The sequence below is a fragment of the Wyeomyia smithii genome, chromosome 3 (genome assembly GCF_029784165.1).
Source record: "Wyeomyia smithii strain HCP4-BCI-WySm-NY-G18 chromosome 3, ASM2978416v1, whole genome shotgun sequence".
Lineage (NCBI taxonomy): Eukaryota > Metazoa > Arthropoda > Insecta > Diptera > Culicidae > Wyeomyia > Wyeomyia smithii.
The window spans coordinates 255,294,736-255,427,450 of NC_073696.1; the positions used below are offsets into that span (position 1 = coordinate 255,294,736).

The 132,715-nt window shown below is 39.2% G+C and overlaps 3 protein-coding genes across 4 annotated transcripts; 2 read left to right on the forward strand and 1 right to left on the reverse strand.

The window, feature by feature from the left end:
* The first annotated feature begins 6,222 nt into the window (after window positions 1-6,222).
* On the forward strand, window positions 6,223-117,732 carry LOC129729814 (mucin-5AC). Of its 2 annotated transcripts, none has more exons than XM_055688645.1 (9): window positions 6,223-7,357; window positions 84,672-85,709; window positions 101,975-103,874; window positions 104,178-104,512; window positions 104,579-104,675; window positions 104,741-104,947; window positions 105,018-105,481; window positions 105,546-105,729; window positions 115,405-117,732. In XM_055688645.1, exons 2-9 carry the CDS (start codon window positions 84,991-84,993, stop codon window positions 115,453-115,455), a joined length of 3,957 nt encoding a protein of 1,318 aa, XP_055544620.1. In that variant the 5' UTR covers window positions 6,223-7,357; window positions 84,672-84,990; the 3' UTR covers window positions 115,456-117,732. The 2 variants fall into 2 exon arrangements, with proteins under 2 accessions (XP_055544620.1, XP_055544621.1); XM_055688646.1 differs by having other exon boundaries at window positions 104,199-104,512.
* On the reverse strand, window positions 9,419-10,516 carry LOC129729815 (serine protease 28-like). The gene is made up of 2 exons (XM_055688648.1): window positions 9,814-10,516; window positions 9,419-9,763 (listed from the first exon to the last, which is right to left on the reverse strand). Exons 1-2 carry the CDS (start codon window positions 10,484-10,486, stop codon window positions 9,534-9,536), a joined length of 903 nt encoding a protein of 300 aa, XP_055544623.1. The 5' UTR covers window positions 10,487-10,516; the 3' UTR covers window positions 9,419-9,533.
* Window positions 117,733-125,073: 7,341 nt separating the features above from the next.
* On the forward strand, window positions 125,074-126,848 carry LOC129729204 (uncharacterized). The gene is made up of 4 exons (XM_055687694.1): window positions 125,074-125,185; window positions 125,261-125,715; window positions 125,783-126,499; window positions 126,549-126,848. Exons 1-4 carry the CDS (start codon window positions 125,074-125,076, stop codon window positions 126,846-126,848), a joined length of 1,584 nt encoding a protein of 527 aa, XP_055543669.1.
* The last annotated feature ends 5,867 nt before the right edge of the window (window positions 126,849-132,715 follow it).

Consider the following 132,715-nt stretch of genomic DNA (forward strand, 5'->3'; position numbering starts at 1 on the left):
AAGCTAACCTGACGAGGCACTGATCATCATTAAATTTACTCGCCAATGCAAAATTATTGTCGCTCAGAAACGTTCTTACCTCCGATCTCAATTCAAACAAGCTAGACAACGTCTTTCTACGAGACAACCAGCGTACTTCGGTATTGAGCAGTAACGTAGAATGCTGACTTCCCATCTTTTCACACAACGCTTGGAAATATCTTGAGTTTTTAGGTCGAGCCTTGATGAAATTGATTATGCCACTTACACTTTCCTTCAAGACTTCTTTCAACGATGTTGACAGTTTATTAATAGCGAGTGTATGACGATGAAAAATACAGTGACTGCCATCACATTTTTTGCCTTTTTCTAAATTCTTGCCACGACTCCAGAAAAAAAAATTCCAACCAAAGCTTTCACACCGTCCGTACATACATCAACACAATTTTCTAATGGAATATTGTAGAAATAGCCAGTGGTTTGTGAAGGAACAAATCTTCTTGGAAACTTTCGGAAGATTGATAGCTTACATTTGTATTACAATGATTTCATGTACCATGGAACGGGGTGAAATTGATCAATTTTTATAACAATTTCCAATTAACTAGCTTCATGTGCATTTTTCCCGAAATAGTATAATTTTAAAACAAGTATTGGTATGTGCTCCAGTAAACCCTTATGGCTATTGGTGAAATTTCTGTCGTCTTCTTCATGAAATAAATTCGATAATTCTATAAGGTATATGAGGTAAATTGGGGTGAAATTGATCACCATTGAAATCTATACATTCTTTTGGCAATGTGCTTTTTTTCGATATGCTAAAGATAAATGATGATTTCTGTGCTGAAAAATATCATTTATAGCTAGTTTGGAAACGGAAATAACGATATATCAGGTTAAAATTTATTTATTTTGGTTCACGAGCTGCTTGTTGCTAAATTTGCTCTTATTTGATTGTCGTTAGACCGAAATCAATTCGGTTTGTTGCAAAAGCTCAAAAACTAGCTTTGAAATCATAATATTTGTGGTTTCCTGCGAATTCATCAGTATTTCTTTAATGGTATGGAATGATCATTGTTGAAAATTACATTTTTTGAGATTTTATCAAACTTTACTCACTTCTCCAAATTTAACGTAATTAACCCTCAACTAAGATTACTTTAAGTAAAATCAATACTTTTTTTTTGTTATTTGGAAACTTGTTTGATCAAATTTGATTGAGTTTTGACTGAGTTAGAAGAATCTTTCGAAAATATGAAAAATTGCAGCGGGCATGCAAGGGTTAACTTTTACAGGTAAGTGAATCATGCAAAAGTTGCGTTTAAGGACACGTTACATTGCCTGGTGTTGTAAGAGCAATATCATTCGATTAGTATTTTTTTATCACGAATGTTCAGGTGATCAATTTCACCCCACTGATCAATTTCACCCCATTCCACGGTACTTCTAGTGTTTGTACTCTTAAATTCCGAGCATTTTCAAAAAACAAGTTCCGTCCCGGGTCTTTACGGGTTAAGACTTATGTTTTTCTGTTCTGTATCATATTTCCAGTTCGCTTATTTTTCGCTTTCTCTACTGCACATACTGTCTGCTTAATGAATTTATGTGTTAACGGGCAAAAGCCGTTGTTAAAAATAGAAATTTAGTTCGAAAAAATTAGCTCCTGCGGAACCTCTTCCGTTGTTATGTCGCACTTGCAAGCACGACTCAGACTGACTGGTCTCGACCGCACAGGTCTATAAGAGTTATCAGCATCAGCTGACTCTTCTGTGTGTGATGAGACATTCCTTTCAGTCTATAAATAACAGTCTATAAATTGTGATACGATATAGATTGTGGAACAGTACCACCGTTCCCCTTAGTTTAATTGGTCAAAACACCATGCCGGAGACAGGGAGATTGCGGGTTCAAGTCCCGTCGGGATGCGGTATATATTTCCAAATCTGTATCATATTTCCAGTCCGCTTATTTTTCGCTCTCCCTACTGCATATACTGCCTGCTTAATGAACTTTTGTGTTAACAGGTAAAAGCCGTTGTTAAAAATAGAAATTTAGTTCGAAAAATGTTTTTCTTATAAGTTTTAAAATAATGTTTTCAATTTCAACCTTTTTACGAATAACTGCAATTATTTATTTGCACAATATGGGTATTCTTTGAATTGGAATGCTGCCTGACTCCCTGAATTGGGGTTGGTACTTTCCTGAATTGGGATGGAACTAGGGTTTGCAATATTTCCGAGAATAGATTTCCCGGGAAACGGGAATGAAAAATCTCATTTCCCGGGAATTCCCGGGAACCGGGAAAGGAAAAAATCCTCAGCGAAAATGAAATTTCAAATAAAGTTTATTAATAAAAAGTTTCAAACTATCGTTTACAATTTATTTATCAATTGAAGAACAAAATTTATTCAAGTTCACTCCAGAAATTCATGAACAATCGTCTATCAATCGCCTCAGATCCGCTGACAATTTTTCATTAGGCCCAAATAATGTAGTTTCCTTCTGTAAAACTTTGCTTAAGATCGCTGAATCACCGCTGGTGTCTGATTTCTAAAATACTTCTAAATCACCGATTCCGGCTCTTGCTACATTTCATTAGAAACTGAAGAGGCCAATACTTTTAGTTTGTTGAAGATAAATCTGATTGTTTGGCAGCGCGGCCACGACCCAAGTCAGTGTAAACTGACTGAGTTTTATTAATTTATTTATTTCTGGTCGCATTGATTTACGGGTTTCATTTTTTTTTATCAATTTACAGGTTTCAAATTTTTTGTCAATAAACAAAGAAAAAATCAAGCAACTATCCGCTTAGTAGCGAACTCACTGAATTTACACAAGTTTACTGAATAAGACAGCATATATTTTTGACAAATAAATTAAGCAAATAATTTGATATTACACGGCAAGCAAATATTGATTTGCTTCGTATAATGCTGCTCTACACTTCTACGACGTAAGTTTCGTGTTTTGATACGATAACTAGTTTGATTGCAATATTGTATGGAAAATTTTCCGAGGAGCTCGGGAATCCCGGGATCCCGGGAATCAATATTCCTATTCCCGGGATCCGGGAATCCCGGGAAAAAGCAATTCCCGGGAAATCGTTCCCGGGATTGAAAACCCTAGATGGAACCGACTCTAGACGTCATTTTGAATTACATTATGGTAACATCCGGTAGTAGAGTTGTAAGCGTGAAAAGGATGGGTAAAAACATTTATACACAATCACGGATAAATGATAAGCATGCCACTTACTCTCAATAGCGGTATTGCTAGTCTGAAAAGTGCAGCATACAGCAGGTACAATAGATCAACGATTGTGGTCGCAGGTCCAAGATGGCGGATGTTGGTTCTGGAAAAGAGGATAAAATGGCCCAATATCGATATTTCAGCCCGAAAAATCACATACATTGCCTACTTTACATTAAAAGAAAACTTTGAGGTGTTTTGAATTTGAATGAAGAAAATGCGAATTATTTAGTTCCCTACGTCTTATGTTAACCCTTTTTTGCTCACGAGATTTTTCATGATTTAAAAATACTTAAGGGATAATATCTACCAAATGTTAGAAAAAAAAGCCTTTTTTCATGAATTTTTTTACAGGACATTTGAGATGTAAGGTATATAAATAATATATCATTGGATTGAGCAACTCTTGCAGAAAAAAAAATATTGCTATTATTGTTTATTATAAACTTTGCTATTTTTGTTACAAAATGGCGGCTGTGCAGCGATTGCCGTGAACCGCTTTTTTTTTTAAGTTGTTCCGCGGCGAGCAGTAGAAGTCGTGCCCAACTCCACCTATAACCAAAATAATTTTTTTTTTCATTATCTACATTAGTGTCGCAAGTGAAGTACACATGGCTATATTTTTAGAATTTTTCTTCGCAAAATGGCAACGGTTTGAAAAAAGGTAAGTTTCGACAAAATAAAATCGACTTTGATTGTTTATAACTTAAGTTGCTGTTAATCAATCGCTAAAATCATGTGTACTTCACTAGATAATCTAATGAAGAAACTACAGTTAAAATTTCAAGTCAATCGGATGTAAACTTTTCCAGTTCTACTGCTCGCCGATTTCGAAAACATGGTTTCGAAAAAAACGCTTTTAAAGTTTCAAAATGCTATAAATCCTAGAAAATCGCAATAATAAAGCCCCTAATATTTTTTTCACCTTCAGTCAGCTATTCCTGCGCCGTAAAGTTGGCCTTCCTGGGTTTTATTTTCCTCTTCTTCCTTTTTGTCATCTGATGTATGGCTGCGCCTACGCTCTTTCGTGGTATCAGACATGCGATGCTCAGCGACTTTGACACAGTTGGCGTCCGATTCCACGCAATTCCAAACTTTTCACTCATATTTAGGTACTTTTGAATATAACTCACAGTTATAAAGTATAGAAAAACTCAAACAACGAATGTACACAACGAGAACGGCTGATCGACTAAACAAAGGGAAATTGTGAGTAAACACGTTCTGTAGAGATGCTATAACGGTCGAAACTTGATGCAGAGACCTCATCACTTCAAATTTGAAACACGATAAGGATCATAGGTAACTTTTGCTGTTTACAAAGCCCCGAAATAAAAAGAAAAACGAGCATCGCCAAATTAAACGAAAAATGTGATTTTGGAGTAAAAAAGTTGTTCGGCAAAACTTGATTTAAACGAACTTTGAGTTTAGATTTGCACTTGGGCGATGTAGATTTTGATTCTTGGATAGTTTTAGCATGATTTAGGCCAATAAAAAATAAGGCGGAAAAATTTTTTTTTGGTAAATATTACCCATTAACGAGTTAACTCAGGCAAATTACTTTATAGACTGAAATAAAAATTACTGTAAAATATTGTAGAGTAGCGCAAGACTAGTTGATCATTTTTGGTAAAAATGTTCAGTAACTTTTTGTAGGTAATAACGGTGCTCCCACAGACCGTTATTATAAAAAAAATGCACCAAAGAATCTGAGTACACCATTCGATTCATTATGACGTCCAGAATATCCATCTGGTCAAAATTTCAAAATCATCTTACGGTACATTTTTGAGTAGTGCCTTTTTGAAGGTCGTAAAGTACAAAAAAGTGATATAAAAAGACGAAATACTTGTTGTAAAGCTCGTTTTCAACCACCATTTTATGGAATAACTTTCAAAATAGTTTCTACACATTTCAAGTATTATATTTCAAGACATTAGCTTTAAATTTTTTGGAAATTCCACAGTGCACAGTGGTCTAAATTCGAAAAATCGTGATCGCTTTAGATTTGACTGTGGAAAATTGAATTTAGTTTATTCATTGTCTGGTAGCGTAAGGCAAGTCTTACATGTTAAGATTTTACAAATGGCTTTCTGTTATTACGTTTACATTAACTGAGATAGTTTGCCACTAAAAAAGGGTATTTATGTATCTTTTTGTTGAAATTAGAATTTTTCCAAAAGAACTCGTTGTTTGGTTATGTTTGAACAATTGAAGATTTTTTCGAATAGAACTTCTTTCAAAAATACGAAATACAAAGTATCTGCGGAGTCACTTTAATCAGATTTTAAATTTAGGCTGCATAAAACCAGTAAGTCGTCCAGTTCTAAGGCTTTATAGTGTTTCTGATATCAAGGACGAATTGTATAACATTTATTCTCATGTATCCGCACAACACGCACTAAGAGAAGTTTGTTTTTAAGAACCTTTTTTTATTTAGTTATTGGGTATCTTTCTTGCCGATTTAAAACACTATCATAATAATAATAAAAATAACAATCTTTTACTTGATGGAATAATATTTAATAGCAGTAATGAAATGTAAAAGTCAGCAAAATAAAGACCAGAATGACGGCTGTTTTTAAAAGTTCTGGTAAAGTTGTTTAAGTTCAAAACGTATTTTATCAATACAACATAATGAACAGCATTTTCATTCCCTCATGAAAAAAAGTTTACTAATAAAACAGTAACATCTTATGCATAACTTGGGCATCCCCCGCGAAATGAATATTCTCGCTCGCGAAACGACATCCTTCTCCAGAGAGTACTTTCAGAAATACTCTTTCTACTCTCCGTGATCCACCGCGAGATGTTGTACGGTTGTACCATCTCTCTTTTGGATCATTGCAATTTCAACCTAATCAACGCATGAATAGCACGAGAGAGAGAATAAGTGACCAGCTCAGTTCGGCTTCAACCGCGGGCTACGGACAGAGCGTACGTACGTTCATTCAGTATCTCCTTCCATCCATCACGGTGGAGCGCTCTAAACGCTTCGAAAATCCCGCAACGGCAAACCCGTGTCTACTGTCATCACGAGCGGTCGTGCATTTGTTCGCGCTGTCTGTCCCTGGCTCTGCCGCGAGGGCTCGAGAGTGTTGTGTTTCGCGAAGTTCCGTTGCCCTGGCGACTCCGTGTGTCAGCAGGAAAAAATTGATTGAGAAAAAAAACACTAAAAACTCAGGTGTATCTGTGCCGCTGACTAAAGAAACCAACACACAGTCGTCTGTAAAGTGTTGTCTTCATCAACAAACGCAGCAGCAGCAACAGCAGAGGTGGATTAGAGTTGTATGCGTCCCGCTTAGCCCACATACCAGACTCGATCAGCGAGGAATAACAAACAGATAGTGCAGGTATCTCGAGCTGGTTACCTGTGTGCATAGTTTTGTGCTAGCAAAATCGAACGTGTGTGATGTTGGGTACGGACCGAGAGGTTTGCGAGTAGTTTCCTTTCTTGAGGCAGACGTTGTGCAATTAACGAAACTTACGAAAAGTGGTATTTTAGATCTGAATCAACGTTGATCTCTTCCAGCGGATAGTAAGATAGCCATAAAAATTGGTTCTCTGCTCACTCTGATGGTTATTAATTTTCCTCAAGTAGTGTTCGTGACAGAAAAATCGATCCATAATTTGTATATCCGGACTTAGTAGGCTGATGAATGGTTAGTCGACGAGAAAATTTGATGACCTATTATTACAAATGACTACTAAAACTTACTAACTGGAAACAAAAAGATCACGAGTTAAAAGTGTATGTTAAAAGTGCTATTGCATAAACGTCACTAATGTCTAGTGTGTTGAAATATAAAGATTTGTAGGATTGTCCATTCCAGAGGTGCTCATATCATTCGGTTCGGTGTTACTGTGACCAAAAGTCAAGTCAGTCAGTGTTGATATAAGGAGGAATTCCGCAGCTCCAGCAGGAAGATTGACAGAAGCAGAGCCCAAAAGTGAAGGTATTTGCAATCACATACAGTTGAATGTGTTAATAAGGTGACCACGCTCGAAGAGTTGCTTGTTGTTGTGGTGCACATATTTTGAAGTGGTCTATTTTGGCAGCAGACTTTGCGGTGTTTTGTGGTGAACTTTACTGCTTCGCAGGTCGGCCGTCACAAGCAGCTTATTTCAGGTGAGTACGCGGAAGTTTGTTTATTTGACCTTCACGTTTCTATGGCTAGAACTGGTGTGGCGCCCGGCTTGTTCTGCAAATGAGTTAACGAACTTCTGTCGCTTTTTCAATGATGGTCTGTGGTATGATTGAATGTCTCGGCAAGAGAAAATGTGGCCTTTACCGATCGAGTCTTTTTATGATAATATACTAAAGAGAGGTAGTAGTCAAAACCTTCATTTAAATCAATTTTTTCACCACATCTCGCCGAAAATTGGTTAGCTGAGTAATTTTCATCGGCCATGAGTAACCAATTTAAGGGTGAGGAAATTCACCCAGAGACGGCTGTAATTAATTCAAGCCTAGCAGAAGCTAAGGTCAGTCATCCTTGAGGTTTAATTACCCTTTATTTTAATTTTTTCCAATCTTATAGCATTGCCAAAGCTATGTAAACTTGCATAAGTTGAAGCGGTTTGGGAAAGGTAGAGTGCTTGCGATTCTTGGGCTTTGAACTCGAAAACTCGAAGGCTGCCGGTCGAACTCCGGTTGTGGAGGCTGAAAAAAAAGCTGAGTGCTTAGCCAAAACTATACCTCAGCGGTGCAATTAAACAGATAGATATAAACCTAAGAAGGTATTTATGAGTGCTTGTTGGTTATCTTGGAATGTACTAGCGGTATTCCGTTTAGTCTACTTAAAAGTGAAAGCTGGAAATACTTAGTCAAAATGTATTTGAAAAAAAAAAACATCGCGAGTTCAAATTATCAAAATAAAAACCTTTCCCTTGTTGATTGTATCGTTCGTACTTGTTTGTGACGTTCCGAGTATCCGTTCAATTTCGGCTTTAGTCAATGTGTGAAGTTGAATTCAAGCGATGCATTCACTGGGCTGAGAGAAACGTTGAAGATGTTGTTCAAGATTTCGAGATTAGGATGAATTCAGTGCGACGGGGCTTGCTAGGGGGCTCTTCTAATTCTCACGAACTCTCAAGACGCCATTGCATACTTCAATGAGTCTCCAAGAGGACATCCTTCTATTACATGGAGGCTGAATCGAACTAGTTGCTAGCAAATTATATTCTAATCAAACTAAATATCTCACAAGGCTTACATTTGGGACCGCTTTTCATTGTTCTATTCAGGATCAACATTTTATTGTTAAACATATTTATCACTGGACTCTGTTATGTTGGTAAAAGTCTGTCAAAAATGTGAACAAATTCTTGTTATTCTTGTAATTTCTTGTATTGTTATTTTAGAAAGTAGTTGGAATAAGTTATCAATAAACCTTTTCTTAAGTTTGAAACTTAATAAAAGGTATGCATAACCTAAATACGCACTTCCGGAACGGATCAGTGTAATCTAGATTAGAAAAAATAAAGTATGAAATAGGTTCAAAGATAACCCGACCAGTCTTCAACGTAATTATCGAAGAATGCAAGGAAAACAATCTCCAGATACTAAAGACCTACGAACAAGCAGCAAGTGACCGGCAACCAGTATCTCCAACGCTCATTAGATACCGGTAATAGTCTGAAACTGCATAGGTTACGGACACTGACCTGACCGATCGTCGTTTTTGCCCACCTGAACAATGCCGGCTTCCAAGAAACCAGGAAGTGCGCGCATATTTGCCATTTCATTTGCTCCTCATCCGTTCCACCATCTCATTCTTTTCTGCCCTTAAGCAGAGTAAGAAACATTACCCCGACCTGCCTCGGCCCAGAACACACACACCAACTTTCCCCTCATCGGTCTTCCTATCTCTTTGTGCTCAGGTTGACTCATTCATCAATTTCCCATAGCGTCAGAGTAGTAAAACGATACACTCTTCGAGTGTGTGTACGAAGAAGGTTTCTGGTTACGCCGTCATCAACCTGACATGACTCAAGTCAACTGAACACCCCGTCGTAGTGGAGTTGATCAAATTGATCGCCTGGTTGAATGAAGCGTGAAATAGCGATACGATTTGCATTTCCGTCCGTCCAAAGCGCGTCTTCAGACACCCCGGAGACGCTGGCGTGACGCGTTAATTTCCGTGAGTGACTGTCAGTTTGGCCCCCCAAAGTAGACAAAAAGGCGAAGTGAGAATTTCCTATTTGTTTTTATTTACTGATGTGTACAATTTAGTTTGGCTATTGTTTATTTTTTTCGTCGGCTGAATGCCGGTAAATCACTGAGTCGGAAAGGCGAATAAACTTCATTCGGTGGAAGTCTCGACGCTGTCGTCAGTTTCGGCGTGGAATTCACTGAAGATCCATTCGTGCACCGTGGGCAGATTAACGTTCAGGAAGGACTCGTAATCACCCGGTTGACAGAGAGTCCCTGGAACGGATGACTGCACCTTCGTTGAGATACCTAGAAGGGTCCATCCTTCCGGTCTGGGCATATAAAGTGGTGTTCCCCGAGCTGACTGGTGATAGTTGATACCTAGCAAACAAAAGTTAGTCATAATTTCTATCGTTCCAAAACTGTCCTACCTCTCGTTTTCAATTTAATATGATTATCTGCAATTGCCTTCGCTTTCACTGCCATCGTTGAGCCATGACAAATAACATCCTGTTCCAGCTCGAGTTTGACAATTTCGAATCCCCCCAATTTGTGCCGGTGGCTTTGCTGCAGTAAATAAGTCGGCTTTCCGTACAATGTGTCCCATGGCTCAGGCTCAGCACTCAAGCAAATCGGCACTCCCTCCCAATCGTCTTCAACCTTCAACAGAACCAGCGCCAAATCGAGTTCATCGTTAAATGTCACGTTCTCCACCTGAAACAGCTTGGATCCTTCCGTGCGCTGCTGCAGCGCCACCAGTCCGACATGGCCGACCATTCCTGTCAGCCGTAGCAGCACTCCATTGGCGTCCCTCAGGCAGCTTGCCGCCGTAAGCACCCACCCGTCCGGATCAAGCAACGCTCCCTCGCAGACTCTGTCCGGAGGGTTGAGCTTTGAGCCGCGCCACCAGTAGATTCCCACCTGCCAGGGCCACTCTCCTGGCTCGATTTGCTCACCGGGCACCACCGATTGGTTGGTCGATTGTCGAATTCCACAAGCGCACTGCCCCCCGCTCGCCAGGGCCGTCACTACCACGTCCAGTCCTATCGCTAGCAGCAGCCACGTGGCGACTGCGAGCAACCGAGACGGATCTATTTTCGCCATGTTGGCTATCACAACTAACTATTGCGCAGCTGATTCTGCTAGCTTTTATAGCGCGTAATCTTAGCTCGTCTAAATCGCTAAGAATGTCACCCATCGCTGCCGTCGCGCGGATAATGATCATCCGCGGGACAATTTGTTCCAATTGACGGCGCAACTAGTCGTGCAGTAACTTGTGCGAATCACGAAACCGTCTGCCAAAGGCGACTCTCGATGTCGTCGTTACTACAATTGAACGAATGAATGAAGACGAGCGAGTGCTTAGCTGTCGCTAAAAATATCATATCAATTGAGGGCGTTTCGGGCAGATTTTGCAACGATTCCCACAAGTGGGTATTTCCGGTACGCAGCGTTTCCTGGGTATATATCAACTTACGACGACGGAGTGGGTGTTGGCTTTCGCAGCGCAGGAGCAGATTTGCCATCCCATGTGGGCATTCAAATTACCGACGCAAACTTAATGGGCGATGAGGTTTTTTTTTGCTCTGTGCCAATCAATTCGCCAACTGATGCTGGCGTCTCGAGTGGAAGGCAAATCTGCGCATACTCCATCGCGATGGCGATCTACTGACAACTGGGTGACTTCAACGTAGAATGATTGCGATAGAACAAAAGACGACGAAAGACGGCGGCAATCTAATTAAGTTATATACATCTATTGCGCTAACGTTGAAGATATCCGTTAAAGTAACAATTTATCCGTTAAAGTAACAGTTTAAATACTACAAGGTGTACAGCCCTAGGGATTGTATGAAATGGTGACGTAGGACAAATATAAATATTGATTTTAACTCTCGTTTAACATATTTCACTACGCCTGTTTTACAGCGTGTATCTCACACAGGTATAAGGGCTCCACTTGCTGTCGTGTTAAGAAAAAGAATGAAGTTGAATTTTCTACACGCAGTCTTTTGTATCGAGTTGAGCGTAGATTTTTGCATTGAAGGCGTGGCCACGCAGTTTCGAAAAAGAGAAACGAAACTAAACACCTTCGATGCTACTGAGTGATTTTCATAAGAATGTTTGTGCTTTCCCGATGAGAAAATTTCTCTGGTTCTTAGATTAACTAATTTGCGTTATTGATATTGGACCGATAACGGTGTTCGATTGGGCACAAACAAACAATTGAACCGGAAAATCACTCAATTTAAACACATCTTCTTTCTTGAATAAAACAAAAAATACAGGATTTTTCGGGTCATTTTATTCTGAAATATAGATAATAAGTGTTTTCTTTCCAGTTTCAATTCAAGTTGGGATTAATTTTCGTAGGATACGCGAGTTCTCTAACTTTTCTCTTAACACAACTCATAAGCTTTTGCACAGTGTGTTCTCCGACCATTTTTACCACTTTAAGCCAATCTTTTTTAAATTTTTCAACCTTGTCCGCTGGTTTGACATATTTCCTCAGCTTTGCCTTGGTCAAAGCCCAAAAAGATTCAATAGGGCGAATTTCAGGGCAGTTTGGAGGATTCATCTCCTTTGGGACACATGTGACATCATTCGTTTTATACCACGCTAGTGCATCCTTAGAGTAATGGCAGGAAGCACGATCGGGCCAAAAGATTGGAGGATTGTTATGCTGCTTAACCATGGGTAACAAACTTTCCTGCAAACACTATTTCACGTAAATTTTACCATTCATTGTGTCATTCGTAATGAATGGACGAGATATTTTCCCACATTCACAAATGGCCTGCCAAACCATTACCTTCTTGCCGAATTTTTCGGTGTAAATGGCTTTCACTGGTCCAGGGACATCCTTTTCCTTCGGTGATGTATAAAATTGCGGTCCTGGCAGAGTCTTATAGTCCAGTTTTATGTAGGTTTCGTCATCCATGATAACAAACCCCATTTTTTGGTCAGAAGTTTGTCATAAAGCTTCCGAGCTCTCGGTTTCACAGATTCGGCTTGTTTTGGATTTCGTGTTGGCTGCTCCTGCTTCCGACGGGTCTGCAGACCCATTCTTCCCTTGGCACGCATAACGTTACTCACCGAGGTTCCAAGCTTTCTCGCCATATTTCGTACTGATACTGAAGGATGCCGCTTGTAGTATTCCTTAACCTTTTTGTCCATTGTGGGATCAACAGCCCCAGGTTTTCTACCACGACTTGGGGCATCAGTAAATGTGCACTCTTCACAATACTTCCGCTATGCGGTTTGAAGTGCTCCGACACTTATACCTTCTTCTCTGGCTAATTTTCTTATAGAAAGACCACTCACGGTGCCCCATTTGTGCACAATTCGCTTTCTTTGCTCGGGAGAAAGGCCACGCATTTTCAAAATTTCGCACTAAATGTTAATAAAAATGACAGCATCTGTTTCTTTTGGATGTAAACAACAGGACGCAGCCAACGTTTGGTTGAATACTGCACGTTATATGAAATGACGGTTGATCGTAAGTGTATTTATAATTATCGGAACGGTCTATAGCAGTGGAAATTCTTGAAATGGCGGTTATATCTTGCTGCGATATACTGTTCATAGGCAACACTACCGTTTATCATTGATGCTCTGGTCGTTATTGTAAAAATGATTATTGAGAAATACATGAATACATGAAAATTTCACACTAGTAGTAGTTGCGAAAATTCTCATAACTCTTATTCAAAAGCATTTCTAGTTCTGAAAAGTACCAATTCCATAATCTTAAGCTAGAAATGCGTGCTACAGAACGCTGATGGTCGCACCACCGGTAGCATTGAATATTTTGCTTGACTTGAATTGCTCCGGTAGCTAAGTCAAAAATCCTGCAGCATACGATTGTGCCTGTTGCTGCCGTATGCAAAATAAAGGTAAGGTGTTCCGCAGAGCCTGGAAGTTGACTCGTATGCAGCTCTCGTTTCCTAATGTCGCGTACCTCTAACAGCTATATTCCACTCGCTTTTGTGTGACAAACTAGAATTAAGCTGAATTTTCTACACGCAGTCTTTTGTATCGAGTTGAGCGTAGATTTTTGCATTGATGGCGTGGCCACGCAGTCTCGAGAAAGAGAAACGAAACAAAGCACTGTTGAGTCAGAATATGTAAGCAGTGGAATTTATTCCGTCCATGTTATTGTTATCCGTGCTCGGGAAGCAAGGCAATAGCGAGAAAAATGTATGGGAAAGCTTGAACTTGGAACTTTTCATCTTTTTCACTGTTAAGCAGTAAAGCAACAATGTAAACATTATATCGAACAATTGTCACAAATTTTATCCATCCACCGACATGTAAATGACTAAGATGCATTAAGTCGTTCGCTTGCTATTATCGTTTGAAATCTGACACAACATTTGCCAGCTTCATTTTCAATCTTACAAAATGTAATTTAGTATAGAAAACAAAGAGGTAGTCCTACGTCAAAAATCATGAAAAAATGTAACGTCATTTGGGTATGTGCCCTTAGAGGGTTGCGATCTTCAGCAAATCAGCGTTGAAAAATTTCCATCTTCCGCGAAGAGGGCCCCTAGTTAGTATACAGTTTTGTATGGAATCCAACTTCTACGTGGCAATAGAACTTATCCCATCAATTCGACCACTTAGAGAGCTGCGATTTTCAGGAAAGTTGTTGAAAACGTCAGAGGCTTTTAGTTGACCAATAGCTTCGTCCAATTTGGCACTGCTGTGCATGATGATCTCCCAGATGGTCTCGAGGTACGATGCTGGCCTAACAAGCCAGTCTTCGTATGTTCGAGTCTCGGCTCGGAAGAGACTTAGTGTCAGTAGGATCGTAGCGCTAGTCCCGCAATTGTCCTGTACACTTAACAGTCGGCTGCGAAGTCTGTGTTAATGTAATAAAACAGAAGGTCAAGTTCCGAATCGGAATGTAGCACCAAGGCTTTGCTTTGCTTTGTGCATGATGATTTCAGTATTCTCTACGTACCTAATTTCATGAACTCAACCGCTTAGAACAGTGGTTCCCAACCTTTTTGGCTCCGCGGCCCCTTTTGCTAAACACAAAGAGCTCCACGGCCCCCTTTGGGAAGCACAGAGAGCTTCGCGGCCTTCAAAAAAAAAATTCAGATACAAGTTTTGCAATACGAGGCTGCGTTTTCGGTCTCATATTGTCCCGCAAACCTTTTGTTTCATTTCTTGGACCTAATACGCAGAAGAATTGAAAATTCGCTTTCACAGAGGTATCTACAATGAAATTCTAATTAGGTACCTGTTGAATTCACCAAGAGTTTCGCGGCCCCCTTGGATAACCCTCGCGGACCCCTTGCCGGCCGCGGAGTCCCGGTTGGGAACCATTGGCTTAGAAGTTGCGGCCTTCAGTAGAGTTGTTCAGAAGATCACAGGCTTTTGATTTTAGGACAGTTTGGTTGGAAATAGGAACACTACGTTGTGCTAGTACGAGTTTTTCTCGCGTATTCAGTATGGTTCTCAGACACGAATCCGCAATCTCCGATGTCTCCGGTATAGCGTTTTGGCCAATTAAAAAAATGGGAGATGTAGTTTCCCATAAGACCAATATCGATCATCCTTCACTATTGCTCTGTGCTTCATCCCGCCTGGACGAGGATTTTTTTCTAAGTCTAAATCACATCCTCAGCCCGTGTTTATATTCGCATCCTTGAAAAAATCACATAGGGGAACTGCTCCATTATTCATCTCATTAAGCCGATAATCACGAAGAATGCACGGATAAAACACCAAAGTTTCACGAAATCATTGAACAAATAAACTAAATATGCTTACGTGCTCTTTTGGAATCGTTTAGCATTGTAAATACAGTAAAATAAGCTAGATTTATCCTGAATTTTGTAAAACAAACCATTTTTCACAACGCTTCCATATCCATCTCAAAACTGGAATCACTGCTCAATTATTCATCTCAAGACGCCCCCATATTCATCACACTGTTAATTATGAATGAATTACATTATCATGAATGAACGTAGCCGCAGCCCGTCGTAGTAGGTTACCTAGATATCCGCTGTAGTTGTTTACTTGCAAAATTGGTAACCTAGGTAACCACTACAGTGCTGTAGATTCATGTCAATTATGTCGGAATAATTCAACATTTTCAGTATGATTTTGTCGTATTAGCAGAAACTGATTTGGAAACTTTTGATTTTCTTCAAATCAGTGAAAACAGATGAAAATACATACAGTTGAAATTAAGGAATTGTAGAAATTCATCTCATATATTTCTGCTAATTCAAGCTTGTTCGAGGAAATTTGAGGTTAACATTTCAAAGATTAAAGTATTCTTAGTGTAGTGAGTGATTTTGTTTGGTGATTAAAATAAAAAAATGTCCACTAGTGATGAAAAAAACTTGGGTTGGCTGCTGAACGAGTCCCGTTGTAGTAGTATATGCGCGGATTTTGTTTTCTGAGGTAGGTGATTGAATTAAATGAGTTTCCGAGTGCAGATGTCTGACTATATTATTAAATTTAGTGCTTTTAAGTGAGTTTTTGAGGATTATACTTTATGAGGAATCTGAAGTGAACTAAGAAGAATCCATTCCATGGATTAGCAGATGGGTTTAAGAAGAAAATGTGCGTTTTTTCCTGTTTTCAATTGTGTTTTCATGTTTTTTGAGATGAATATATGGGCTGAGATGAATAATGGAGCAGTCCCCCTACATTGCCTACTTTATAACATTTGCTTTTTTCTCGAAAAAAAAACTAGTCCGACGTAGGTTTAGAATTAACTACGTCATACCTCGATATAAGCAACTTTATTTTTATTTTCGTTACGTTATATCGAGTTACGTTATATGGAAGCAAAATTTTTTTTTTTAAATTTATGCAAGAATGTTAATAGTTACTCAAAGATGCGTGAAAACCTATTTTCCATAACCTATCAGTATTTTTAAACTTTTCTTATGCCCATTTAGAAATATTTTCAGAAGCAAAAAAAAATTTTTTTCAATTGATACAAGATGTTACTCAAAGATGCGTGAAAACCTATTTCCCATCACCTATCAGTAGTTTTAAATCTATCTTATGCCCATTTAGAGAAAATTTCAACAAGCAAAAAAAATATTTTTTTTAATTTATGCAAGACTGTGCATTGTTACTGAAGGATGCGTGGAAACCTATTTCCCATCACCTATTAGTATTTTTAAACCTTCCTTATGCCCATTTAAGACAATTTTCGCATTGGTTTAATTGGTTTCGAAACTGACTACAAACATTTTTTGAAGCAATGTATGGCCCAAAAACAGTTGCTGTATCATTTATTTTCGATTTCAATACATTTTGAAAAGTTACGTTGTATCGAGTTACGTTATATCGGGGTTGCCTTATATCGGGGTAAGACTGTATTGTGAAGCCCATGTGCATACAACAAGATCAACGAGTTCACTTTTCATCAACGTTTGCAGTGTGACTATATTATCCCGGTATTTTTACACATGAATGATGAAAAAATATTTGCCAGTTTACAGCTACATTTACTGAAAACTGCATTTTTTTTTATAATCTGATTATTAAGATATTAAGATTATTTTTCTGCGTCACTTTTTTGATCTCGGAAAAAAGCAAAACCTACCATTTCTGAAACAGATTGATGTAGACCCAGAAAATCTAGGAAATAAGGTGAGGTAGAGCAGCGAAATTTCATTTTGGTAATTCAACCGGCACTTCAAACGAACGTTTGGAGAAAACACTATAAATCTGCGTGAAAACCGCGAAAACTCTCAAACCTGCGTAAAAACACGTAAAAAGGGGTGGATTGAAACAATATATCCTGATATATTCTGTGTGGAAATTTATGACAATAAATAAGATTGCATTAATTTTTATTCTGGGACGTTCATTCGTTCTTTTTTGCCTTTCTCCTAGCAAGGTGTAGCAATCACTGGAAAAACCAAAGGTATAAAAGTGCTCCAAAGGGTCGAATCTCGTATATCAATCGACTTAGTTTGACGAGCTGAGCATTTTCTGTATGTGTGTGTGTATGTAACGCTCTCCCAATCTCACTCGATTTTCTCAGAGATGGCTGGACCGATCTTCATGAAATTAATTGCAAATGAGAGGTCTAGTTGCCCCGTAAGACCCTATTGAATTAATTTGCAATCGGATTTTTAGTTTAGAGGTTATGTTTAAAAATGTGAAAATCACGAAACATCATTATCTACGAAACTACTCGAACGATTTTAACAAAATTGGTTTTAAATAAACGAGCTACTTAAAAACCCTTAACTTTTGAGTTTCATGAAGATTGAACGTGTGGTTCAGAAGTTATTGAAAGAAACGTGTTCTGGAGAGTGTTTAATCTCACTCATGTTTCTCAGAGATGGCTAAACCGATTTCCTCAAAATCAGTGTCATTTGGAAGGTATAATTACCCCATAAGACCCTATTGATTTTTTTTTGCAATCGGACTGCCTGTTATGTTTAAAAATGTGAAATCCAGCTTTGAAAAGAAACATATTCCGAAGACTACTTAAACTCACTCACTTTTCTCAGAGATGGCTGAACCGATTTCCACGAAATTAGTGTCAAATGAAAGGTCTAGCTGCCTCATAACACCCTATTGAATTTCAATGTAATCGAACTGTAACTTCGTCTGTAATGTACCGAATTGTGAAAATCACAAAACTTCATTATCTCAGAAAGTACACAACCGATTTGATCAATAGAATCATCAGATGAACGGGCTAGTTAAGGGTTAACTGATGAATTATTATTAAACACGTGGTTTCAAAGTTTGGCTGCCCTATACGTTCCAATTTCATTTGATTATAATCGAACTAAGCAACTAAGCGTTATGTATTAAATTGTTAATAAAACAACGAAAATCTATTATCTCGAAGATTACACGACTTATTTGAACATAACTAGTGTCATACGAACGAGTTATCTCTCAAACTTACAAATAACAAACTTCATAACAATTTGATATATGGTTCAAAAGTTATGGAAAGAAAAGAAATTCGAAGGCTATTTAAAACTATACCTGCTTTGATTAATATATGTGGCCTCAATATAATTTAAATGGGTATCGTACCATTTGAATGTTACCGGTATCGCTCGTGATTGAATTGTTCGAAATTAAGAGTCATTTCTTTTATTTCGCTATTTCTTGAGCATTTACATTACGTAAAATTTCATATTTTATACTTAAATTACAACATCATTATTTTAGAACCCAAAAAGTGAATACACATTTATTGGATTGAAGCGTTCATGTAAATCTATTTTTACAAATAATAAGTTTGAATGAGAAAGGCTGGGTCCGACCGCTAGGTGGATTAATTTAGGTTTTTCTTTGATGAATTAGTAGTGCAGCTTTACTGTTTTGGCTGAATCAAGTACGAAAAACACTCAATAATTAGCTAGAAATGCCGTGAATAGTACCTAGTAATGCAGACATATTTTAACACAGTCAGTTCGAAGTAAAATAATTCCCCAGCACTACAAGTACTGTTTCTCACAAAGAACTGAATGTGAGAAAATAACTTGGTATCAACGAAAACTCAAAAAATATTCTCCAAGTTCTTGCTCCGTAACTGACATTCTTTTGTTTCTTTTACCCGGTCCAATGTCGAGCACTAGTGAAACATATAAAAATGTTCAGAAATTACTTGGATGGTCAACAAGAAATGTCCTAATATGAGTGAGAATATTGTCTTGTAATTTCGTGCTAAATTTAAAAATTTATTCAATTTTAATATTTCAATAATTTTAAAACTTTTTTAGAACTACCTTAATCACCTTAAGTACATATTAGCATATGTTTGAAATTGGCCATATTATTCTATACATCCTACTATTTAAGAATAGTTTAACATGGTCCAATCATGACATTTCGCCATCAATGAACTCAGAATACGAACATGAATCATGCAGACATGAGCACTTCTATACCGTAAAAAAATTATGCCCTACACAACATGCTACTCCCACGAAGAACTTGCCAAGTCAAAACTTGATTCGTTTTTTTTCTGTAGCCGTTAGTTCAATTGCTTTCAATCGTTTCTCACCATCTTGGCGGGGTGCTCGAGGGCACCCAAATGTCTGACCGCACCTTCTTCTAACTGTATACTTTTTATCTCCTACCTATTCATTGTCAGCCATAGCGACACGGGGTCATATGTTCGACTAGATCAGCGGTTCTCAACCTTTTTTTGTTCGCGTACCCCTTGACGATATTTATCAAAGCGATTGTACCCCCTGGCTTGGAATGTTCTCGCAGAATGGGAGAGTGTAGTGGTAGATCATGTTGTGGTAGTCTTGTTCAGGTTATGAATTGAGCTATAATTCGTTTCATTGTTACAGTCATGTTTTAGGAGCAAGATTGAACAACAAATCAAGTATTATAAAGAAAAATTGCTTTGTCCGCCATTACTGATTTTTCTTTCGCGTACCCCCTAATGGCTTTCGAGTACCCCCGGGGGTACGCGTACCCCAGGTTGAGAACCGCTGGACTAGATGCACAGCAGTCAGCAATACACAAAGGCACGTTAAGTGCTAGTGAACCTAGGCTGCGATGAGTTTGTCTTCCTTCTCTTTGAATCGTTAGAACTAATATTGGCCATAAGGAGCCAGTTTCGAATAAAGAAACAAAAGCTCTTTTAACGAGTGATATTACTGCTACAGCTATCAAATTATTCGCAACCTGACTGTGTAACCCCCCCATTTGGGGTAGTCTACCGAATCGATGAAACAATAAACGCATGATTCAAGGGTGACGTGTTTACACATCGGGAACGATCGGCTAGCGTTGAAGGTGAATTTCCGTGAATGGTTCGCATGAGTCAATCATTGTTTGTCTTAATTTGTCATAAAATCATATATAAAAAGTGATTGTTGTGGGAGAATAAGATAACAATGGAACAAACAGTGTTCTTTATTGTTTAAGATTTGCAAGTTTGTTGTTCTGCTAGTGGCAATTAAATAGCGTTAATGGCATTTCCGGAGCAATGCGCCATTAGCAATGTCAACAAATCACAGTAAAAATTTGTACTTGCAATGACAGAAAACTATAACAAGGTTAGCATCGGTTAATGTAGAGAAAATATTTTGAACCGAAAATCTCCGAGACATCGCCCTCCATCGGGGTCACGGTGGCACCGGCCCGTTATTTGGAGACCTGGGTGGAGACGTCTCTCTGTGCGTCTGTGATAAGCACAAACCGGAGTGCGGAACCAGGTCGACTGGGAAATTAGAGAAAGAAAATCATGGAATTATTAATTAAATATGCTCAACTTCAGTACGTCCGTCATTAATAATTTAAATCTATTTGGAAATAGTTAAAACTAACCCGTTTATAAAAATCTGTTCCAAGTTTTTTTTTTTATAAATATCTTCCAAATTAGCAAAATTGCAGAGGTGACTTGCTTTCAGCTGAGTTGTAATATTAAACTGATGTAACAATGGCATCAGTTTGATATTACAACTCAGCTGAAAGCAAGTCACTGGCCAGTGAAAATTGAGAAAAATCTTGAGCTTAATTGTTATTTTCTGATCTTTTTGCGGTGATTCATATTTATTACATGACACCGTATCGATGTTTAGTGCAAAAGAAAAGATTATCTAGTTGGCAAAATAATTATAATTATAAAATTGTTCAAAACCGTACTTCTACTTGGCGACCATTTCTTTGTCCAGTGGATTCAAGGCCATCAGCACGTTTGACCTGCCGCGACCCGATTTGCAACGCTTACGTGCGAGATTAATCCTTCTGACAATGACGATCGTAATCACTTTGCGTCCCAGTACGTGCGCCACAGCCAGCAGCTTTCCGCCAGCCAACACCACTGGTGAATTAACAATGTTTTTCGTGTCAGTCCGGCGGCGGTTGCGATTTCTTTGACGGCCACCCACGCACCGGTTCCCAGACCCAGACACAGTTCACACGGTGGGTTAGGCAATTAGCGGCCCAATCGCGCAGCTGTTGAGTTGAGAAAATAGACAGAAGAGTGTTTTGCCGTTCTGTTTTGATTCGACGGCTGGACATTATCGCGTTATAGTTGATAACGGGTTTCAAGAGGGATGAGCGCAGGTAATTTATTCACGCCATGATCGGATTATGGGGATTATGTGATGGGGGCGAAACGGAACGAAAAAATATCAGCTAGACAGTTTCATGCTCTTGAACTAGTTTCTCAACGAAGCATTGTCAATGTCATTATTGTCTTTTTGTATTCGAAAATTTATCTAATCTGAGAGCCTAATGTCTACGGTACTACGCGCTTATCTTCGAAAAAAAAGAACACCGAAACCGTAACCGGTTGGCATTGATTACGTTCTCCGTAACCTCGACTTCTGTTACAGAGCATGAAGCAAACATCAGCGACAGTGGAAATGGAAAGTACCTCCATCGTATAATTATGCATTGGTAAACTGATAAGACAGAGTAAATACCTCCTCCGTAGATTGCAACAATCTCCGATAAGCCTGCCATACAGTGATGTGGAATGAACGGCTGAAACATGCACCCGTTGATGTGGCACTTTCTAATGCTATCTTTAAAAAAAATTGTCGCCGATGACGATAACCGGCTAAAGGTCATATTTATCTAGAGAATCTCCTCTACGTACGGGACAATTCTTGAATTGCTCACCAAGTGGATCAGGGTACGCGAGCCGACCAATCTAAATTATTAAATAACTGGTGCTGTGCATGCCGATGGAGGTAAACAAATCTTCACGACTTAACGTAGACTGACGATGCCGCTGCGCTGTTCTGCTGGTACTGATGGCGGTCTCATAAATGAAATTCAATTTAGATACTTCTTATCTGCGCAAATGCAATCAACCTTGCGCGCAATCGTAACCGAACTCCAACGGGGGGAGGTGGGTGTCGAGTTTGTGCACGTAAAGTAAACTTATGCTTATTCATTAGCTGTGATGAAATATCTATGCGATTACGTTTGCTTGCATAATCAATTGGGGTGAGGATCGTATAACCGCGTCTTTCTCCGCTAGAATTGGATCAGCTCATTTCCTTTTATAGAATCAAAAGTTGCGCAAACGGAAGTGCGCCGCTTGCCGTTATTGGGGTTTCAAATCTTCAATTTCTGAATAGATTAGTTCAGCAAACTGTTAATAACTCTAAAATTGATAGTTTTCAAGCACCAATTCAGTTAGAAAAGTTGAAAATTTGAGTGGAACAATCTCAAAACTTTTCGATTTTTCGATGATAACTTGAATGATAATGATTCCACCATCTTATTGGTAATAAATTAGACAAGCATCTGATCATCCAGATACTCCTAGAGGTTCCTTAAGAATGTTTTACATTTTTCCAAACGTCGAAAAAAGTAATGCAAAGTGGATCGGCGCTCACTGTTTCCAAAAACGTGATCGAAATCATTCTGACCCAAAAAAAAATAGATTTTAGAGTTATAGGAGTCGTAATCTTGTGATTAATCCACTTAATAGTTTGAAGCCTCCCCAGCTGGTCTCGAGGTACGATGCTGGCCCAACAAGCCAGTTGTCGTAGGTTCGAGTCTCGGCTCGGGAGAGACTGTTAGTGTCAGTAGGATCGTAGCGCTAGCCCCGCAATTATCCTGTACACTCAACAGTTGGCTGCGAAGTCTGTGTATAGTAAACAGAAGGTCAAGTTCTGAATCGGAATGTAGCACCAAGGCTTTGCTTTGCTTTTAGTTTGAAGCGAATTTTACTTTTTTCATTTTTGCATATAAAAATTCATTTTGTTCGCAAAGTTGATGTACATTTCATAAGAAACAACTTTGTCAAAGACATCATACTTCTATCTGCCATTTTAAATGGACTTTTGTGAAGCATTCTACAGATTGCCACTAAAAATCAATTTTTTCAATATAACATTTAGTAGAGACTTGCTATTTTTTTTCAATTTTCACATTGTTGTTTGCTATCACAAAACAAAATATTTATTCAAAGAAAGTTTATTTATATCTCTCATATTTCTTTAGTTATTGACGATTTTGTTTTGAAACAATGCACTAATCTACTAACAGATATCTTTGAAATATTCAAATATCTGCAGAATAAACCATTTGTATATTTAAGTATAAGTAAAACATCATTTAACCCAGATATAAGCATTTGTCTGTTTTTGTCTCCTGTGTAGATATTTATAAATAAATGAGTGCATTATTTTAATAAAAATCTCCAATAACTTAATTAACTTAAGAGATAAAAATAAACTTTCTTCTGTGAACTTGTGTGTTTTATTATAGTTAACAACATTGTAGAACATTGAAAATTTTAGAATATCACTATGAAAAGTTATATTAAAAATGATTTTACGGGCATTCTAGAGAAAACTTCACAGTAGTTCAGATGCATGTATAGTGTCTTCGACAAAGTTGTATAAAGTGTGCTAAAATTTCACGCAGCACAGTAGATTTTATGTGCAAAAATGAGAAAAATAAAACTCATTTCTCACTTTTAGGTAGATTAATCACAAAATTCTAACTTCTACAAAATGGAGAATAATTAATAGATTAACTTTACTGAAGACATTACGACTTCAAAATAATTATTTTTTGTGTTAAGAGTAGTTAATCAATCGTCAATCGTCAACAACCAAAAATATATGTGAGATAAAAATAAACTTTCTTCGAAGATATTGTTTGTTTCGTTGTAGCAAACAATTTTGTAGAACATTCGAAAATTGTAGAAAATCACTATAAAAAGTTAAATAGAAAATAAAGGTTTTTAGTAGTTATCTGTGGAAAACTCCACAAAAGTTCATTTAAATAGATAGATAGAAGTATGATGTCTTCAATACAGTTGTTTCTTCAAAAATTTGGTACAACTTTGCTGAACAAAGTGGATTTTTATATTCCGAAATGAGAAAAGTAAAATTCGTTACTCACCGTTGAATGGATTAATATAACATGGAGAATAATTAATGGAACAACTTTGCTGAAGACGCTACGGCTCCGAAATCAATGTTTTTGGGTCAAAACAATTTCGATCACCTTTTTTGAAGCTTTGGAAACAGTGTGCGGCGGTGTTGAGTAAGATTTGCTTTGATTTGACAAATCTCCAATATAAAAAATCTTTTATTGATTTTTTTTAATCTTTTGATTTATTGACTCGCTTCCACTCGGAAGCATTGTTTACGCATTACATACTTAAAATTGGGTATTGGTTTCTATTAAAAAATTTTGAGATTTTAGCATTTCAGATTTAGGCTTTGCGGGGGGCCTTTGATCTCCTAATTTTTCCCCAATGTTAGGGTTCTGCATTACTGCTCATTCATTGCTAATGACATGTATGGGAAAAAGTTGCCTCTGAATTCGTTAAGCAATAGATCGTCTACTTGAAGGTCCTCATGCGAAATTTCAGCTTAACCAGATTTCGGGATGTAGATGGGGAGGGATGTAGTTTCGGGATGTAGCCTTAAAGCAGTCAAAGTTAAATTTTTTGTTCGATGCACAGAAACTGTCGGTATGAAATTGTTAAAACCGTTTTTTTTTTCGAAGGCAAACTTTCTAGCAGTGCATAGAACTTTAAGATGTGGTGTTGTCTCAAAAAAAAAAAAAAAATTTTTTTTCGTCCTAAAAATTGACTTTTTGTCAACTGCCTTCTGTCTTCAGCACGAGACCTTTCCAACTCCCGGAAAGTCTGATGAAACAACACAAGATTTCGTCGTTCTAGTTTTTTAATCGTTTGGTATCTGAATGTTTTTTTCTTATAACGACCATTTAATGCTTTTTTCACTGGTCTTTGGCTGATTTGAGGAACGACTTTCGGAAGTCCGATTGCAAAGGCTAAGTTAATCCTTCAGACCTTTGCTAGGGACATGTTACACAGAAGTCCTCGTACGTACGGAGCAAGCCTGTAGCTAGATTGACATTATTTAACAAATTCTACTGGAACCTATCGTGCTGAAACCCTGCCGAGGAACAATCCTCATTTCCAATTTTTCACCCTTAGCTTTCTGTGTCATGGTTTTAAAAATTTTATTATTTTTTCTATTACCTCCTCATTTCGCTGTCATGCGGGTGTTGTTGTTTCTCCTACCGGCAGAGTAGGCAGTGTGACTTTGCACTCGTATCCAAGTGAGTCTTAAAACTTTTTATTTTCGGTTTACACGTAAACCTTACTAACAGTGCATTACACTTGATTTAGATTTGAGTTTGAATCCTGCATAACAACAATTGCATAGAAATCGAATTGCGATGAAATTCGCGCCGCGTCTGCTGCAACAGTTTGTTGCATTGTCCTTTGAAAGCATAAATTCGATCTAAAAACAAAACTCACCGCGTCACCTCATCGCCTGCATCGTTGGATACATCGTGCACTGCATGCATTGCACGCATTTAAACTCAATCGATCAGAGTGTGCGGGGCACAAAAAAACTCAAACTATCGAGAGGAAGCAGATTCAAGTTGTATTCAAATTTGGAAAAGTGTTACTCAGTTCAACTTTGCACGAGTTCATGCCATCACTGCCTACCGGAAACAAGGTGTCTAGTATCAGCACTTTATACTGGCGAAGGAATGCTGGAAAATTATGCTTTCCCAGACTATGCAACAGAAGGTTATTTCGAATGTTTTGCATTTTTCCGAACGCGTCTAAAGTTTACGAAATACATTCTGGGAGAGTAGTTGCTGCACTGGAATTTGCATAGAGACTTCCGAGAAGACAAAACTATTGAGACCTACCGCAAAACCTAATTGTGAAAAGTGAGCGTAAAGAACAATTCGAATCTTGTTCTCAAGTTGACCATTGACTTACCTACGCAACGATTGATTTAAACAACACGCGCGTTGCACGGTAAGCAGTATCGCTAATGATAGGAGGAAAACACTTAATCTTTTACGCTATTCTCTCATCCTCTCTCTCTATCTTCAACATTCTCCTGCCCTTTTATATCTTTACTATAACGCAACGCAATGAAATTTTGTTACATGATAGTCATTGAGTTAGGTTCCTCTCTCACTCAACCTGCCTCTCTCTCTTCAGTATTCTCAAAATTCAAATTTCTTCATTAAATATCATCCCTAGCAATCATCGGCGTCGCTTAAATACGGTAAAAAAAACTCCGCGTTAAAGAGGTTCTCAGCAAGCTCTTTTTCTTCGAGACAATAACCGAGAGCTGAGCTACAAATACAAGAGACTTCACCGACTCCAACTACAGACGTCGGATAGAGGTAAACTAAGAGCAAATCCGAATAAATCACGGATCCGAAAGATACAGTTTTACTGACCACGAAGAAATTAACTGATCGGAGCGCCATCAACACTTTCATTTGATTTCGCTTCATTAGTGTGCGTCGCAGTAGGCTTTCGCTCGTAAATGTAGAACAACCGTCGCCTCTCACAAAAAGAACAGATGGTCAACTAACACTCGCGCATCGAAGAGATGTACACTGTCAATCGTTTGGCGTTTGGCGGCCTGTTTCTCCCTACTTCGTTTTGTTTATGTTGAGAAATATTATTACAAGATTTCAAAATCTCCGCACATAACGTGCGTTAATTACATTTCTAAAAAAATTGTCAAAATAAGTTAAAGGGAAAAAACGTCGTGGTGGCGAGTACTCGTTTGACATGCTTGTTCAAGAATTACAGCGACACGCAAAGAAGCAATAGCGCAAAATTGCCTTTTAGGTAACAAACCTATTACTTAAAAGGCAATAAAATTCTTCCCCAGTCAAGTAACAACATATACTGTCATATATTTAACACGTGTTACGGAAGTACGACTGTCTAATAATATCCGTTTCAACCACATGCAAGATTTTTTCTGTCAAAAACTGCTCCCTTTCCATCTCAAGTCAAAAAAAAAAATCACAAACCGTCGCATATGTTGCACATGTTACAAGTTTCTTCAATCTCCAATTCATCCGATGTGCGTGTATTAGTTCGCTCGTTGTATGCATACTGAGTAGAGAAAAAATATGCAAGAGCTGCCAAGCAGCATTTTCCCTGTCAGGATGTAAACGTTGATGATTTCAAAGACTTGAAATGCGTCTTGAAATGACATCACGATCTGTAAATTGCGTTAGAGAAAAACAAAAACATTCGCTTTCCTGCAAGATATCTAAAACACATACTCATTGGTTCATGGAAACTCAATTGCACCTGTTTGAAAATCCAAAACTCGTGCCTATCCAGAACAATATTCGCAACTTCGGCAACTCTAGTCAGACAGTATTACATATTTCCATTTCAAGTAAACACTGGGGGACGAAACGGAAGTGTTTCTAATTAGACATTTGAGGTTGTGATTCTGATTATGTGTGGATGAAGGGGACAAAAATGAACCTGATCGTTGCATCAATACAAATGCAGCGAGTGAAGTCTTGCTAACACATGCATTGCGGTGCTTGGCTGTATGTTCTCCTTCGGAAACACATACAAGCGTGTGGCCGTCATAATTTTTATTACTTTTTGGTTATTACTCTTTGTGTATAATGCGCAGTCATAAGACACAATAATTAATAAAAAAATTGCCCTAAAGTAATAAAATGTTCCCGGATTGATTGCCCGGCCATTCTCCGCCTAATCAACCGAAATTCAGAACCCTGCTGAGGTCATCTGCACTTGTCCGCTCATCCGCTTTTGACTTTTATGTATTGCATCGAGTTCTTAGCACAAAATTTTTATCTCTGTTTCGTAGTGTTCTATATAGAGGCTCTATTATCGTCAGGTTTTACCTATTATTGTCAGGGGGGTAAATGATGTCCGAGATCGTTGATTTCTAGCGTGATGGTTCTTCATAATTCAGAGTACCTCTCTTCGAAATATTAGTTCTCTATGACTTTATTAACCCCCTGGACGATAAAGGTGAAACCTGGCGATGATAAAGCCGATACCCTATGAATAACCGTCAGGACTAGTCAAATAATGTCTGGTAGATTTAAATAAAAAAATATATGCAAAGCCATTTTTAATTTTCAGAAATAAGTTGCACTCAAAGGAAATCCATTAAGTTTACTATAAATATGATTAAGACATTTCAATATATCAGATTTTGTTAAAAATTTCATATCGCGCATTTTATAGAACCAATAGCGCTAGTAAACTTATCATGATAAATTTAAAAGTTAAAAAAAAAACATAATTTCAAGAAAAGATATATAGGAAAAAAACCTTCAGCAAAAATCATACAGTGTTCTGTTTGTAAAATGGCCATCCTCGATATATTTTTTTTGATGAAGATTAATTACACTGCGGCCCTAGAGCTCAAACTGGAAAAAAATGAAAGATTATAGCTATTTGACCATTCCTGTGGTTTTTGGTACCCCTAGCCATTCCAGTTACGCGAGAAATGCTTCCGACCACTCCAACGCGAACGTTGATCGTGCGCCTCCTTTCACTGTTGAAGCGATGGAGACACCAAGTACATTGTTCTAGAGAACAAGCTTAGGGGGAACTCTGGATCTACAGTTCGATAGTAATATTCTAGAGAAAAACTTTCTTCTACAAAGTTGGTACATATGAACTAGGGTAATTCAAATTTTAGATGAAATCCAGCATCTAACTTTGTAGAAACAAATTTTTTTTTATCTTCCAAGATGACTGATGTAGAGCTATTTCACTAAATCTCAACAAGAAAAGTACGAGTGCGGCCCTAGGACTCAAACAGAAAAAAAAGGAAAATCATAGCTCAAGTTCGCTAGCAGACAATGTGTGCAGTAGGGGAAGCGAAAAATAAGCGAACTGGAAATATGATACAGATTTGGAATGTTAACGGGTAAAAGCCGTTGTTAAAAATAGAAATTTAGTTCGAAAAATTATAGCTATTTACCTGTGAGTTTTGGTGTCCCTAGCCATTTCAAAAAAAAAAAAAAAAAAAAAAAACGCGTCAAAAGCTCCCACTCACTCCAACGCAAACGTTATATGTGTGCCTCCTTACACTGCACAATGGTCCAGAAACCGAATTTAGGGGGAAATTTGGGTCTAGAGCTCTATAGCAACATTTTAGAGAAAAACTTTCTTCTACGAAGTTGTTACATATGATAAAGCGCTCATTGAAAAATTATCAAAATTAGGGTGACCAACATTTTCGATGCAATCAAGTATCTAACTTTTTTATCTTTGTAGATATAAGAAAAATTTGGTCCCCTTAACAACCCAACAAAACAATATGGGTTTGATTATTTTCAACATAGATGCATCCCTGCGATTTTGAGCACAATTGAAGCACTTTGCGTGACCAACTTCGAAATAGGGTTACCATAAAAAACGACTGTGTTCAATGTATTTAATTTTAAAAAAATTCATAACTTTTGAACCAGTTGATCGATTTTCGATCTTTTTGGGTCAAATTAAAGGTAATTACGTCTAGTTATAAGAAAAAATACCAAAAAATAAATCTGGGTGCTTTTATATGCATAATGTATAAAATTATTGAAATTTTTGGCTTGTCTTTGAATTGAATTTACTCTAATTAAAAAAATAACAAAGTTCCTCCATTTATAGAGTCAAGTATGCCCTTCAAAATGAGACCAAGAGATATTTTTTATGTTTACCCCAAAAAGAATGACATACAAATGAAAAACGCATATTTTTTGATGAAAAATATTAATAACTTTGAGTAAAATTGAGATATTTACGATGTCAGCATTGCAAATTGTTTCTCTTAAAAAGCTCTAAAAGTCGTTCGAAGACAGTTTTGAGATGAAACTTGAAATAAAAAAGTTAGAGCGTAAAATATGTTTTTTCAATATAAATCGGTTGTTTTCAAAGATAGAGAAAAACTTATTTTTTACAAAGTTACTTTAAATTAATGGAGCTAAAACATTGTAGAACAAATTTTTCTTCTATCTACAAAGATAAAAAAGTTAGATACTTGATTGCATCGAAAATGTTGATCACCCTAATTTTTGATAATTTTTCAATAAGCGCATTATCATATGTAACAACTTTGTAGAAGAAAGTTTTTCTCTAAAACATTGTTATAGAGCTCTAGACCCAAATTTCCCCCTTAATTTGGTTTCTGGACCATTGTGCATTGTGCAGTGTTGAATTGGATTGAATTGATGGAGATGCCATGTACATCGTTCTAAGAAACGAGCTTACGGAGAAATTTGTATCTAGAGCTCGATAGTACTATTCTAGAGAATAACTTTCTTCTACGTACAAAGTGGTTACATAGTATGAGGCGGTTATTTTTACGTTATCACAAATTAGAGTGACCGAAATTGGGGACGGGACACGAGGCATATGGACGCTAGGCATATGGATGTTAGGCATAGTATGCTAGGCATACAGACGCGAGGCATAATGGATGTGAGGCATAATGGATACGAGGCATACTGCCACAAGGCATAACGGACGCGAGGCCGAATGGACGCGAGGCCGAATGGACGCGAGGCCGAATGGACGCGAGGCCGAATGGACGCGAGGCCGAATGGACGCGAGGCCGAATGGACGCGAGGCCGAATGGACGCGAGGCCGAATGGATACGAGGCCGAATAGACGCGAGGCCGAATGGACGCGAGGCCGATTGGACGCGAGGCCGAATGGACGCGAGGCCGAATGGACGCGAGGCCGAATGCGATGTTGTACGATCGCATGAGATCCAATTATGTAGTTCAGGTGTTATTATATTCCTAAAGAGTTTAAGTTGGGTATAATACCTTTCTTGAAATCATGCGGCGAAGACGCATAATCGAGGGCAAGGAAACGAGGCGGCACTAAGCCGCCGTGGTTTCAGCAGTCCGAGCCGGCCGCCGACCCGCCGTCGGAAGCGGCGGCCTCTCGCACCCAAACGACTGATCTACTGGTTTGCTAGGTCTACTCAAACAGAGTTTTCTTCCCTTAGTTAAGTCCGAACGAGCGGTAGCGAGTAAGGACAGCATTCGCTCGGACAGCGAGTCGGCCGAAGGCCGCGAGTGTATTGCTTTTCAAATGACACTTTGAAGCGAAATACATGTTATCGAATGCTGTGTTGATGATGACGATAATAACACATTCCATATCACTTCCCCTTGGCCTTGTGTCCTTTCGGCCTAGCGTTTATTCGGCCTCGCGTCCGTTCGGCCTCGCGTCCATTCGGCCTCGCGTCCATTCGGCCTCGCGTCCATTCGGCCTCGCGTCCATTCGGCCTCGCGTCCATTCGGCCTCGCGTCCATATGCCTCGTGTCCGTATGCCTGCCGTCCATTATGCCTAGCGTACTATGCCTCGCGTCCGTATGCCTCGCGTCTGTATGCTTAACGGGGTGTCATCACCGAAATTTTCTGCCAAATCTGATAACCAACTTTCGTATCTACGTAGATAGAATTGAAAATTGTTCTACAATGTTAATTGTCAACAGTTCTGAAGAAACACAATCAATCCATCTTTCATCGGAAAAGTGGCCAAGTTCCATCCCATGAGACGCAATATATTGACATGATGGGCTGCGCGTGATGAGCATATCTTTTATCCAAATTCGCAAGCTGTACACTTGTGAAGTTCGATGCATACCTTCACACATTCTTAAGTTAAATTGTAGGTTTTATTTTATCTATAGGTCTTTTTCTATAAGTTTTTCGAAAAAAAGTGAAACGAAATAGATGGAAGAAAAGATTGTTTCTTTTTAAATTAAACAATGTCGTTTTAGTACTCAAAATTCATAACGGCAAAAAAATTTAATTGTCTCTTTGTTATGATTTATTTTTTAAATTAAGCTAAATAAGAATTAAGAACAAGTTTGCGGAATCTTCCCAAGAAAACGAAAAGGTTTTAATTTTCGGATACTGCTGCATGAGGTAAAATATTATACATACATGAAAATTAATACAAGACCTCAGACTCAGAATGTTATAAGTACACTACAATAGTACACTGCACACGAAGCACGTCATATAAAATACTCAATGTATTAGGGGCAGCGTTCGGTTGCGAGTATCGTAAAAATGACACTTTCGGTTTCACTGTCGAAAACCACTTCGCAATCACATCCTTTCGTTTTCGGCTTGAGCGGTTGCACGATGTATAGCGTAGCAATGTATTCGTCAGCTGCATTTTTTTTAAACAAAGTGTATGAACCCTCTAGTATGCTGAACTACATTTAACGCTTCTATCTGAACGATCTGTGGGTATTTCAGGAAATGAATTTCTCCGCTGACACTTCGAAAGAAATCGAATGTTGCCCTACTTTGCTCGATCTGAAGTAGTTAGTCTCTTCATACCGTAAGCAGGGGGAGGTATGAAAATGTTCACAACAGCAAGATGAATGCTGCCACAGAAGATACAGGAAGCATAAATACGCTTAATGGACATAAACGGAGCACACAATTTATTTAAAACTTATATCGAAGTTTTTTTTTTCGCAACTGCAGCAGTAATTATTGTAAGTCAAATGAATTGCACTAAGCTGTGGAACAATTCATCGGAAAACGTTCAGTAGCATAACCTGAATTCAGGCTAGCCATATGACTGTTCAGCCATGACTAGACATCTTTTTAATGATAGAAATAATACATCCAGTTTCAGCCTAGAGAGCTCGAGCGCGCGCGCACACATTTCGTAAGCACGCAGATTATGCAACTCTTCACGATATCCGTGAAATTAATCGTCACTGCAACGCTGCTCCCACTGCAGAAAACCTTCGATTTCACTGTAGCACTAGCATTCTCCTTCAGAAAGTGCCAAATCAAAATGCCAGCAGCTCTGCCGGTCGAATCGAGCCGCACCCGGCTTTTCCAAAACCACCCCCAGTACCTCCTCGCGCGCGTTCCGTTCTGTCCGTTACACGCCTGACCACTGCCGCCATGCAGTAAAAGTGTTTTGTTATTAGAAACTGAATTAGATCGCCGCTCTTACTATACACGTATGGCAGTGGACCACGCTGTGTTTACCTTCGTCACGCTTTGCCGAGTTCTTTTCGCGCCGTCCCAGTCGCAGCGTAACGGCTATGCAGATTTTAAATTCCACCATCACCGCGCGCCGGTCGTTCGAACGCTCTCGGCTTCAGTGCAGCAATTCGTTTCATAGTGCAATTTTAAAATGAAAAAAAAAAAAAGATTTTTTTTGCGAAATTTCCAGCTGGAGGTTAGAACTTACGCAACGAAATTTTGTACAATTTTATGTAAACTTTCCTTCCCTGGTTATTGTCAGCCGCGAACAAAAAAAATCCCACTGTGCACCGGGCTGCATGTTATTATGTTTACTCGTCGTGCCTACCTGTTTAGTAAAGCTGTTTTGTTTCGCGAAATCAATGCAATTTTGCTACGGACTTCCTCCGTTTATGGCACGGTTTGCCTGCTATCGATTTCACGACTCGGTGCTTACGCATGTTCGGTCTTTTGCTAAAAGAGAGTAGTTTTTGTTGTTCCAAGTTTTTGCTTTTTCTCTGAAATTATCTTTTCCAACCAAAGCTCCATTACGATTGCAGATTTAGTTTCGCTTAAAAATGTTTTGAAATTCAACCCGCAGCCAAATCATTTTTCCACTCGTGTATGATCTGGCCGCTCTGAAGAAATAAAGCAAACCAGTTGTATCGGCCAAGTAGACCTACATAGATATGGTGGCACAAGATTTCGCACTGCATTGGGACCACCTTGAAACCTGTTGTACGGCGACGTGCTGACAGAGCTCCAGCAGGAGACCTTTTACTGGATGGAAATGATAGTCTGGTGAAGGTTTTCCGTTTCGTGTCGCAAACAAAAACGGTACCCAGGAAACTAAAATCCCGTTGGTCGCCAGTACCAGGAGAGAGAAAAAGTGCCTGTTTTAATACTTCCTCGTCTGAATTCCGTCGGCGTCGTACGTCTGCTGGTGGCGCACAGGAATGAAGTATACGTGGAAAAAGAGAAAAACTATGGCACACGAAACTAGTTCACTAACTGCTATGCTCAATTTCCTGCAGTAAATAATACCCACCAGCAGCACGAAAAAGAGAAATACCTTTTTTGAACTGCTGATAAAGTAAGACTTGAATTTGATAATGGGCCACTTAACCTGCCACTAGCTGGAACCATATCCTACTTGTGCAAAAGTAAAAGTCGAAATATCAGTTTTAGGTTAATTTAATTTAGTAAATTACGCACTAAAATATGAGTGCTGTTAAATTTAACCCATTCCCGGCGGGTGATGCCATATGGCTTCACCTGACATTCAAACTTTGATTTAGGTTTAAAAATTATACTTGATGAAACTATTCAGTATAGTTAGAGAACAGATTGATCTCTAATATGCAATATGTTTTGTGTCGATTGTGCATATAGTTGATGTGAAATAAGAGTTTGAAGTTCATTTTTTGAGGTAAAAACCGATTTCTCTCCGCCGGGAATGGGTTAGTAACAAAAGAACTGTTCCAATGATAAGTTTGAAATTTTGAAGCGTTGTTCGGATTTGAGCTGTTCTAACTGAAAAAGAATATGGATGGCCCCATGGCTACATTACTCTGGGTCTCTGAGCCTACTGAGAGACAATATATTTATAACCGTATCATAATCGCAGCAGCGCACGGTATATAAGAATATCAAAATATTCGATTGGTTTTGGTGAACTCTCATTACAATCACTTGTTAGGCGGTATCCATAAATTACGTAATGCTCATAGGGGGGAAAGGGAGAAACCTTGAGCGTTACGATTTGTTACATAGGGGAGGGGGGGAGGTAAGATCAGCGTTACATAACAAAAAATCTTTGGTGAGACTTTAAAAAAAAACGAGCTTTTTTATTAAGCAAATTCTTTTACAGCGTTTCGTAATTTTTATGAAGGGGTTGGGGTTGGTGTTACGTTCCGTTACATAAGAGGTGGTGGGGTCCGAAAATTGGCTTTTTTGCTTTACGTGATTTATGAATGTCGCCTTATTCGTATCGAACAAAACTACGTGTTTCAACTCATGTACATTTTTGTTTAGCTAGTCACGAGGTAAAAAATAGCTTTATTTCGTAAAACGCAAGCTACAAAAAAAATTAAAATGCGTCGTTTTTATCGTGAAATTACTTCACAAACGCATCGCGGGATCATTAATTTAGAGCTATTGTATTTAACTAGTCATACTAGGTACAATGATAATAGTTTGCATGAAGACACTGATAAATTGTCCACCAGAAGAGCAATCTAAAATGGTTCTTATCATTTACTTTTTAGAAATTGCTGCATGCAAATGTTGACCACGAAAGGTTCTATTTAACACCATTTTGGCATGAATTCCACCAATAACACGTGTTATGTCGTCTTGTATGGCCTCAACACTGTCGAGCCCACATACACCAACAATTTCACGTAAAAATTGTCCAGTGGCGTCAAATCGCATGATTTTGGTGACCAACTTACAGGGCCACAATGAGATATAAATTGCACACCAAATTCATTCCTTGGAATGTCCATTGTTTCGTGCGCTATTGAACACATGTTAACCAAGTTTGGATGTTCCACACCATGAATCACGCCAGACCGTAACTTTTTTGGATGCATAGAAGTAATCATTGTATAGCATGTGGTTACTCATTACAACAAATTCAGTAATAAGAGGTGTTATTACTAAATTGTGGTTCCACTAGGTCGATTATGACAATGAAATGGCTTTCACAGGCGGAACACATTTTTCAATCTTGCAATGAGTTGCAAGCGTTGTTTGTTTGTAAGTCTTTCCATGATGAAATAGCAAAGTACGCTGAACAATTTTGACTTTGACAGTTGGCGCTCGGACGCCATCACATATCAGTGCTGCCAGCTTAAAAAGCCACCGTATCAACACTATACACTAATTATTTGACTTATTATGGCCAAAAAGTACAATTCACCTATTCGAGTATTGGCCCCAACGAATAACACGACTCTACAGAACCACGCGATATAAAAATTCCGAATAACCAACAACCGTAGGAAGGACTCGAACAATTAGCCATTGTAAACAAAATCTATCAAGATTTTTTTCCAATCCGAAATCGCTTTTTGTTTGTCTCGCGGTGCATATTTTTGCTGAAAGGACAAAATTACTGTCTACAACTTTGCCGAAGACATCATACCCAACAAAGAAACCGTTCTGGTTTGAATTTTTTAATGGAAAATTTTTACTTCTCTGTTTCTTATTTCTCCTTCTCCATGATCGGACAGCCATCATTGCTAACATTTTATGGATTTCTTCGAAGAAAATTTAAAAAATAGGCTTTTTTAATTTTCGATTTTATGTTCGTTTATTTTTTTTAACAAGTTTTTTTTTTTCATTTTCACGAAGAATATTGTTTTCGAAAAAATAAAATTACTATCGTCAACTTTATCAAAAATTCTGGCTTTAGAAATATTTGTAATCATGCCATTAATACTAATAGCACAAAATGATATCCTCAGCCTAGAAAAAAAAATCTGTTTTTGCCTTTCTCCTAGAAAGGTATAGCACTTACTTACTTTTTTGGCTAACGGACCGTTCACCGGTCCAGGGCCGAACGAATTAGAGATGTCCATCTTCTTCTGTCTTGAGCAGCCGTTCTCCAGTCTCCCCGTACACCAGCAGTGCATCTTCTTCCACCGCGCACATCCACCGCGTGCGAGGCCTACCACGTAGTCGACGGCCTCTTCCTGGTTCTCTACTAAAGATAGTTTTGGCGGCTCTCTCGTCAGGCATCCTGGCTACATGTCCAGCCCACTGAAGCCTGCCCCGCTGTATTACCTTCACTATATCAGCATGTTTGTATACCTGGTACAACTCGTGATTCATGCGTCTGCGCCACACTCCATCTTCCAGTTTACTGCTTTACGCTCAAAAACTCCGAGCACTCGTCGATCAGCTTCCTTAAGCGTCCCTGCTTCATGTCTGTAAAGGGCCACCGGGAGTATCAGCGTCCTATACAGCGCTAGTTTTGTGCGAGTTTGCAAACTACGGGACCTTAGCTGGTTACGCAGTCCGTAGTGAGCCCTGTTCGCAGCTGCAACTCGTCGTTTCACTTCACGGCTCATATCGTTGTCACATGTCACAAGCGTACCAAGATAAACGAATTCGTCAACCACTTCAAATCGTTCCCCATCTATCTCCACCTCAGCACAAACACCACGGGGACTCCCACGCTCTCTGCCAGATACCATGTACTTCGTTTTGGCAGAGTTAATGACAAGTCCCAATCTCACCGCTTCTCTCTTAAAAGGTACGAAGGCCTCCTCCACGGCCTTACGGTTGATACCGATGATATCGACGTCGTCCGCAAAGCCAAGAAGCATGTGAGATTTTGTGATGATCGTACCGTTTCTTTCGACGTTTGCTCTTCGTACTGCACCCTCAAGAGCGATGTTAAACAGTAGGTTGGAGAGCGCATCCCCCTGCTTCAGTCCATCCAACGTTACGAACGCGGCTGATGTCTCGCCAGCTATCCGCACGCACGATTTTGATCCCTTCAGTGTCATACGACTCAGCTTTATTAGTTTCGCAGGGAAACCGTGTTCAAGCATGATCTGTCACAGCTCGTTTCTTTTCACTGAGTCGTATGCCGCACTGAAGTCCACAAAAAGATGGTGAGTCGATAAGTTGTACTCCCGGAACTTATCGAGGATCTGTCGCAGGGTGAAAATTTGATCCGTCATGGAACGCCCTTGTCGGAAACCAGCCTGGTATTCGCCAACAAAGGATTCCGCTAGCGGTCTCAATCTGAAGAACAGGATACGGGAAAGCTTATTATATGCGGAGTTGAGCAACGTTATCCCTCGATAGTTGCCACAATCCAATCGATGGCCCTTCTTATAGATAGGGCATATGAGGCCTTCCAACCAGTCGTTCGGCATTTGTTCGTCCGCCCAGATTCTTAGTATTATCTGGTGGACCGCATAGTACAGCCGCTCGCTTCCCGGTTTTAGAAGTTCGGCCGGGATACCGTCCTTCCCAGCGGCCTTGCCGTTTTTCAGCTCACTAATCGCCTTTTCCACCTCCTCCTGAGTTGGTGGCTCCACAGCTTGTTCGTCACTCATAATCGTCATCCTGTTCCTGCTCTGATCATCCGGCTCCTCACCGTTCAATAGTGCCTGAAAATGCTCCTTCCACCTGGCTGCAACCGTCGGTTTATCAGTAAGCAGGTTGCCGTCCTTGTCATTACACATGACCGGCACCGGGAAATTCCTGCTTCTGACTTTGTTGACAGTTCTATAGAATCTCCGCACGTCGTTTTGAGCATAGCTGTCCTCTGCGCTGGCGAGCACCTGCTCCTCGTACTCGCGCTTCTTCCGACGGTGGGTTCAATTTTCAGCAGCTCTTGCCACCCTGTACCTCTCTCTGTTCTGACGCGTAGCCGCAGTGAGCATGCGGCTCCTGGCACGGTTCTTCTCATCTGTCGCTCTCTGGCACTCGGCATCGAACCAGCCGTTAGACTGCCTTCCAGGCGTCGTACCTACCACCTCTCTCGCAGTCGTTTCGATGGCGCCGTGAATACTGCTCCACAGCCCATTTATGTCTTCCACTCCTTCCTCCTGCTGTTCTGCGATCCGTTGATCCAGCTCTCTGGCGTATTCTGCTGCCACGCCATCAGCTTTCAACCGCTGAATGTTGAAACGCGTCGTCCTCTCTGTGCGAGATTTCAGCACGTTCGACAACCGTGCGCGGATCTTACAAACGGCGAGATAATGGTCAGAGTCAATGTTTGGTCCCCGAAAAGACCTAACATCAGTAACATCCGAGAAGTGCCGACCGTCAATCAGTACGTGATCGATCTGGGAGCAGGCTTCTCCATTTGGATGCCTCCAGGTATGTTTCCGAATATTCAAACGTGGAAAATAGGAGCTACATATGGCCATTCCTCTGGCCGCGGCAAAGTTTATCAGCCTCAGGCCGTTTTCATTGGTTGACGAGTGGAGGCTATGCCTTCCAATGACCGGACGGAAGAATTCCTCCCTCCCAACCTGTGCGTTTGCGTCTCCGATGACGACTTTTACGTCGTGTTTTGGGCACTCGTCATAGATTCGCCCAAGCTTGTCATAGAACTCATCTTTGACTTCATCGGATTTGTCGTTTGCCGGTGCGTAGGTGTTGATTAAACTGTAGTTGAAGAATTTGCCCTTAATCCTCAACACGCATATACGGTCATCTACGGGCCTCCACCGGATGACTCTTGTTTTCTGATTTACCAGCACTACGAAACCGACGCCCCGTTCCGCTGCTTTGCCGCCACTGTAGTAGATGTGGTACTTGAAAGAAGTGCGTGCAATAGGGTCTACTGTACAGAATTCCCTTTCCTCGGAATTTGGCCACCGAACCTCCTGAATCGCTGCGATTTCGACTCCCTGCCGCTGTAGTTCTCGAGCAAGCAAGCCAGCCCGCGCCGGTTCATTGAGAGATCGGACGTTCCAAGTACCCAATTTCCAATCGTTTACCTTAATCTTTTTCCGTGTTCGTAGCCTAGGTCTTTGCCGATTGATCCGTTCCGTATTTCTAAAATCGTTGTTCGTGGTTGATGAAAGGTTTCGGTATGCTACCTTACCAGGGTCGCGATACCTAAATCCTGCTGATGGGGCTGCCATCTTAGGTGTAGCTGGCGGGATACAGCATTCCATAATTCAGCCGCCCGCCCCGGGTCAGACGCTGTTGTACGCCTCCCCTATGGGGATGCAACCGCGTACGACCCCCTTCCCAGTCAGCATACGACCATAGTTTTCACCGGGGTTGGTTACCCGAACTCCGCTAAGGTTACTCGTATTCCGGTCGGCACCACGTGGAGGTTGGGATAGGTGTTGCTGGACAGAGGTGAATGGCCACATTAGAGTCTCAAGTTACACGTGTCCAGCCATTTGCCACCTAGAAAGGTATAGCAATCACTTGCAAAACCGAAAGTATAAAAGTGCTCCAAAGGGCCAAATGGCATATATCACTCGACTCAGCTCGACGAGCTGAGCATTTTCTGTATGTATGTGTGTGTGTGTGCAGATTTTTATTCTCACTCACATTTCTCAGAGATGTTTTTTTTCAAGTTACAACCAAATCAAATACGGCAATGAAAACAAAAATTGAAGAATTGGGGCTTTCCTAAAATTGCTCGTATTCGTAGTTATGTAGAATATTGATGTCAGAAAGCAGTTATATCCTTCTTATCCATAGTGCCATAAGGATCATTCACTGATGGATCATTTAAAGGTGTGTCGAGTGCAAACCTTGGTTTTCGGAAAGTGTTTCGCAATTGTATTCGGCGTGAGTCTTCGGCCAATACTCTTGAAATATGATTTATAGCATACTTACTTATTATCCTGGTGAAACATCCTTCAGGACTTCATCTGCGTCACAATTTTACGCCAACAAACTCCATGGTAATTAGTCTCCAGTTTCTTGAGCGACCCACACTGCCAAGGTCTTGCTCCACTTGGTCTAACCACCAAAACCGTTGCGCGTCTGTACGCCCTGCACTGGCCGGATTCGAGACAAGCACAATTTCGGCGGGATCGTTGTCCGGTATTCTCACAACATGTCCACCCAATTGTACCCCCCCCATTCTTCTCCACCAAACGCCATTCTCTCGTACTCAGCCGAAGATGTCCTATAGGGTCATCCAATGCAAAATATTACTAAGCCATATTATGGGGGGAGAGGGCCGAAAATTTCGAAAAAAGTCCTTACATAATTTATGGATGACGCCTAAGCACATGTCATCCATGTTTCGTGCTCGTAGAGATCTCTCGGTCTTAGAACTTGCGGACCCTCAATAAATCGGAAAGAACCCAAAAAAGAGAGATTTGCAGTTCCATGTTCCGAGTTTTCAATCGTTAGTACGTTTTCGTTGCCTAGGTCTATATTGATTGTTCCGGTCCCTAAATATGTTGTTTGCTTCCTGTACTGATAATTTTGATAAGGGCCTGCACCAACCCGTCTCGTCGGAAGACCTGTCTCGCCGGAAGACGATCGTGATAGCGTTTAGAGTCCTACGCTGGCACTAGGACGTTGATCAGCCGCTCCTCACATGCAGAACAGATGCTTTTTCGAGCCGCACCTTCTTTTGAGCAGAGCCTCCTTCCTATTGTCCGTCTGCACTGTGTCTACACTATTACTTTCCCCGTGAAGCTTCTCGAAAGGAAGTTTTGACGTTTGGTAGATCTGTTCAACCAACCCTAACTTATCTTGAAATTTCAGATTCACGGGTTTTTTTCCCAAGTAGGATTATTGATTGTGCTTCGCACTTTTCTGATAGTTTATCATGACACCCTAGAAATGAAGCACAGAATTTTCCAGAACTGCATAACTTTTCAACTAAAACTTTGATTGAAATGTAAGAATAACTACAGACGATTAAATTTCTTGTCTTGAAAAAAGCCTGCATCTTGTGAATAATAATAATAAGAATTATTAAAAAATGCGGTATTCTAATCCTGGTTCGACCCATGTTGATCGTGGTTCGACTCATTTATGATTTTAGTTCGACCTAAAACAAAATTTAAGCGGAGCATATGAATTGAAGGAATACACGCGATATAAATGTGCTTTTGTGCCAAATACAGTTTTATTTTTGATCTTCTTCAGCAGTGTTGAATGAATTTGTACATAATTAATATACAGTTAGGGCTTACAATAGATAACACTGGTCAACACAGGATCACCAAAAAAGCTCAAATAAAAAAAAGAAAGATTATATTTATTAAACCATTTCTGTGAATTTTGGTGTCCCTAGCCATTACCGTTTTTTTCGAAGACATAAATGAGTTTCTTCGTAAATGTCTACGTTAGCGTCATCGTTGGTAACGATAACAGACAGTATGATCATTGGCGTTTACGGTAAGTTATCGATTGACAACCTTGATTCAGATTATTTCGAACAAAATAAATTTAGTCAGATTTATCTCATATGAGAACAAAGAAATAACGTACAAAATATTTACATGCACTTATGTTACCTTTCTGGGTTTCATAAGACGAAATTTCATAGTTCACCTCAATCAATATTGATTGACATCTCAGAACTCGTTAAAAGGCAGTTTTTAACAACATTAGTTTTTCTATAGTTACAAGGGCGAAATACTTGAATTTTTTACCCTTACGTGCCCTACGACCCGAGTATCCGAAAAAATCAAATTCTCGCAACTTTTGCAATTTTCATTCGATTTAGATAGTTTCAGCACCAAAATTTTCACCTTATCTACTTTCAAATAAGCGTCAGCGGTGCTCCTAAGGATTTTTCCCATTCCTTGACATCTGGTTTTCCGGGGATATGAGGATATAAGGAATTTTAAGCATATTGAAACAGAACCTTACAATTGTCGATTCATGTGCATGAATTTATTTCAACAAGTCATTTTTATGGTTTGGATATTTTGGTGATATGCCTCCAAAGTGGTCCAATTAGGCTTCTAGCGGCCACAAAAACAATTAAATAGAACCATAGCAATACGGGTAATAATTCATTAATTGATTCCAGCGAGCCGTTTGTTTACGTCTTAAAAACGGCTATTTCGAGATAGACTTCTTTGGGACCACCTTGGTTTTCGGTTAGAAGAATAATAAACAAAGTCACACAGTGGGTATCAAAAATCATGAAATTACTCTAATTGTTGTTTTTTCTCAATTGTTCTTTTGGTTGCTAAAAGGGAAATGTTTGAGGACAAATCCATCTCATTAGGGGGATATGCATATTATCAAAACATTGTGCATATTATCAAACCACAAAAATGGCCTGTTAATTTGATGAACTATAAACAAATTATAGTAAGATTCAATACAAATACTCATCAAAACACTGCCCAAGAAAATCGGACTCTATAAAATATAAGTTGAATATAAGTATATAAAAGTTGCTGAATTTTTTAATGCTAAAGCTATCGAAATCGGATGAAATTTGCAAAAGTTATAAGAATTTTATTCGCAATTTATGAACGTATGGTTTAATCGTCGGGCACGAGTTTTTCGCTCGCGCACACAACGTTTGTTTTTTTATCCATTTGAATTATTTTATAAAAACAAGTCTGACTACATTTTTCGATTTTCCACGAGGTTTTTGGATTTTTATGAGGTTTTTTAGTTGAAACTCTCTTGTTAAAGCATTACAATGTACACTGCACAATAGTCTGGGACACGGTTATATGGGAAAAAAGCGATGGTGTTATTTTTTCGCTCCCATGCACTTTTCGTGTTTCTTATGGGTCCTATAACAACTGTGTAACTTTTCAGATCCATCGGTGGAACTATATTTTTGCGCCCGATTTATAAAGTTTCCATACGATTTTATATGGGAAAATATACTTTTCCAAACCGTATTCTCTAGAGATGTCCAGTTGGCCCAAAAAAATATATCGATACATGATATTTGTTGGAAATTTTCCTAGGAAAAACTCTTCTGAAGACCGTAAGACGCTACAATGCTTGTAGAAAAAGTTACTCACCCCAAACTGATTGAATGTCTAACAAACGGCTCACCATTGAATTTCTCTAGCAATACTGCTGCAGCATGCTGCTGTTGCAAATTCAACCATGTGATAAGGAATGATATCGCGAAAAATTTATCTCGAAGGCTTCTCCGAAGATATTATGAGCAGAAATCACAGCTCAAGCTTAATTCCACGCGAAATTATTTCTTATCTTTAAGCAAGTTTGCAATAGCAGCATGCTGTAGCAGTGTTGCTGAGAAAATTTAATGGTGAGCTGTTTGTTTGTCACAATCAGAGAACTTTGATCAGAATAGCTCGAACCAGGATCAGTTGTTAACGGTAAACACTTTCATTTGATTTTGCAATAGACTTTTGCTCGTAAACGTAGAACGACCGACCGTCGAGTCTAGTAAGATCAGATGGTCAATTGACATTCGCACATCGAAGAGATGCACACTGTCATTCGTTTGGCGATGTTATTTTGTTTTATTTCTATCTACTCAATCCAATTTCGGTTGGGAAAAATTATCACAAAATCAATTAAATAAGTAATTTCCAAAACCTTCGCACAGAACATGCGTAGCATTTCCATAAAAAATGTGAGAAACGATTAGGGAAAAACTTCGTTGTGGCTAGTACTCGTTTGACATATTTGTTCATGGCGGCGACATCCATAAATTACGTAACACAAAAAAAAAACAATTTTTACACCCCCCCCCCCTCCTAAGAGCGTTACGTAATTTATGGATGCCGCCTAAGACAGCGAGTCTTGTCACCGTCATAAGCAAAAGAAGACGATTATCGCAATGGAAAGTCGTTCTACCGTGACCATCAGGGTGGGACAAAAAATAATGTTAGCTCCCATGCACTTTTCGTCCTATAAGAACTGTGTAACTTTTCAGATCGATAGGTGGAACTATATTTTTGCGCCTGACTTTTAAAGTTTCCATACGATTTTATATGGGAAAATCCACTTTTTCAAAACTTATTCTCTAGAGATGTCCAGTTGACTCCTAAAAATATATCAATACATGATATTTGTAGGAAATTTTCCTGGAAATAACTCTCCTCAAAACCGTAAGGCGCTAAGATGCTTGTAGGAAAAGTTATTGACCCCAAACTGATTGTGTATCTGACGAACGGCTCACCATTGAATTTTTCCAGCAACACTGCTACAGCAGAGCGGCAAAACAACACCGGCGCATTTGTCCCATTTAACCGTGTCCCAGTCTAGTGACCATTTACTAGCCTGATCTTCAGGCGTCGATCAATAGTCAAAATTTGCAGCTTCCGTTCTCTCCCATTTGACTCCATGTTCTGTTGAACAATGAAAACTGAATGTGACACTTCGAGACATTCGAGACATTAGAGCAAAAGCTGGCTATGTTTCATCGAGACAAAAGAAATTCGTGATATTCGTGATAATATCGTGATACAACATGCTGGGTGTATATGAATTCAAGGGGACCGTTGAGACTCGTTAGAAATAGGAAAAAAACAAGATATCGAATGTCGTGATAGTAATACTGTAGTGTTCAATCAAAATTTATGTATTACAAAAATGAAATATGGAAAAACTAGTGTAACTCAAAAGTCCAACTCACCGTGATCAGACATTCTTCCGTTTGAGTTTTCTACGCTTAAAATCAATCCTCAAATGAGTACGGAAATATATACTGATTAAGATTGATATAACATTTTCACTATTGTACTTGAGAGTGGTGGCCGTAGATCGGATTTACTACTAAATGGAAATACGTCTTAACTTGACGATGGACAAACTAAGAATGAACGTTTATTAAAATTTATTCTATGACATTAAAATGATTATTCGTCGCTTGCTAGGTTTACACCTCCAACACTCCTCCTCGACGGGAGAATCCTGGCTCCATCACGAAATAGTGTTTGCTTGTTACGTTGTAGCGGCTTCGTCATCATGTCAGCTAGCATTTCATTCGTGGGAAGGTACTGTGGACGAATGACTCCTTGCTGCTTCAGTTGACGTGCATAGTGATATTTGGTATCAACATGCTTCGAGCGGCGTTCACTAGAGTTGCACTCAAGTTGCTTTATGGCACTCTGGTTATCTTCATTTACAATAACTGGTAATTGAGTGTGGATTCCCAAATCGTCGAATAGGCGTAATATCCAGCATAATTCTTTGCAGCTTTCCGTAATAGCGACATATTCAGCTTCGGAACTGCTCAATGTTACGCAATCTTGCTTCCTGGAGCACCATCCAATCATTCCTCCTGCATACCGGATCAAATAGCCCGTGGTTGATTTCCGGTCCTTGGTATCGCCGGCCCAGTCAGCATCGACGAAAACTTCCAAGTGCGTGGAATCTATTCCCAGGACTAACTCGTGGTTGATGGTACCTATAAGATACCGCAGAATACGTTTCGCCTCCACCCAGTCAGCTTGCGATGGGCAGCTGGTTTTCCTGCCCAGGATAGATACAGCTGCGGCGATATCTGGCCGGGTACACATGGCCACGTACAGCAATCCACCAACTAAGCTTGAATATTGTTGATTATTCGGCAGCGGAATCTCCTCCTTGGGATGCAAGTGGCCAGGATCCAATGGGATTGTCGACGGCTTTGCTTCTTCGAGACCGAATCTTGTCAGACGCTTCTGGATGTACGTTCTCTGATTGAGTGCAACGTACTCATTATAACGGGTAACTTGGATTCTGAGGAATAATTTGATGTCCCCGAGAGACGTTATCTTGAAGTTTTGGTTCAGCTGTTCGATGATGCCCTCGTATTCCTGTTCTGACTCACATATTATGACAAAATCATCAACGTACACAGCAATATAAACGGTTTTTCCATCGCTCCTCCTGACGTAGAGACAACAGTCGTTCTTCGACGGCTTGAAACCCATTTGCACGAGCGTCTTGTTCAGTTTGTGGTTCCAGATGCGAGCAGCTTGCTTCAACCCGTACAATCCTTTACGTAGACGACAAACCATATTATCTCCATCCACCGTGATCCCAGGAGGTAACCGCATGAACACTGGATCTTCTAAGTCCCCATTCAAATATGCTGTTCTTACATCTGCATGCTTGATGAGAAGTTTCCTTTGGTTGGCAACGGAGATTAGTGTGCGGAACGTTATTTGCTTCACAACAGGAGCAAAAACTTCATCATAATCTACTCCATATTTTTGTGTGAAACCTTGTGCAACTAACCGCGCTTTGTGTCGGATGACTTTGCCATTCTCGTCCGTTTTCTTCTTGAAAATCCAGCGGCATCCGATGGTTTTCTTGCCCGCCGGTAATGTGGTTAGCTCCCACACGTTGTTATCTTTCATCGACTGCAATTCTTCCAGCATGGCTTTCCTCCATGATGCCTTCTCTGCACTCTCTACTGCTTCTTTATAGGTACGAGGCTCATCATTCTCGTGACGTGCTAGTCTACCATCTGGACAGTAGTATTGAGGTGGGATACCTTTCGTAATCCTGGTCGATTGCCGACGTACATCTAGAGTTTGTTCTAGCTCCTTTTCAGCTTCTATATTTGATTCTTCTCCATTGGCATCCTCGTACAGACTATCGTCCAAAATATCACGGATTTCTGCATCTTGGTTTACTTTACCATCGGAATTCACGACATCTAGTTCCACTTTCTCAACTGCTGGTTCAATCTGCCCCAGTTCTTCCACTACCTCCGCATCACAATCGGTTTGTTTGAACAGCGCAAAATGATAAAATGACATACTGTCATCTTCGCCAGAAGCTTCCACTTTGTCTCTCATGATAGGTATGAAACGAGCATCCTGACTTATCGTCACCTTGTTGGTCTTCGTTTCGATGAACCGCCATGCCTTATGCTGTATCGAATAACCGACAAAAGTCAATTTTTCGGCTTTGGATTCCAGCTTCGATCGCTTGATCTCAGGAACAAACACGTATGCTGATGATCCGAAAACTTGCAGGTTCGAGACATCTGGCTTGACTCCATTCCATATTTCGTACGGTGTTTGATCAATCGGTTTCGTTGGTAGCATATTTTGAAGATAATTCGCCGTGTTGACTGCTTCACCCCAGTAACGGTTATGCATACCTGCTTCTAAAAGTAGACATCTGGCCATCTCCACCAGAGAACGGTTCTTTCTTTCGGCCACACCGTTCTGCTGCGGTGTATATGCTGCTGTGAACTGTTGCTGAATGCCTTCACGTTTTAGGAACGCCATGAGTTTGAAACTACGATATTCTCCTCCTTGATCGGATCGTAGAACTTTCGGCGGCCTGCCGAACTGCGTTTTCATTAACACCACAAATTCTTGGATTCGCTCGAATGTTTCTGACTTTTCTCGCAAAAGGTACAACATTGTATACCGGCTGTGGTCATCAATCAGCGTCAAAAAATACCGACGACCACCCGGAGTTACTGTCCTCATTGGTCCACACAGGTCACTGTGTACCAGATCCATAACAGCCGTTGTTTTCTTTTGGGATCGCTTTGGAAATGGCAACCTTGCCATCTTTCCCTTTATACAAGTCTCGCAAGGTAACATCATACCACACTCCTTGATCTTGATGCCAGTTGCTAATTGTCGCTTTTCCAGTTCCTGAACCGCCTTGACTTCACGATGACCTAGCTTCCGGTGCCAGTCATGTAAACAATTCTTCTTGTTGCAATGCTCGTTCACGGCGCCCACGCGTTCCACCATGTGTAAGTGATAGAGTCCGTTGCTACGCCTCGCCACAGCTGCAATTCGTGCCCCTTTGGCAATTGTACAGCCGTTCTCGTTGAACTCAACCTTTGCGCCTCTCTGAACTAATTTTCCCACAGATACCAGATTCATGTCTAGATCGGGAACGTACAGCACACCAGTTAGTCGAATCTGCTTCGCTTCACCATTCTGCCCATAACAGTGAACTTGGCAATCACCAACTCCTTTTACAATGGCTGTCTTCCCATCAGCAACCGTAACGAATCTTGGAACATCATCTCGTGGGTCCTTGACAGACACGAAAAACTCCAGATTAGCGCACATGTGTGAACTGGCACCAGAATCCACAATCCACTTGGTCACTGGTGCTTCACTTACAGTGAAAACGAAATCTTCATCAGCAGATTCCGCTTTTCTCGCTTTCGCCGGTTGTTTAGCAACTTGTTTAGTCTCCTTGAGAACGGATTTTTCGTTGTGAGAAAACTCACCCTGGTTTTGTTTTTTCCACAATCTGCAGTCTCGCTTCTTGTGACCGGCCTTCTGACAGTGGTGGCAAACGATGGCTCTCATCTTTCCATCCACTTTTAATACCGCCGAATCAGCCGAAACCATTCCGCTTCGTTTCTGAACCTCATTAATGATTTTATCCTTCACAAGGGCCAGCGTAAGTTCGTCTTCCGACCGGTTTTCCAGGGTAGTCGTCAGAGCATCAAAAGAACTCGGTAGACTTCGGAATACTAGAATTACCTGCAAATCGTCATCCAGTTTAGTACCGGCGTTAGCCAGTTTGTCGAACAGGCTTTCGAATACTTGCAGATGATTTTCGATGTCATCTCCGTCATGGAAATGCAGGTCACAAATTCGCTTCAGAAGATGAACTTTTGCCGTCAGCGACTTTTTCTCATGCTGCTTTTCGAGATTTTTCCATACTTCCTTTGCAGTTTGCGTCCCCCGGATATGACCGTGTTGATTCCTGCTCAGCAAAAGTCCGATAGTCGCACGAGCTTTTTGATCCCCATCGTCCCAGGCAGCTAGCTCCGCGGCATTCGCTCGATTTGCAGCTTCTTCCGGCTTGTTTCCAGGAACGATGTATTTCCAAAGACCTTCGCGTACCAACAGAAATTCAACTTCAAGTTTCCATGCTTCATAGTTTTCATTCGTCAGTTTCGAAATTCCGGATCTTTCCATCTTTAACTTTGAATGGCCCACAACCTATTGTACTTGAGAGTGGTGGCCGTAGATCGGATTTACTACTAAATGGAAATACGTCTTAACTTGACGATGGACAAACTAAGAATGAACGTTTATTAAAATTTATTCTATGACATTAAAATGATTATTCGTCGCTTGCTAGGTTTACACCTCCAACATTCACTAATCGTTTTCAGTTTTGCAACATGCCATTTTAACCGACGGGGATAGTGTCATGAATGTCCAAAATTCTCTAACCACCATTTTGACATCTCTTCTCGAGTTCAAGATTCAAATTAATTGAAATATTTCATTTTGAATAATTGAAGTCAAGAATTAGAATAGTTACAATTAATTCCTTATTGAGAACTGCTGTGACCCTTAACAGCAGAGCTGCTGGTTATTGCAGACTGAAATAAGATTAAAATTGCAAAAATATGCATATCTATTGAAACTTGTTAATTAATCATATTAATAGTGCAATTATCGTTTTAGTGCTCCAATACCTTTAACACAGCGGGTTTTCCCATGTTTTTCAAGGTACCAGCTACAATGCATGTTTTGCTGCGGTTCTCCATACTCTACCGCGTTATCATAGAATGCAATTTTATGCAAATCGTTCTTTGCTGTACAACGCTGAGAAGAGTTGCTAAGCGATGGGAACCTGTATCTTGTGTCAATACCGGTCGACAATAGAGCATTAAAGCCATGGATGGATGGTATTTGTTTGGTCCCACCGCCGGCTAAATGTGGTACAGGTGCTAAACAGCTGAAGCTCAGCTCGATGTCAAAAGCATAATCAAACAGGTGACGATGATTGAAGATTGTGTGCCATGGGAAAATTGCACAGAATGCCGTAAAATGTTATCGAGAGGTCATTCACTCTTCGTTCGGGTGACAAAGTTCGCAAGAGTTTGATTTCTGATATTCAGTAATATTAAAAATTTCGATTCTTGTGTGAATGTTTGTTTTTATTTTAATTAGTTTTGTTCATTTATTTTTCTGTCAACCTATTTGAAGTTGCTTAAAATAAATGATTGTTCAGCCTTTCTTCAGTATCAAATTTCGATGAAAAACAGATTATTATAATTGTGTGAATACACAATTTAACTGTCGGTAAACTGCACGAAGGCTAAATATTTGCAGATTTTCGTTCTTGGTTAACCAGTATCAAGTAATACATCCTCCGTCTTTAATGGCCAGTTGCACACGGGTTAGGTTCAACAAGTTCTAAATTGTAATCAAATAAACTTAAATTCAATAACTGCATAGTCTTCAGGTATGCATGTGATGCAATTGAAGCTAAAAAAAATACGGTGTTGTCGCCTAGTAAGGCATGAAGGCAGCCACCTGACAACCCGCAGCTGGTAATTAAACGCAAACTGGGTAGTTACTGTTTAGCGGTCGATTAAACATGGCTATAAATCTAGCAGCGTATACACGCAAATTCATAATTGGAAAATTTAAATCATAATACATATTGCAAAAAATTTTCAATTATCGAAAACAATTATAATTCTACCACAGACAAATAGACGAGCCACTAGATGACGATTTCTCCGTCCAGAAAAATAACGATTATTCTTTGGCAATTAAAGAATATTTGTTTGTTTTTTTTTTGTGTTTTTTTTCGGTTTTGTTTTCGAAAAATGTTAACATGGTTTTACATGTGTTATAAAATTCAACAAAAATGCTACATGAATACTAAACGAGTCAAACTCGAGTGAAAGATATAAGTCACCAACAATTAATCCTCTAATGGGATCCATCAGATCGGAACTGATCATCATCGTGTTTAAATGGGTACAAACAGCTCACACGTCACTACTAGTTTCAGTTTTGTGCCGACTAGAGCACTATTAACCTCAGTGCTCTTGAAACCCCAATGCCACTTGAGACGTGCCGAGATTCCACAAGAAGCGAGAGAAGCGTAGAGCAATTAGCTCTCCTATAGTCACTCTGCACTGCAACCTACAAAACAAACGGCACATGTTACTATACTATCTCTTAATACCTACTACCCCATTGCAAAGCAGCGCAGCGCCCGCCATGATGGCAGTTTTGCGATGACACAGAAACGTCATTATGGCAACCAATGCCGCCTTGGATCTGTGTAGATATGTAGTGTGTGCACAGAACCAGTTCCGAATGCTGCATGCGCAACCAATGAAGATGGTTTATGTGGTTTCTTTACTTGCGGTGGTAAAGGTTTATAACTCATAACCGACGGCACAAATTGTAACACGCAACAATCTAACTCGCACATCTTCAGTAGAACCACACATAAAATAGATTGATCAAAACCGCAACACCGACATTGTCGAGCACGTGCCAAACCACCGAAACCAATTATGGTGGTTACTTTTTTCGGGAAATCGCAGAAACGTGTGCATTAGTATGCACAGGTGATGAGTTCGAAAGAGAAAATTAATCACCATAATCATAAATGCCTTGGCACCTCGTCGTACTCTTCGCAGTGTGCATTGCAAAACATCACACAGAAAAGAAAACAAAAAAAAAATACACATACACAAACACACATTTAAAAAGGTCACGCTGATGGTGGAGAAATTTTCCTCGAATTAAGAAAATTGCCGGCCAACGCCGCCGCTTCGAATAGATTTCACCTGATCATTCCGCTCACCGAAAAAAAAAAATTGGGCACCCGGTCCCGCCTCGACAGGTGTGCACACTACTGTCCGATGTTTTCCCTCGCATGATTCAGGTGCGAAAAAATATAACTAAGTTAAATGCCCCTCGCGCTTACAAGCGCCTTATGGTGGCTATCTGGGTTTCTCGAAGCAAACGCCTTTCCCATTCTTCAGACGAATGGTAGCACAAATTAGGGGGGATAATTACGCTTATAACTGAACCAGCTGGCATGCCCGCGATTCAATAGGCCGACTTGGCCAAACAATACTGACCTATATTTAATATGCACTGGCTGCTTCGTTGCTTCTTCTCGAACGCGAGCAAGCGAGCGAGCAATCAAAACATGCCATGGTTTGGCGAGAGGAGCCTTTTAAAAACAGTTCCATTCCGGTAGCTTTCCATCCAAATAAGCGCAGTGGATCAGACGGGGGAAACTGGGCGCGAAAAGGCGGCATCGGTTCGGACACTTGACCGTACGGGTTTTGACCGGTGCTGGGGACACATAATGGGTCCGGCTTTGTTACGATTTTGCTCTAAAATGAACTCTGGAATTCGCATTGATCGCATTAAACTGTCTCACTTACTCTGTTAGAATAACCTACTCGTTTGTGAGGAACATATTTTGTTTTTTTTTTCCTGTGTCGAGCTTTTATCGTTTATAATATTACCTTGGATTTGCATGAAATTCATAAAAAATATCTATCAGTCTACAAAATTAGGAAACAAATTATTTCGCAACCCATCCGCTTTCAATTTTCCCGTTTTGCTGTGCTATCAATTGAATGCATTTGCACACCATTTTTGGCTCATTTCAATAATGCTAATTTTCGTTTTGCTTTCTTTTCTTCCAGGTAAATCATCCTCGATTCAAACCGCAAAATGATGGACACTGAATCGTGACATGATCTTCTGGCGCTGCTGTAAGTCTGGCCCAATTACCTACGTCGGTTGTGAAATTTAAACTTCAAACCACCTTTAGCTAGGCTTTAGTCGTAATTATCGCCCACCGCAACGCGGGGTAAATTAGTGATACTTTCTCCAACGCAACGCAACAAACCGTTTAACGTTTGCATAACCGATGGTAAATAACTAAGTTAATGGCAGGAAATAGCAGAAAGTGTGCGTGTTCGGAGTAGACAATAATGAACTCTTTCGGGTAAATATTCCCATCATCAATTGACCCACTGACCGGTTCGTCGTTGCAGATATCGATTGACGACCGTGTGCCCGACCCGGACGAGCAAACATGCCTTTGACATTCAGAGCGCGAATTCAAATCGATCGATACACACACTTGGGGAACAATGGACTTGTTTACCAACATACCTCCTGTCTATTTATGAATGGTATCGATTGTTTGTCAAGCAGAAGATTGTCGCGAGGCACACAAATGGTCCGCATTGCTGCATGTGCGGTATCCACGGATCGTCAATTGATTATGACGATGATTAATTATACAGCAGTCGCGAGTAATAATAGCTGCCAGGGCAGTTGAAGTTCACTGTAAACCCTGGCAGTAATAGAGGACACATTACAGTGACATATTTAGAGAAATGGATACTTTGTACTTGAATGGTAAACCGTTTTGTGGCATGGCAGTGCGTCAACAATAATTCCATTCAGGCAGGCAGGCAGCCGTCATCGTCGTCACAGTCGTATCGTTTTTCCTCTTTCAGCGCACTGGTGACCGGCGAATTTGCGACTTTGCATTGTAAGTTTCGCTAATTCCGTTTGGAATTGTACTAACGACAGGTTTGATTGTTACCCATTGTGGGGAATCAAACCCCTTCAAAAGAAAACAAAACAGATTATGATTATAAAATTTACGAATTTACCGCATAAATTCCGAACATTGTTGTCAGTACCATTTCATTAAAAGAAAATTTATTATTTTGGATCAATGGAAAACAATGCTAATATGTTCGTTTTATCGACCAATTCAATGTTAAAGGTTTTGCGATTTGTTATCTATACTAGTTATCATAAATAATTCTCTGAAACGAAGTTAGGTATTGTAAATCGGTGAAGTTGATCAGATCGATGGCGTTCAAAATAATATGATAATTAGACCTTGCTTTTGATTGCTAGAAAATTGAAAAAAAGAAAATGATTCAAGTTATGTTTGTTGGAAAGCCCATGTTGATCTAGTAAAGAAACTGCACTGGGGTAATCGCAGTCTCGGTGAATAAATTTAAATGAATAATTTAAATCAAAGGAACCTTCTTATGCAAACATCTATGGGGTCGCCATATTAAATCTGGTCGTCATGTTAAGAAGAAATCAGAAGATAGAATTTGTCACTACCCTCCAAGTAGGGTAGCTTCCCGACAAACTTCAGCAGCACGAGACCTGGACTTAGTCACAAGGCCGGCGCGCTTTTTGGCAAACTGGAGGGATTTCGCGATACTAAATTTCACTGAAACGCTCAACTTCTTTAAAAAGTGTTTTATTGAACGGTGTGGTGTGTGCTTCGACGGGTGTGACGACAGGTACGTACCGCTACTTCTCTCGACTCTCCTGGCTCGATGTGCGGCGTCCCGCGTCGAACGATGATTTTCCGCCGGTCAGCGACAGGGCGGCTGCAACTGCGTGGGTGGTGTGTAGGCGACCTGGAAAGGCGTTCCAGGCAAGGGTCTTCTCAGGCGCTTCCTTCGTTGGCGTGGATCGGTTGGCGACGGACGATACCGACTTCTGCCGAACCGAGAAGGGAATCCTCTCCTTTATGGTTAGGGCCGTTGCCCGAGAGCTCGTTGGTCTTTTACGGTTAGACGTAGACAACTTAATGCTGCTTAGGCCGAAGCGGGTGCCGAGTGCTATCGCGATCGCCAATCGCAAATTTATTAAATGCAACAAAAAGGTCCTTTGGGCGGGAAATTTTCCCAAAATTAGCCAGGTTCAGAGGTATTTTACGGTGGCGGATGATTTAATCACTTATTTCCGTGGTTACCTGAATAATTCTTATGTCTGTCCTCTTTTACTCCTCGGTTTCTCCGGTTCAACAATCATTTACCTCTTTTTTTTTTTAAAAACTCGCACCTCTTTATCACTCGCTCGCCTGAATTTAAATGCGCTGTTGGCGCGTACTCGATAGCCGCCAATGCTCGTAGTTCAAAATTGGTATGGCGGCTAGTCGACTCATTTCGCCCCGTATGCGACAGCCCATCGATTTTGTGTAAGAGTTGAACTGTTGAAGCTTAGTACGTTACATGAAAAATAGGTAAGCGTTTACTAGGTACATTTCATACAATTAAAAAAACATTTGATTTTACTGTAACGATCGGTTACAAATTATAGAAAAACTATCAAAAAGGCAAAAGAACATTCTCTTCTCCTGAAAAAAAATACAGTCTGGCAGCCAATTTAGTATGGTGACCACCAACTTTCAGGCTTGTTACTCTCCTCGATATGTGAAAAAAAAAACGAAGTTAAAATTCAGTGCACACTCCTTCTCCAGCATGAGCGCTGCATGTAGCATTTTTTTGCATCACTTTTTTTCTTTTGATTTGTACTGTGCTTCTGCCGCTCGCACAAAAAAAGTTGAATAGGTTGTGTATAAGACACGTGTGCAAGGTTAACGTAGAATTGCAACTCGATTGGGGTTAATGATGGTCTGAAAGCGGTAAATGTCAGTAACAATTCTTACTGTTTGCAGATTTCTCACTGTTTTGCAGAGACCGGAAGTAAAAATATTGGATTTACCAAAGGTAATGCAGTCTATTTTTGGCCTCTGTTTAGCATTTCGATTATGGAAATACCCATATTGGGGCTATTTGATCATTTTTGGCTGTTCTCTGCAACCCGAAAGTCACAATCTTGGACTTAAAAATAACGTTTAAAGTTGGTTTTCTACCTCTAGGCATAATCTCGGTTCCGGAAAAACCCATTTTAGATGGCATTAGGCAACTTTTGACAGTTTTCTGGAAACCGAAAGTCACCATTTTAAACATCAAAATGGCGTCTTGAGTTAATTTGCGGTTTCTGGGCATCATTCTGGTTTCGAAAATTTCCATTGTGTGTAGTATTCAACTGTTTTAGGCTCAGTTTCAAAATAGTGCCTGGGATTGAGTTCCAGCCTCTAGATGTCATTCTTGTTACCAAAATACCCATATTGGCTGGTATTTGGCCTTGTTCATATTCAAAACAAAGCTCAAAAAATTTCAATAGTACAATAGTTAGCATCATAAAATCATAATTTGCCGCATTTTGGTAGACGCTTTACTAATTTTTCAATCGATTGTTGCATTTGAAATTGGACATTTTTTGTGACGCTCTCGATGTTTTCGGTATTTTAATTTGCGCACTACTATTCCGGAATGTTGTCGTAAAACGTAATTCTACGTCAAATAAAAGCGAAACAAAAGTGGTGAATCACTCTAGTGAGAATTTGATGCTCTCCTCAAGCAAGTGTGTTGATTTGCTCACCCGTGTGGTAGCAGCTGTTTTGCAGTTAAGGTGAATCTACAGGGTGAGGAATAATTATCCGTGTTTTTTGTTTCAGTGTATAACTAAGATTTGACAGATGTTGAAATGATTACCTATGCAATTTTTAACCTTGGCTATGTATAAACGAAACCACGAAATCTCCTCTGAAACAGTGTGCATTGAGTGTCATGATGAAGTCAAGTCCATTACGCAGTGCGATGATCGAGTTGTAAAAACAAGGAAAGCGTCCAGTAAGTATCGCTAGTATGTTAAAAATGACTATACAACCCATAGGCGTGCGTTGAAGCCAAGGGTGGACATTTCGAGTCCGTGATGTAAATATTACAAACCATGCTAATGTATCTACATTTTGTTTAAATATGTTGTTGTTTAATATTGAAAGAATAAAGTTATGACTAAAACATTGAACACGGATAATTTTTCCTCACCCTGCATCTTGAAACCACAAATGGCCGATTTCGAGCCAAGTGGTCGACTTCGAATTTTCAAAGGTATAAAACTCGGTAATGGGTCACCTGTGAAAACGCTATTTTATGTTATATTTAATATTTATTTAAGCAGTTTTTTTTTAGTTAGAGCAATTTTGGTGATTCAATTTTTGACGCAAAATAAATTGAACATGAAAATACGATAATTTCCTATTAACGAAGAGTTAATAAATTTAATTACCTAAGTGCAGTTTTTTTACCTTATCACTATTTTGACTCGACTTTCTCAGATTCATCATGATTTTTTTCCATAAAAAAAATTCCAGGGAGATTTTTAAAAAGATTCAATTTATTTTACATAAAAAACATATTTTGAATAAGAATTATTTCATTCACGAAAAAAACAGTTGTTGAAAATTAAGTGTTCTTTCGAGAAAAATGTTATTAAAAAGATGAACTAAATGGTTTCCTACTGAGAATTTAAAATTTACTCAAAAGTTTGTCCCTCCGATTTCCTTTTATGTTCTTAGTCAAACGATTTCAAATAAATGATTAGCGAATTATTTTCATTTATTTTATTTCAAGAGGGTCAAAAGTCTGCAATTCGAAATGTAAGAGCGTTTATAGCATTTTAAATATTCATAGATTATGATGAATTCTTCAAAGTAGATGAATTCTAGTATGGCAACAACTGTGTTATCAACAGTTGGCAAATTCAAGATGGTATGGTGACTTCCGGTTTCCGGAAAACAGCCAAAATCGGCCAAATACCACCTAACATGAAAACTTTCGGAATCGGGACGCAGCCCAGAGACCTCAGAACGACAGCAGACGAACCAGAAGTCACCATTTTGAATTTCAAAATGGCGTGTGAAATTGAAGTTCTCATCCAGATTCCGGAACTACCCATATTGGGTGGTAATCAGCGATTTTTAATCTTTTCTAGAAACTGGAAGTTGCCATTTTGATAATTAAAATGGTCTCTGGACATCATTCCGATTGCGATTCCGAAAGTACTCATATGAGGTGGTATTCGGGTAATTTCGGCTATTCTCCAAAAACCGAAATTCACCATCTTGAATATCAAAATGGCGTCGGGGGTCGTTTTCCGGCCTCGAGGTATCATCTCGATTTCCAAAATTCTCACATGAGGTAGTACTTGGTCAATTATGGCGGTTTACCGGAAACTGGAAGTCATCATCCGCACTCTGGGCATCTACCCGGATTCCGTAAACACCCTTATTGGGTGGTATTCGACCAATTTTGGTTCTTTTACAGAAACCCCCATTTGAAAGAAAATCCCCATTTTGGTATTAAAAATGGCAAACTTTCGATTCGATTTCGATGTTTATTCGAAGATTTCCCTGTGACGAACGGTATTTTATCCATTAGTAAGACAGCTGGATAGCACTGGTAAACACATGTTTTGGCCTAGAGCTCAAACTGGAAAATGATAAAGGTTATAGCTTTTTCGCAATTTTTTTAAAGATCACTTATTCAGAGACTTAAATGAGTTTTATAAGAGAACAGAGAAGTGACAAACCCGACGAGCAATTACTCTACCGGATTTTGACGCACTTCTGTATACCTGAGGAGCACTAAAATTTACAAAAACTAACGTTTGCATTTAAAAAAATTGACTTTTTCCAAAAGGTGATAAAAAAATAAAAAATAAATTTCTCATGGAAGGTAATTATGTTAGCTTTCTTGGAAAAAATGCTACGCCCTTGCGAGTGGCCTTTCGGCAGTTAACCGGGACATTCGCCATGGCGGACTAAAACATGCATGTAGGCGTGTTTTTAGGTTCTTTCTTCGTCCGCAGACGTCAATATCAACGTGGGTGACGTGTTTTTAAAACTATTTATAAAGATTTACAGAAGGAGATTAAACATAGATTTACTCTTCTGAGAAATCAAAATTTTGAGACTAAAGTTGAAAAATCGAAACCATATTCAAAACCTTTTTGGAAGCTGTCGAAGATTCTTAAGAAACCTTCAAAGCCTATTCCAGTTTTAAAAGATGGTGAACGTTTTCTTGTATCCAATGAACAAAAGGCTCAAAGACTTTCTCAGCAGTTTGAGAGTGCTCATAACTCAAATTTGAATTTTGTGAGTCCAATTGAAAATGAAGTCACACGTCAATTTGATTTAATTTCTTCCCAGAATTTTTTACCTGCAGAAATAATTGAAACTAACTTGAATGAGATTAAATCAATTATTGAAAATTTCAAAAATATGAAAGCACCTGGTGACGATGGAATCTTTAATATATTAATCAAACATCTCCCTGAGAGCACAATGGAATTTTTAGTGAAAATTTTCAATTGCTGCTTCAAAATTACATATTTTCCCAAATTATGGAAAAATGCAAAAAATTACTCCAATTTTAAAACCGGATAAGAATCCAGCTGAAGTTTCAAGTTATCGACCAATCAGTTTGCTTTCTTCAATAAGTAAACTGTTTGAGAGAATTATTCTTAACAGAACGATGTCACACATCAACGAAAGTTCAATTTTTGCAGATGAACAGTTTGGATTTCGCCATGGGTATTCCACAACTCATCAATTGCTCAGAGTTACTAATATGATACGAGCTAACTGAAGGTTATTGCACTGGAGCTGCTCTTTTAGACATAGAAAAAGCATTCGACAGTGTTTGGCATAAAGGTTTGATTGCGAAATTGCAAACTTTTAATTTTCCAATTTTCCTAATCAAAATTTTAAAAAATAATCTTACTGATCGAACTCTCCAGGTTGTCTATCAGAATTCAAAATCTGATAGATTTCCTGTCAGAGCAGGTGTACCTCAAGGTTCAGTCTTGGGTCCAGTCCTGTACAACATATTCACTTCAGATCTTCCTGATTTGCCTCCAGGATGCACAAAGTCATTGTTCTGCGATGACACAAGCATTTCCGTAAAAGGAAAAAAGTCTTCGTGTCATATGCAGTCGATTGCAGAAAAGTTTAGATTTTTTTTCTTCCTACTTGCAAAAGTGGAAAATCTTTCCCAATGCTTCTAAAACTCAAATGATAATTTTTCCTCATAAGACTAGGGCTTCTTTCCTCAAGCCAAACAATAATCACGTAGTCAAGATGAATGGGGTTATTTTAAGTTGGTCTGACAAGGTTAAGTACTTGGGACTAATTTACGATAAAAAACTTATTTTCAAAGAGCACATTGAGAGTATACAAGCCAAGTGCATCAAATATACGAGATGTTTATATCCTCTCACTAACAGTAATTCTAAACTTTGTTTAAAGAACAAATTTTTAGACCAGCAATGCTGTACCGATCTGGTCAAGTTGCTGTTCAACAAGGAAGAAAACGCTTCAAAGGATTCAGAATAAAATTCTGAAAATGATTTTGAAGCGTCCTTCTTGGTTTGGTACACTCGAGTTACATAGACTTACTGGCGTTGAACCATTAGAAGCTATGTCAAATAAAATTATTAACAATTTTCGACAAAAATCGTTGCAATCCCCAATTGTTACGATAAGCTTTCTTTATAGCCAATAAATTAGCAATTAGGTTAGTTGTAAGTTCACTTCCCTTTTTCAGACAAGTAGGTTTAAATCCCTACGAATGATAAGTCCTAATTGCGAAAGCAAACAAATCCAAACAATTAAAATTACAAATTTCTAACAGTGTTGAGAAGTTGGGTTTTTCAAACCCGTACCCGTACCCGAATTTTTTTTTTCGGTTGAAACCCGAACCTGACCCGAACCCGAAACCTTTTTTTTATTAAAACCCGAACCCGACCCGAACCCGAAAATTTTATTTTTGTGAAATCCGAACCCGAAACTGTGAAACTCCGGAACTCAAGTTTTTTTTTGGGGGTCGATTTTTTGTACCAATTTGAGGCTGCCCTGAAGCTTTGAGGCTCGAATGGTATTGAAATATTGGTGATTTTCACAGTTTCATGAAATTAGACATCATTATCTTATAAAAATGTTTATATCAATAGTCGGGTTTCGGGTTTTCAGACCTAAACCCGACATTTTCAAACCCGAACCCGACCCGAACCCGACGACCCGAGACTATGAAACACGGTGGTGGTAACAACATGTTGTGAAGGTGCTTCTGTTACGGATTTACTACTGACAATTCGTGTCAAATAAACTATTTAAACAACTACTACTGACAATTATATTAGCTCCAGTACCCAGAATTGAATCCGATAGAAAATTTGTGGTCAATTTGGATCCAATGAAATTAGTGAAATATATAGTTGTTATGCTAGTATGCATGAGAGTAAGTGGATACTGTTTCCGATTTAGCATTGGCCAAAATTTGCAAAAGAATCGATAATCGAGTATCGATATTTTTCTTCGATAGCATTTATACAAGGCCGATATTGAGGCCACAGCATCGATACCAGCTGTATCGATACTCTGCCTGCTACTTTAAACAGGTCAATGAAAAGCTACCATTTTTTCTTGATCTTTAATACAGGCAATCAGAGAGAAAATTTGTGATTTGAAAAAATTGCATTCGCGCAGGCAAAAGCCTGTAAAAATTTGCACAAATGTTGAGAAAGTCTGCGCAAATATAAAGAGACTCTGACAAAATCTGCACATTTAGTATCACTGCGGTCAATAGACCCCATGGGACCACGGTGGAACAGAATTATATGTCGCACACAAATCAGTGCAATAGCATACCCGCGTCTGCGGCCTTATTTGAAATTTAGGGCAGCACGAAAAATCTGGCTCCTTATTCTTTATTGTCTGCCTTTTTGCAACAACTTGGCGCTTCCGAGGGAGAATTTTTCTCTCAAGAGGCATGAAAAACCGCCTTAGAAATGAGCTATTGTATTTTCCAAAAAAAAAAAACTCAAATCAAATTTCTGCACTGTTCGTAGCAGTCATTAACGCGATTTTCGCGCACTTCTACAAGAATTTTCCGTTAGACAATTTGTAGCAATTAACAATATTTTCCGCGTTTATAGTTTTCCTTCAGTATCTGAAAAAATATCGGGGTGAAAGTATCGATCCAGCTTGATATCGAAGTCGCTTGCATCAATAAAAAATAACGATATTTAGGCCCCAAGGTATCGATACCATAAGCATCGAGACGATGTCGGCCTATGCTATTCCGAATCCGATTCAGATAAAAACCTGACACTCAGATCCATAAGTTGATATTTACGCCCGGCTACGATTGTGATCAACCGAATGACGCAAAAATTATAAATATAAAGAGAGCTTGTTCGATAACACGAGATGATTTTCTCTCTCATAACAACCGTGATTACAATCGCAACTTGTTCCACAAAATTGGTTGGTAATACATAAATGAAATGGCTGACAATTCACTTCCACAAATCCTTAACTTGATTTATGGGTTTTTACAGCTGTCTAAAAGAGGTGGATTCCAAACTTTCAAGTGATCGTGAAACTCGTAAGTCGCAATAAGATAATATGTATTTGTTTATCATTGACAGCTCGAGAGGTTTCATCAATTTATTCGTCAATTGATTGAGCGCTAGAGATAAAACAGGGTGTCTCAAATAACATATTTGAATTATCAAAAAAAAAATGACGCAGAATTGTGTAATTTGTAATATACATTTCATAAACTCTCGGCACGATTGCATCCGATTACTTTTTCATTGTAAATCGAGACACCTCATGAACCCCTCATTTAGTACGGAGATCGCCGTCGTCTAGCTTTTCGTAACTCAACGAACGGATGCGCACTTAGCTTGCGCAACTCATTTTCCATCCCGTATGCACTATCTGTGCCCAAACCGGTTTGCTAGCATTCGCAGGAATGGCGATTTATTTTATGATCTTGGCAATCGGTCACTATCTTGTCGTGTTGCTGTATCCAATTAACACATGCGACTGGTGGTAGGCATTGTAATCTTCCGTATTTACCATAGGGTGGAGCACGTGTCCCGCTTTGGCCTTGCGATTTGTGTTTGGTAGTATTGATTGTGAATATTGATTTGTTGACATCTGTACGCACTTTTTCTAAAAAAAAAAGAGTTTGTTTTTCAATTCGTGCATTGTGAATTAATTAATCGCAAGAAAAGGATAGGGTGTATTGCATTATACAACAGTGATTGTTTTTATATTTTTCGGAAAAAAACTATCTCAATGCAGTTTAACCATTTACTCCTGATTTTCTAGAATATGTGAATTGAATTATAGGAAATGGAAAACGAAAAATGATGCTGTCAATATATCTGTTGTACCGCAAGGAAGTAATTTAAAACCACGATTCTTTTTGCTGATTCGCGTAGTGTCGATTTTTCTCCTATTTGCATGTTTGATAGTTGAAATTCATCAAATGTTCGTCTACTCAAATGGCAGTGAATATAAAAATCAGATTCTCAAAGTTCTTCTCAGAGCAGCTTGTGCTAACGTTTTCGAATGAATGACATAAAGCACATTTGGCATAACCTTCCTTTTCATTGCTGCGATTTTGTTGTTCCCGATAGCGGTTTAGATCGCAGTTTAGGTCGTGTTTTGGCTCACCTGCAGCAATTAAGTTATTCAAATTAAGGCTGTGGCCAATGATGCCAAAGTTGACTGTCGTAGTGGCGAAAAAGATACAATTGCAAAATCCGACTTTGCATTGTTGGAAAGAAGTTCACGAAGTGGCAGAGTTGCATTTTATTAGCCCCTCAATTGTAGAACAAGATTCAGAGCGAGTTTTCATTTATGTAACACTTTGAGAAGTGTGAAATCGACGTTTTGAACAATATCCCAAGGGAGATTCCTAAACTGTAATTATCCGATATAGTTCCATAAAAAAGCACAATCTAGCATTTGAAAAAAAAAACGTGATATCCGCACCTCCAAATTATAATAATCTAACACGACCATTCAAATCACATTTCGATGCGATGATTCACAACCCAAATCCGGTAACGTGTGTAGCCGTACCGTTTCACTAATGAAAATAATCATCAGCTGACCAGTTGTTAGCCAGCCTTGCGTAGTTTAGTTTCCCAATACGCCACACCGCATGCGAACATAAACATAGCTTGTGTCGCTTCTAGATGACCCTGGGAAACCACATCGACGTCAACAGCGACACGCCGAGACGATGTGCTGAGACGGTGTACAACGATTAAGTTCTCCATTCATGTCTACGTGCGATGTGCGGTTCACCAGTTTCGGTTGACCCTTTGGCGTTTAGAGAATTCACAAATTTGCAAGATTTAGCTGAACAATCGCGCACTATCGAAATCGCAACCATTATTTTTGATGCCGTGGGATGGCTGCTAAAATTAACGGGTTTCGATGGGGCAAAACTATCAAAAGCTTGGGAAAATTTTACGCTGCTTTTATTTACATGCGAGTTTAGTCGGTTGGCGTCGGAACCTTTTGCGCGATCAGATGGTGGGATAAATTTTTTAGTTCGGTTTAAATTAACACTGGGATCTACAAGTTATCAAGGTTAATCGATTTTTATGATTCCTAAGAACTACTAGCAATCAAATAGTTAAAGATAATTGAGCTTATTTTATTTGGGAATTTGAAGGAGGCATTTCAAGGAAGGTAACAAATACAAACAACATTCCAATGATTTCTGTTCGTTCCGCATTTGGTTTTAATCCGCACATTCATCAAATCACTGATACCACCTGTGGCGAGGGTTACCACGATATTGAACATGTTGTTTGGTCATGTCCGTTATATCGTGAAGCTAGATCCAATTTAGAAAATTCTCTTAAAGCTCGGAATAAACAACCAAATGTCCCTGTTCGTGATGTCTTAGCAATTTTAGATTTCCCATATATGCGTCTTCTATATTCCTTCCTTAAATCAATTGATGTTCCTATTTAGTACACTTTTGTTTTCATTTCAGATTCTATTAACGCGCTTAACCAGGAATAAGACGTTCCCGAAAATATATTTGGCTCTTGAAGCTGCAGGAACCATACTTATCAAGATTGTGTTTTATGATTTGTAACTTATTTATAATTGTATTATTGTATATGAAAAGATGAGAGGGTTTTTATGCCTGTTTGAGGAGAAATATTTATTAATTTTACTCAAGCAGGCTTTTCCCTACTCCAATAATTATTTCGGCCCCGTTATGCTCTCTGCGATTGGGCTTTTATCTTATTACATTTAATTAGAATAAAAAAAAAAAAAAAATCGCTAATAAGTGTTTGCCAACCTGAAAAGCCTCAAAAGCAATCGGTTGCCTTGTACTTTGTCACCGATGAAGTCAATTTTATTACGAAGTATGCTGGCAAAGAAACGAAAATGGTCTCTTCGCTCGGCTGGTTTTGCCTTCCACGGTTATTACAGCACTTTTTTGCATAATCATTCTAGTTACAACCAACATTGACCATGAAGGGCGTCTTAACCAATTCCGCCTGTCGTCGATAGTGGAACCTGCCAGTACGTAACGTCCATGAGTCCGATAAAATGCATCGGAACAAATCCTAAACTAGTTACCCTCCGCTGTCTGTAGACGGACCGTAATTGGTCAATCGCCTCAGTGCGACGAGGCTGCTGTAGGCTTGTTTGAATCATTGAGCAAGACCTCCGGATGAACGCGGACTAGCATAAGTGAAAGTCTTTCTATCAAAGAAACAACCTGTGGGCCCACGAGAGGTAATCATGTTTGACGATTATGACGCTTTGCAGTTTTTTTCCTCTCTGACGGATCGACACGAAACGAATTGAGTTTGACGCGCACCATGGTAACAACCAGAGGAGTCGTCCGGAGACTGTTGACCGGGACTTTTCTCCGGTTCATTCCAACCGAACTCTGCGGTTGCTTCAGTACCAACAATTACCGCGGTGGCGTGGCCAAGCGGCTTACAGCGAAAATAACAATAATCGTTTCTTCAACACGCGACGACGTGTGTGTTTGTTTTGTCATGTCATGTCATCACCAGGCTCCGTAATGGGCTGGAAGCCACTTATGTAATGGCTACGATTTGAAATTGCGACATATTCTGCCAATGGCAGTTTTTGTATGAACGATGATTGCGATGTTGTTGGGGAAACATGGCGATTGTTTCGACAGGAAAATGTAATTTGTTTTACCACCTAGGATTAGTTTTGTTTTTAGCAGTTGTTCTCAGCTATGTTGTCAACGAATGTAGTTGTGTTCAATGTTGCTTCGAGCCCATGGTATAAAAAAGCCAAGAGCTGTACACGCTTGAAAGCTAAATAATGCAATCGATTTTTCTGGCTTTTAGTATCTTGTTCCTATGAGCCTTAGAAGTAACTGAGGGCCAATTGGTTGTACCTGGAAGGTACCATTGTGGGTTTCAGGAAACGGCAAGTTTAAATTTTTACAGTGATGAAACTACTTCTACCCTAATTTTCAAGACAAAATACCCAGCGAGTAATTTTCTGCAGTTTTTTCCCGTGATGCAATAAGCAGTAATGCATACTGCTTAGTTTCTACTTATACCCCCGTTCACGCGGCTTGGTTTCAAAGGAAAAGGAATTCAGTGGCGCTTTCACCTGTGAATGTCGCCATCATTGTGTTTATGATAGAATAGTTCGGTAACAGAACGAGAAGAACAATGTTGAGAGAAGGCGTCACGTCGCCTGTCCGTCTGCATACTGGCGGAAACAAAATATTTACTTTCCGAAATCTATGGCTTTCGAAAACAAACACAATCTTCAACCATGCAGCGCCCGGTTTGTTTGCTTGACTACCCAGTTTTGTGAGTTTTCCCCAAACACGCCACTGCTGCATTGTGCCGGCACGGAAGGCACGGAACCAAAGCGACACACTATTTACTGACAGCTTTATGAATCATTTGCGATTTGTTGATTATTGCTTTTTAAACGTAAATATCAGACAAAAGTAAGGCAAGCGAAGCGGTCACACTACTGCAGCAGTGGCGCTAACGCTATCGAACGAACGAGTTTTTTTGCGTTTCGGTGCTTGGGTGTCTCGCAGTTTTTCAATGTCAATGTCGTTAACGGTTGATAGCTTTTCGACAGAAGCCGAAACTTTTTGAACGTTCTGAATTCTAACGATTTAATTTATCTGAATTAACTCAAACTCTGTACTGAATTCCCAAAATCATATGCATCCTGGTTGAAGCAGCTTTCAACATTCATTTGCATATCGCCCCACTTTGGCTCAATGCTATCAGCACCGTACGTATGACAAAGAACGACTTTCGGTGTTCCGTCGCGCTGAGTTTGATCGATATTGGACGGCAAAACTTCTACGACTGTATGCAACAAGGTCACGATACGCCCAACTGGGCTGACGACCTTCATCCGCGGCTTCTGTTGCTGCTGGTGCTACTAGAGTGCCATTTAGTGGGTTATAGAGAAGGTGAGCTAAATTGATGCGCCATGGCTCGGCCTCGACCGATTTTACCTCCTGCCCAAGAAGAATTTCATCAACAGTCTATAGAAACTTATTTCAGCTTGATTCTGAAAGTTGGCAAACAGAGAATAAGTTAGATTGGGGTTAGAAAAGGCATTCATTCAATAAAATTACTGTTTAATGTTAATGCTATACTGTGGCAACCGTTGTGATTTTCTTTGTGTTGCCTGTCGTCGGTAGTGAATAAAAAATGTAATGGGTGGTAGCGAAGTGATTAACAAGAAGACGACATGCCCTAATTTCGTCTTTTTTCGTACACGGAATTTATTCGGCTGTAATCATAAATCTTTTTAAAAAACTTAGATTCAGTAACTTCACAATGTCCGAATAGCCTCCCGTAACTTTCCGCAGGGAGTACATCCATTCCAGAAGGGTAAAAAGCGATAGAACAATACTTTAAATGTGAACTATGTTTGACGAGTTAACTCGAAGGCGCACAACGTTACCAGAACCTCCAATTAACCAGCTATAGCAAAATGACGAAAAACTTTGTACTAATCAGTTGGGAACAGGAAGTAGTCATAAAACGCTGCCAATTAATTATTGTTGGCATGATAGCCAATAAAACCTGGTAATAATAAAATATATTGATATCCGGCTCGCATAAGCTGCGCAATAAAGATCTGATTTTTATTGCCAAAACAAAAAACACGCGGAAGATCTTTGAGCGGAAATTGATTCGCACACAAAACATTGACACAAATGTTGACACAAAACTGGAATAAACAACGAATCCACTCTTAAGTTGAAAGTTCCAATGAATTTGAGTTGTTTAAATCTTATAGGCTCAAAATTCATTGATTGCTTTATTCGTTTGGATTTAATAGCGGTACATATTTGAGCATCAAAACCGATAAATTATTTGCAAAATCTTTCCTATTTTCCCGTCCCGCCTGTTATGGATCGAAATTATTCAACAGCAAATTTAATTGTTTTTCTTTTATTCAAAAGAGATTTTGAGAGAAAGAGAGAGAGAGAGAATTTGACACCAAGTCATCAAAAGTAGCTTGTCACTTGGATTGATACTTGGTATTCGGAGAAGAATTTGTTTCTGATGAAAGACTCAGTCTTGCTTTTGAAGAAAGGGAAATTGGAAGTGAAATTTTTCTCTTTTTGAATATATAATTGAGCTGTTTTCTATTGCTTTCAAAGCTGCGTATTTGCAATTTTAAGTGCCTAAGTCATTCTAAACGCGTTTTCTAGAGTTTCCTGAATGCATTTTACATAGTTTTTACTTTTTAAAACAAGAAGTGCAATTTTCGTGATAAATTTCAGAAAGTTCTGTTTGATTTGTATTTGTTAAACCACTTTTTGCCTTTCTCCTAGAAAGGTATAGCAATCACTGGAAAAACCAAAGGTATAAAAGTGCTCCAAAGGGTCGAATCTCGTATATCAATCGACTTAATTTGACGAGCTGAGCATTTTCTGTATGTGTGTGTATGTGTGTGTGTATGTAACGCTCTCCCAATCTCACTCGATTTTCTCAGAGATGACTTCATGAAATCAATTGCAAATGAGAGGTCTAATTGCCCCATAAGACCCTATTGAATTTCATTGCAATCGGATTTTTAGTTTAGAGGTTATGTTTAAAAATGTGAAAATCACGAAACATCATTATCTCAGAAACTACACAACCAATTTCAACAAAATTGGTATCAAATGAACGAGCTACTTAAAAAACCCTTAACTTTTGAGTTTCATGAAGATTGAACGTGTGATTCAGAAGTTATTTAAAGAAACGTGTTCTGGAGAGTGTTTAATCTCACTCATGTTTCTCAGAGATGGCTGAACCGATTTCCACAAAATTAATGTCATTTGGAAGGTCTAATTACCCCATAAGACCCCATTGATTTTTTTTGCGATCGGACTATTACTTTGCCTGTTATGTTTAAAAATGTGAAATCCAGCTTTGAAAAGAAACATATTCCGAAGACTACTTAAACTCACTCACTTTTCTCAGAGATGGCTGAACCGATTTCCACAAAATTAGTGTCAAATGAAAGGTCTAGCTGCCTCATAACACCCTATTGAATTTCAATGTAATCGATCTGTTACTTTGTCTGTAATGTATCAAAATATGAAAATCACGAAACTTTATTATCTCAGAAAGTACACAACCGATTTGAACAATATTGGTATCAAATGAACGGGCTAGTTAAAGGTTAATTGATTAATTTTATAGTGATTAAACACGTGGTTCGAAAATTGTGAAAAGAAACGTGTTCCGGTGACTTTTCAAATTCACTCGTTTTCCAAAAATGGCTCAATTCAACAATCTTAGTGTCAAATGAAAAGTTTGGCTTTACTATAGGTTCCCATTTTATTTGAATAAAATCGTATTTTTTTCCAACCGTTATGTATTAAATTATAAAAACAACGAAAGTCTATTATCTCAGAGATTACACGACTTATTTGAACATATCTAGTGTCATTTGAACGGGTTGTCTCTCAAACTCACAAGTATGAAATTTCATAGCAATTTGATATGTGGTTCAAAAGTTATGAAAAGAAACGAAATTCAAAGACTATTTAAAACTATAACTGCTTTGATCAAAACATATGGCCTCAACAAAATTTAAATTTGGTATTGTGCTATTCGTACGTTCCCGTTGTTGCTCGTGAAGTGTACGAAATTTGAAGTCATTTCTTTTATTTCGCTATTTCTTCAGCACGAATATTTTACTCCTAATTAATAATTTTTCTAACTTTTTGCCTTTCTCCTAGAAAGGTATAGCAATCACTTGCAGAACCGAAGATATGAAAGTGCTCCAAAGGGCCGAATTGCATATATCACTCGACTCAGTTCGACGAGCGGAGCATTTTCTGTATGTATGTATGTGTGTGTGTGTATGCAGATTTGTATTTTCACTCACTTTTCTCAGAGATGGCTGGACCGATTTTAATGGAATTATATGCAAATGAAAGTTTTAGTTGCCCCATAAGACCCTATTACATTTAATTGTAATTGGATTTTTGTTTTAGAGGTTATGTTTAAAAATGTAAAAATCACGAAACATCAATATCTCAGAAACCACATAACCGATTTCAATAAAATTGGTATCAGATGAACGGGCTATCTTAAAAACCCTTAACTTTTGAATTTTATATAGATTGAATATGTGGTTCAAAAGTTATGAAAAGAAACGTCTTCTGAAGACTGTTTAATTTCACTCATGTTTCTCAGAGATGGCTGAACCGATTTCCACAAAATCAGTGTCATATGAAAGGTCTAGTTACCCCATAGGACCCTATTAATTTTTCTGCAATCGGACTATTACTTTGCCTGTTATGTTTAAAAATGTGAAATCTAGCTATGAAAAGAAACATATTCCGAAGAATACATAATCTCACTCACTTTTCTCAGAGATGGCTGAACCGATTTCCACGAAGTTAGTGTCAAATGACAGGTCTAGCTGACTCATAACACCCTGTTGAATTATTCTGTAATCGTACTGTAACTTCGTCTGTAATGTACCGAATTGTGAAAATCACGAAACTTCATTATCTCAGAAGGTACACAACCGATTTGATCAATTGTATTATCAGATGAACAGGCTAGTTAAGGGTTAACTGATAAATTATGATTTAACACGTGGTTTCAAAGTTTGGCTGCCCCATACGTTCCCATTTCATTTGATTATAATCGAGCTTAAGCAACCGTTATGTATTAAATTGTTAATAAAACAACGAAAGTCTATTATCTCAAAGATTACACGACTTATTTGAACATTACTAGTATCATACGAACGAGTCATCTCTCAAACTTACAAATAACAAATTTCATAACAATTTGATATGTGGTTCAAAAGTTATGGAAAGAAAAGAAATTCAAAGGCTATTCAAAACTATTCCTGCTTTGATAAATATATGTGGCCTCAATATAATTTAAATTTGGTATCGTACCATTTCAATGTTCCCGGTATCGCTTGTGATTGAATTGTTCGAAATTAGGAGTCATTTCTTTTATTTCGCTATTTCTTGAGCATTTACATTACGTCAAATTTCATATTTTATACTTCAATTACAACATCATTATTTTAGAACCCAAAAAGTGAATACACATTTATTGGATTGAAGCGTTCATTTATATCTATTTTTACAAATAATAAGTTTGAATGAGAAAGGCTGGGTCTAACCGCTAGGTGGATTAATTTAGGTATTTTTTAGAAAGTTATTTTTCCAGATTTTTTTCCTCTTGCAAAGTTATTTGTACATGTGGTAAAGCTTTGATGACATATTTAATACAGAATGTAGGGTGTATACAGAGGGACCTGAATAACAAAATCTTGCATTATACATGACATTCGTAAAGATTGATAATCTAACTGAAATAACATCGTATAGCAGCCCCGTTTCCACCAAAAATTTATTTGCAGTGTTTTTTTCCCTCAAAGTAATCTTTCATTTCGGACTGGTGGTAAGTGGTAGAAAATAGTTGTAATTTTCAAATGCTTACCGCAGAATCTATACCAAAAATCAAATCGTTAAATTTATCTTTCACACCAACTATTGATGAAAATGTTTGAAACTCACAAAACGTTTTCTAGGTTTATTTCATTCATTCACGAGAAAATATGCTTTTATCTAAAAAAAAACTACATATTTTATCACTGATAACAATCGTTACGTATTTCGAGACCTCTTAGTGGGAGAGTCCTTGATCTTCCATTTATTTTTCAACATTAGGATTCTACATTACTGTTCATTATAGTGCTAATGGAATGTACAGGGTGGCAACATAGGAGTGATACAGATATTCACGCCCTCGTTGTATTTTCTGCCACAGTATGACAAACATCTAAGCATATTTTGAAAGAGTCTCGTGTTTACTGTTTATTCGGAATAAATACAGTCAGTTTTCAGTTCCGCTCTCAAGAAAATCGCAATGGATTCAAATAGAAAACAAATAAGCGTCTTGCACCAGCAAGGATTGACTAACATCGAGATCGGAAGGAAGCTGTCACATCTGAATTTAAACAGATTATTCATCTACAGGATCATCAAGCTTTTCAAGGATACAGGCACGGTTGTTCCCAAGAAGAGACCTGGTAGAAAACGAAGTGTTCGGACTCCAGCGATCTTCAAAGCAGCGAAGGAATGTTTCCGGCGAAATCAAGGCCGCTTGGCAAGAAAAATGGCGTGTGAAATGAATATGAGACATACTTCCAAGCAAAATGTTATCAAAAAAGTCCTTGGATATTCAGCTTTTGAGAAGCAGTAAATTGACGGATTAACTCGTAAAAATATTGCCGACAGGGTTGCTAGATTTCGGTTCCTGTTGAAGACGCACGCACGTCACAATATTATTTTTTCGGACGAAAAGTTGTTAACTTGGGAACTTTGAACAAGCAAAATAACCGTGTTTATGTCTTCGTGATATACCAGCCGATAAAAGAGCAGTCGAGCGATATCAAAATGTGTCAGCTGTGAGGCTTTCCATTCACAGGGGCGTGAATATATACAAGAAGTACTACTTGCAAAACGTTATCAAAGACCATTTGCATCCTTGCGCTAAAATGCTTTTTGGGAAAGACAGTTTTTGCTTTCAACAGGATTCAGCACATAAGGCATTGGTCGTTCAGAAAGGGTGTAAGCGGAATTTGCCTTGTTCATCAGTTAATCTGAATGGCTTGCACCGTCAGGAGATTTGAACTCGCTAGACTTAAGTACCTGGGGATATATGCTAGGAAAGTTGGATGACGTTAGGCATTTGAGTTTGGACACACTTAAAAATAACATGAGGGTTGTGTGCAGAGCCACGACCGCAAGGTTGAAGTAGAATACTTTTACAAAGGTGAAAGATTTGAACTCAACTAAGTACATTGTAATTTTGCTACTTGTAGATGTCACTATTGTTATTTAAAAAATGTTGTCTAAAATTACCATGCGGAGAAAGGGAGATTGCCGGTTTAAGTCCCGTCGGGATGCGGTATATTTTTCCAAATCTGTATCATATTTTCAGTTCGCTTATTTTTCGCTCTCTCAACTTCACATACTGTCTGCTTAATAAACTTGCGTGTTAATTTAGGAAAGGCTCTAAAACTTAAGGCAGCACCCTCTCAGAATTCGCTGACTATTTATTTCGCTTTCATGCGACCATCGTTGTTTCTCATGGGAAACAAGGTGTCTAGGATCAGCACTTTATCCTGGCGAAGACATGTCGGGAAAATATACTATTTCATATTATGCAATGAAAGGTTGGATGAAACTATATGACTCTACCTGGTTCTAAGGAAGAGACTACTGCACGATTGAACTTGAATTTTTCGGAGGATTATTTTCCGATAAGACGAAACTTTTAAGCACTACCGCTGAACAAAAGCTCGAAATGTCAGGTTCCATTGACACCTTACTGTTTATGTCAAGCGATGAACAACAATTCGAATGTTGTTCTCGAATAGGCCATCGACTGAACTACGTTTACTTAATCAACACGTGCGTTGCTCGGTAAGCGGTATTGCCAATGATAGCAGAAAAACACTTCATCTATTACGTTGTTCTGTCTTGTTTTCTTTACTTCAATATTCTCCTGCACCCATATCACAGAACAGATATGCAACTAAAGAAACAAAAACGAGACCAAATCTGTACATTTTAAGTATCGACATCTAGCGGTGGAGGGAACGTATTTTACACTCAAAATTTTATTAAACTTTTACCATTCATACCCGCTTGTGGTAAAGAATTATGTCAGTCTCTCATACAAAACCAAAAAGCAAATAAACTGCGACCTCTCTCCGCTTTTTCTTCGAGAGAATTCTTTGTTCTCTCAGTACTGGTAAAGCGAGAGCGCCTTTTCATGGTAATCGTACAGTACCACCCGCATACGTTCAACGTTTTGTATGTGCATCGTTTTGTTTTTAATGTATTTGATTGTTGCCCGAGTTGAAAACCGAATATCTTAACTAACGACAATCGTTTTCTACATTGTTCCTAATGTCGCAAGCAGTGCTGTGTATAGCGCGTCTGATATGCATTACTCGCAATGTTAGGTACAATAAACGGTACGAGAAAAAAAATTATTGTCGTTAGCCAAGAAATTCGGTTTCCAACTCCAACGAAAATGTTAAGGTAATTCAACTGCCTGGTTAAAATGATTTCAACAGTCGCGGGGTGTACGATCCAAGAAAATTTGTTAAGCAATGTTTGAATGGCTGAGAGATTCTCAGTTCATTTTTTTCTATTCATGTTGATTTCGAGTTGTTACTGAATACTGAAAAAATCTCTTGAGAACGGTCCTGTCTTAACTTGATTTTGATAGATTTAAGTTCCCATTTCTGTCTGGTAATAAACTAAAAAACAAGAGATTTTTGTTGCACGTTTAAACTGTTGGAGCGAACTGTTCGAACTATGCACTGCAAAATGAATGTACGAAAGAACAGCAAAAAACGAATGCGAAAGCTTGGACTAGGATTTGCAGCAGAGTTTTGTTCGAGTTTTGTTGCATATCTGTTCTGTGCTCATATTCTTACTACAACGTAACCCGTATTAAGCGTAAATAACGTAACCGCGTCAAACCACTGTTTTCTAAAAATTCCCTGATTGTTTTTAAAATTCTCTTATTTTCCAAATTTTTTTTTTCAGACAAAGTCAAATTCTCTGATAATTTCAAGTCCTTCAGTTTTTTTTTACAGGCGCTGGAAATTCTGTTCCCGGCCCTAATTAATATGACAAGCAATAATTTTTTTAATTTTTATTTCAACTTCAATCTTGTACTTTTTTCTGCCATTTGTACTTTTATGTATCTTTTTCTTGATTGTTATCGTTATGCAAAGCCTTTCGATGCAATATGTATGCTTATTTATATTTAGGTTCCTCTTTCCTTTTTATTTCCTTTTAATCGTTTTTTGGTTATAAGTGTATTTTTTAAACTACAAAAGATTACAAACCAAAAGATTACAAAAGATTACCAAAAGATTACAAAAGATTACAAACCAAAGATTAAAAAAGATGGAACCAGAACCTAAACAATCAAAAATGAGTCGTGTTCCAAAAAAATGAACCAATAGCACAAAATGGCATTTTTTGCCTATAGAAACATCTATGCAAAGTTTCAGTCAACTCAAAAATGACAATTTAAAAAAAAATAATAAAATGTGGACATTTTTTGTGAAACTGCTCATCTTTACTTTAGCATCTTAATGAAATTCAATATGTTCAGGTTTCGCGTCAGAAATATATTTTTTACATGTTTTTCCCAACTTTTTAGGCTCCGCGGCCCCACAGAAAGCTCCGCGGCTCTCCAAAAGAAAGTTTTGCAATACGAGGTTGCGTTTTTCAGTTTCATATCATCCTTCAAGTCTAATTTGTTTCACATCCTGGTCCAAACACACGGAAGAGTTGAAAATCCGCTTTCAAAGAGATATCTAGAATAAAACTTCAATTATCTATCGAATTTAGACTAAGAGATTTTATTCCCGTCGAGTGTTCAACGGTTCATTTCAAATGGAACTGATGACTGTTCCTATTGACGGCCATGTGTGGCACCGCATCACGTCATTTCATGACACTTCGTCGAATGCGTAAGCGTGTCGACATCGAATAAACAATTAAGTCGCTTTTTTGAGTTTTTGACATTTTTTTACGTAAATTTTGAAATTTACGGTTTTTTCACGCGGATCTTGGAATTTACGTGTTTATTTTGCATGCAACGTATGTTCCGCGTAAAAAGTGCCCGGTTATTTTCAGTTGAAAATCGTAAGGTGACGCTGTAATTGCATTTTTTTTAAATTTATAAGCATTAAGCTATCAAAACGAATGGTAGACCATTCGTGTAATGACTCACATGAAAATTATTTGGATGCTCTTGCATTGATTTTGACATCCGAATTGCTCGAAAATGAAACAAATCATTTTCGACTGACAGCAAAAGTTAGCCGCGTCGCTATCGGCTTATGATTTTCAATTGGAACTGACTTTGTCAAGCCCTGGCTAGTAGCAATAAAGTTTTCAATACATTCACTACCCTTATGGCAGGTTGGAGTCGCTTTACTGAGTATTGCAACACCCAGTTTGAATATTGCAGCGCCCCGAAAAGTTTAGTGTCATCTAAAATGGGCAGATTTATGCTACTTTATCACGTGATTCCGACAACCTAGAGATTTGTGATCTTTAGTAAAGTTGTTCAAGAGGTTGGCGGACCGACGAATCACAGGATCAGTTAACCCACTATGAACCAGGTGTTCAATTTATCGAACAGTATTAGATTTTTGTTACGCATAACTGAGATGAGATAAACATATTCCGTTTTCTGTATATGAAAGCTGGGAATGTTAGGTACAAAAAAAAAAAACGGGTACTCCTCCCCTCCCATTCTGTAGCGAAGGGAGCGTTTCGCGCAAATGTATTCGAGAATACAATTTTTAAATAACAGTCAAGGACATAATGGACAGTATGCTTCGGAATTTAGCCACAACGTAGCGCTAGTGTGTAAGTAGTTTAGAGCATTCTAAACTAAATTTATCATGAAATTCCCACCACTTAGAAAATTGCGGTCTGTAGTTAAGTTATTCAGGAGTTCTGGTTAATCAATAGTTTAGTCAGGAATTCTGCCACAACGTGGTGCTAGCGTGCACGAAGTTTTCAAAAGAGTATTTCCGGAACCAAAATGATACTCATAGTCCGGAATTCGACTCCAGCCGAAATTTTGAATGGATGGAGACTCCCGGTGTAAAATGATCTCCAGATGCCGCAATCGACCCCAGATACTATTTAGAATCTTTTTTAGACCACATTGATGCAAGATATTCTATCGTAATCTGAGCGTCTATCATTCAAAGAATTATTAAACGAAAGAGGTTTGCTTCGAACTTCTCCCTTGCGATCATTCTCGAATGCAACAAACGCTCGTAATGTAACAGAAACGGTCTTATAAAATTCGTCAACTATGCCGTGGTGGTTTTACGCATAACTTTTCTGTTATTTTTCGTAAAATCGATTGGAGAGAGCACACAGGTTTTTGTCAATAGGCAAAACTTTGGAAAATTTGACTTTCCAAATTTTTGTAAAAACTACGCGATACGTATTTTTGAAGAAAAATTTCCACTAAATTGATTGAACATAGAGATACAGGATCGAAATCAACTGCGCTTTCTTGAAATAATCAGATCGAGGATCTTTTCGAGCTGGAAATTTTCTCGGTTCAGCACTGGGACACGGTGTATCGTTGTACTTATCTTACAACATGCAAAATGTGCCAAAAACAATATCGATAACGAATTCTTTCGACTAATCTAGTTGATCGAGACCGCATTAGCCTCCCAGGCTAGCGTACGATATTTTTTTTTTGTTTTTTTTTTAACATCCTGTTTGAGGATTACCACTCAAAACTCACGAAGTAAAAATATTTCTTAGTTGACTTATCCACCACTGCACAGTGGTGTAAACTCGAAAAATTGTGATCGTTTTAAATTTGACTGTGAAATATTGATTTTATGTAACCAGTGCCTTCAGCAAGTTTATTCCATATAACAAGGCCTCTCTTTTGGCGTTTTCGGTTTTTTTAGTTAGATAAAAAAAATATTTTTTCTAATTTTCAAAATACCCGATTGCTTTCTTCAGCAAAGTTGTAGGAAAATATATAAGAAAAAGAATTGCTAAACACTGTAATCTTCTATCTGTACGTCTGATATGACGAAATAGAGTTTTACGAGGAACAGTCCTCAAAATTAGTTTTTTGTCCATAACTTTTTCTGTAATCGTCAAAACAGTTCAATATGTTCTAAGATTTCGTTCATTTTGCTAAACCTCGCTTTTTTGTAGAATATATTGGTTTGATATTTTCATTTGTTGTAAAGATATTTCTAGTTTTTTGCTGAAAATAGCCATATTTCGAGTCCATATTTCTCAGAAGATTGCAGATTATTTGCTTGCATTTATAATCCTGTATTTTTCCACAGGACTTGATATAAATGTACTGAACAAGCGTTGTAGAGCCATCCTTCAAGCTGTTGCTTCTGGTAGAAAGTTAAACACTGAAAAATTCGATAAATATTGCATCGACACGGCGCGAAAATTAGTGGAGTTATATCCATGTTACTATCTATCTGCGTCAGTACACAAAATACTGATTCACGGTGCACAGATTGCTGACCACTTTCTGGTTCCGATAGGACAGCTCTTGGAAGAAGCACAGGAAGCATTGAACGAAATTATACGGGAAACACGTGAACATCATTCCCGTAAAATTTCGCGGGTGGCTACAAACACCGATATTCTTCACCACTTGCTGGAGCTATCGGATCCACTTATTCCTAGCAAATGTAGCATCATTTGTAAAACTGAGCAAAGTTTATCAACTGATGCTTTATATTTGTTAGATTTAACTAAAACAGAAGAAGATTTAGAATCATCGGAAGCATCTGACGTAGAGTAAATCGTTGAAAACTGAAAACATAAAGTATAAAATAGTTTTTTTTTACTAAATTCTTCAACTTTATACGTCATAACTGTTGAATCTGACTGTTACGAGGGGTGTTTTCCTTTCATTCTGTACTCGGTTGGATACAACTAGAAACAGTGGAACTCGTTTGAGTAATGCAATTCTTTCGACAAACTTTCAAATGCATATAGTCTGGTTTGCTACTATCTGCAACCTTCTGAGAAATATGGACTCAAAATATGGCTATTTTCAGCAAAAAACTAGAATTATCTTTACAACAAATGAAAATTTCGAACCAATATATTCTACAAAAATGCGAGGTTTAGCAGAATGAACACAATCTTAGAACATATTAAACTGTTTCGACGATTACAGAAAAAGTTATGGACAAAAAACTAATTTTGAGGACTGTTCCTCGTAAAACTCTATTTCGTCATATCAGACGTACAGATGGAAGATTACAGTGTTTAGCAATTCTTTTTCTTATAGATTTTCCTACAACTTTGCTAAAGAAAGCAATCGGGTATTTTGAAAATTAGAAAAAATATTTTTTTATCTAACTACTAGGGGGATTGATCGAAAAACCGAAAACGCCAAAAGAAAGGCCCTGTTATATAGAATAAACTTGTTGGAGACACTGGGTACATAGAATCAATATTTCACAGTCAAATCTAAAACGATCACAATTTTTCGAGTTTAGACCACTGTGAACTGGTGCGGGATACGTTAAGCTCAAAATACAAAGAATTGCGTGTATACTAGCGTCACGTCCTCCTGAAAAGCTAACTAGTTAACATCCTTCTGAAAAGTTAACTAGAGACGGCAACATCCTAGAAGGACGATCCGACCTATAAGTTAAAACATAGATTGAATTTTTCTTAATTCCGAGAAATAGTGTCGCCTTCCGTATTAACAACAATATGACGAGTGCGTCTTGAACTGTCCTACAGATCAGACGTTTTTTCGGTTGCTTGTGGACTGGTCTTTGACTGCCTATAGCCTCAAAGTTTGTGTTTTGTCAGTGTGTCTTTTAAAGACTACCTGAAAGTTATTTCCCATCAGTCTTTCTCAAGACTACCTACTTTTGAATTTAACATTAGTTTTAACTTTTTTCGTATCACCTGAAATGGCTGGACGGAAAAAGAAACCTCGCATCGCTGCGGGGAGGAAAAGAGAGGCATCTCTTTCTGACACTTCGAGTGTCTGTAGTGACAATCCATTTGATATTTTGCCTGAGCAAGAAGCTGGTGAAATGTAAGTTACCAATAATGAAACTATACAAAATATAAAATCTTTAAAAAAGGAGAAAGTTCCACCTATTGTGGTAACTATTTCTTCTGAATTTAATATATTCAAAAAGGAACTTTCAACGTTTGTTTCTGACGTTAAAGTTACCTATCAAATTGGCCGTAGAGGTGAATGCCGCTTATTAGCCGACTCAGTAAAGGGTCGTGATCGTCTTGTTCAGTATTTAACTGACAAGATGTACAAATTTTTTACATATGACACCAAGAACGCCAAGCCGTTCAAGGTTGTCTTGAAAGGACTCACCAACGATCAAACCGTTGATGAGATCAAACTTACTTTAACAGAATTACTTGGCATAGCCCCTACCCAAGTAATTCTAATGAAACAAAAATCACGAAGCGAAAACAGTCAGAGAACTGGAATTTCCCTTGTTAATTATTTAATTCATTTTAACCGCAATGAGGTTAACAACTTAAAATTTTTTGAAAAAGCACATGCTTTGTATAATGTGCGTGTAAAGTGGGAAATTTATAGGAGGTATGGCGGAGGTGAAAAGCATATCACCCAATGCCGTACTTGCCAACGTTATGGCCATGGTTCCAAATTCTGTAACATGGACCAAAAATGTCTTAATTGTGGAGACTCTTCTCACAAAAAGGACACATGTCCTGTGAAAGAGAGTAAAAATTTTCGCTGTGCGAATTGTAACGGCAACCATATGTCAAATTTTTATCAATGCCCAGTCCGTTTAGCAATTGTTGAGGCAAGGCAAGGTAAACAAAATTCAATGTCTCAATTAAAACCAACTTCAAAACAAAATTCTCCAAGCGTACCAGTGACGCATAGTTTACCAACTCCTTTGCATACCCGTTTAACTTATGCACAGGTTACAGGTAGTTCGAACATTATACCGCCTAGTGTTGGTAGTTCGAAAATGACCGTTAATATGGGTAAGCAAAACACGCTAGAAAATAATTGTACACCTATTACTCCAGCTAATATTGCTGCCGAAAATATTTTTTCTAATGTCAACTGCCTGGGGCCTATTGCGGCAGGTAAACTTTCTTTTTTGCAACAGGCAATGTTCGATCTTATGAACGCCATGTTGCAGGCAAAATCAATGTTTGAAGCCATTCAAATAGGCACAAATTTTACTATTAAAATTGTTTCTAATTTAAAATTTAGCAATGATTTTAAATAAAACAATTAAAATATTAAATTGGAATGCTCGCTCATTGAAGGCCAATGAGAATGAGCTTTTTAATTTTTTAAAAGTAAATAATGTGCATATTGCAATTATTACTGAAACATTTTTGAAACCTAACATAAAATTAAAATATGATCCCAATTACGTGGTTCATAGATATGATAGGATTCAGGGTTCCGGCGGTGGAGTTGCAATTGTTATTCATCGCTGAATCAAACATCGTGCTCTTCCCCATCTTGAGACGAAAGTTATTGAAACTTTGGAAATTGAAGTTCAAACTGAACTTGGGATTTTATTTATTGCCGCAGAATATTTACCATTTCAATGCACACGCGAGCTCAAAATTATTTTAGAGGTGATTTACAAAACCTCACCAGAAATCGTTCGAAATTTTTCATAATCGGCGATTTTAACGCTAAACATCGTTCATGGAATAATTCTCAAAGTAATTCCAATGGCAAAATTTTATTCAATGATTGTTCTTCAGGATACTATTCTATTTTGTCTCCGAATAGTCCTACATGCTTTTCTTCTGTAAGAAACCCTTCAACAATTGATTTGGTGCTAACAGATCAAAGTCATGTATGTAGTGATTTGATCACACATGCTGACTTTGATTCTGACCATCTTCCAATAACTTTTTCTTTATCAAATGAATCAGTTTTAAACCCTATGAGGTCTGTTTTTAATTATAACAAGGCTAATTGGGAAAGATACAAAACTCATATTGAGAGAAATTCCAATAATGAGCTTGATTTGCAAAACGAAGTGAATATTGATTCCGCTTTGGAAGCATTAAAATGTGCAATTGTTGATGCCAGGAATTATTCTGTTCCAAAGGCTCAAGTGAAATTTGATTCATCAATAATTGACGAAAATCTTCAACTTCTAATTCGTTTGAAAAATGTCCGCAGACGTCAATATCAACGTTCTCGTGACCCTGTTTTTAAAACTATTTATAAAGATTTACAGAAAGAGATTAAACATAGATTTACTCTTCTGAGAAATCAAAATTTTGAGACTAAAGTTGAAAAATTGAAACCATATTCAAAACCATTTTGGAAGCTGTCGAAGATTCTTAAGAAACCTTCAAAGCCTATTCCAGTTTTAAAAGATGGTGAACGTTTTCTTGTATCCAATGAACAAAAGGCTCAAAGACTTGCTCAGCAGTTTGAGAGTGTTCATAACTCAAATTTGAATTTTGTGAGTCCAATTGAAAATGAAGTCACACGTCAATTTGATTTAATTTCTTCCCAGAATTTTTTACCTGCAGAAATAATTGAAACTATCTTGAATGAGATTAAATAAATTATTAAAAATTTCAAAATTATGAAAGCACCTGGTGACGATGGAATCTTTAATATACTAATCAAACATCTCCCTGAGAGCACAATGGAATTTTTAGTGAAAATTTTCAATTGCTGCTTCAAAATTGCATATTTTCCCAAATTATGGAAAAATGCAAAAATTACTCCCATTTTAAAACCGGATAAGAACCCAGCTGAAGTTTCAAGTTATCGACCAATCAGTTTGCTTTCTTCAATAAGTAAACTGTTTGAGAGAATTATTCTTAACAGAATGATGTCACACATCAACGAAAATTCAATTTTTGCAAATGAACAGTTTGGATTTCGCCATGGGCATTCCACAACTCATCAATTGCTCAGAGTTACTAATATGATACGAGCTAACAAATCTGAAGGTTATTCCACTGTAGCTGCTCTATTAGACATAGAAAAAGCATTCGACAGTGTTTGGCATAAAGGTTTGATTGCGAAATTGCAAACTTTTAATTTTCCAATTTTCCTAATCAAAATTTTAAAAAATTATCTTACTGATCGAACTCTGCAGGTTGTCTATCAGAATTCAAAATCTGATAGATATCCTGTCAGAGCAGGTGTACCTCAAGGTTCAGTCTTGGGTCCAGTCCTGTACAACATATTCACTTCAGATCTTCCTGATTTGCCTCCAGGATGCACAAAGTCATTGTTCTGCGATGACACAAGCATTTCCGTAAAAGGAAAAAGCCTTCGTGTCATATGCAGTCGATTACAGAAAAGTTTAGATATTTTTTCTTCCTACTTGCAAAAGTGGAAAATCTCTCCCAATGCTTCTAAAACTCAAATGATAATTTTTCCGCATAAGCCTAGGGCTTCTTTCCTCAAGCCAAACAATAATCACGTTGTCAAGATGAATGGGGTTATTTTAAGTTGGTCCGACAAGGTTAAGTACTTGGGACTAATTTATGATAAAAAACTTATTTTCAAAGAGCACATTGAGAGTATACAAGCCAAGTGCATCAAATATACGAGATGTTTATATCCTCTCATTAACAGAAATTCTAAACTTTGTTTAAAGAACAAACTTTTGATTTACAAACAAATTTTTAGACCAGCAATGCTTTATGCTGTACCGATCTGGTCAAGTTGCTGTTCAACAAGGGAGAAAACGCTCCAAAGGATTCAGAATAAAATTCTGAAAATGATTTTGATGCGTCCTCCTTGGTTTGGTACACTCGAATTACATAGACTTACTGGTGTTGAACCATTAGAAGCTATGTCAAATAAAATTATTAACAATTTTCGACAAAAATCGTTGCAATCCTCAATTGCTACGATAAGCTCTCTTTATAGCCAATAAGTTAGCAATTAAGTTAGTTGTAAGTTTACTTCCCCTTTTCTGACAAGTAGGTTTAAATCCCTACGAATGATAAGTCCTAATTGCGAAAGCAAACAAATCCTAACAATTAAAATTACAAATTTCTAACAGTGTTGAGAAGTCACCATTTGTGATTGGACACACATACTCATTATTTACTAATATTTATCATAAATACTTAAGCTACTAACAAATCCCCCCTTAAAAAAAAAAATAGATTGAATTTTTCTGAATTCCGAGATATAGTGTCGCCTTCCGTATTAACAACAATATGACCATCGTATATTTGAGTGAACTTGGTTGATGATTATGCTGCACCTGTGTAGAACGTATAGTGTAAATCACTGATTGAAGATAAAATTGTAATATAAAATTATGCACATTTCTAGGTCATTTTGAATAGAAACTATGACATAACTATGGGTAATTATATGCCTAGGTAATGATGAAATATGAAGGAAATCGATATGCAATCATGGTGATTTAGAATAAACATATTGAAAATCACAGCGACAACTTTATAACTTATTCATGGGTTCTTGTACGATTTAAAGCGAGATATATTAATAATGAATGATATTACATGATAAAAAAAATAACGCTAACCTATAGGGAAAGTAATAATAACGGGTTATGTGAGTGATAGTCAACAAACCAACATAAAAACCTCAACAAACACGAACAATAATTATAAGCTTCGATTCTACTGCTTCCCATCGAGATCAACTTTGAATAATGGTAACCGATACAAGTTTCGTTTCGAGCTCGGTAAAAATCAACCGCCATTGGCCAGCCAGCCAGCCCAGATTTATCTTATTTCAATATAAATAAGCTCATCAAGCGTAGAGTAACTAACGACTAACGTTAATTTCTCTTCCCTATTCACAGCTTTTGAACCCCGTCGAGTAATGACGGCGGACAGCACAATTGACCGGAGAAGATAACACAAAAGGCACTCTGAGCCCCGAGTGACCCAGTGTCTTCACTTTCGCCCGAAACAAAGATGTAATGAGGCAGTACGCGAAGCGATGACCGAAAGTACCAATAATCATCTTCAAACATCAAACATCTTTCCACAACGTAGCGCGAAGCCAACGCCCAGAAAAGTAGTAGCATCTTTCTTTATCTAGAAATCGGCCGTCAAGCCCATCATCATCATCATAATCATCACCATCATTATCGCCGCTACGTCAAGCAGCATTCAAACATGGAACGGCGGCAAAGGTGTCGCTCCCTAGAGGGGCGAAATACATTTCAGATATGGCCCAGTTCCGGGGTCATTATGATTACTGCCGTGGCGTTGATGACGTTCAATTTGACACTTGTTACGGTTAACGCCGGTGTAATTGTCAAGAGACAACTCGTTAACGTCGAGACAACAACAATCGCGAATGCTGAAGAGACAACCACGGCGGCGATACTTATCAGCGACATCTCGGAACAAGTAAACGCTAGTGAGAGCCGTCAAGCTGATCCATCGCCCGTAGTCACCGTCAGTCCAGAAGTCAGCTCACCAGAATCTGAAACCTTGAGCCCAGGAGTGGGTTCTACCCGATCGGATGCTCCGACAACGGTCGTGGCCCCAACCAAAGGGCAAAGATTACCAGCGTCGGTGGATGACATCGATGGCCGGTCGTTTGCTCGTTCGGAAATTTTAGCCGAAGATGCAACAGATTTGTCACTTGCTGTCGTCTCCACAGCCGCGAGTGACACACAAGCCGGGAAATCGGTTGCCAGCAGTGCCGAACCAGAAGCAACGGTGGCCGAAACTACGACAGTCACGAGCAGCCTAGCAGAGGAACCTGTGGCCACGGTTGTGAGTTTGCCGCAGGCCCACCTTGTATCGGACGAGGGCCTTCAAGTGGTCACCGATTCGAAAGACTCGAACGATGGCGAGGCAGAAAACTTTCGGTTCGATCTAAGCCGGTAAGTTCATTGTAATCCCGTTTAAACGATATTCTGAACTGATTTTTCAAACGAACATTATTTCAAAATTATTCCTGAATTGAACCGGGCAATCAAAAAATTACCGGAAAATGCAAATTATTCTAATTGTTTCTTCACCTTGCGCTTTCCGACCGGATAGGGTTGAGCCCCGAGGTGGCGGGCTTTTCATTTCCTTCGGCTATTCTCTACGGTGTGCGCACAGGTTTGATGGAAATGTTGATGAAATAGAAATCAATTAGTGGCACAGATTGGCGCTGTTCGGCAATTCGCCGAGAGGGTAGGATAAATGGAGAAATTCATGCAACCACACAGCCTCAGCAGCAGCACAGTAGTAATTAGCGCGGGGCCAAGCAACACTCGCTCGCGTGGGCTGGTGTGGTGTAAAATGATTCTGCGGTATTTAATTTGTTGATTTCAGTGCAAAATTTAGCATAAAATTCAAGTGAGATATTTATTTGCTCGACGTCACGCGTGGCTAGGTTAAGAGAGTAGTGCAGTGCGCGCTGGCACACTCGTGTGGCACACTGGGAAATCGGTTCAGTACGGTACGTTGTGCCAATTTTTACTTGCTGAGAAAGTGTGTACGGGAAAGCAGCGTTTCGATGGTTTGCTGGGAGCGATCCAGAACAGAAGGCTAATTTTGATTTGTTCTGTGATTAATGGAAAATTGCTGTCTTATTTAGTCATACGGAATTAGCAATCTGGGCTAGAGCATATTTCTTATAGTGCAAGATTCGTCTTGGGGAAAACAGTAATAAATCAATTCCGGAACACGCCCTAATAATTCGTTAAGTAAAAGTGTCCCCAAAAAGTCCCAAATTCAAGTCCAATTTTTGAGATTTTTTTTTCTGTAGGATCCTATGACCACTGCTACCATTAGTTAGATATATTGTGGTATCAATTTTTGAGATACTATGAAAAAAAAAAAACAGATTTTGCAAAACAAATGAAAGCTAAAAACCGGAAATGAATATTTTGTTATTCTATTAAACTGTTTCGTTTTCAAAGTAAAAAATACAATTGTAGCAAACATTACTAAATCTTTACAAAACACTCTAAACTCGCTGCTGTGTGTCGATTCATAAAATCAAATTCCCGAGTATTACCCAATTTTATTTATTCTTGATCTGCAGGAGAAAATAATTTTACATTTTAATTTTTTCGAAAGTAATGATGCAAAATTATTGAATATTTTTTACAAGTAAAGGTTTTTTTCCGGATTTCGTCACGGATTTTTACCTGTATTTTGAGACTTGCATGGTGTTTTACGGGTATCCCCCGCCTATCCCCCGCACTTACATTAACATATAAAAATTTATCATAAGAAAGAGCTCTTCCGCTATGCTGAACTCGAATCGAAATAATAATTGTTTTCCTTTAGATGCATTTTTACTTCATTTTAAACTTAATTTGGAGCAATTCTGATTTCATTTCTGAATTTCGGCCATTATAAGTCTTGTTTCGCTATTCGGTGCTGAACTTTGGCCTTTTTGAGCATTCAGATTCGTTTTCACCATTTTGGTTTGACTTGGAATTATTCTCTTTGTTAGCTTTTTCTAGCTTCTAACCGCTAGAAAGTGTCGTTTTTTACCTGTTTCAATCCAATTTGAAAATATTTTCCTATTCGACCTCTTTTGAGGTTCAATGCGTTTTTACACCATTTTGAATCAATTTTTAATTCGACTTTTTTTGTGCTATACTGCCGTGAAATAACAAAGTGACGGTAATGCCATTTTTTCGAATATGGGGTTTTTATACCACATTGTTCGTTATTCGAAGAGCGATCTTCTGGTATCTTACTTTCAGTTGTTACTTATTCATACTTTGCATAAAATCAAGAAAACAAAATGACATATGCACCATTTCAATACAAAAGTGACAAGTAACCCGTTTGATTTGGGCCATATCGAACAACTGATCAAATGGATGTACGTCATAATGTCATATCACGGCAGCCTATAGAAGCGGTTTTTTTGTCATTCTGAGATATCTTGATCTTGTAAGGCGTCGTACACAAATTACGTAACGCCAAAAATCTAGATTTCAGTCCCCCTCCCACTATATAACAATGAGTAACGTTCGATATGACTCCCCCCCAAAAAATGCTTTACGTAACTTGTGTACGACGCCCAGGGCGCGTTTCCCACAGTTCAAAGCTCTTATTAGGGAACTTTTATTCGTTATTCTGAGCTCTCTTTTGGATAATTTCCTTTTTTTGCCATTTCTGGCTTTCAAAGGCGACTTTTTTTTCATTATTATTTTTGCCTGTTTCTAAACTTCAGAAGTGTTGTTTCATCATTCGCTGCTCAGTTCGGAATTATTTTATTTATTTTTTATTTTCTTACTATTCTAAGATCAAATTGGGTTATTTAGCTATATCAGATTTTTATATCATTTGAAAGAACTACATTTTCTGAGCAAAACGTGATTTTCAAAAATTTTCTGTCGTTATCTTTCGTTTTTAAGATCACAAATTAAAACTGCTCGAAATCACTACAATTCGGCCATGTACCAACTGTAATAAAAGCGATTTTTATTCTTCATTTAAAAATCGAAGGACAATGATATAAAATTTAAAAAAAAATCACTCTATGCTCAGAAAATTACACTCTTTTAGCTGACATCTAAAAATCAGAAATAGGTGAATAGCTAAACAATCCAATTGGGTCCTGAAGTTTTACACGGTTTTCTCATTTTTATATATCAGCTGAAAAAGTGCAATTTTCTAAGCAAAACGTGTTTTTAAAAAAATGTTTATCGTTGTCTTTCGATTTTTAAATGAAGAATAAAAAACTACTCGAAATGCCTTAAATTACAGTTCTCCCATACACCGTACATGTGTGAACTGTCATTTAATACATTTCGAGCAGTTTTTCATACTTCATTTAAAAATCGAAGGATAACGATAAACATATTTTTAAAGTTACGTTTTGCTTAGAAAACGTGGCTTTTTCAAATGATATATGAAAATCAGCAAAGCTTAAGGACCCAATTGAGAATATTGTTTTCAACTTTGGAAACGTGTTTTTTTTGCTACCATCTTCCTCATTTTGATTCATTTTTTCAATTTTTGGAAAAGTTTTTTCCTCAATTTGAACTCATTTTCGATTCGCTTTTTTTTCTTCATTTTTCTGAGATAATGTGCTTTCAAATTTTTCTGGCCCCAAGAAACTATATTTCATCATTCAGAGTTAAAAACTTAAAGTCTCAAGAAAGCTCAACTCAGAATGATTTTTTGGTCCTCTCCAACTTTAACTTTTGTATTTGAAATAATTTTCTTATTGAAGCTTTTCTGAGCTTTTTGTCATTTTGAGCGATATTTTGGGGCGCAAATTGACATACCGAAACTATCGAGAGCATCATGAAAATTGTCTATTTTCGAATGCTTATAACATAGTTCAACAGTTTTCTCTAATTCGGTTTTAACCTGAATCAACCCAATGAAGCCATATGGCATCATTTGACACATTGAACATTTCTCGGCTTAACATGAAACTCAGTGACATTGCCATGTCTTGGCAATGCTTTTATGAACACCTATAGATGCCACCTGGCAGAGAAAATCACATCATGTTAGTTGAGATAAAAGAAATTTTCACGGAGAATTTTGGATTGATTCGGGTTGATGATGATAACTACTGTAATATCAGCTTGAATTAGGGAAAATACACTGTAATCGATACGACCTAATCCTGACAATAAACGCCTGAAAGACCTCTTGATATATATTTTCAAAAAGTAGCTATTTGGATACATGAAAAACCGCCTACAAAAGGAATTACTATGTTTATCTTTTATCTCAGAGCGAGCGTCGCATGAAAGTTGCCCGCTTAGCTCCTATGTATAAATCAGGTAATATAGAGAATCCAACCAACTACCGTCCTATTTTCTGTTTATCTATTCTCAACAAGATCATCGAGAAGCTTATTGTTACCCAAATTGCCAACCTCCCGATGAGAACTTTAGGCATGGCTCAAGTACGCTAACCGCATCTTGTGAAATTGTAAAGGGCATGCACAACGCGCTTAATAACCGAAAAATAACAGGGTTCATAGATTTGAAAACTGCAAGCGGAATCAGAACAGTAGCTAAATCATTGATAAGGATGATTTAATAGATTTTAGTTTGTATCAAATCAAGACTTTAAAAGCTAGCCTGCTCGACTGGTGTGCCCCAAGGCGGTAACTTAGAACTAATTCTTTTTTCGCTATTCATTAAACTAAACTAAACTTGCATGGAAAATTATGCGTCTTCGCCGACGAGACTTCACTTTACTATCAAGGAACAGAATGCACTGCTATTCAATTCCAAATCGACCAGGACCTTCTACTTCTACACGACTGTTTTGAAACTATCTCTATGTCGATGAACTTATCAACAACCAAGTATATGCTATTCCAGTCATTACGCAGACAACTCCCGGTTCATGAGCCAATTAAAGTTGCTGATCGTGTCAACAAAAAAGTGTATGGTTGTCCATTTCTCGGCTTAAGACAAGACAGTATTGTTTATGGCCCATTTTGCATGTTGTAGGATAAGTTATCGTTGTACCGTGCCCCAGCGCTGAGTCGAGAAAATTTCCAGCTCGAAAAAATCCTCGACCTGACCGGGAAACGAACCCAACATCACAACCGCGCTGGAGAGCTAGCTGACCGACACCTCTAACCACAGAACCACGGGGACCACAACAGTATCTAGTTGCTACTTGGGGGCTCGCTTGCAAATCCGCTCTACGAGGGCGCGATACAGGTGTAAAGATTAAGAGCCGTGTTTCGGTAACCTCGTATCACGTATGTATCTCACTCATTTACGGTGCGATGATCCCAGGGACTCCATTATACCAACCCGTTTTCAGGAATATCAAATGCCAAACAACCTGCAAAACAATATTGCTTTGTTCGTCTTTGTCGCAATGCACGAGAACCTCTTAAGCTGACAAACAGGTCACCTAGAACATTTGCATTAAACAAAGGACTTCTCGGATGGTGTTGAACAACTAAGACAGATAATTGAGTTTGATAGAAACTTATCAATCATGGAAGGTAATGTTATTAGCTCACTTGCTAAAAAATTCTGCGCCTTGGCGATCGGCCTTCCGGCAGTTAACCGTAACATTCGCAGTTTTTGCCTTCTTTCTTCGTTTTATTCATCAATTACTCAGTTTTCGCAACAAAATTGTTGGAGTACCTAGATCTTACGCTACAGGTTTGCCCAGATTTTCTAGATGGGACTTTGCGCGGGTTCGCCGGCTTGGGTACCACATTGATATTCAGCAGCTACATTTCCCTCTATGATCGCTTCGAGTAGTGTGTCGACGCCAGATCCAGCCGAACACTCCGTCTTCACCCTAATGATATTCCTTGATGAACTATGCAACTTCCGGCAGGCAATTCATACTACAAATTGTCCCGTTCAACACCAGTCCGGAGCGAAAGAAGAGCGGGCCTTTAGAAGTGACATCCTCTCGCTGATTGTCAGTCGCATCTTCTTGTGGAATTTGGGGTATGAATTGAACTTCACCTCGAAGCACACTTCATTCGTGGGGAAAGTGAAATACGAAGTGCCCTTCCAGTCGTTGTCATTCAAGATGAGATAGGTTTCGTCGTCCATCACCACCACCACATTGCGATTCGTCGGCTTGACCATCTTATTCATCCGCTGCCACTGCGTCATTGCCTGCAGCTCTGAAACCAGTGGTCGGGACTGCTGCTTCCTGACATGTAGGTCCATGTTCACCAGGTACTTTTTCACTATGTATTTGGCTGTTTGCACCGACGTCCCGGTCAAACGCGCGCAGCGATGTAGCCACTTTTTCGATCTATGTTTTCCGCATCCCTCAGAGCTTTATGTCGCTCAGGGTCGTTGGCCGTCTGAAACCGGGTATTCTTTCGATGCTCTGATTGTTATTCAATAGTGTCAAGATGCCGCAACGGGTACCTGGCTTCCACAAAGTGCCGCACGAAGTTCGTTTTCGACGCGCACACTTCTGAATGGAGTGGCTTCACTGTTTTCGCCATCACGCTCAGAGTTCGACTGATAGACTGGCCCTGACACAAGTAAAAGAGATTTTTAAGGCTGTTCGCACCTACGCGAATTCACATATGCAATTGTCAATATATGTGTGAAAACAAAAGCAAAAATATTTCACTCCTTCACTTTCGCAAGTGAAAACCAAACCAATATCAACAGAGTCGTCAGGGCCAATTTTTCCTACTGACTCATGGGTTACTATGATTGATGTTGCATGGGTAGTTTCGTCAGTGCGTGTGAAAAATTGGAATATTTGTACATTTTTTTACTGTAAATGTTAGAGTTTAGAAACATTTTTTTTCAGTTCAGGATCAATTTATTTTTTGTCCCTATTAAGATTTTAGAAGTGACTTTTAACAATTCTGAGTTCAAGTTGAAATCTTTTCCATCTTTGAAAACTGGGATTATTATTTTATTATTATTTAAAAGAGTATTTTTGGCATTCTAAGCTCAATTTGGGATCATTATCAGAATGCCGATTTTTTCTAAATGAGCTGCTCTATTCACATTTTCTCTTTTTGATCTTTTTGCTTTATTCGGAGCTTTATTTGAATACTTCTTCGAAGATTTGTGGGCTTTTATGTTATTTATCGTTGTTTTAAATCAAAATTATATTGTCTTTTTATGGTCTTGAGAAGCGATTTCTCGCGATTCTGAGCTAAATTTGGTATCATTTTATGCTTAGAAGCGATTTTTCACTATTTCAGAGCTCATTTTGTTAGGTAAGTTTAGGATATTTTTTTGAGATTTAGAAACGATTTTTGCTCTTCTGAACTGGATTTGGGATCATCTGTTCTACTTTTAGAAGCGTTTGTTTCATAATTTTAAGCTCAATTTTATTTGAGATCATGTCTTAATAAATGTGTTTTCATCACTAGATTTGGTATTGTTTTTTTTTTTACTTTTTCGTTGGTTCGTCATCTTGAGCTCAATTTGGCCTTTTGTAGTCTTTAGCATTCAGCAGGGTTCTTTCGTCCTTTTTAAAGAGTTCAATATGGAACCATTTTTATTCCTAACCTTTTTACCTTTGTTATACTATTACCTTTGTTATACTAAACAAAGGTTATAAAATCGGTCGAAAAACGCAAAATAGATCCAAGGCCCGGAGGGCCGAACCGTATATACCATTCGACTCAGCTCGACGAACTGAGCAATGTCTGTTTGTGTGTATGTGTGTGTATGTATGCTGTCTGTATGTATGTGCCGCAAAATACTAACGCACCTTTCTTATAGAACGCAATATCCGATTTTGATAATTTTATACGCAAACGAAAGCTACTGTGGTCCCCCAGAATGCTACCGAGTGGATTTTTGATTAATGGCCTAGATTCTAAGATATTGATTGAAGAGTATTTTCTTACATGGGGTATTTAAGTTTACACGCAAAATCGATCTGTGGAGGAATAAGTTTGAAATGCCAATCGACTCAGCTCGGTGAGTTGAGCAATGCCTGTATGCGTGTGTATGTGTGCCGGTATGTGTGTATGTATTTTGTGTGTATGTATAAAATGATACATCATGACACACATTATTTACAAAACGCGTTATCCGATTTTGATGTTCTTAGGCGCAAATGAAAGCTGCTGAGCTCCCCTAATATCCTACTGGCTTGAATTTCTATTAGTTACTGAAGATTCAAGATAATGGACAAAAAATGTTTTTGACATTGAACTGTTTAAATATTTTCGAAGACTTTCAGTCAGAAAGAAATTTCTCTCTCTTTCTCTCTTACTCTCTCTCTCTCTCTCTCTTTCTCTTTCTCTCTCTCTCTCTTTCTCTCTCTTGCTCTTTTTATATCTATTCATTTTTAACAAAATAAGAATCATAGACAGCTTTTACCTTTGTTATACTAAACAAAGGTTATAAGCTCGGTCGAAAAACGCAAAATAGATCCGAAGACCAGAGGGCCGAACTGTATATACCATTCGACTCAGCTCGACGAACTGAGCAATGTCTGTTCGTGTGTATGTGTGTGTGTATGTATGTTGTCTGTATGTATGTGCCGCAAAATACTAACGCACCTTTCTTATAGCACGCAATATCCGATTTCGATGATTTGATATGCAAATGAAAGCTACTGTGCTCTCCCAGAATGCTACCAAATGGATTTTTGATTAGTGGCTTAGATTTCGAGATATTGTCCAAAGAATATTTTTTACATAGGTTATTTAACTTTAGACACCAAATGAATTTGTTGAGGGCCAAGTATTGTATACCAATTGACTCAGTTCAACTAAATGAACAAAAAAAAAATCAATACTGAGCGAGTTGTTTCATCAGTTGCTTGAATGTTAGAATATTTCAATCAGAATGTATAAACATAAGATATTTTACATTTTGGATCATTTCTCTCTCTTTCTTTTTTTTCTATCTCCCTTTCTCTCTTTTTCTCTCGCTCTCTCTTTTTCCAACCGCTATTTATTTCTCAAAAGAAACTAAGAGTAAAAGACATCTGGGCTGTGTTTCATACTCTGTGTAGTGCGTTCTAACTGGTGTAAATTAATGAACCTTTTGTTTTTAATAGCTCTTTACTAACCGAAACCCGTACAAAATTGTGCGTTTTTAGCGCAATTGTTGATGTAATTCGGAACCAGTACAATGATTGCGTGTTGGGCATAACGCAATTAATGCTCTAGCGTGTATTTGGCAGCTCCAAACTACTACACCTAAACAGTTTCAACTGGTATCAAGCAGCATTGCAAAGCGAGCGAGAAGCAAAACCTTCCTCCTCCTTTCTGCTTGAGGACGAGACGTATGCTACGCTTTTCAAGTCTTTTGCACACACGCTTTCGAGATACTTTTTCTTCTTCATGCATTCCTCTGAATAGCAGCAAGCACGAACCGACAGTATGAGTGAGACTAACAACACTGGTAACAAGTAAGTACAGCTCGGGTGTCTCGCTCATTTCGCAAAGCAACGAGATATCGCCTTGCGCGTCGCAATCCAAACCGAAAGAGAAGCGAAAGAGCAACCTGCAAATTGCATTCGTGTCAATGTATTCGCAGTACAACTGTTGCGTTATCCTTTTCACACATTTATTGTGCGATTTTAGTGCAAAATTTGTGCTAATCGGGAAGTACAATGATTGTACACGACTTGAACTTTTGTGTGTTGCTTTCTAATTTAAAAGTCAGTGCAAACAGAGTATCCATATTATCCCATTTCTCGTTGTCGCAGTAAGTTCTATGAAGTTCTGAAATTGTTTTGGATTTTACCATACAGCCTAGGCCTTAAAAAAGAGTAACGTTCTCGAATCCATTTTGAAAAGCCAAAATCCTTAAGTCTTGCGAAAAACCTTCATTTTCAAATTATACGTTTGGAATAGAATTAAACTGACAACTTTCAACAGCAGTTAAATGAATTTCAATGCAATCTTTCAGCATTTGATTCTCACAGATTTTATCAAGATTTTTTTTTGATTTCTTGAAATAATCACACGCATGATTCAAGTAACTTTTAAACGGTGACAAAGCATTCAACGCGTTCCTGTATAATTATGATCTATAATTTCTTAAGAGCAAGTTTGTAGAACTTTGCTGCAATTCGTAGGAAATATTCGATGCTAATTCATAATCTACAATCATTAGGTTCTTTTCTAGATTTTGTGATTTTTGAAAACGAAGCTATTGTGGTATTTAAGCTTGGATTATGAGAAATTATTTCAATAGTATTGCAATGAACTGACAAACATATTTGCTGATCTAGAATGAAATCTGCATCACTGTTATCTTTATTGTTTCTGGGCGTTCGATTATGTCAAAAATTCATAAATTGTTTCTATCCTAGACAGCTTAAAAAATGGTTTGGAGTCGAAAAAATATAACCCAGACTCCAGTGGTGACATTCACAATATTTGTGAAAACCACGTCGAGGTTTGATTCAATGTATTTGGTTCATCCTCTGGAAAACTATCTTTTAAATTAAATTTTAAACGATTTATGGTTTACTGGCATAAAAAGTTTATGTGTAGTAATAGTTAGTATAACAAAGGTTTCTGCACTGCTAGGTGGATTAATTTAGGTTTTTAGTTGTTTTTTTTCGGCATTCTGAGCTTAAGCTTGGATCATTTTTTCCCCTCTTTTTAGATTTTATATGGGATTTTTAGTTATTCTGATCTCAGCTTGCAAATATTTCTTTTTGATTGCTATACTGAGCGAAATCTGGGATCTTTTTTTCTACCTGGAATCGTTTTTCCGCCATTCTAATTTCAATTTGAGTTCATTTTCTGTTTAGACTAATTTTCGTCGATGTGTTTCTTCGTCATTATCTAACTTTGGGATTATTTCTTTCTCATACCTAAAAAACGTAGTTTCATCATTTTGGGCTCAATTTAAAAACTTTCTTTAACTTTTTAACTTATAGCTTTTTGAAGTTGTTTCCGGTATTCTGCGCTCAATACGGATTCATTTTTTTGGCCATTTTGGGCTCAATTTTCTACATTTAAGAAACGATTTTCCACCATTTCACGCTCAAATTGAGAACACTTTCTCTTTCGATCTTTTCTCAACTAGTCTGAACTAAGTTCGGATTCATAAGTATTGTTTCGTCTTTCTGAATAATTTTTTTTGGGATCATTTCCTTTTGAGGTTTTTTTTCTGGTCTTAAGATTTTGTTTTTTCGTTTACGCTTAATTTGGCCAATCCGGAATCATTTTATGTTTTGTTTCTTTCAAGGTTTTAGACGCAATTTGTCGCTGATCTCAAGTTGCAAATATTTTCGTTTTTGTTCTTTAGAAGCGTTTTTTTCTTGTTTTTCTGAACTAAATCTGGAATCTTTTTTTCTACCTTTCGAATCGTTTTGCTGTCATTCCAAGCTCAATTTGAATTTATTTTCTGCATAGATTTTTCTGGTTTAAAAAATGTTTATTCGTCATGCTGAATTCAATTTTGGATCATTATCACTTAAGTGTTTTTTCTTCTTTCTGAACTAGTTTTGAGGATATTTTTATTGACTGTTCTGACGCCCAATTTGACTTGTTGTGCTCTTAAGGGGTAATATCTACCAAAAAAAATTTTTTCTTCATTTTTTTTATTGGCCTAAATCATGCTAAAACTATCCAAGAATCAAAATCTACATCGCCCAAGTACAGATCTAAACTCAAAGTTCGTTTAAATCAATTTTTACTGAACAACTTTTATGCTCCAAAATAACATTTTCGTTTATTTTGGCGATGCTCGTTTTTATTTTTAATTTCGAGGTCGCTGCATTTTTAATTTCGAGGTCGCTGCATCAAGTTTTGACCGTTACAGAGTCTCTACAGCACGTGTTTACTCACAATTTCCATTTGTTTAGTAGATCAGCTGTTCTCGTTATGTACGTTCCTCGTTTGAGTTTTTTATACTTTTTAACTGTGAGTTATACTCAAAAGTACTTACGGCACAGGGATAGCTGACTGAAGATTAAAAAAATATTAGGGACTTAGGGGCTTTATTATTGAAAAAGTTTACATCCGATTGACTTGAAATTTTAACTGTAGCTTCTTCATGAGATTATCTAGTGAAGTACACACGATTTTAGCTATTAATTAACAACAACTAAAGTTATAAACAATAAAAGTCGATTTTTTTGCCGAAAATTTTTTTTTTTTCAAACCGTTGCCATTTTGCGAAGAAAAATTCTAAAAATATAATCATGTGTACTTCACTACCGACACTTATGTAGATAATGAAAAAATTATTGTTTTGGTTATAGGTGGAGTTGGGCACGACTTCTACTGCTCGCCGCGGAACAACTTTAAAAAAAAAGCGGTTCACGGGAATCGCTGCACAGCCGCCATTTTGTAACAAAAATAGCAATTAAAATATTTTTTCTATACTGCAAGAGTTGCTCAATCCAATGATATATTATTTATATACCTCACATCTCAAATGACCTGTAAAAAAATTATGAAAAAAGCCTTGTTTTTTTGAGCATTTTGTAGATATTACCCCTTAAGGTGCATTTTTAGCTCATATCAGGACATTTTTCGTCTTTTATTGCCTTTAGAAGCGATTTGTCGTCATTCTAAACTTCTGAATTATATGCGTTTTATAACACCATCTTGAATTCAATTTTGGATCATTTTTATTGTCGATTTCATCTGACCTTTGGAAGCGGGTTGCCATCTTTTTGAACTCAACTTAGAATCATTCAATATTTTGGCCTTCACTTGCCTTTAAAAGCACTTTTTTTTCCAGAATTCTAAGCTGTATCATACCACTTCGACCTTTTTTAGAATTCCGGAGCGCATTTGTAAAGCTCAAAGCGATTTTTCGCTCAAGCCGAGAATTATTTTAATGATCGTTAGAAGCGTATGGTTTTAAAAGAGGTTCATTTGAGATCTTTTATTTTACCTTCAGAAGCGTTTTTTCGTCTTTCTTTGCACGACTTGGGATCATTTTCTGTTTAAAGTTTTCTGGCATTACAAAATGTTTTTTCGTCATGCTGATTGCAATTTAGGATCATTTTCGTTGATGTGTTTTTTCGGCTTTTTAGAATTAATTTTGCGATCAGTTTCTTTTTAAATTAAAAAACCTTTTTTTGTCATTTGTGTTTTTTTTTTAAAGCATAGCCTTTAAACCTTTTTATAGCCTTTAGAGGCGTGTTCACGTTTGTTAGCAGATATAATTTAGTTTTGCCTTTCTCCTAGAAAGGTATAGCAATCACTGGAAAAACCGAAGGTATAAAAGTGGTCCCAATGGCCGAATGTCATATACCACTCGACCCCTTTCGACGAACTGAGCATTTTCTGTATGTATGTATGTATGTGTGTATGTATGTGTGTGTGTGTGTGTGTGTGTGTATGTGCAACTTTTTTTTCTCACTCACTTTTCTCAGAGATGGCTGGACCGATTTTCATAAAATTAATTGCAAATGAAAGATCTAGTTGCGCCATAGGTTGCTATTGAATTTTATTGTAATCGGATTTTTAGTTCAGAGGTTATGTATCAAAATGTAAAAATCACGAAACATCAATATCTCAGAAACCACACAACCGATTTCAATAAAACTGGTTTCAGATGATTGGGCTGTCTCCAGAACCCTTAACTTTTGAATTTCGTTATGATTGAACATATGGTTCAAAAGTTATGTGAAGAAAAATTATCCTTAGGTTGTTTAAACTCACTCATTTTTCTCAGTGATGGCTGAACCGATTTTTACAAAACTAGTGTCAAATGAAAGGTCTAGTTGCCCCATAGGTTGCTATTGAATTTCATTGCAATCGGATTGTAACTGTGTCCGTTGTTCATAAAAATGTGAAATCACATAATGAAAGTAAACATATTGACTTTCTCCTAACGATCACTGGCTAATCAAAAGGTAGAAAAGTGATCCAAATGGCCGAATGTCATATACTAATCGACTCAGTTCGACAAATCGAGCATTTTCTGCATGTATGCATGTATAGGTGTATATGTTTGTGTGTGGGTGTGTACGTGTGTATGTGAACCTTTCCTTCGCACTCATTTATCTCATGGATGGTCTGACCGATTCGTTCTATCTTGGTGTCAAATGAAGGGTCTATTTGCCGCTTAGGTTGCTATTGAATTTCATTGTAATAAAACTTTTAGTTTTGGGGCTGCGTCAGAATGTGAAAAACGCTCTTATATCTCAGAAGCTATGAACATAGTTGAATTCAAATAAATGGGCTTTCAAACCCTTAAACAATGAATTTCATAATGTTTAAACATGTGGTTTGAAAGTTATAGAAAGAAAGGAAACCCGCAGACTGTTTAAAACTATAGCTACGATCAAAATATTTGGCCTCAACATTATTTAAATTTAATACTGTACTATTTCAATGTTTGCGGCCTTGCTCGGGATTGAAGTTGAAATTAAAAGTCATTTCTATCATTTCACTTTTTGCCTTTTTCCTAGAAAGGTATAGCAATCACTGCAAAAGCTAAAGATATAAAAGTGCTCAAAAGGGCCGAATTTCGTATACCACTCGACTCAGTTCGACGAGCTGAGCATTTTCTGCATGTGTGTGTGTAACGCTCTCCCAATCTCACTCGATTTTTTCAGAGATGGCTGGACCGATTTTAATGAAATCAATTGCAAATGAAAGGTCTAGTTGCCCTATAAGACCCTATGTAATTTTATTGTAATCTGATTTTCTAGTTTAGAGGTTATGTATCAAAATGTAAAAATCACGAAACATCAATTTCTCAGAAACTACACAACCGATTTGAACAAAATTGGTTTCAAATGAACGGGCTACCTAAAAACCCTCAACTTTTGAATTTTATGAAGATTGAACATATGGTTCAGAAATTACAGAAAGAAACGTGTTCTGGAGACTGTTTAATCTCACTCATGTTTCTCAGAGATGGCTGGACCGATTTTCATAAAACCAGTGTCATATGGAAAGTCTTGTTGCCCCATAAGACCCTAATGATTTATTTTGCGAATGGATTATTACTTTTCCTGTTATGTTTAAAAATGTGAAATCCAGCTGAAAAGAAAATTCTGATGACTACTTTGACTCACTCACTTTTCTCAGAGATGGTTGACCCGATTACCACAAAATTAGTGTCAAATAATTAGTCTAGCTGCCTCATAACACCCTATTGAATTTTGCTGTAATCGGAATGTAACTTCTTCTGTAATGTATCGAAATGTTAAAATCACTAAACTTCATTATCTTAGAAACTACACATCAGATTTGAACCATATTGATATCGAATGAACGGGCTAGTTAAGGGTTAACTTATGAATTATGATTGAACACGTGGTTTCAAAGTTTGGTTCCCCCATACGTTCCCTTTTCATTTGATTGTAATCAAACTTAAGCAACCGTTATGTTTTAATTTGTAAAACAACGAAAGGTTATTATCTCAAGTATTACACGACTTATTTGAACATAACTAGTGTCATACAAACGAGTCATCTCTCAAACTTACAAATAACAAACTTCATAAAAATTTGATATACTGTTCAAAAGTTTTGTAAAGAAAAGAAATTCAAAGGCTATTCAACACTTTAGCTGCTTTGATCAATATATATGGCCTCAACATGGTTTAAATGTGGTATCGTACTATTTGAACGTTCTCGGTATCGCTCGTGAATAAAATATTCGAAATTAAGAGTCATTTCTTATACTTCGCTATTTCTGAAGCTCTAACATTACGTCAAATTTCATATTTGATACTTTAATTACAACATCAATATTTTAGAACACAAAGAGTGAATATACCTTTTTGGATTTAAGCATTCATGTAAATCTATTTTTACAAATTATAAGTTTGAATGAGAAAGGCTGAGTCTGACCGCTAGGTGGATCAATTTAGGTTTTTTTAAAAGTCAGTTGGACATTTCTGGAGAAAAGTTTTCCCATATAAAATCGTATGGAAACTTTAAAAATCGGACGCAAAAAATATAGCTTCACCGATCTGAAAATTAACACAGTTGTTGTAGGACTTATAGAGTAAAAAATTATTTTAATTATTATTGATAAAATTTGGTACATAATTCGGATAACCCCCTTCCCCCCATCCCCCCTAAATAGTGATCAATGATTGTGTATTTGATGAATCATGAAAAATATAGGTATTCTCAGAAAAATATTGGTAAAACAAGAAAATAATTACGGAATCAATTAAAACGTTATATTTTTCTGTAACTAAAAATATTCAAAGATTACTTTCTAATAATACGATGTGCTAGAAATGGAAGGGTCGGTACAAGTTTCTGACGTAAAACTAAGAATCACACGACGCTTTTCTTTGTAGATCAGAGATTTGCTGATGTAATTGTTGACATTGGATATACTGTTGTTCAATTCTCATAACGTTTAAAATGAATCAATAGAAGACAAAATATTTCACACACTTGATTTTTAGCGCAGCAGACCCTAGGTTACCACCTATAGAGCACTCTCCCCTAAGCGATTCATGAAAACGATTTATTTTTGTCGGTTTTTAAGCCCCGCAGTGTATTGCGGCCGATAAGAGAGAGGGAGAGAGCACCTTGCAGTGCGGGCCGGCCGGCAATGCGCCACTGATTGGGAGATGAGTTTGATTAACACACAAAAGTGCGGAAGTAAAAAGCGAACCTAATGGGAAAACAATAATAGCGATAAACGTTCCGATTTTTTAGGAGTAAATTGCGGTGAAATTCGTACACCTGTGAAGTAAGAAATAGCATAGCTTTATGTTGAATCGCGAATTTATTGCAAGACAAAGTATTTCCTGTTTTTCGTTTTCATAACACTAATTGACCCTTTTCATTTCAGGTACAGTTCTCCGTCCAACTATTCCCAGGGTGGAATATCGCTGGGTGAGTCGCGTTCCGCGCGGGAGCAATTCTTCGCCGAGAGGTCCGATGAGATTACGACGGAATTGCCGGGTGAATTGTTGGAAACCACCAGCACACAGGAGCCACTTGCCTCGGATGAAAGTGTAACCGAGCTGGTTAAGTTGGAAACTAACGAAATCGGCTTTCCGGATGTGTTGATCGGCACGAATCATACGCTGGAAAGTAATAGAACCGTACGGCTGAATCGCTCGGAGGTTGAAAGCACTGACTACGAGTTGGTGTCCAATGAGGTGCGCAATCAAACGACACTACCGAAGGGGAAGAAAGGTAAGTTTTTGGACCAGTTTGGTGCTACTGAAGACAATGACATCAACGGTGCCGCATGGGCTCTCGCTGGGATGCGAATTGTCGAGCGAACTTCCAATAAGGGTGGTCAAGCAGCGGCGGAAAGTGTGGAAGTGGTTCGGGATGATGGCGAGAATGCGGTCGCTAATAACACCCTCAAGCAGCTGATAGATTGGGCCGTGATAATGCAAGATGCCGATTTTGCAAATAGTTCTTTTGTGAGGCCAACCAGCGGAGAAGTCGATTTGAAGAATGAACTCAAGGATCGGCGAAGGAATGGAAGCAAAACTCCGACGGTTGGTGATGCGTTGAGTGAGGAGAACAGACTTACGTCGTTGGTTACGGAAATGATGCCGGCTGGTAATGTTGGTACTACGGTAGCTCCGGCTACTTCGGCTGCCGAGGATGATGGATTGGAGGACTTTAAATTTGAGGAACGAGCGAAGCTGTCCGTTGAAAGCACAAAGCGTCCTGATCTAACGAATTTTATACAGGAAACAACCACTGCCGCGAACGCTCGGGTGACACAAGTCGTAACTACTACGATGAGATCAACACGAGACTATGAAGTTAGTGAAGACGTAGATGAAAACGTGAAGTTCGCTCTACCCACCCGGACCACAACTAGCAGATTTGAGTCCAGTACCGTCTTCGAAGATATGCCAATAACTACGTACTCTCCACTATCTCCAATACTGAGAAAAACGGAAGCTGCCACAGAGTCCTGGCTGCCAACGACATTTGAGTCAATGCGAACACGCCGACCGTTGACAACGACTACCACACAAGCACCAACTACGGTTCGAACAGCCGCCGAAACGTTACCTCCAGTAACGACTACCACTGCGACTTCTGCGTCGACTGACATTCCCCTTCTCAATGAGCTTTTTCACAAAGAAAACGAGCGGGAGAATTCATCACCGGAAGTGGACACCGCAGCTATCAAGCAATTCAATAGCGACCTTTCTGTGACTACATCAACCGCTACTTCACCGACTCAATTCACTCAAAGAATTACCGAACCCATTGTACCACAGGAGTCTACCGTCCAACCAACAGCAGTAGAATTCCGTCCAGCAGTAGATGGTACCACTGATGGAGTGGATCTCACTAACAAACCAACGATAACGGCCGAGGTGCATACCAATCCCAACCAGCCTGTCCTTATCGATGAAAAGAACGTCTACAACACGGACCCCGAAACCACCGATAGTCCTGTTCCCGAGCCTGAACCATCATCTTTACCGGAATCGGAACCAACTTCGGAACCGAGCACAACAACGGCCCGCTCGAACGTTCGTACGTCAGTCACTACCGAGCTGTCTGAGGAAGAATCGGTTACAGAGGAAGACTACGTCGATCTTAGCGGCAAGAATGCATCTGCGGGATCCTCTTCCAAGTCGCCACTCGATGCGGAACCATCCGATCCTCCTCAAGCTACTGAAGAAGAGGAAGGTGGCAGCGGAGTCGTGATTGCGGTCGTTGCTAGCCTACTGAGTGTGGCTCTGTTGCTACTCTTGGTTGCGGCGTATGTGAGTATATCATACGGAAGTGAAACAGAAACCCAAAGCTGTTCGCGTGAGAGAGAATCCCCACCCATTCCCTTCTATTTCTCTTTCTTTTGGTTGTTTAAAATCTTTCTGTTCTTGTTTTGATAGTAACCTATTTCCAGTAAAACTAATGACGTGTGTTGTTTGAGCGTAGAAATGCACCAATCCATGCTCTTGCACTTTAAATTCCCCACCAACCTGTATGAACGCGTGCACATAGTGTAAATAGCCGGTTTTGCCGCCCCGCCCGAAAGGGACAGAACAGGACAACCCTTCGTTGATTAGATGTACTATCCACAATTGCAGGTACTGCTGCGCAAGCGGCAGGCGCAGGTTTCCTATGGACAGCGTTGCCGTCCGGTAGGGCTGGACGCCTACAGCCTGGACAATGTGTCGGTATACAACAGCGTACGACGGAAGGGCAATACGCTGCGAATGTCCAAGCGGTCATACGGTAATTCTGCCTTCGAGGATCCGGGACTGAAAACAAATCCCCTCACGGTTGCCGAACTGGCTAACATCATTCAGAACAAGACCGCGATGTACGATGAGTTCAAGGAAATTCCGAACGTGACGGCCCGTGCTGATGAAGTGCCGGAAGGGTGTGAAGATAAAAACCGGTATGCGTTGGCTGTTTGCGTTTGGGGATTTGGACCCATTTAAACCATTTTATTGTTTGTGTTTAGATACGCTAATGTGGTGCCGCTACCGGAAACTAGAGTGCACCTGAAGCGCATCAACGAAGACGAGAAAACGGAGTACATCAATGCCAACTTTGTTAAGGTATGTTTGAACACTTCATGGCTCATGAAGATTGTTTTTTTTTTTTGTATGTATTTGATTTTTAGGGTCCAAAGGACAACGGTAATTACTACATCGCCTGTCAGGCACCGATGGAGAACACTATCAACGACTTCTGGCGTATGATGTGGGAACAGAACTCCAAGGTTATCATCATGGCCACCGATTTGAGTGAGAACGGAGTGGAAAAATGCGCCGAATATCTTCCTCCATCGGTCGTGTTGGACAATAACCGCACTTTCGGAGACTTCCAGGTAATCTCAAAGCGTTAACTGAATTTAAATTCAAGATTAGACATAAAGTTTCTTGTCTTTCCATCCGCAGCTAACACTGAAGAACCGTGAGAACAAGGAAAAGTACACCATTTCGACCGTACATCTGCGCAACACACAGACCGGTACGTGGCGGGAGATCATGCACTTCTGGTACCAGTGGCCGGACACTGGCGTGCCCATCGATGAGTCCTCGATCATCGCAATGCTGCTGGAGGCCCGTAGTTACTCCCGGTTGGCACCAGCCGAGATGGCGGATGTCGTGACCGGCATAATTGGTAGCATCGCCGAGGAGGATGGCACCGAGAGTGACCATCTGCCGGCCACTCCCAAAGCCAACGGCAGTGCCACGGATTCTAGTGTAGCTGTAGTAGTAGGTAGCAATAGTGTAGATAGTTCGGTCAACAACAATAACAACAACAACAAAACGGTGACAGCGGACAGTGCGGCACCCAACAGTCTTGTGTCCAACGGGGGAACGATGGACAAGCACAAGTCACTGCAGAGAACTCAAGGGTAAGCATAGATTCAAATTGAGCAGATGGAAATTTAGACTAAGAATTTGTTTGTGTTCGTTTAGACCTATAACGGTACACTGCTCGCCGGGAACTGGCCGAACAGGAACGATCATCGCATGCGATGTAGCGCTGCGGGCGGTTGAGATTCCTCCGCGAACCGTGGACATTCCGCACATTGTGTACTACGTACGAAGGGGACGCGCTAGCGCCGTTAGGACGCGTGAACAGTACGAGCTAATATACAGGGTAAGTATCGAATTGAGTATTTGAAATCTCTCTCCTGAGAGTTATTGATCTTTGGTGAACTTTCTCACAAGTGTGGATATTACGCACAGCAACTACACCACAGAGCTTACTGCGGTGTATTTTAAAAGTAAAAGCGGAAGAGCGAAAGAGATTGGATTGTGGTAAAAAGAGATTGTTTAGATTGCGTTGCTGATACTTGTTGATACCGGTCAAGTTTATTTGGGATTTAAAATATTTAGGAAAAATGGCAGGAAAACGACCGCGGGATACGCCTGTGAACGATTATTTCTATAAAAAAAAAACTGTGAAAAATTGCGCAGGAAATGAAGTTGCTGCGACATTATGTATATTATGCGGTGAGACTGGCAAACCGTTCAAATGTGGCACTACATTTAATTTGTCACGGCATTTGGTAGCAAAACACGCCAAAGAAGCAGCTGAAATCGGGCTTCCTGTGAGGGGAAAAAAGCCGCTTGAGGGCGATATTCCGGGTAAACCAAACCGTGTTTTGGTTTACATTGACCGAAACACGTATATAACTTCGCTCGTGAGATGGATAACCGAATGCAGCATCCCGATGAAGTTTTTCTTAAAACAGTGTGCAAGTGCCGTACTTTCCTCACTTGAACAAGCGCTGAATTTAAACCACGTTAGTCGGCAAAATATTATGAAATATGTGGGTGCTGTGGAGACAAGAATGGTTACTTTTATTACTGATCAAATGAAGGGAAAACTTATTTGTCTAAAAGCGGATTTGGCGTTGGATAGATAAAAAGTTGAACAATTTTGTAATACGCTAGTTATCATTATATTTCCATTGCAAAGCGGTAAAAAGTGTCAAGAACAAAATTACGCGAGCAATGAATCAATCACATGCGAGCATTCCTAGCACAGACGACATGAATAGACACCAACCATTCCCTATGACGTTCTCTGTATCATTATCAAAAAAAAATTGACACAGTCTTCTCGTTCCAATGGGTCAATTTATGTTTGCTTTCATGAACCTAGACTAATTTGATGTCTTGAAGGTAAAGGTTTTCTGAAAAGTTTGAAACAATCCATTTTCTTGAACAATTTCTAAACCTGCTGTTAGAGCGTAATAAAAACTGATGTCTTGAAAGAAAACATGCTGGTAAAAGCAGCTGTACCGTAGAGTATATGTGGAGCAGAGGGCCTCGAGTTTTATGTAATAGTGTTCATATGCCACCGTTTATGGCAGAACACACAATAAAAATTCTGAATAAATATTAGTAAATAACTAATTCATCGCAAAACATCCCCCCTTTTAGAAAAAAAAACCGCTAGTTTCTCGCTTTCCATCATTGCAGCGGGAAACGACTTCTATTCATGTGCAATCAAAACTGCAATGCTGCTACTGATGGTGATTGAAAGTTTATCTCATGAATATGATTACCATAAAAACCATAAATTACGCAACAAGAATTACCCATTTATGCAACTGTTATAAATTATTTTTTTTTTATTTTTTATCTACGGCATTCACTAAATAATCGAGACCGATATAATATCGAACGAGTAAGTTCCTAAAAACATTTTATAAAAGAGTAAGAGCCTGCGAGTGCTTGATAATTTTTTGTCCATTGTCCATTGTCCATATTGTTAGATTTTTTGTTTTCATTTTTAACTTTATAAATAAAATAATATACTTATATTAACTGTCTCCGTAATACAGTGAATGTAATTGTTGGCAAATTAAAACAAACTTGTGAAGCAAAAAACAAAAATGAATTCTTTTAAACTTCAACTTCGTTATAATCGTTAAATGTTGTTTGCACAAAAAAACACTACAGGCACAACACCAAGTGTAAATGAAGTTATTTCGAGTGTAATTAAATATATTTCTGAAAAAATGAAGGGGAGGCTGAGAATTAAAATACGTAAATCACTGAACAAACGAATCTACTGTGTCTATAATTACACTGTTTAGTCCCACGTCACCATTTCATACAATCCTAGGGCTGTATACCTTGTAGTATTTTACCATCTAACGATGTGCTAACGTTAGTGAACCTGTGTGTCAGCGAATCGCCAAGGCACTCACCGTTAAGGCAACTGTCAACATAAAAACGGATAACGGCAATGCAAAATTACACAGTTCGCCTAGGGAACCTGTATATTAGAGAAATGACAAGACACTCACCGTTAAGGCAACTGTCAACATCAAAACGGATAACGGCAATGCAAAATTATACAGCTCGCCCGTTTTGATGTTGACAGTTGCCTTAACGGTGAGTGCCTTGTCATTTCTCTAATATATAGGTTCACTAAGTCCGCCCGTTTTGATGTTGACAGTTGCCTTAACGGTGAGTGTCTCGGCGTCTCTCTGGTGTATAGGCTGACTAAGTTTCACTAGCTGCGTGAGTCGCAATGTGTGTTACTCAATTCGCTCTGACGTAGTTGTAAGCAACGTTGATCGTCTAGTACCGTAAGCTAGTGTGAAATTGTGCCATTCAAGCACATTTCTTGTCTGCCATTCCATGAGAATCACAAAACTAATCTTTTTTCAAGAGGTTTTCTCGAACACTTAACCAAGAAAGACTAGTCTTCCGAATCCCGTGGAATGGCGGATGAAGTCACAAGCTGGATTACACAATACGACTTACGGTACCTCATATGCCTGATATTGGTCGAAGCACTATTCGTCCTCCTTGATGGCAATGCTGATAGGTATCATGCCAGACAGGACACAAATAACGTCGTATGGTACCTTCCAGTTTATCTCGATCTCCTTTAACAGACCTGGAATGTCGATGTCAAGTTAGTTGGTGAGTGGATGCTCCTGCTTCAGTCCATTCAACGTCACGAAAAGGAATGATAAATCAACCGCAGTTTGTATACATGATCTTGATCCACCTAACGTCATTCAAATCAGGTTAATTAGTTTCAACGAAAAACCGCTGGTACAATTTACTTCGCTTTGCTAAGACGTTAAGCCACCTAGAACGTTGGGCCTCTCTGTTTCTGGTGCCGGTGGGGTTCTTGAAGAGAACCGATTTTACCGCATTCTCGCGACATGTCCGGCTCATTGCAGCCTTCCGACCTCCGTCACGTGCACTATGAGAATCTCTCCAAGTAGTGTCTGCAGCAGCGCTGCAAGCCTTCACTGTCATGAAAGGATTTTCAGTTGAAATTGAAATCTTTGAATTTCAATTTTCAACGAAAAGCGGGGGCCTAGTGTGGTTGGTAACGTCTCCGCCAACAACGCTCGACGCCTGGGTTCGAATCCCACCGCCGACATAGGTGTCGATGGTTGTGAGGTGGCGTGATCCACTCACAACCAACCCAACTGGTCTAGATTCAATCCTAGCCGACACCGGAAGATTTTCTGAGGCGAAAAATCTCTAGGATCACGCCTTCCATCGCATGAGGAAGTAAAGCCGTTGGCGCCGGTCCGTTAATAAACGGGTCGTGGATAGGGTCCTGGGTGTGGAGTCGTCTCCCTGGGCGTCGGTGATTGGCCACAACAGTGGCGGAACTAGACCGACGGAAAATAAACGAGAATAAAAAAAAAAAATTTTTCAACGCACGAGCTGAGAATGAAAGAGACTTTCAGCTCCAATCAGTTGACAGTGATAGTAGCATTTCTGTGATTTTGCACACGCTGTGTTGCTTTAGCGATGTTTATGCAGTTTAGAATGTGGATACTTATAAAATTCATCGACTTCATACAATGAATTGGCTCACATCAAATAATTTCGATATTAAATCAGACATCTCGTTTCTTTTAATGACCGGACTTTTATTGAAAATTGACATTGGTGACGCTGAAGATTGTTTCAACTTGAGACAGTGTAAATGGAGCTTTTGTCATTTTCGTCTGCAGTGTCGAAAATTCGCAGCACTGGACTCTGCAGCTCTTGATTGGTATGCTAGCACCAATCTCCGCTTCCGGTTTGTACTCCACCAAATATTGTCCGCAACACTTTGTGTTCAAATACGACCTGTGCGTGTATGTCCTCCGTGAACAGTGTCACGGTTTCAAGTCCTTAGAAAACTACTGGTCTAATTAGGGTTTTGTTTCTCGTCAGTTTTGTGCGGCCCATATGCTCTTTGATCGAAGTAGGCGCGATTTCCAACCTAAATACATTGTTGAATCTCCTTACTTGTGCTATTGTAGGCGGTTACCAGAGATCCCAAGTATACAAACCCATCTGCCACTTGAACAACGTGCTGTGTCCCCGATAAGCACACGTGATATTTTACTCAGTTAAAGATAGCTTTGAAAAGTTGTATCAGTTTATCCGGAAACTCGTAGTCGTGCATAATCAGCCATAGCTGGTTTCGATCGACTGTACCACACGCTGTCTTGAGGTTCACGAAGACGCGATGTGTGAACATGTTGATCTCCCGGCGTCTATGAAGAGTCTGCTGACTGGGACTGGACACTGCTATTGTTTGTAGGCATTCCAAGGTTACCTTCGTTTTGATATTTTTCTTGGTTTCTTCGTACTCCTGCTGGCGCTTCTTTCTCCTCAATCGTCGATATTTGACCGCGTTTTCTCTTGTGACGATGCTTAGATTACTTCTCCAAGCTCTTTTTTCCTCTCCATCGCTTACTGGCATTCCCCCTCAAACCAGTCACCAGCCAGCTCGGAGTTACCCCACCTAGTGCCGCGGATGCGGCTTCTCCGATGCACAGTGGGGCGACTCCATACAAATGCTGACCACGCAAAAAAATGTCTCTAAATCGAGGAAAACACATGGTTTTTATGTAATTTTGGGACGCTGAGTCCGAATTTGATATTATTTTTGCATGAAAATGCATATTTTTGATGCCAGTGGAATTTCAATGTTGTTTATATATATTATATGAGGAAAATTTAACGTCGGTTCCAATGTTTTGCAAAATAAAATGCATGATGCTTGAAAAACTTTCATATACAATAAAAAAAACATAAAAATATCATTCAGTTATAAAGAAAATAAAAAAATATATCAATTGAAAAACATGCTTTGTGTTGAAAATCACTTATGTCTTTTTTTTTTAAGTGACTTTATTGCATTGTTTTTTTCATCGCATTCATCTTTTTATTCACTTCTACCTTCATCTTCATATTTGTGTTTATTTTCAATACAGTTTTAATACATTCAAGAAAAGTTTCCAAAATGCAGTTTCTAAAGTCGAAATAATAATTCACTATTTGCATTGTAGAAATTAGCAGGCGATTTATTATGTCTTGGTTTGAGTTTTTCTACGATTATTTTTACATGTGACTGGTATGATACAAACTTAAAACATGGTTTTGGTACTCAGTGGTGGTGAACCAAAACATAAACAATGATAAGGTTTTGATACTGCGTTAAAAACGGAATATAGATGAGTTCAACTTGTAAATATGAAAATAGTGTGATCAATTATACTAAAACATGTTTGAAAACCTTGTTATTATCAAACTAATGCGAGCCATTTGTTATTCTGTTGACGGTTTGCAGTGTACAATTTAAATTTACATTTATAAAATCCGATATGTGCCAAACACTCGTTGTTTTTCTTCGAAAAAAGGGTATTCTGCGCAACTCTGCGCAGGATCGGACTAGATGCATTTGAAAGCATTTTTTCCAAGCTACCTTTTAAAACTAGTGCCAATAGTGCCAAACCCTGCCGTCCAAACTTTAAACGCTGTTTTATGCAAAAAATATGTAATTTTTTGATTTCGCCTAATTTTTTTGAGTATTACAATAAGATTATGCATTATCAAATGATGAGGATTTATTCTCCACTATTTTATAGACAACTTTTCCTTAGACGTCATCAAGATTCAAGTTACCCTTGAGGCTCCAGCAAATTTCGCAACATTGCATTTTTTTTCAAGAAAAACGCCTAAAAACGCTGACTCAGTACACTTTGAAAAATCATAGAAAATTCAAAATTTGTTGTATTACTCTAAAAATTTGGATTCTGAAACTTCAATAGTATACAACTATAGGAAAAATATAATTAAAACGAAATTCGCATTTTCAATTTTGGGTCGATGGCCAGCGATTCCCCACTGTGCGATGGCCGAACGTAGCTTGTCCCATCCATCGTCTAGAGTCGAAGCACATAGTTCCTCCGTGAGAGGTAATGGCACGTAATTCTCGGCAGCCTGCGTGTTGTGCAACTGCCGGTTGTTTGACCTAGGGAACGGTTTTGACTTGCGTGAAATACAGTGGATAATTTTGGACGTTTCTTCCAACTACGCGTAAAACGATTCTTTCTCGTCGTCAGGTCTACCTTCGTGCGGGCAGTGCACGTTGATGATGCCGTAGGTCGTAGAAACGACCTTCGATCCTCAACAAGCACATTCTCTCGTTGACCACCCTTCAGTTGATCATGCGATCCTGCATTCTGTCCAGCAAACGAAAACCCGTTGCTCGATGGTTGCTCTAGTAGAACTGGGCCTTGTCGCCACAGACTCTCCACATTTTCTCACCTTTGCAACAGATCGCCTGCAGAGCCACGGTGTCGAACTTGCGAGGTTCTAGCTGCTCGAGCGGAATCCTGTCTCCGATAACAAAATTTGTCGAGTTGCAGCTTCAGGTACCATGTTTCCATTCGTTATATGTTTTTGATTGTTCGTAGTGTAATTGTTTAGGTGGGTTGCCTCACTAGGGCCACACTACCGGGTTTCGTGATAGCGTTGGTTATAGCGCTCCGGGGTAGACGCTGTTGTGAGCCACCCCTAACTTAGGGAACAGGCGCTTAAAAAATGTTGGGCTGTCCTCTGAGGATATCAGTTCGTATTCATTATTAGTTAATCGTTTCCGTGGTCTTTGTTGAAAGATCCTTCCTGATCCTCCATGTTCATTCTGCATGCCAATTTCAATCGTTTAAGAGTTTCGCCAATAGCGTCACAATTCCCTGTTCCATCCGACGCATAGTGCGTTGAATGTAGGGTAAGACGGGACAAAAATCAAAACTACACGATTTTGTCGATAAAACATGTTGATATAACAAGGAAAGTATTTCATTACCTTCAGAGCTACTAAATGCATAAAGGTCTTATGTGATTCACTGAATCACAAAATTGTCCCAAACGCCAACGCACTCATCCTATACCGGAACCCGTAATCTCTTTGTAAAAGTTGTACATTGTAAGTTACAATGTACAACTTTTACAAAGAGATTAACGGTTTCTGGTATAGGAAGAATTTGTAACGAAAACTGCGGTTCCTATGTTTTCCTCACTTTTACATAAGTGCAAAAGTGACTTAAGCGCAATTATAACAAACAGAAATTTTTTTTTTGGTATTCCTTTTATGTATTCTTTCATGTATTATTTTTATTATTTTTTTTATATATTTAATTACCAGAGTCAAACAATTTTAAAGTTCTTCATGATGCATATTATATTATCAGGGCATTTTCAGCGGTGGTCCAAATCGTTGTTTTGTTCTATTTTTTTGGAACAAACTCAAATTCAATGCTGCACCGGTGGTGTAAATTTTGTTTTATACCAAATCTAAATTGAAAAAAATTAAAACTGGTATACGTTTTGATCTATTTTTGTCACTTTTTGGAACAAGAAATAGATCGTTCTAAAACCCTTTGTACGCTACCAATAGGTGGGTAAAATGTCATATTTTAATTGAATACCTCATTTTAAGCTATTTACATATAAGCATTTTGCCTGAGTTGGGGATAAATGAAATAAAGATTTTTCATGATTATTCAAAATTAATTTTTGTGGTTTTTCTGAAGAAGAAAATGAACATGCTTGTCGTTCTTGACTTTAAGGAAATTGACTAGCAAAAGGGAGAATTCTGGAAGACCATAACCGTAGGTTCAACTACTTGGTTTGCAACCATCAGCCACCGGGAAGCCAATATGTTGGCTATTCGTTAATCGCCCTGGGACTAGAGGAGGCCTCAAGAGGCAAGAAAAATGTTCTTCAAAGACACTGAACTGAAAACGTTTAAAATGCAGGAGTGGCATTGTGCAGCTCGAATCGAACGATTTTGCTATTTTCGAGCATGTCACATACTGCCAGTTTTGCTCTTAGCTCGAGAGGAGCTGTCAATGTCATTTGTTCTTTAGCTCATCTAACCCGCAAAGTCCAAAAAAAAAAACGGAAAACGAAACATAACGCCCACCAGCGATAATTTAGTTTTGTTCGAGTTACTCGAAACGAAATGCGCAACCCCAGGCTTGTTTCAATATCCTCAACACCGAACCCAAGTTTAAAGAACTGCAAGATTCTGAAAGATTGATGACATGAAAACGGACGATGAACATCTACGTGATCAAACGTTTTTCGCTATCTTCCGAAGCCCTTTTTGTAGCAGAGATTTTTAGATCATACCAATACCAATCCATCCTGAAAAATGTCACTGACGCTCGGGTCAAACCTAGGGGTTAGACACTATTGATATATTGCGAAATATTCCCAATATTCAATATTAAAAAGTATTTACCGTTCCATTTTCGGGCACCCCTCTATCTATATCATAGCCCATTGCCGTTACATCAAGCGTTACATTATCGTTGAAGGATTTCAATTGACAGATAAACAATAAATATCAATTATATCAACCAATATCGTGTAATATTAGCGAAATATTTTTCATGAAAATAAAGGTGTCTAGCCCCTAGGGTCAAACCGTCAAATCCATAAAGTCTTGTGGATTTAAAGTGTCTTGCCAATATAATCGTTAAATGTGCGTGAAACTTATCGAATTCCCGTTTGTTAAATATTAAATGCTTTTTATTCGAACAAGTCTCATAAACTGATAGCATGGGGTAATAAATTGTTGACAGTGTGACAGATGTCAGCGGTTTAAAACAACAAGATATACAACACCGGTGCGGAGAACGAAAAGTTGGTCTATATTAGCTGGTTCTATTCAGATTTCACTGGTGTAAATCTAGTATAAAGTTGTTTCAAAAATAGACCACCGCTGAAGATGCCCTCAAGTCAAGTTCTAATCATCTTCAGACGAATTGGGATAGTTGTTCGAAACGGTAGCAGCAAACACTAGTTCTTCTGGGGAGTTATTTTCAACGAGCTCTGCAACTCGCCATTTTTTAGTTCTGGTTGAGCAGCTTTCAAAAAGTTTCTGAGGACGCCCACGAGAAGAAATGTGGTTGTATTCATAATTATTATTCTCACCGAATCGAGGAAGAGCAAGCGGTGACTCCAACCTAATTTCATGCTTTTTTATGAGATATTTTTTTAATCTATTGCATTTATCCCACTTCGAGTTGAATTCCGATCGATATGCAAACTCTTTCACTTTTTTTTCTCTGTTAAAGTTCTTATCTTACAACGCATTGATGACTTTTGGGGTGATGTATGGAGAATCTAATAAAAAGCATAATCTAACGAAAATATGTTTTTTGGAACAACCCTTTAATTTTTTAAATTACATTTTACTTTTTCAAATAGCATACTTTTTTTAAAATTTGTAGACTGAATAGTTTTGAAGGTGAAATAGTTTCAAAAATCAGATATAAATTTTTTGGCCTTTTGTAAAGCGACGTCTAGATTTTTTTTCGCTATTTCTAATATGTAGAGTTGACTAAACTACTAATATCACCAATCTCACAAGGTTTCTCTAAAATCTGAGAGAATGTCTCCAACTCCATCAATGAGTTAGCGTGTAATCCCTCAAATGTTGATCGAATCCAGTATGCAGTTCATAACCTTGTTCTTTTTTCTTTCACCTCCACAGGTTGCTAACGTATACGCCACCAAGCTGACGGGGCCGACGATAGAAACATGAGAACGACTCATTTAAAATCAAGTATTGTGAGTACATTCGAGAGAACGCTTCGCTAGTTACAGGCAGTTACAATAGGAGAGACCGCGGCAAACTTTGCGCGGTGCAGGTGCAATCTATTCTATAGTTTGCAAGCACAGTACCAAAACCAACCAAAATAATTACCGACAGAAGCTTCAGAGAGCGGTAGAGAAAAAAGCAGAAGCAGCTACGGGTGCCTTTTCCCTTCCAAACAGCAAGCAATCGATCCTCAGTCTTTAGGGCAATTCGGAATCCTAGCACCTAGAACTGCTGTGCACTCTATGCTTTCTATACTATTAGTGTGAGAAATTTCGTTCGAACAGGGCGCGAACCAACTGTGGATGTATTTTTAATGGAAAAGTTTTTTTTACTAAAGAAACACACCCATCAAAAATACTTCCCAGCATCCGTCCCGTTCGGACGGAGTTCCACCAAAGCTTCCTCTGCAACAGAATCCCAGCTGTCCCGGACTTTCCCGGGGCCAGCATTCACCAGCTCTTCTAAGCAAATACCAGAATCAAATCGAATGCAAGGGCTCAGCCATCGTCGGTGGTCGCGGTAAAATCTTCTTTAAAGAAAAGTCGAACACAAATGAGAAGACACCCGCACCAGCCGGACTGGCCAATCAATTGAAAAATAAAAACCACACAACACACACGCAGCCCAAGGACTCATAATACTTGATTTTAATCTCTAGTGGGATAGAGACTAAAATTTGGAAACCACAATAAGCGAAACGGAATGTCCAGGAAAAGACAGTAAAAAAAACACGAAACATTTGTAAGAAAAATCTCCTACTACCTATTCTATGCTTTCTGTTCTGTGACCCTTTACCTGTTAGAGGAACTTTATGTACAGAATCGTAAAACCAATAATCTAGACACGACATTCTCCACTATTGTTCCCGCCCAAAGCACCACCTATAATCTATGGTATAGTAAGTAGAAGCTACTATGTGTTACTGGAGACACCCTCGAATAGTCTCCGCTCTTCCTGAGAACCACTCTTCAAACCTTCCACTAGGATTGGTTGTTTTTTTTTTTGTTCTTCATCTAGATTGCTTAAGGTAAGCTTTAGTTAGGATAAACCGAAAGACAACAGTTGCAATATTAGACGTGTATAGAAAAGTTAGTTATAAATCATGGGAACAGTTTCGTTTTTTATCGGTAAAACTGACTCCCGAAAATAGGGTAAACCATCAAAAGCATGACCATGTTCTAAGCGAGCATATGAGGGGCACAATAACGCAACGAACGCAACAGTGAGTTAAAATTTGATACGCAAAAAAAAAGAAACATGTTAATGGGAAGGAAGTGTCATATATGGGTTTGTCTGTGGTGCTAGTGAAATGATGACTATTACAACTATAATTATTGTTATGATTTTTTTTGTTTGTTAATGCTGCGATGTTACATATTATTACCTGCTAATTGCTGTTCGTACGTCTGTATATAAAATTGTGATAATTACTATTTAGAGAGAGAAAGATTTCCTATACCAGGCAGATATTTTTGAATCCACGCGCAATAATTATTTATTCTCAACGCGAAATGCATCTCATTAGGAAAGGAACGAAGAAACACCACTAAATAAACTGTTAGTAAAAAAAACTATATACATTTTCGACGGGATTGAAAATCTTCGCTTTAGGAAGTAGGCGAGTCGAATTAAAACCTTTAAAGATTTCCAGTTTCTCTAGACAAAATGAAACGGCATGAAGGAAAAACAAGATGACAGAGCTTGATAGCAATATTTATTATCATTAAACGCGGATAAAGCAACCTTCACAGCTGACGTCAATCTGAGGCAAGTTAAACTTCAAACACCACACGCCAAGTACAGTAATTCCCATTGGAGCCTTTATTGTATAGTTTAGAATAGGGCTTACGATTTATCTAGAATGAAAAAATAGTTAAAGCAGATTTCCTTTTTGTTGTCAAATGTGGGGAAAACTTTATCACAGCTTCCAAAGCTTAACATCCTCCTATGGGAAATGAATGAATGCGTTGAGTGCGTAAGTTCAACTTTGTTAGAGTCTAAACTAAACCTACTCATAGGAAGCATTAAAGCTAAAAACGAACACAGGTAATCATTCACTAGCAATGTCCACGCCGTCCCAGGTTATCAATCTGTACAGACCAGGAAAAACTGCAGCGGCTGGGCATTGTTCGAAGTAAAAAAAAGTAATCACGGGTTTTCTAATTATTGTAAAACCATGAAAATAAAACTGCAATCAATAAGTTGTTCTATGATGCTGTATGAATGAAATATGTTTTGTAAAACAAAAAACTGTCCGAAATAAATGAGCCCAATGCAGAGAGCTTATCAAAACAGAGCCCTGAGGAGATTTGATTTATACGATGACAAGTGAGTCTGTTATCCTATTACTTGCCCTATTTTCCAAACTTACTTCAATTCCAGCTTCTTTGCAATTTTTTTGTGCCCGAAGGTTCGGTGATTTTGAAGAATTTATCCTCTTTCACACAAAATTTGCTAGGTTTATATTACTTTCATACACTACCTCTTTCGAAATTCGCAATATAGATTACACCAGAAAGTATAGGCACACTTGGATATATTGGTCTAAGAATTTCAATTTTTTCTCTTTCTTCTCTGAACCCCTCGTAACTGGAAATTACTTTTTAATGGACTGTCATCAGGACTGCTAACATGTCATCAGAGGGTAGAAAATACACTTCATTTCTTGCTCCTCAAACAAATTCTTTGAAAAACAAAACTTTGTCACTATATGCTTCATCTTTCTTGTTAGAAAAGAGAAAGAGAGAAGTTTCCAGAATTGTCAGACAACTTTGGCTGTCTTCATGGATGATAACTTTCTGTTTATTATTTAGCTCCTACAGTGGCAACCTCTAGTTTATTGTGCTGCTTCAGCAAGCTTAGCGAATTCGTTCTGCGACTTCCGGTCATCTCGATTTTCAGCCCAGTCAGCGTCATAATAACCGGTGATGGTTCCGGTTTTACCTTTCCTGCTCGAAGGTAGTCGGTAGTTCATCGTTTTGATCAAGCTGGTGATTTCACGTAAGTACTTCTGCTGGTTTAAGAAGTAGTTACCGTGACAGTATTTCCCAATTTTCGTACCTTGGTAAAGGCAAACATCATCCAACTCGCTGATCTTAAACCTTCAAAATTTGTCAAAGTGTTTTTTAAATAGTTTTCGGATCATCGCACGCCATCACCAGGTTGTCAAAGAATACGAGTACGTAACTCCAACTTCTATTCGGCTGCTTTCGGTACGAGCACGGACCGGATAAACATCCTTTTTTTCCTGTTGGGTACATTTTCCTTTGCGACCAGCAATTTGATCTATTATGGCGATAAGCATCCTTGAAATTGCTACTGCTCCGACTCTGCAGCAGTTGATTCTATGCTTTTACCGCCTGTAAAGTCCGTACAAACTACGATGAAGTCGGTAAACCTTGCGCTCGGCTCCTTACTTTACAAATTCGCTTGGCTGCTGCATGAAAATGTCTTCCTCGAGATCTCCATTCAGAACTCTGTTATCTACATTGTACTTCTTCACAGTTATGTTGCAACTGTCATCAATATCCGAGAAGTGGTTCATTGCACTGCCGAAGCGAATCTTTCGTTGTAGTCTAATTCATACGGTTGACTAAACCCTTGGACAACCAAACGAGCTTTGAATCGAACTACTTCTTCGTGTTTTAAATCGGTCAGTTTTTTTTATTAAAAAATAAATCATGTTTCTTTGTCAAGTTCAAGTCGGACAGAATGAAGGGAAAATATTGGCTCAAGCTTTCTTTTTGACGAATGCGAATTGCCGAACCATTCTCTTGACTCCTTCCACCAAGACTTGTATAGCCTTCTTGGTCACTCTGGTCACCGCAGAACGCCAGTTAGCCTTGAACTGTATCTCGTTGACAACTGTCGTTTGTGTCTTCTTGAGGCGATATAGAACGATATCCCAGTATTTTGAAATAGGACGAAACTCTGGTGGGTTAGAAAGGTTCATGTTCAGGCGCCACCTGCACGTTGTTCACGGCATACAAAGACAGCAGAAGTTTTTTAGGCACTCATGATGACAAATTTTCTGGTTGACGGAACCTTTTGCGATGAAAATGTTACTCTACAAGTCACAGGAATCGATGACCCGCCACACGAGATTTTCTTCTACAAACTTCGACTGCTTAATGTGTTTGAAAACCTCTGCCACCTTTCCTCTTCTAGTTGTCGTATAATATTCTATTCAGCAAGCTGTTAAAAGTCTGCCTTGACGTAAGTTTCGTTATCCTGTACCACGCAATCAAACTTCGTCAGCATCTTCACGAACAGCTTTCGCGATATTGCAGTTTTGTGGCCTTCTGATTTCGATTTCCTCCCGATTCTGACATCCTGGCAGTCGACAAACGTTCTTCAAACACTTTTATTACGTTGGTGAAGGTTGATTTGGCCACATTCAAGAATTTTGAAAATTTAGCGTGTGAGTAGCGATGCGCCAGTAAAATTTAGATGCGTTGCTTTCCTTGCGTCGACACTATTTTAACAAAAATACGGTTTTTTGGACCTCAGCGCATATATTATTTTTTAACTCAGTCATTTATCAACCGATTTTCAATATTCAAGCAGTTTTAGAAAGAAGACAAATAAAGCTTTCAAAATATATACAGGTTTTTACTAATATCAATAAAACATGTTGAGTTATTCGAGTTTATATCTAATTTTCTAGACTTTTTCACGCAATTTTTCAATTCAATTTTAAATTTGCCGTCTATTTTTGTAAGAAACATACCACAAATATACTTTAATTTTGAAAGTATATTCAATTCCGAATCAATTGAAAGTAGTTTTGTGAAAATCGGTTGATATTTGACTAAGTTATATATTTTTTTTAAAAACCAGAATTTTTGGCTTCTATCGCACAATTATTTCACGGAGCTACAAATGATGAAAAAATGCAAGAGCTTTTGATGTAACTTAGTGTGGGTTGTAGCTTTAGTCAAATGTTACTTGCGCGTTCAGTTGAAGTTTTTCAAATACCCCAAAAATTATTAGTTATGGTCAAAACCGTGTTTTTACCTTAGCTCACATTTTTATGCTCAATTCGGTTATTTTTCAACCGATTTTTTATATTTTGGCTGTTTTGGGAAGGCGAAAAATAGAACTTTTGAAACATATAAATATGTCTACAAAGTTTACCTATATGTGATGAATAGTTAACTATTCATCACATATAGTAGACTTTTTTGTCATATTTTTATATTTCAAATGCTCTATTTTTCGCCTTTCCAAAACAGCCAAAGTAAAAAAATCAGTTGAAAAATAACCGTATTAAACATAAAAATGTGAGCTAAAGTAAAAAACAGGGTTTTGAACATAACTTATAATTTTCAGGGTATTTGAAAAACTTCAAGTAAACGCGCAAGTAACACTTGACTAAAGCTACAACCCACACTAAGTCACATCAAAAGTTCTTGCATTTTTTTATCATTTGTAGCACCGTGAAACAATTGTGCGACAGAAGCCAAAAATTCTGGTTTTCTTAATAAATATATAACTTAGCCAAATATCAACCGATTTCCACAAAACTACTTTCAATTGATTCGGAATTGATTTTGGGAGTGTTTGGAAAATTTCTAGTATGAGCGAATGTTACACTCAACAAGACCTACAACCTACACTAGGTCACTTCAGAAGTTCTTGCATTTTTTTTCTCATTTGTAGCACAGTGTTATTGACCGTTACGCCTTTTATACCTAGTTTTAACACTGCAGGTCCGTTGGCATAATTCATGGAAGGAATGCGATATCCCAATCTGTTTGACCCGAAGAGCATAGATCCTGGGATGGTTCTTGTATTTTGTGATACCAGCACCTGATTGGATGAATTGGATCGCAGTGATAATTAAAACTAGGACTCTAGCAAATAAATATGATGCCATTTATAAATGATATTCTTTTTGCATTTGATTATTTGTTGCATAAGCTGATGTGATTTGTACTCAATTAATGATTTTTTTGCGGTCGTATCTCATAAACAACCTCTTCAACTATTTTTTTGATCTTTAATATGAGCAATCAGAGATGTCAGGTGTTTTTGAAAAATGTATGCAACTACTCGAAAAAACCGACAAAATCTGCCTAAAGTCTGAAAAAAAATTGTCTATGATTTGAAAAAATTACGTTCGCGCAGGCAAAAGTCTGCAAAAAGTTGCACAGATGTTGAGAAAGTCTGCGCAAATATAAAGAGACTCTGGCAAAAATCTGCAGAAACTATGGAAAAAATATAATTATCTGGAATCAATAAAAATCTGCTCACCGATTCTAACAATCTGTTTTGAAGACCAATCTGCACATTTTGTATCCCTGCGGTCAATAGACCCCATGGAACCACAGTGAAACAGAACTATATGCCACATACACAAATCAGTGTAATAGCATAGCCGCGTCTGCGGCCTAATTTGAAATTTAGGGCAGCACAAAAAATCTGGCTCCTTATTCTTTATTCTCTGCCTTTTTGCAAAAACTCGGCGCTTCCGATTTTGCTCTGCACAGACAGTATTATCAAATGAGGGAGAATTTTTCTGAGGCATGAAAAACCGCCTGCACTGTTTGTAGAAGACATTAACGCGATGGATCGCATCCGCGCATTTTTTCAAGGATTTTTCGCAATCAACAATATTTTCCGATTTCATAGTTTCCCTTCAGTATCGAAAAAAATATCGGGGCGAAAGCATCGATCCAGCTTGATACCGAAGTCGTTTGTATCGATAAAAAATAACGTTATTTAGGCCCCAGGGTATCGATACCCTAAGCATCGATACGATATCGACCCAAAAAAAATTGTCACACCAGGACAAACCTCGTAATAAGGAGAACCATTTTCGGATTACACAAACATTACAACAAACGTTCTACTGTTACTTCCCGCAAAGTTCAGACCGCCGCACAGTGGTAAGGCAAAAAGTGTAACTTAATTCCATAGCTCCTTTCAACTTCATCCTAGCTTAATAGTGTCTTCGGAGCAATTGTTTGTATGAATGACCCGCATAATCGCAAATTATCAAAAAATATGAGAAGTTTACCATACTAAAAATAAAAAAATTAACTTTTTTGTGTTAAGAGATAGGAGAATAGTTTATTCAGCAAAGTTGTAGAAAATTCAAAAATATGAAACTTTGTTGAACAAATGAAAATCCTATCTCTTTTCGGTACAAAGTTATAAAGTACACTACATGGAACTTATTTAAAAGTTAGTTTTTTGTACTTAACTTTTGTTAGATGCATTTTACACGAAAGTGTAGTTCGGAGGAATTGTTAGATAGGATAGAGATAGGATTTTCATTTGTTCAACAAAGTTTCATATTTTTGAATTTTCTACAACTTTGCTGAATAAACTATTCTTCTATCTCTTAACACAAAAAAGTTAATTTTTTTATTTTAAGTATAGTAAACTTTTCATATTTTTTGACAATTTGCAATTATGCGGGTCATTCATACAAACAATTACTCCGAAGACACTACTAAGCTAGGATGAAGTTGAAAGGCGCTATGGAATTAAGTACCACTTTTTGCCTTATTGGACCATTGTGCGCCGTACGTTTGCTGCTCCAAGTAAATTGTTTCATTCCTCCTGCCAACCTATTGTTGCCTAATAAAGGCAACAATATAAGATGTATCGTGTCGTGTTGCGCAGCTTGAAGGAACAAAATGTTCCCGTTCTCGTGTCGGATATAAAGGTCGTAGTTCTGCTGTGATGTCAAACAATAACCGTCTTCTTCAAGACGTTACATCCTTGTTGATGAAGTGTTGCGAATTTTTTTAAAACGGACTCAGCATCGTGAGAAGAATTCGCCGAACTTTTCTGTTTAAAATCAGATTTGTTTCGTATATACCGCTTGTTATGCACAGTATCAACAAATCGTAATAAACATCACACTGCTATGCATTTGAAGCAGCATCAAACCACAGTTGCAGTTTAGTAATAACCATTTATTATGCTCTTCCAAATACATTTAGTAGCTTTGAAAAAGGCCGATTGCTGTAATTGCAATTTTTATTCAATTATCGCATTAATGCTTCATGGTCAGATAGCGTGCGTTATCCGCTCTGACGTAACAAATCTTTCGAACGTTGTGGAATGGTTTAACTGAGAAAAGATGTGTGACATAATTATTTCCAGTTCTACCATTCTATAACGTTCGAAAAGTTTCATTTCGAATTTCGTAATACTAATGTACGTGTTGGTGACCCACCCTATTGGAGCGGGCATATTCCCCCCGGCGCGATGCAAGTAGCTCAGTATCAACATGACAACCGAGTGACAGAAGGAACTGCATCAATTGGCTGCGATTCTAATTCGCGGTTAATTTTTGGCTTGGATTCGAGTCTATAAAAGCGCTTAGCGCAGATGATTTCTTCTTCTCTTTCGCTACTGACACGATTAAATAAAGCTCGAAATGTTAATTAGATTTAAGACAAATAGTTAATAAAATAATAGTGTTAGCACGGTGTTGGTTTAAATTAAAGAAAGTGTATTCTTCACCGATGTGAAATCCCGTCCCCCGCGAGTGCTGGAAAAATACGTTTGGCTGGAAGCCGTTTTGTTTCACCGTTGGCTGATGTCCATCCAACCAACTTCGGACCCTTAAGAGCTATCGGAAAACTGGTCCTTCGAACCGGATGAAGGAACCCAATTATCCAATCCAAGAGACATCAGTCATCGCTATAGGAAGTAAACCTAACTACGGATTGCCCAGCAGGAGACGCCATCTTTCTAATTGGCGTAGGTTTATTCACTAGAGGAAACCCCACGGAACTATTTATACAAGGCCCAATTCCTCAGTAAAAATCGGTGAGTGCGATTCCAATAACCTACAATCCAAATCCCAGTGCTCGCGGTCTTTCGTTTTGTGGACACCCAGGTTTTCGCGACTCGATTCTGGCATTAATTCATCGCTGTGCTACACTTACTTAACTGGAGGAAACGAGCTGCAATTGGAAATAAATTGATATGAGAGGATACCCGCGTTCCCAGTCGTGTACAATCAATATCAGCTGATCGACATCTGACCATAGGTTGAGTTGGAGTTTGTTCGAGGAGCATCTTTAATATAAAACAAAGGCTCATATTCAAGAGCCATCAGGTAATTGGCTCTCCAAATACTTTAACCCCCCCAAACTTTGCTACTTTGGTCTCATTTGGCAAATGAGTTACATACCCTTCTGGATACTTTCGAAAAAACTATTAAGTCACTCGATCAAGTCACCCCTCAACAGGCTGATTATAAGGATATGCTATTGGTTCATCTTCTATGTTCGCGCTTGGATCATGGCACGCGTAGAGCATGGGAAGAATTTTCTTCGTCTAAGGAATCGGATACGGTTAAGGAGCTGCTTGAGTTCTTGCAACGTAGAGTCAGAATTCTGGAATCATTGCCTATCAAGTCCAATGAACATAAGGTAGAATATACACAGCCTAAACATCCAAAGGGACCAACCTCGGTTAAGGCATACAGTGCATCGATTCAACAGTCATCGGGTAGCAGTAAATGTGTTTGCTGCTCGGATATTCACCCTCTCTATCAATGCCCATCGTTTCAAAAAATGATCGTTTCCGACCGAGATGCACTACTCAGAAATCGTTCCCTGTGTCGAAATTGCTTTCGCCGTGGTCATCATGCGAGAGAATGCAGTTCCAAATTCACTTGTAAGCAATGCAAGGGGAAACATCACACGTTAGTGTGCTTCAAGGGTAAACCAATCGATAAAAAAACCGAACGTGAATAATGAACCAAAACCGTCACCAACAGCTTCGGGTGAAGAGCTAACTGAATCCAAAGTGGTCAACTCGGCGACTACTAGCAGGGTGGCCTGCAACGCAGCGGCTGGTTCATCGACGGGTGTATTTTTGCTCACTGCGATTGTCACTCTGGAAGATGATCGAGGTGAACAGGTTCATGCCAGAGCATTGTTGGACAGTGCTGCTGAATGCAATTTGATCAGCAATAGAGTGCGGAAACTACTTACGGTTAAGGAACACCGATGCATGGTTGAAGTCGTTGGCATCCAAGGTTTGGCTACCAGGGCCCAGGGCAAAATTACTGTGAAAGTACGTTCGAGATTTACGGATTTCTCCCAGCCAATGGATATGTACATTCTCCCGAAAATCGCTGCACAAATGGCTTCATCATCGGTCGATATAAATAAATGGGAACTACCCAGCGGGATCGAACTGGCAGATCCAACATTTTTCAAAGGTGGCTCAGTTGACTTGGTGTTGGGAGCTGAACCCTTTTTCGACTTTTTCATAACTGGTCGTAAAATCCGATTAGGGGATACCTTCATTGGTGGATTCGGTGTTTGGCGGGGCTGTTACGGGCAAATATTTGGTGGATAGTCCTATTAGGTCTGTGATTTGCGACATCGCAATCAGTAATAAGCTAGATACTTTACTGGAAAGGTTTTGGGAAACTGAAGACATCGGTCAAGATCACAATCACTCTCCCGAGGAAGCTATGTGCATGGAATATTTTACACAAACTACACAACGGCAAGGTTCTGGTCGATACACGGTGTCCTATCCGAGGAATAGTGAGGTGCTATCCCAGCTTGGTGATTCGAAAGCTATAGCAGAGAGGAGATTCATGCAGTTGGAGAGACGTTTAGAACGAGATCAAAATCTGCGAGAGCAATTTGCAGCCTTCATGAGCGAATATGAATCCATGGGCCACATGCATTTGATAACCGATGAACACGATGCAAACGTTAAGCGATGCTTCCTCCCACATCACCCTGTGGTGAAGGAAGACAGCACAACTACTAAGTTGCGGGTGGTGTTTGACGCCTCCGCAAAAACATCTACCAATACTTCTTTGAACGACAGTTTGCTGGTAGGCCTTGTTATTCAGGAAGATTTGCGCACAATTATACTTCGGAGTCGTACACGTCAGATTATGGTGGTCGCCGACATCGAAAAGATGTTTCGGCAAATCGAAATTCGCCCCGAGGATTGGCGGCTTCAGTGCATTTTGTGGCGCCCCTCACCTAACGTTCGAAATTTCTATATACGAACTAGCGACTGTTACGTATGGCACGAAGCCGGCACCATTTTTGGCAACAAGGGTACTTATGCAGTTGGCTTCAGATGAGCAGCATCGATTCCCACTGGCCTCGAAATCAGTTAAGGAAGATTGTTGTAAGGACGATGTGATAACAGGAGCGAACGATCCAGATACAGCTAAAGAGCTGCGAGTGCAGTTGCAGGAAATGTTACGCCGAGGTGGATTTTGGTTGCGGAAATTTGCTTCTAATTGTGAGACCGTGCTGGAAGGTTTACCGGCAGAGGACCTCTCTATACAGGTCGACGATGGAATTAATCTAGACCCTGATCCTGATTGAGTGGGGAAGTCGCTTCACGAACCAGAGAGGCCAGATCCTGTTGGGGGCTTTTGCAAAGCTCAACCTAGATCTAGCCAACGTTGGGAACAAAAGTACATTTAGCAGAAATGGTGCGGAGTCGATCATCGACGTGACGTTCTCCAGCCCAGGACTGATCAAGAACTGGAGGGTAGACGATGGCTACACTAATAGCGACCACCAGGCGGTCTGTTATAGTGTAGACAACAACGAGAGGCGGCAAGCGACGGGTAGAGCCAACACTCCGACCGTTCGCGGGTGGAAGACATCGCACTTTGATGCCGAGGTATTCGAAGAGGCAATGAGAAGGGAGCGCAAGGGGGGCAGTTGGCTCCGCCCGACTGCTGACCAACTATTTGCTATGCTATCGCGGGCGTGCGACGCCACCATGCCTAGGACTCGCCAACCTAGGAATGGAAAGCCACCGGTTTACTGGTGGACGGACGCGATAGCCGACCTTCGCAGTGCGTGCCTCCGTGCAAGACGGAGGATGCAGCGTGCGCGAAACGAAGAAGAGAGGACAGAGCGCCGCGCAGCATTCAGTTCGGCAAGATCGATGCTAAAGAGTGCGATAAAGGCCAGCAAGAGGGCCTGCTTTGATAGGCTATGTGCGAGTGCCAATACAAATCCGTGGGGTGACGCCTACAGGATCGTAATGGCCAAGACTAAAAACACGCTCGCGCCTGCAGAGCGATCACCAGCGATGCTGGAGCGTATCATCGAGGGACTCTTTCCACGCCACGAGCCAAGTCCTTGGCCTCCGGCAGTCGAGTCTCACGTCCGACGTTCCAGTATCTCAGACATAAACCAGAGATGGTCGGCCAACCTGCCGAGCATCCAATCCGTGAGCGACGACAGCCGTGTCGAGGCAGGGGAGGAGGCAAGGGTTACGAATGAGGAACTCATCGTGATCGCCAAATCCCTAAAGGTGAGCAAGGCACCGGGACCGGATGGTATCCCTAACCTGGCGATCAGGCTGGCGATAAAAACGGCCCCCGGGCTGTTCAGGGCAGTCATGCAGAGGTGCCTGGATGACTGTCTCTTTCCGGACAGGTGGAAGCGGCAGAGACTGGTCTTATTGCCGAAGGCTGGGAAACCGCCAGGGGACCCATCGGCGTATAGGCCTATCTGCCTGCTGGACACCGCGGGCAAGGTGCTTGAGAGGATCATCCTCAACAGACTGGTGAGGTACACGGAGGGTGTACACGGTCTGGCAAGTAACCAGTTCGGCTTCCGGAAGGGCAGGTCCACGCTGGACGCAATCTCTTCCGTCATCAAGACGGCGGAGGTAGCAATCCAGCGCAAGAGAAGGGGAATACGCTACTGCGCAATCGTCACGCTCGACGTGAAGAATGCGTTCAATAGTGCCAGTTGGGACTCCATAGCGCTCGCGCTCAGGAGCATCCATGTACCGGTGTCGCTGTACAAGATTCTGGAAAATTATTTCCAGAATCGAGTACTTGTTTACGATACGGAGGAGGGTCAGAAGTGCGTCCCAATTACCGCAGGAGTTCCGCAAGGTTCTATCCTGGGCCCGGTGTTGTGGAATGTCATGTATGACGGAGTGTTGAAACTCAAGTTCCCTGTAGGGGTTGTGATCGTCGGCTTTGCAGACGACATAACGCTGGAGGTTTACGGCGAGTCTATCGAGGAGGACGAGTTGACGGCCGCGCACTGTATACGCAAGGTCGAGGACTGGATGCGCTCCAGGAAACTGGAGCTCGCGCATCATAAGACGGAGGTCACGGTTGTGAACAACCGTAAATCGGAGCAACAGGCGGTGGTCAGAGTCGGAGACTGCACCATCACCTCGAAGCGATCCCTGAAGCTCTTGGGGGTTATGGTGGACGACAAGCTCACGTTCGGGAGTCACGTCGACTATGCCTGTAAGAGGGCCTCATCGGCTATTGCAGCACTATCTCGTATGATGTCCAATAGCTCAGCGGTTTATGGCAGCAAGCGAAGACTTCCTGCCAGCGTGGTTTCGTTAGGTATGGTGGGCCAGTGTGGTCCAGAGCGCTAGGTACTAACAGTTACCGTGGTAAACTGGAAAGTACCTACAGGCGTATCGTACGGTGTCATACGATGCAATCTGTGTCTTGTCCGGCATGATGCCTATCAGCATCGCCATCAAGGAGGACAGAGAGTGTTTCGACCAACGTGACACAAGGGGCATACGAGGTACCAGAAGGTCATTCTCGATGCTCCGCTGGCAGCGGGAATGGTCCAACTCCACAAAGGGCAGATGGACGCACCGACTCATACCGGAGATATCCGGCTGGGTCGGGAGACGACATGGTGAAGTGAACTTCCACCTGACACAAATCCTGTCAGGCCATGGTTGTTTCAGGCAATATCTGCACAGGTTCGGACACGCGGTGTCCCCCATGTGTCCCGAGTGCGTGGAGGAGGAGGAGACTGCTGAGCATGTCTTCTTCGTATGCCCCCGTTTCGCAAGAGCGAGGAGCAACATGATGGCTGTGAGCGGGCCTGGCACTACTCCGGACAATCTAGTCCGGAGGATGTGCGACGACCCGGACATCTGGAACGCGGTCTGTGCGGCCGCCTCTCAGATTGTTCTGGAGCTGCAACGTGTGTGGCGGGTCAACCACCAACACGCCAGTGGTAGCTAATTACCAGTCTCCAGGTAGTTAGCTAAGAGGTTATAAGAGTAAAGAGGGTGCATCACGCACAAAAGCCACTCCCCGACGTGATACTTAACCGTCGTTCCGGGAAGACCAGGGCTGGAGACTGGAGGGGTTTTAGTGGGTCGGGACAGGGATCAGTAGGTGTCTGGGCGAGTGTAACTACCCCAGCATCTCTCCCCTAGTCTCATCCCCACACCCTGAGTTCTCTTCTCAGGTGTCTGTTTGCAGATTTCCCCGCCACCTTTAAAAAAAAAAAAAAAGACCCTGATCCAATGGTTAAAACGTTGGGTTTAATTTGGATGCCGAAGACAGATGTTTTTCGGTTTCGCTTTCACATACCGCCTCTGTCACCGGACGTACACTTTACGAAAAGGAAAATTCTCTCAATAATAGCCACTCTATTCGACCCGTTAGGACTTATCGGAGCAGTGATCACTCGCGCTAAAATTTTTATGCAATTACTTTGGCGGTTGGAAGATTAAGAGGGGAATAAAATGTCTTGGGACTCTCCCTTGCCAACAAGGGTCGAGGAAGAATGGCGGGTATTTCACCAACAAATACCGCTTTTGAATAATCTGCGTATCGACCGTTGTGTTATGCTATGCAATCCAATTTGTATCCAAATACACATGTTTTCGGATGCTTCTGAAAAGGCTTTCGGAGCCTGCGCGTACGTGCGTACCGAAGATTCTTCCGGTAGGATTAAGGTTGTACTTTTATCGTCAAAAGCCAGAGTTGCACCGTTGAAAACCCAATCGATCCCCAGACTGGAACTGCGGGGTGCATTAACGGCAGCTGAATTGTTTTCAAAGGTGAAGGACTCAGTCAGGTGTTTGGCAGAATGTTTCTTTTGGACTGACTTAACAACAGTGCTACGTTGGTTGCTTGCGACACCTTCAACTTGGACAACGTTTGTGGCGAATCGCGTGTCCAAGATTCAATTGCTGACTGAAAACTGCCATTGGAATCATGTGCCCGGGGAACATAATCCGGCTGATCTTGTGTCTAGGGGAGTTAGGCCATTATCAACAACAACTTATGGTGGATGGGACCCGAATGGCTATCCAAAGGTACGCAACATTGGCCGAAACCACGGACACTGTCACCTGAGAACCCGGAAGAAGAGAAGAGACATGTGGTGTTGGCGGTGGCTCCACAAAATCCTAGCTTTTTTAAATGGTATTTTACGCAATTTTCCAATTACAACGCTTTAGTTCGACGAACGGCGTACTGGCGGCGATATCTGAGCAATCGGTGGCTGAGAAGTAAAGAAAATCGACAGGATGGACCATTAACAACAGCAGAGCTTCGACAGGCAGAACACAAAGTCATCCAAGGGGTCCAAGCAGAAACATTTCCCAATGAGCTCAAGGCAATGGCGAAGAAAGAATGCGTACCACGTTCATCACCCCTGCGTTGGTACAATCCCTTCATTGCGGAAGACGGTTTATTGAGGGTCGGGGGAAGGTTAGGGCAATCGAGAGAGTCTGATGATGCAAAGCACCCCATTGTACTTCCTTCAAAACATTTGCTTACCAAATTGCTCTTTCAATGCTACCATATGAAACTTATGCACGCTGGTCCACAATTATAATTGAGTACAGTTCGGCTTCAATACTGGCCCTTGGGCGGGAGAAATGTAGCGAGAACAGTTTGTCATCAATCTATGCGGTGCTACCGTTTGCGACCCAAATTGATTCAGCAGTTTATGGCTGACTTACCGGCATCCAGAGTTACGATGGCGAGACCATTTTCGACCACAGGGGTCGATTATTTTATCGTCGCAATGCGATGAAGGCGTATGTTTCTGTCTTTGTCTGCTTCACGACGAAGGCAACACATTTGGAGCTAGTAACAGACCTTTCGACGGCACGATTCATCCAGGCTTTGCGAAGATTCACCGCACGTCGAGGAAAGTGTGCCACGTTGTGGTCGGATAACGGCACAAACTTTATTGGAGCCAGAAACCAGATGAAGGAGCTTCTCAACAACCTAAAGACTAAAAGGCATCATCAAACAGTTGGCATGGAGTGCGCGGACGAGGGCATGCAGTGGAAGTTTATTCCACCCGGAGCACCACATTTCGGTGGCCTGTGGGAGGCTGCTGTACGGTCGGCGAAAACACATCTTCTCAAAGTGCTTGGGAATTCGACAGTCTCATACGAGGATATGACAACGCTTTTGACGCAAGTCGAGAGTTGCACAGAAAAGGCTACAAGTATTCTGGCGTAGGTGGAGAACGGAATACCTTAATCAGCTTCAGGGGCGAGGAAAGTGGTGGAAACCGCCAGTCGAAATCACGCAGGGAAGCTTGGTAGTAATTCGGGACGATAACCTACCACCCACACGTTGGAGAATGGCACGAATCATTGAAACCCACCCAGGGCGAGACGGGGTGGTTAGAGTAGTTACCCTTCGTACGGCGAACGGGAGAGTAAATAGACCGGTGGACAAAATATGCATCTTACCGGTGGCAACAGAGGACGATGAATTGAAGCAGAGCAACTAGTTGGCTGAAACACGGGACGTTTCAGGGGGGCGAGGATGTTGGTGACCCACCCTATTGGAGCGGGTATATTCCCCTCGGCGCTCAGTATCAACATGACAACCGAGTGACAGAAGGAACTGCATCAACTGGCTGCGATTCTAATTCGCGGTTAATTTTTGGCTTGGATTCGAGTCTATAAAAGCGCTTAGCGCAGATGATTTCTTCTTCTCTTTCGCTACTGACACGATTAAATAAAGCTCGAAATGTTAATTAGATTTAAGACAAATAGTTAATAAAATAATAGTGTTAGCACGGTGTTGGTTTAAATTAAAGAAAGTGTATTCTTCACCGATGTGAAATCCCGTCCCCCGCGAGTGCTGGAAAAATACGTTTGGCTGGAAGCCGTTTTGTTTCACCGTTGGCTGATGTCCATCCAACCAACTTCGGACCCTTAAGAGCTATCGGACAGTACGAAAAATACGTCTCATTCATTCTGGCTCAGGCCAATCTTTTGATAAGCCCCGCCTTTATTTTCAGTTCCTTTAGTTTATCCTTAGTTTCGTAACACGGATGTGCAAAAATGATTTCTTGTGGACATTCTGTCGAGCCAGACCGATAGAGCGCTCATAGAGGCAGCGAAATAACATGTATTGTGTCGTGTTGCGCGGCTGGAAAGAAGAAGGAAATGTTCCCATCCCCGTGTCGCATGGAAG

Excerpts from the sequence above, each read along its gene's own strand:
- LOC129729815 (XM_055688648.1), bottom strand. The coding sequence starts at position 10,486 with ATGGCGAAAATAGATCCGTCTCGGTTGCTCGCAGTCGCCACGTGGCTG. Across the intron at positions 9,764-9,813 it reads TATTAAATTGAAAACGAGAG|GTATCAACTATCACCAGTCA; the intron begins GTAGGACAGTTT and ends TTTGTTTGCTAG.
- LOC129729814 (XM_055688645.1), top strand. The coding sequence starts at position 84,991 with ATGGAACGGCGGCAAAGGTGTCGCTCCCTAGAGGGGCGAAATACATTT. Across the intron at positions 85,710-101,974 it reads TTTCGGTTCGATCTAAGCCG|GTACAGTTCTCCGTCCAACT; the intron begins GTAAGTTCATTG and ends TTTTCATTTCAG. Across the intron at positions 105,482-105,545 it reads TCACTGCAGAGAACTCAAGG|ACCTATAACGGTACACTGCT; the intron begins GTAAGCATAGAT and ends GTGTTCGTTTAG.
- LOC129729204 (XM_055687694.1), top strand. The coding sequence starts at position 125,074 with ATGCACTACTCAGAAATCGTTCCCTGTGTCGAAATTGCTTTCGCCGTG. Across the intron at positions 125,716-125,782 it reads CATTTTTCAAAGGTGGCTCA|GGGATACCTTCATTGGTGGA; the intron begins GTTGACTTGGTG and ends AAATCCGATTAG. Across the intron at positions 126,500-126,548 it reads TGTGGCGCCCCTCACCTAAC|CCGGCACCATTTTTGGCAAC; the intron begins GTTCGAAATTTC and ends TATGGCACGAAG.